General features: G+C 41.9%; 1 protein-coding gene across 1 annotated transcript; it reads left to right on the top strand.

The window, feature by feature from the left end:
- The first annotated feature begins 26,465 nt into the window (after positions 1-26,465).
- Positions 26,466-80,164, top strand: Mrps9 (mitochondrial ribosomal protein S9). Its single transcript, XM_027386742.2, has 11 exons — positions 26,466-26,630; positions 38,203-38,382; positions 53,244-53,306; positions 53,386-53,416; positions 61,382-61,461; positions 69,708-69,775; positions 70,485-70,560; positions 72,803-72,971; positions 73,838-73,946; positions 77,760-77,929; positions 79,873-80,164. The coding sequence occupies exons 1-11, from the start codon at positions 26,496-26,498 to the stop codon at positions 79,962-79,964; spliced, it is 1,173 nt and encodes a 390-aa protein (XP_027242543.1). The 5' UTR covers positions 26,466-26,495; the 3' UTR covers positions 79,965-80,164.
- The last annotated feature ends 64,015 nt before the right edge of the window (positions 80,165-144,179 follow it).

The following is a 144,179-nucleotide window of genomic DNA, read 5'->3' as shown; positions in this document are numbered from 1 at the left end:
GTGCAGCATGATTTCATTGATGTCAAATTCTAGAAAACACAGGGTAACCCACAGTGAGAACAACTCAGTGGATACCTCAGACCAGGGCTGGATGGAAAGATTGCCAATCAGCATAGGAAATTTGGGGGAGTGATAGCTATGCTTGTTAGCACGACTACAGTGAATTTATCTATGTCAATCATACCCCAATAAGACTGCTGAAGCAAAGAACTGTTAGTCAGTGGTATCAGGTAAATATTAAGATGAATACCATCATGTGATTTGAAAAGAAAAATGTCATGTCAAGGGCTCCCATACTAGATGACAGGATGAAGCCAGGTCCAAATCAATGCGTTAGAGGAGTTCAAAAAGTGAAAAAGACTCAAAGAGGAGGTCAAGACCTGGCCCAGGAATTAGGAGAAACCTGAGCAGAGGAGCAGTGCTCAGAACAAACCCGGAACTGTTTAAATAGAGTGGAAAGATGAGGGTGGTAATCTAAGTGAAAATGGTCTCCATAGGCCTTGTTGGAGTAGGTGTGGCCTTGTTAGCAGAAGTGTGTCACTGGGGATGGGTTTCAAATGCTCAAGCGAGGCTCAGCTTCACTCTCTCTTCCTCCTGCCTGTGGATGGGAAGTGTTGAACTCTTAGCTACCTCTCCAGCGCCATGTCTGCCTGCATGCCACCGTGCTCACAGCCATGATGATAATGGACTAAACCTCTGAAACTGTAAGCCAGCCCCAATTAAATGTTTTTCTTTATAAGAGTTGCTGTGGTCATGGTGTCTCTTCATAGCAATAGAAACCCTAACTAAAACAACGAGGATGGATAAATTCTTGTTGGCTGAGCCGTCTGAACAAATGTCAACATCTGAAAACCTGACAGACTGGGTTAAACAAACCATTCTACCCCTTATGTGTGTTGGCTGTATAGGCATTCAGATTTGCAGCTTCAGTACTAATCGAATATGTCATGTTTTAAAAATATAAACCCATGTTTGAGAATCGGAATACTAATTCTTTTAAAGTCCCTGAACCGTTTGTGCAACAAATACTGTAATATCTGCTGATAGATCTACGGAATCAGCCCCTGGGCAAGTTCCTTTCAAACTGAAGGTCCTTTTATGATAGTCCAGGGACCGAGGATATTTTTTTTGTTTGTTTGTTTTTAACCTCTGAAGGTAATTTGTAGTTTCCTATTTGTATGTTCTCAAGGATTTTAATTTGAGGTTTTTTTCTTACAATTATGTAAGAATTATACATTCAGGTAAAGCACTTACAACATCTAGGCAGAAAGAAAGACTGCCATGTTTACACTACACTAAATATCTAGCAGTAGCACTTGGGCGTTGACTTGTAGAATGGTAAGTAGGACACTTTTGAGCATAATAGTGACTAACATACTTAAGGTTTTGTTCCCCATGAAGACACTGCTGTGTGTTCAGGAAGCTAATGAGTGGGGTGACTAGGCCACTTCCACTTTATGTCTAGGGAATTCTATCGGTGCAACTACAAGGACTTTATAGTGCAATACATGAAATCACTGCCCTCCTCACTGAGCCAGAACCCTCGATTTGTGTGAGGTAGACATATTAATTGTCCATACTTTTTTCATTTGGACAAAGGAGACAAATGAGAGCCAAGTTAGTTACAGCCAGAATTCTAACTTACTTGACAGCAAGCACATCCATGCTCTCCACTTAAAGCCAGCTAGTGGAGAGCTAAGCGCTAGTCAGTCCTGTTTGGACACTTAGCAAGCTTCCTGAGAGCAGCTTCCTGACAGTGAACTTTTGTGATGAAGGGTTTTTTTTTTTTTCCAATGGAACTGTGTGCATTTGATGAATGCTAATGACATGGTTCCAAATCTTCTTTAGCCAATCCATTTGCAGCTGTTACCCGAGTTATTTAGTCAATGTCTGAAACAGCTGTCAACATTCTGGGAGGGAAGCTCTTCAATCAATGAATTGACAGAAATGCAATACTTGGAATATTCAGAGCAGAAGGCAAGAGAACATAATATACATCTATTTAGTGATGTAGCCAGCAATGAAAAGGAGGGATTGATATTGTCGGTGGATTTGGAAGCACTGAAGAGAATTCCATGCTCCTGGGCATAGAAAACAGAGCAGAGTGCAGTTCTTGAGTGGGAGACTGGAAAAGTCAAATGGGATGTTGGAGTGTCCTAAGGATATGAGCAATGTTATTTTCTACCAATAAGGATGCTTCTCGTGGGGCAGAACAGCATTGTAAATCATATTTTAATTAAAATTTTAGTGCTTGTTGATGCTATTTTTTATTGTCTCAATAAAACATTTTTTAACAGATGACATCTGGACATTTTGTTTAAGTCCCTCTCCCTCCTCTATAAAATTCTTCAGTAAATTTAATTGTCAAAAAAGTCATCAGACTGACAACTGCAGAAAATGAAACCTTTTATTCAGTATGATAGTTTGGGTTTTGGAAGTCCCCCAAGGCACATGTGTTAAAGACTTCATAACCAGGTAATGTTATTGGAAGATGGAGGAATCTTTGGGAGGTAAAGCCTAGAGGGAGGTCGCTAAGTCATTGGGATAGGAAACGGAGGTCATGGGATCCTAGCCCCATTCTTTTTCTTCCTGGCCATCAGATGAATGCTATTGCCCCACCATGCCTATTCATTCCTACCTGCCTTAGACAGGCTAAATGTTATATAGACTTGAGTCCGGCAAAAATTGAGCCAACCTTTCTCTTCGTAAATTGGCTATCTTGGGTATTTGTTATAGTGACAGAAAGATGATGTCTAAGTTCAGCTTCAGTGTTTTTGAAAAGAATGGTTTTTGTGATAGATGTTGTTGGCCTCCCTTCTACCTGGAAGAGATGGTTTCTTAAGAGAAGTCTTAGGTCAGGTTTAACTCACTGTAGTGTTTGTTTCCTGGCTAGGTATAACCCTGAGTGGGAGATTGGAAAAGTCAAATGGGGTGTTGGAGAGTCCTAAGGATATGAGCCATCCATGAGCGCATACTTTTCAGATCTTCAAGACAGAAATTAAATTGAATCAACTGCGTCAGGATCTTCTAGATGTAGCTATTTTGGAACCCTAGAGTCCACCTGAGACCCTGGAAGGTCTCAAACTTCCAGTGAATTACAATTAATCTTGGGTCAATTTCAGCTTTCAACAGCATTAGCAAAGACTCCGCAGCCCTGTGTATAGGGGTTGTGCAGTTTCCAAGAGCCTGGATAGGTAATTAGGATCTGTCTTTCAAACACAGAGGCTTGTCTGGCTGCTGCTTCTGATCCTGGAGCTGCAGGCACACAAGCAAGCAGCCATCCCTGCTGTCCTCAGGATTGTGTGTCAGGTGTCTGCCCTTCATTCTGAAACAGCTTGTGAGAATGTAAAGCGCCAGTGATTTTTCAGTTTCTTTCATCTTCTCTTTTTCTATGGTTTGTTCTTGGGTCAGAACCTGAAGACTGGGCACTTAAGAGTCAGAATGTGTACTCAGAAATTGGAAAGTGCCTATGTATGCCCAGGGAAAGGTGCTGTTAAGAAAAGCCCTGAGGCCGGGCAGTGGTGGCACACACCTTTAATCCCAGCACTCAGAAGGCAGAGGCAGAGGCAGGCGGATCTCTGTGAGTTTGAGACCAGCCTGGTCTACAAGAGCTAGTTCCAGGACAGGCTCCGAAGCTACACAGAGAAACCCTGTCTCGAAAAACCAAAAAAAAAAAAAAAAAAAAAAAAAAAGGGAAGCCCTGAGCCATGTCTGGTCCATGGCCCCATGGCCCTACAGCAGCTAGGTCTAGGTCTGAGTTGATGTCTGGGGGCTTATGTTGTCATCGAAAACCATTTGGATGATCAGAGTCTGGTCTGCCACCTTGGACCATGTCAGTGTCCAAGGACCGAGCCACACCTGGGATCAAGCTGATCAGGGTGGCAGAGCTGCCACTTGGAGCCATGGAAAACTCCAGGCACAGGCTGCTGCCTAGAGCCATTTCTGGGTCCATGGCCCTGTGGAGGCCAGGGTCTTGGGTGGTATCTGTGGCTCTTTTTGCCACCAAGAGCTCTGTGGTGGTGTGGAATCTGGTCAGCCACCTGTGACCATGATGCTGCTGAGGCTGTGCTGATCTGGGTGACCCTAGCTGCCACCAGGCCGTGGTGGAGTCTGGCCTGAGCTCTTGCCAAGGGCCTGATCCATGTTCTCGATACAGCTATGGTGATATTCATACCTTATGTTAGCCTGGGGGGTCATTGGAATCATGCTGTGCTAAACCAGCCCCACCCTTCTTCACTGGTCCTGAGATGCCTGGCTCTGCCCCCCACTGGAAAGAGAACTTGTCCCCAGAATCAGGAAATATGACCCACCCCTTTTACCATAAGCATGCACCTCACCTGGTTAGACCCCTAGAGCTGACCCTGTGGTAGGGATCATGGGTGAGCTGAACCTGAGGGCCTGGGGTCACGACAGCTGACCTCCACCCTCCTTGTCTGCTATGTGGTGGCATGGATGAGAGAAAGATGCCCTCTGTACTCTGGCCCTGACTATCTATGGCAGGCATGAAAGCTGGCGGGTGGGGGTCAAGGGCGGGAGGGGGGAAGGCTACTAGAATGAAAGTACTAAGCCTCCCCACACCAACTATAGCACACAAGAGACTGAACCCTGCACCATGCCTGGGCAGCACACTAGAGCTAACCCTGTTGTCAGGGGCTCAGGTGAGCCAGCTCTGAAGGCATGAGAGCGGGAGAGCTGATCCCGCCATCCCCTCATATCCCCCCTACAGCAATCAGGAGAGAGAACCCTGCACCTTATCTAGACAAAACAGTAGAGCTGGTCCTGGTGATATGAGTGAGGGGGACCTGGATCTGAGGGCCTGAGAACAGGAGAACTGGCCCTGCAAATGACCTTGACATAGGCTGCATCAGGTTAGCTAGCTGGGGCAGTGCTGGAGAGCTTGCCTGAGCAGTGACGATTGCTGTTATTCTGTAAAAGGGCATTGGTGGCGCACGCCTTTAATCCCAGCACTCCTAAGGCAGAGGCAGGTGTATCTCTGTGAGTTCGAGACCAGCCTGGTCTACAAGAGCTAGTTCCAGGACAGCCTCCAGGAGCCACAGAGAAACCCTGTCTCGAAAAACCACGAAAAAAAAAAATCAACCAAACTAAAAGGTAACAATATGGGAAGTGGACAAAAAGCTGCAAAGACACATAGAAAATGGAATTAACTTGAATATAACTAAATTAAAATCTCCATTAGGTGCATACAAATAAAATGATACAAATATATATCATCTCTAAGAGATTTTAAACAAAGGAATACAAATAAATTGAGAATGATGTTGGTAAAAAAATCTTTCAAGTGAACAGTAGCCACCTTGCATCATTATTTACAAATGAAAGCATGGGAGGGAAGCCAGTGTCCATCAATGAACATGAGGGTAACAATGTAAACATAAGCACACTTTTTATTTGTGCTTAGTTTTTGGTGCTGGGATTGAACCCAGGGCCTTCCCAATAAGTGCTCTGCCAGAGAGCTACACTCAGGCAACACATGGCCTGTACCTTTGAAAGGCTATTGTTCAGTCTTGCATGTTACAGCCTAGGTGAACCCTAGAATATTACCCTAAGTGAAATACACAAAACAGTCACAAGAACACAGAATTTGTTCCACTTTTAAAAACATTTATTTTGAAGCCAGCCTGGTCTCCAGAGCAAGTGCCAGGATAGATAGGCTCCAAAGTTACACAGAGAAACCCTGTCTCAAAAAAATATATTTATTTGAATGTGTGTGTGTGTGTGTGTGTGTGTGTGTGTGTGTGTGTACTTGCATGTATGTGTGCCACATATGTACAGTGCCTGCAGAGGCCTGAAGAATGCATTGGGTCTGAAATGCAGCTACAGTCATTTGTGACATGCTCAGTGTGGGTGCTGGGAAACAAACCTGGGTCCCCTGCAAGAGCAAAAAATGCTCTTAACAGCTGAGCCATGTCTCCAGCCCCTGCTTTCCTTTTTTGAGGTACGTTGTCACATTCATAAGGACAACAAGCAGAGCAGTGGTTGCCGGGGGCTCAGGGACAGGCAATGGAATACTACTGTTTCCTGTTTATAGCTCAGGTTTTTTTAATTTAATTTTTTCCTTTTATTGAAAATTGATTCTTTTTTCACACAATATACCCTGAGTACAATTTCCCCTCCCTCTACTCCTCTCCTTCCTCCCAACCTACCCTCCCATTTAGATCCCCTCCCTTTCTGTCTCTCATTAGAAAACAGGCTCCTTTCAGAAAATACAATAAGGTAAAACAAAACCCATCACATCAAAGGTGAAGAAGACAAACTAATAGAAGGAAAAGAGCCCAAGAGAAGGCACAAAAATCTGAAACCCATTCATTTACTCACTCGGGAATCTCATACCACTAAACTGGAAGGCATAACATACACAAAGGACCTGGTGCAGATCGGTGAAAGCCCTGTGCCTGCTGCTTCAGTTTCTGTGAGCTTTGCTCATGTTAGTTAGGAAGCCTTGTTTTTATTTATTTATTTACTCAATATTGTTGTTGTGGTTGTCCTTCATTCCCTCTGGCTCTTAAGCTCTTTCTGCCTCCCCCTTCAGCAGGGTTCCCTGAATTCTGAGGTGAGGGATTTGATAGAGACATCCCACTTAGGGCTGAGTTTTCCCAGGTCTCTCTCTTTCTCTCTCTTTGCACAATGTCTGGCTGTGTGTCTCTATGTTGGTTACCACTTGCTGCAGAAGGAAGCTTCTCTGATGATGACTGAACAAGGCACTGATCTGTGAGTATAGCAGAATGTCATTAGGAGTCATTTTATCACTAGGTTGTTGTTTGTTTGTTTTGTGTTTTTTGTTTGTTTTTAAATACCAGTAGGATTTGGTTTTACCCTAGGTCCCTGGACTATCTAGTCTCAGGTTCTTGGTCACTCAAGCAGTGTGGGATTTGGACCTTAAGTAAAATGTAATGGACCTTAAGTATTGGTGCTATTCCTACAAACTTTGTTCCACTATTGTCCTAGCATATCTTACCAGAAGGACATCACTGAAGATCAAAGAGTTTGTGGCTGGGTTAGTGTTTAGGTTTCTCCTTTGGCAGCATGCAGAGTACCTTCTTATACCAAGACACTAGAATGTAGAGGTGAAGGCTCTATGTAGGCACCAGCCAAATTCTCCATGTTCAAGTCGTGTTGTTGTCTTCTTCAACAATAGGGCCTCATAGGTTTTACAAGGCACAAAATGCTGAGTATGGAGCTTTCTCTCTCTCTCTCTCTCTCTCTCTCTCTCTCTCTCTCTCTCTCTCTCTCTCTCACACACACACACACACACACACACACACACACACACACACACACAGAAAGATACTGGGGCAGTGCACTAAAGTAGTTAACAGGTGAATCTGCTGTCATGTATATTTTATCACAATCAAAAAACAATGTAGACACTACTGTCCGGTTAAGGGAGACAGGTTTATGGGTCCTAACACAACAGGGGGAAAATGTCAAAGAAAAGATAGAAGGGAGACCTGTGCCTACTGCTCTCTCAGTCCTTGTTTATTCAGTCTTCTAAATGAGGAGACTAAACTTCATCTGCAAAGGAGATGAAACTTTGTGTAAATACTTAGAGAAAATTACTGTTTGTAGCAATGCAATTATGTCAAAAACTGGTAAAGGACCTTCTTATGTAGGATCTTCTGATTTACTCTCTCTCTCTCTCTCTCTCTCTCTCTCTCTCTCACACACACACACACACAGAGAGAGAGAGAGAGAGAGAGAGAGAGAGAGAGAAGGTAACATACCATATGTAAGTCACATAGCTTTGTGCAAAGAAGTTAAGAGCATATAAACAACGTAACAATTGATCCTGTGTTCACAACCAAACTACCCTGATAACATTGTGTTTCTCTTTTGAGGTATTTAAATATATTGTATTTAAACAATGGCTTCTTTCTTTCCTTCCTTTGTTCTTTTGTTGATGTTTAAATAAAAGCATTCTATTGTTAGCATATGGTCTTAGTACTTAAAAGGTACGATCCTTTATATTCGAACCTAACATGCTGTCTTGCATACTTAAAATATAATTAGGTTGGTCTGAGAATCAAATCAGGTAGGAATACACTAAAATCGATTTTAAAAAGCATAAATTATTAAATAAATTAATTTTGTGTTGAGTATAGTTAATATCTTAATGGTGGGAATTTGTACAATAAAATTCAATGTTGTACACAATGTACAATAAATTCACTTTAATTCCTAAAGGTTCTAAACTTGGGTACTTCAATTAACAAACTTTCACAATAATTCACTAACAGAAATACACAAATACGGACTTTGCACACAACACCAAATGAAGAATTTTGCAAACATCTAAGTAGAAAGGGAAGAGTCAATGAATGTTCTGGAAATCCGTAATAAAACCTGTACTTGGAAGATGGTTATAGGAGATGTTTGCCCAATCATGAGAAGTTCTTGTTATCTTTTACCCCACATCACAGAAACAAAGTAATGTTGGACTGGATCTTAAATGTCTCCCAAGGCCTGTGTCATCAGCTGACATCATGGGGATTGGGGGGGGGACTAGAAGAAGAAAGTTAAGTTGCTGGGATGTGACCTTGAGGATGTTTGAACTTTGACCCCTTCTCAGCTCTTTGCTCTCTGTTCGTGACCTCCATGAGTTAAGCGGCTATGCCCCACCCCACACTCCCTGCTACATGTCCAAAGCAATGAGGACAAGCACCCACTGGCTGAAACCACAGGCCAAAATAAACACTTTCCTTTAGTTAGCATAGTAGAAACTAACACACATCAAATACCTGCTGTCTGTGACAGTGCCAAGGAAATTGCCATTGTCCAAATCATCACACTGCCTTTAGCATGCCTCAGGAGCCAGGATACTTTTTCTAAGGTTCAAAGGAAGGTATCTTTCTCAGGTTTACACATCTTCGTTGATACTTTCCCAAGCAATAAAAATAGAAATGATGGGTTAGTGGTACAGCTCAGTGGTAAGTCCTGCTTAGCTTGCACAGGGCCCAATACTGAAGAGAAGGATGCATGGATAGAGAGATGGTAGATAGATGGATGGATACAGAAGAAAACAACCTCATCACATAACCACACTCTTAGTGTAATGGCCAGTCCTGCTCAGGACTGTCAAATATATTTAACGGTAAGTTTCTATAGAAAGTACACACAAATGTACTCACAAAATCTCAATTCAGGTAAAGAAACAAAATTACAAAATTGTAGTTGATATTCACAGGACTTTAAAAGTTATAGAATAATCTATAGATGAATTTTGGCCACTGAAATTCAGTGAAGAAAGGAGAAAATGACAACTACCAAGTCAGGAATACCATATATAGAGAGCATATGTGGCCCCTATCCTTAAAGTCTTTGAAAAGGACCTCAAATTCCTCTCAACTAGTCATTTAGTGGCTCTTCTCTGCAGTGTGCTCGTTAAGTGGTTGTCAAAAAAGCTGTAGGTTGACTTCCAATTTCCATTCCAACTTCCTTCCTTCAAAAACATCTAAAAGTGCTTGCTTTGCAAGCATGAGGACATGCATTCTATCCCCAGCACCCACAGAAAAAGCTAGGCATGGTTGCATGCATTTGTAATTGTGCATTCCTGGAGCGGGAATGGGAAGCCTAGGTGGGTGCCAGCCAGAACTAGCCTTATCAATGAGAGACACTAGCTTAACAAAACAAGATGGACAGCTCCTATGGAAGAACACCCAAGGTTGTCCCCCTCTGGCTTTCATAATCACATGTGTACCCATGCACGTGCACACACACACACACACACACACACTCACACACACACACACACACACACACACACACACACACACACACACACACACAAAACAAATAAATAAGCTAACAAACCATGTTACAGGTTCTGGATACTGTTGGGAAAATGGTTCATACTGGAGCAGAATGCGAAATAGTTCAACAGTTACGGCTCTTATATTGTTAACATGCAAATCTAGAGCTGCAGGTATGATTTAGTGCCTGCTCTCAGAGACAAACAGATGAGGCTGGAAACTGTAGCTGAGTTCAGTGATGGAGTATAGGTGGGCTCAACTTAGTTATCCCTGTTAATGTGAGAGGCAATGAAGTTGCAGGGGATGGGAGGTACTCCCAAAGTTCAACGGCAGCCAGGACCACCTTCCTTTTCAATGATCATGCAGGCTAATGAACATGTGGATGAAAGTATATCCCTTTCCACTGGAACCAGTTAGAGCTGTTTCTGCTGCCTCCAACTGGCCACACAAATGGATGCAAGTTGATTAAACACATGGTCATGCCCAACATTTAGAAAGAGCTCTGGATATTATTAGCAAGGCATGCATCTATAATATTTGTTCCCAGTTTTATTAATGTGTGTGTGCGCGTACTCGCATGGAAGTCAGAGAAAAACTTTTGGCAATTAGTTTTAGCTTTCTACAATGTTAGTTCCAGGGACTGAACTCACTCAGGTCATCAGGCTTAGAGGCAAGGACCTTTATCCTCTAAGCCATCCCACCAGCCTTCATTACCATTCTTGTTATTGCCATATTCACAAATGGAATGTCAAAGGCTAAAAATAGCATTGTGTTTCTCAACATCTCTCCTTTCAACAATAGGCCAAATGTATACATATTGGTTCTGAAAATGTAGAAATCATACCAATTCATGTTATTAGCTTGATCATCCTATAAACAGCCCACAGCATACCAATTTCTAAACTGAATCTTTGGTTTTTAAAACACAAACAAACATACTGTCCTGAATGAAAAAGAAATAATAAGGAATATACAATTATTTGACAGCTGCTTGCCCTGAGGTCATCAATGTATATCTACAATATGTTCATCCTATAATTAGGATGACAGGAAAACATGGAGTTATCATATAAATGTAAGTATGTCAAAGCTTCAAGGGTCATTAAGAATGTATCCTTAACAGCTTGGTTGAAAAATGATATGCTTATTTCAAGAAATCTATATTTCTCGGGGTAAAGTGTTCCTTTAAGACAGTCTCAAGTCAAAATAGCATCATGCAGGTGTTTACAATTTAATCACAGCAAAGCCTATTCATAAAGAGTTTAATCACATGCTAGGCGATGATAGGATCTTTGAAATTGGACACAATTTCAGATATCAGATCTGATTCTTGATTTTGGAAAAACACTTGGAAAATGGCTGGAAATGTTCTTCGGTGGAAATAGGAAAGGTGGCATGCAAATGCTCAAGAGTCATTTAAGGATATTGAAGGATAATTTTTAATCACATGATTTGATGAATTGAGACAGAAAATTCTACCTTGTAGGTATAAAAATGGGATAGTTGAATCGTTCTCGGAAAGTTTAGAAGTAGTTCCGCACCAAAGTACAGAAGCGAGTTAGACAGTTTCCTTATTTTGATTTGCAGCTCTGTAAAACGTTTAGGAAACAAAGCCATCTTGATCCATTTGGCAGGAAGCAATGTTTTCCTTCTTGCTTTCTTAAATTACTTTGCAATTCTTTCGTGATTCTATCACGGTTTCTCCAGAATTCTATTTATGTGAATATCTTTTCCCCCTATAAGGTTATAAGCCTCTGAAAGGCAGGTTTCATCTCACTACCCAGATGGTTCCTGTCACCGGAGCCTTGCAAAAATATGCTTCAATACATATTGATAAAGATTAACTAGACCTTGTGTAGATTAACCTCTTACCTCAATTTCTGATACATCCACCTTCCACTTGCCAGCTGGGCAGCTGTGTCATCAGGAATGTTGGACAGGATATTCCATGTCTCCAAATCCTGATATAATCAGTTTCTTGGAGGGCCTTTCTAGAAGAATCCTTTGGGCTTTAGAATTCTAATTCTTTCTGAATAAACCAAACCTGAGCAGTTCTGAGACTCATGTCTATACTGGGGAGTATTCATGAAATGAGTGCATGTGCCACTCAGGATAGGACACATAGAAAACATGGGTGTAACCTGAACTTGAGAACAGCCTGAGCTCAGCAGGACACCAAGGAGGAAGATGGAGAGGGCATGATAGAAGTGGTATGTGATCGACTGAAGGCACTCATGTTTGAATTTCACACACACACACACACACACACACACACACACACACACACACACACACACACACAAAACACTCTGTTGGTCAAAGAAGGTATAAAAATAGGTCAGTTTTTGACCACTGTCAAGCAAGCCAGATAAATATGATGTCCTTAGACAGGCAGTAGGGAGGACTGAGACAGAAGTTGACACAGGAGAATAAGACTGAATGCAGAAACAGAAGGGCTCTTTACCACTGAGACATCTTCCAGCCCCTATCTAACTCTAATGTTCTTTATGTTTATATTGATACACATATATATCAGATAGAGATAGATGATAGAGATAGATAGATATGGATACATTACCTTGTATGTGGTTATGTGCATGAGTACACACAATTTATGTATTTCTTTTTTACATTTCTTAGAACTGTCCCTCCGGTCTATCTCAGTTCCTATCCTGTTTCTGAAGGAGACACAAGATCCCTCTTGCTCTTATCTGTACTTCCTTTAAAGGCTGAGACAAAAGTCACACTTGAGAATGTTTCTCACTGTGCAGGCCTGGGTTGCTGCCTCCTTCTACTTATTTACATTTTCAGGTGCCATCATGTCTTATGAGCAACACACTTTTTAAGACACCTTCCCTGCTGTGTAAAGTGGTACCTCCTCCATTTGTCCCAAAATAGTCTCTTTTATGCCTTAAGGGATTTCAATTTAGGTTCTAGTTTTCTGGAATTTTATTATTAAGTCTATTTGCCAAATCCTTTGTGATTTTACTGATTTCAGTGATATTTGTTTCTATTTTGATTTGTAAAGTCTCAGCATCCTAAATACTTCTAGTCTACAGTCTTGGATCCTTAGTTCTCTTTTACTGGGTTTTCTTTATATCGCCTCAGCATCAGTCACAGTCACAGTGGAGTCTGATATCCAGTCCAAACCCTTGCTCATGGGCCCAATAAGGAAATATATACTGGGGTATAGTTCAGTGATAGAGCACGTCTCTAGAACATACAAGGTTCTGAGTTCAATCTCCAGTGTGTGTGTGTGTGTGTGTGTGTGTGTGAGAGAGAGAGAGAGAGAGAGAGAGAGAGAGAGAGAGAGAGAGAGAAAAGTCATGAAACCATGCATTTTCAGCACACTATTATTTTAAGTAGAGGAGTTACTTATGCATGTGTGTAGGAGCCTGAGGGATATCTTGGTTATCACATTTCTGAAGCCATCTACCTTGTTTTTCATTACGGGGATCTCTTAGTAGGACTTGGGACTCCATGACTCAGCTAGGCTGGCCGGCCAATGAGGCCCAGTATTCCATCTGTCTTCACCTCCCAGCACTAGGATTACAAGTGTACACCACTATGCCTGGCTTGTATGTGGGTGCTGGGGATCAAATTCAGGTCCTCCTGTTTGCATGTCAAGCCCTCCACTGTGGAGAATCTGTGGAACTGCTTTAAAACTCACCCCCCTGATTGTCACAACTTCTCTCAGTGTCAGTATGCTTTTGGGGGGTGGCAGGGAGATATAGTGGTAGGACTCAAACTCTTGTCCTTGCACATGCTAGGCAAACACCCAAATGCATCTTTCAAAATGACAAAACCTATACAAAGAATACATGGACAAAGTTACGGAATTATTGGGCCTGTGCACATTGACTCTGAACTTGCACACACTGAAGGTATTTTCATCACACATCAAAATGGCATGATTGATTCCCCTTTTGTCGCACGTGATTTGTTTTATTTTTGATAACCATGTCTGGGGAAATGATGCTGGAAGCATCACAACAGTGTTGACTGACAGCTCCCTGTGCGTGTTGTGTCTTTCATAGCAAACAGAATTGACAGCTCATAGGTAAATAGCACAAGTGGATGGATTTGGGCCACACTGTGAATAAAACCAAAGAAGATACTTGTTCTATTTTCAATTTATCAAAATTCAATTAATATGGCAATATGCATGCATTTTGTGAGAACAGATCCGTAGGCTCAGACAAGATTTCATTTTTAAACTGTTATAGAAACTTGACATACAGCCTTTCTATACTGAAATTGCTTCCTAAATATTTTACCATTTCAGGGAAATTTACATTGCACATTTTCTCATCCTATACACACTGTTTATTTAGCTGGGAGGGATATAGATAATGAGAGATTTTTCAAGTTGTAGATTTAAATAGAATGCAAAGTCTCTTTTGTAGGCATTGCCTGTGTTGATAGAAGTTTTTTAAAAAGTCTGTTCACATTAAAAACAAAAATTCTTCAATTGTATTTCTGGGTACATATCCAAAAGAATTAAAGCCCAGAGCTGACACAGGTATTTGTTAATATATAACACACATGCATGGTAGAATTATACACAATATCCAAAAGCTGACAAGAATCTCAATGTCTATCAGTCAACCATCAGTGGAACGAAATATAATACATCTATACAAGGAAGCACTATTCAGCCTTAAAAACAGGGAAATTTGGACATATGCTATACTGTGGCTGAAGTGTCAGCACACTGTGCTGCCTCCAAGTCAAGTAAGATGGTCATAAAATGACAAACATCATACAATTCCATTTATATAAAGTCCCTAGAATTCCCAGATTCAAAGAATGGGAATGTAATGAAGAGCAGTCCGTGGTTGATGAGGACCGAGTTTCAATTTGAGAAGGTGAAAAAATTGTGAGCATGGTGGTGATGATACTTGTACAATAAGGAGACTAAACGCCACTGAACTGTACACTTAGAATGACTAAAATGATAACGTTTGTGCCATGTTTTATCATAATAATCAATAAGAAAAGATGTAATGGAATCTGATAATACACTGTAAATGAATAAATCAGTCCCGAGTTTTGTGGGGAAGACTGAAGAACTTGCATTTTAAACCAATCCCCAGGTTTATGTGTTATCTATTCCAGCATAACAAATTATGTACCATTTTCATGGTTTAAAATTATCTCACAGTGATGTCACTCAAGTACCTACAGTCTATGGTTCTGGTTCAGGATGGTCCTGAAAATGACAATCTAGAGGCGGTCACCATAGGAAGTCTTGGTGGGAGGGGTCACCTCTGGGAAGGATATTAGTGTTAATTTCCAGTTTCTTGCTGGTTGTGTCTCTGAGAGCAGGAAGCCATCTCAGGATATGACACCCAAGTTCTCCCCAAAAGATCCCCAAGGAGAAAAGAACATGGAAAGCCAAAGTACCCTGGAAAATAACTTCCACATTGTGCTGTTTCTCTGAGGCAGATGTTTTGCTCAGCTGGTCTTTAGAGGAAAGGATTCTACTTTTTGATGAAAGGAGTACCAAAATTTGGGGGACAGTTTAGTCATAGTTTTTTTGGTTTTTTTGTTTTGTTTTGGTTTTTTTGTTTTTTGTTTTTTTTGGTTTTTTGAGACAGGGCTTCCCTGTGGCTTTGGGGGCTGTCTTGGAACTAGCTCTTGTAGACCAGGCTGGTCTCGAACTCACGAGATCCACCTGCCTCTGCCTCCTGAGTGCTGGGATTAAAGGCGTGCACCACCACCACCCTTCAATTTTTTTTAGTATTAATACTAGCAAAACACGCTAGCCCTTTGGCTGTGACTTCCATAACAAAGTACCATAATCTGAGTGGTTTAAACTACACAACTATACCCCTTTTAATTCCTTAATGCTGAATATCCAAGTTCAGTGTGCCAGTAAAGGTGATTTCCTTAGAAACTGTGAGAACAAAACCCACCCTAAGTCCATTTCCTAGTTTCTGGTTGTGTGTGTCTCTGTGTGTGTGAGTATGTGAGCATGTGTGTGTGTCCTTGCATTGTAGATGATCTCTTGTGTCTTCGTGTAGTAGCTTTCTTCTATGCTTCTATCTCTGTGTCCTGATTTCCTTTTTATTTTTTATATTTTATATATATGAAGGCTACTGATTTTTGTGAGTTAATTTTATATGTTGAAAGTGTTTATCAGGTGTAGGAATTTCCTGATGGATTTTTTTTAGATCACTTATTTATACCATCATATCATCCACAAATAAAGATACTCTGACTTCTTCCTTTTCAGTTTGCATCCTTGCGATCTCCTTCAGTTGTCTTATTATTCCAGCTAAGACTTCAAGCACTGTATGGAATAGATATGGAGAGAGTGTGCAACAATGTCTTGTTCCTGATTTTCATGGAATTGCTTTGAGTCTCTCTCCATTTAAGTTGATGTTGGCTATTGACTTGTTCGAAGTTGCCTTTATTATGTTGAGGTATGTCCCTTATATTCCTAATCTCTCCATAACTTTTATCTCGAAGGGGTGTTGAATTGTGACAAAGATCTTTTCTGCATCTAATGAGATGATCCTGTGGTTTTGGGCTTTCAGTTTGTTTATATGGTGGGTTGCATTTATTGATTTATATACATTGAACCATCCCTGAATCTCTGGAATCAAGCCTACTTGATCTTGATGAATGCTCTTTTTGACGTGTCCTTGGATTTTTTTTTTTTTTGCAAGTATTTTATTGAGTATTTTTGCATCGATGTTCTTAAGGGAAATTGGCCTGTAATTATCTTTTTTGTTGTGTCTTTATGTGGTATGGGTATCAGAATAACTGTGGCCTCATAAAATGAATTGGGCAATGTTCCTTCTGTTTCTATTTTGTGGGATAATTTGAGGAGAATTGGCATCAAATCTTCTTTGAAAGTCTGGTAGAATTATGAGCTAAAACCATCTGGCCCTAGGCTTTTTTTTTTTTTTTTTTTTTTTTTTTTTTTTTTTGGTTGGGAGACTTTAATGACTGCTTTTTTATTTCACTAGGGCTTATAGGTCTTTTTAAATTGCTTATCTGATCTTGACTTAATTTTGGTAAGTGATATGTCTCAAAAAAATTATCCATGTCTTTTATGTTTTCCAATTTGGTGGAGGGCAAGTGTTTTTTAAAACATGTTCTTAAAATACTCTGGATTTCCTCGGTTTCTGTTATGTTTGCTTTTTTCATCTCTAATTTTGTTAATCTGAATATTCTCTCACCTTTTAATTAGTTTGGATAAGGATTTGTCAATCTTACTGATTTTTCTCAAGTAACTCTGTTTCATTGATACTTTGTATTTCTTTTCTTTTTTTTTTTTTTAGCTTCAGGCTTTTTTTTTTTTTTTGTTCTAGTTAGGGAACAAGCTTATTTCAAGTCCCTTCTCCCTCTCCCTCCCCTCACCCCCAAACTTCCTCCCCCACCCCCACCCCATCCACCCACCACTCCCCAGGCAGGGTAGGGCCCTCAACGGGGGCTCTGCAAAGTCCACCAAGTCTTCCTATGCTGGTCCTGGGCCCTTCCCCATGTGTCCAGGGCCAGAGTGTAACCCTTCAGTGGGATGGGCTCTCAAAGTCCCTTCTTGCACCAGGGAAAAATACTAATCCACCACCAGAGGCTCCCTGGAGTGCAGAGGCCTCCTTATTGACATCCATGTTCAGGGGTCTGGATCAGTCTTGTACGGGCCTCCTGGACAGCATCTGGGGTCTATGTGCTCTCCCTTGTTCAGGCCAACTGTTCCTGCGAGTTTCTCCACCCTGGTACAGACCCCTTCGTTCTTCATTCCTCCCGCTCTTCAACTAAATTCCCGATTTCGGCTCATTGTATATCTGTGGATGTCTGTCTCTGTTTCCATCCGCCACTGGATGAGGGCTCTAGAATGGCATAAAGAGAAGTCATCAATCTCATTTTAGGGGGAGGGTTTTTAGGTTATCCTCTCCACCGTTGCCTGGATTGTCAGATCGTGTCATCCTTGTAGGTCTCTGGAGATCTCCCTGGTTCCAGATCCCTTCTCGGGCCTATAGTGGCTCCCTCTGATATCGTATCTCTCATCTTGCTCTCTTTCCTCTATTCTTCCCCCAACTCAATGTTTCTGCCCCTCCGTTTCCTCTCCTCTTCTCCTCTTCTCTTGCTCTTATTGTAGAAGCTCCTTTCCCCCCCACCCTCATGCCCCCAATTAGTTCGGGAGTTCATGCCACTTCCATTCCTGGGGACCATTTATCCCTTAGAGTCCTTCATGTTTCCTAGTTTCTTTGGTGAAGAGCATTATATACTGGTAATCTTTTGCTCTATGTCTAAAATTCATATATCAGTGAGTACATACCATGTTTGTCTTTTTGTGACTGGGTTACCTCACTCAGGATGGTTTCCTCTAGTTCCATCCATTTGCCTGCGAATTTCAAGATTCCGTTGCTTTTTTCTGCTGAGTAGTACTCCATTGTATAGATGTGCCACATTTTCTCAATCCATTCTTCAGTAGAGGGGCATCTAGGTTGCTTCCAGGTTCTGGCTATTACAAACAATGCTGCTATGAACATGGTTGAACATATGTCCTTGTTGTAAGTACATGCCCTATTTGGGTATATACCCAAGAGAGGAATGGCTGGATCTTGAGGTAGACTGATTCCCATTTTTCTGAGCAACCGCCATACTGATTTCCAGAGTGGTCTTACAAGTTCACACTCCCACCAGCAATGGAGGAGTGTTCCTTTTTCTCCACATCCTCTCCAGCATAGATTGTCATTGGTATTTTTTATTTTAGCCATTCTGACAGGCGTGAGATGGTATCTCAGAGTTGTTTTGAGTTGCATTTCTCTGATGGCCAATGATTTTGAGCACTTTGTTAAGTGTCTTTCAGCCATTTCAGATTCCTCTGTTGAGAATTCCCTATTTAGTTCTGCACCCCACTTTTTAATTTCATTGTTTGGTGTTTTGGTGGCTAGCTTCTTGAGCTCCTTATATATTTTGGAAATCAGTCCTCTGTCAGATGTGGGATCGGTGAAGATCTTTTCCCATTCTGTGGGTGGTCGTTTTATCCTACTGACTGTTTCCTTTGCCTTGCAGAAGCTTCTCAGTTTCAGGAGGTCCCATTTATTAATTGCAGACCTCAGTGTCTGTGCTACTGGCGTAATGTTCAGGAAGTGGTCTCCTGTGCCAATTTGTTCAAGGGTAGTTCCCACTTTCTCTTCTAGAAGATTCAGTGTGGCTGGATTTATGCTGAGATCTTTGATCCATTTGCACTTAAGTTTTGTGCATGGTGACAGGTATGGATCTATCTGTAATTTTCTGCATGTCCGAATCCAATTGTACCAGCACCATTTGTTGAAGATGCTATCTTTTTTCCATTGTATAGATTTAGCACCTTTGTCAAAAATAAGGTATCCATAGGTGCGTGGGTCGATATCAGGGTTTTCAATTCGATTCCATTGGTCTATCAGTCTATTTTTGTGCCAATACCAAGCTGTTTTCAGAACTATGGCTCTATAGTAGAGCTTGAAGTCGGGGATGGTGATGCCTCCAGAAGATCCTTTATTGTAAAGAGTTGTTTTGGCTATCCTGGGCTTTTTATTTTTCCATATAAAGTTGAGTATTGTTCTTTCAATGTCTGTGAAAAACTGTGTTGGGATTTTGATGGGGATTGCATTGAATCTGTAGATTGCTTTTGGCAGGATTGCCATTTTTACTATGTTAATTCTACCTATCCAAGAGCATGGGAGATCTTTCCATTTTCTGGTATCTTCTTTAATTTCTTTCTTTAAAGTCTCAAAGTTCTTATTGTACAGATCTTTTACTTTTTTGGTTAGTGTTACCCCAAGATATTTTATGTTGCTTGTGGATATTGTGAAAGGTGATGTTTCCCTGATTTCTTTCTCATTGGATTTATCATCTGTATATAGTAGGGCTACTGATTTTTTTGAGTTAATTTTGTATCCTGCTACCTTGCTGAAGGTGTTTATCAGCCGTAGGAGTTCCCTGGTAGAGTTTTTCGGGTCACTAATGTAGACTATCATGTCGTCTGCAAATAGTGAAAGTTTTACTTCATCCTTTCCAATTTGTATCCCTTTGATCCCCTTTTCTTGTCTTATTGCTATAGCCAGAACTTCAAGTACAATATTGAAGAGATATGGAGAGAGTGGACAGCCTTGTCTTGTTCCTGATTTTAGAGGAAACGCTTTGAGTTTCTCTCCATTTACTTTGATGTTGGCTATTGGTTTGGTGTATATTGCGTTGATCATGTTTAGATATGTTCCTGTTATTCCTGTTCTCTCCAAGATCTTTATCATGAAGGGATGTTGGATTTTGTCAAAGGCTTTTTCAGCATCTAGTGAGATGATCATGTGGTTTTTCTTTTTCAGTTTGTTTATATAGTGGATTACATTGATGGATTTTCGTATGTTGAACCATCCTTGCATCCCTGGGATGAAGCCCACTTGATCATGGTGGATGATTTTTCTGATATGTTCTTGGATTCGGTTGGCCAATATTTTATTGAGTATTTTAGCGACACTTTGTATTTCTTTTGTTTGTTTGTTTCTATTTTATTGATTTCAGCCTTCAGTTTGATTATTTCTTAACATTTACTCCTTTTGGATGTGATTTACTCCTTCCTTCCTTCTTTTCTCCTTTTTATTCCCTAGAGCTTTCAGGTGTGCTGTTAAATTACTAGTATGAGATCTCTCCAATTTTCCTATGTAGGCATTTGGTGCTATAAACTTGCCTATTAGGGCCTCCTTTGTTGTGTTTCATAAATTGGGGTATATTGTGTATTCTATTCTATTGTAGAAAGTCTTTCATTTCTATCCTGACCTATTTTTCATCCAGTGACGAGTTGTTTGGTTTTGATGAGTTTGTAAGCTTTCTGTTGTTTTTGTTGTTGACATCCAACTTCAGTCTATGGTGGTCAGATAGGATAGGGGGTTATTTCTATTTTCTTCTATCTGTTGAGACTTAGTATGTGGTCAGTTTTGGGGAAAGTTCCATGAGGTGAGGCCCATGTGGTTTATAACATCAGTTAGCTCCAGCATTTCTGTTTAGCTTTTGTCTGGAGGACCTGTCTATTGGCTAGTGTTGGGTATCTAAGTCTCCCACAATCAGTGTGTGAGGGTCAATATGTGCTGAAGCTCTAGTAGTGTTTCTTTTATGAACTTGGGTGCCCTTGAGTTTGAGGCATAAATGTTAAGAATAGCGATGTCACCAGGCAGTGATGGCGCATGCCTTTGATCCCAGTACTCCGGAGGTAGGTGGATCTATGTGAGTTAAAGGCCAGCTTGGTCTACAGAGGAAATTCCAGGACAGCCAGGGCTGTTACACAGAGAAAACCTATCTCAAAAAAAAAGAAGAGGAGGAGGAGGAGGAGGAGGAGGAGGAGGGGAGGAGGAGGGGGGGGAGGAGGAGGAGGGCTGGAGAGATGGCTCAGAGGTTAAGAGCACCAGCTGCTCTTCAGAGGTCCTGAGTTCAATTCCTAGCAACCACATGGTGGCTTGCAACCATCCATTATGAGATCTGATGCCCGCTTCTGATGTGCAAACATACATGGAAGCAGAATGTTGTATACATAATAAATAAATAAAATCTTAAAAAAATAGGAATGTCCTGGTGGGTTTTTCCTTTGATCAGTATATAATGTTCTTTCCTATCTCTTCTAATTAGTTTTAGTTTGAAATCTATTTTGTCAGATATTAAAATGGCTATATCTGCTTGCTTCTTATGTCCATTTGTTGGAATTTCTTTTTCCATCCTTTTACCTTGCGGTAATGTCTGTCCTTGATGTTAAGGTGTGTTTCTTAGATGCAGCAGAAGGATGGATGCTGTTTTCAGATACATTCTGTTAGTCTGTGTCTTTTTATTGAGGAATTGAGACCATTGAGAGATATCAATGAGCAGTGTTATTTTGTTGGTGTGAGTGTGTGTGTTTCCCCTCTTTTGATTTGCTGGTTTAGGATTACTTAGTCATTGTGCTTTTTTGTTTCTTCAACCACTTCAGGTTGAAGTTTTCCTTCTAGCACCTTCTATAGGGTTGGATTTGTAGATAGTGCTTAATTTTTTTTTTCATGGAATGTCTTATTTTCTCCGTCTGAAAACTGTGACTGAAAGTTTTGCTGGGCATAGTAGTTTGAGATGGCATCTGTGTTCTCTTACGTAGACCATAAATCCAGTCCCTTTGGCTTTTAAAATCTCCATAGAGAAGCCAGGAGTAATTCTAATCACCCTGTCTTTATATGTTACTTGGTTTTCCTCCCTTTCACCTTTTAATACTTTGTCTTTGTTCTGCACATTTAGTATTTTGATGATTACCTGGTGAGGAGGCTTTCTTTTCTGGTCCAATCTATTTGGTGTTCTGTAAACTTCTTGTACCCAGTGTCATAGATTTCCTGGGTGTTTTGTGACAGGATGATTTTTTTTTTTTTTTTTTAGATTTAACATTTTCTTTGACCAAGGTATTCATTTCTTTATGGCACCTTCAACGCCTGAGATGCTCTCTTCCAACTCTTGTATCCTGTTGGCCAGGCTTGCTTCTGAGGTTCCTGTTTGAGATAATGTTTTCATTTCCAGATTTTCCTCAGTTTGGGTTTTCTTTATTGATTCTATTTCCATTTTCAGGCCTTGAACTGCTTTATTAATTTCCTTCCACTATTTGTCTTTTTGGATTTCTTTAAGGGATTTATTTATTTCCTCTTTAAGTACCTCTATCAAATTCATGAAGCCTAGTTTAGAATCTTTGTCTTAGGCTTCAACTATGTTTCAATTCTCAGGGCCTATTGTGGTAGGGTTGCTGGTACCCAGTGGAGCTATATTGTCCTGACTGTTTTGATTGTGTTTTTACAATGGTGTCTAGGTATCTTATTTTGGGGTGATTGTAATTCTAGGGGCTGATATCTGGTCTTGCCTTTGTTGGGTGGGGGTTTCTTCCTTGGTTTCTGTTGCTCTTTCTGATTCTTAGGAGAGTGTGGTAGCTGTGTGTTGCCTGGCAGGGAATGCTTCTGAGATCCTGCCAAGTGTGCCACAGGGGTTCCAGGTAAAATGTATTTCTAGGTATTGGGAGCTGCCATTTAGGAATAAGGATGGACTGGGAGGGTGGTGGGGAATGTCCACAGAGGGAGGTAAGCAGGGTGTTCCACCAGGATCTGTTCAGTACCCAGGGAATAGGGTAAGAGGGTGAGGAGAGGGCACAATAGGCTTGCTACAAAGCTGGAGATGAGACTAGGGGACTGGATTTGGAGGAAAGGAGGGGGTGATACAGATCTGCAGTTAGCCTACCTGCTTCCCTGGCCAGCATCATGACACCTCTATTTTAGTAAGCTCTAAAATCTTGCTCTCCAAATACTAGTCCTGGACCTCTACCACAGACTAAAGGGTTTCACTAATGTAAAAGGTAGTAACAAACAAAGGGAAAAAAGGTGAATCCCACTCCCCTTAACAAAAAGCATCCCATTTAAAGTTTTTCTCTTATATTCTGAAACTATGCTATTTTTACTCCCCTAGAGCTATGTTCTGTGAGGTGATTAAGCATAGTGTTGGTACTTACATCATCACTTTAAAAAAGGATTTCTACTTCATATGTATGAGTGTTTTGCTTGCATGTATGTATGTCTGTATCCACAAACATAATGTCCTTAAAATACAGAGACAGTGTCAGATGGCCCAGAGCTAGAATTACAGACAGATGTGACCTGCCACATGAATGCTAGGGACCAAACCTAGGTCTTCTGCAAGAGTATCTAGTGTTCTTTTGTTTTGTTTTTTCGAGACAGGGTTTCTCTGTGGCTTTGGAGGCCATCCTGGAACTAGCTCTTGTAGACCAGGCTGGTCTCGAACTCACATAGATCCACTTGCCTCTGCCTCCCCAGTGCTTGGATTAAAGGCATGAGCCACCCCGCCCAGCATATCTAGTGTTCTTAACTGCTGAGCCATCCCCTAGCCTTTTACTTGGCCACTTTGATTTCATTTTCTGTTTTAAACTTTTTTATTTTTTATTTTAATTAGAAAGAAGATTATTTTACATGTCAATCCCAGATCCCTCTCACTCCCCTCCTCCCCTGGCCCCAACTAATACCTTTCCCATCCCATACCCTTTCTGCTCCCCAGGGAGGGCGAGGCCTTCCATAGGGGGTCTTCAGAGTCTGTTCTTTCCTTTGGAATAGGGCCTAGGCCCACCCCCTTGTGTCTAGGCTCAGGGAGTATTCCTCCATGTGGGAAGGGCTCCCAAAGTCCATTCCTATGCTAGGGATAAGTACTGATCCACTACAAGGGACCCCATAGATTTCCAAGGTCTCCTCACTGATACCCACATTCAGGAGGTCAGGACCAGTCCCATGCTGGTTTCCCAGCTATCAGTCTGGGGACCAAGAGCTCTCCCTTGTTCAGGTCAGCTGTTTCTGTGGGTTTCACTAGCCTTGTCTGGACCCCTTTGATCATCAGTCCTCCTTCTCTGCAACTGGATTCCAGTTCAGTTCAAGGTTTAGCTGTGGGTGTCTGCTTCTACTTCCACCAGCTGCTGGATGAAGTCTATAGGATGGCATATAAATTAGTCATCAATCTCATTATCAAGGGAGGGCATTTAAGGTAGCCTCTCCTCTGTTGCTTAGATTGTTAGTTGGTGTCATCTTTGTAGCTCTCCAGACATTTCCCTAGTGCCTGATTTGTCTTTAAACCTATAATGTCTCCCTCTATTATAGTATCTCTTATCTTGCTCTCTTCTGTTCTTCCCCCAACTCAACCTCCCTGTCCCATCATGAAATCCTCACCCCTCCTCTTCTCCCCATCTCCTTGCTCCCTCTCCCCTCCCACCATGCTCCCAATTTGCTCAGGAGATCTTGTCCCTTTCCCCTTCTACAGGGAACCATGAATATCTCTCTTAGGGTCCTCCTTGTTTACTAGTTTCTCTGGCAGTGTGGATTGTAGGCTGGTAATCCTTTACTCTATGTCGAAAATCCACATATGAGTAAGTACATTCCATGTTTGTCTTTTTGTGACTGGGTTACCTCGCTCAGAATAGTTTCTTCTAGTTCCATCCATTTGCCTTCGAATTTCAAGATTCCATTGTTTTTGTTTTTGGTATTGGCACAAAAATAGACAGTAGACCAATGGAATCGAGTTGAAAACCCTGATATTAACCCGAATACCTACGAACACCTGACAAAGAAGCTAAAGCTATACAATGAAACAAAGAAAGCATCTTCAACAAATGGTGCTGGCATATAGAAGACTATCTTCATGCACAAAATTGAAGTCCAAATGGATCAAAGCCCTCAACATAAATCCAGCCACACTTAATTTATTAGAAGAGAAAGTAGAAAATACCCTTGAACGAATTGGTACAGGAGACCACTTCCTGAACATTACACCAGAAGCACAGACACTGAGATCAACAATTAATAAATGGGACCTCCTGGAACTGGTAAGCTTCTGGAAGGCAAAGGACACAGTCAACAAGACAAAATGACAGCCCACGGATTGGGAAAAGATATTCACAAGCCCCACATCCGACATAGGGCTTATCTCCAAAATTTACAAAGAACTCAAGAAGCTAGTCTCCAAAACACCAAATAATTCAATAAAAAGTGGGGTACAGAACTAAATAGACAATTCTCAATAGAGGAATCTAAAATGGCTGAAAGACACAGAAATGTTCAACATCCTTAGCCATCAGGGAAATGCAAATCAAAACAACTCTGAGATACCATCTTACACCTGTCAGAATGGCTAAAATCAACAACACCAATGACACAGTTTATGCTGGAGAGGATGTGGAGAAAGGGAAACACTCCTCCACTGCTGGTGGGAGTGCCAACTTTGGAAATCAGTACGGCGATTCCTCAGGAAAATGGGAATCAGTCTACCAAAAGATCCAGCAATTCCACTCTTAAGCATATACCCAAAAGAAGCACATTCATACAACAAGGACATCTGTTCAACGATGTTCATCGCAGCATTATTTGTAATAGCCAGAACCTGGAAGCAACACAGATGCCCCTCAACTGAAGAATGGATAGAGAAAATGTGGTACATTTACAAAATGGAGTACTACTCAGCGGAAAAACAAAACAACCCCCACCCCCCCAAAAACCAATGTTTTAGACTTCTACTAATCCTTTCAAAATGTTTGGAAAAACCTTTTAGAGTGGTTTATTCCATCATTCAACTTGTACTGGATAGAAATCACCCTGGGAGTTACTGTTAGGAGTTACAAGTTTTCAGAATGTAAGGAAAATTCTTGTCTATGCAGCCACTCTGTTCTTACTGGTTTCAAAGCTCAGACACAATACCATAGAGAGAGCCCCAAGCTAAGCAGAGCAATGCTTGTTGTCAGTCCGTGGGTCATACAGCTAAAAATCAACACAGGAGAGAGTTAGTCAGCATCTGGAGGAAGGTCTTTGACATCTCGAACCCTGGCAAGTTCGAGAGAAGGAAAAGGCCGTTCTGGGAAGGCAGGCGGACAAGAAAGCAAGCTTAAAATTCACGGAGTGGGAGCAAGGACTGCTAAAGGAATGTCTGAGTGTGGGTACCGCGGCTCAGCTAGGAATTGGAAGGAGGGGCAAGCGTGCAAGGCTTCCTACTACAATTAGCAGCCCGCTGAAGATCCGCGTGCAAGTCAACCTTGCAGCCAAAGCCCCGCGCACCCAATCAGCGGCGAGGGGCCTGGCTGCAGGACACGCCCCCTAGTTCCTATTGCTAGGGAAGCGCTTCCGCCTGGGCGTTCCGCGCTTGCGCAGTCTCTAGGCCCCGCCCCTGCCCCTCCCTCCAGGGGCTCTCACAGCCAACATGGCGGCTCCCTGTGTGTCCTGCGGCCGGGCGCTTTCGCGTCGGCTCTCCCACGCGGTTAGGGTTAGCCTCTGCCAGAGGCCGGGGTACTGGCCCACCTCGGCGGTTGACTGGCAGGCGGGTCCCAGGTCCCAGGTAAGGCCTAGGGAGCTGGAGATGGCGGTCCGTGTGGTTGGGTGAAGTGAAGCCGGCTCACTTCCCGGGGCTGCGCGCTGTCTGTGGCGGCCCCGGGCCCTGAGGTGTTGGTGGAGGTCGGAGGTCACGCGTGGGAGTGGGCGGATCTCTGCAGCCTCCTCCTGCGCGGCCAGGCAAAGCGTTGAGCAGATGGAGGTTAGCGGCTGCCTCGGTGTGGCTTCTCCAGGGGAGAAGCGGAGCGGAACTCTGCTGCGACCCGGAAGACGTCGTGGGGGGAAACCTCACCGTGGCGGGGACAGAGACTTTTTTTTTTTTTTTTACAAGTGCCTTGCATTGTGGAATTTCAGTTTTCGTAATTTCCCCGGAACTTTGTCCTCTGGCATTTGGAGGGCAGAGTTTTGTCCGCTCAGCTCAATCCCGAGGGCAGAGGGGAGCCGCGATTTCCAGCTTGTGTCTCTGTTACCCGCCTATGCGGGTCCACTGACAGGGCCACTGAAAGAGGGAAGACGACGGGTTTAGTGTTGGCTGTGATTGTATTTAAGGTGTCTGTGGGGAGTTCCACCGGCGATTTCCAGTAGACACTTCGGTCTATGGTGTGTTTGTGACATAGGGGAGACCTAACTTGGAAGTCCTGTTTCCTTGTAGGTACTAACTGAAGCCCGGGGAATAGCGCACGGGGAGGGTGTAGAACATGACTAGGCAGAGGGACAGGGCTTTAAAGTACCAACAGCTCAGAAGAAAGATCTCAAGAGATTGAGAATGTGCTGCCAAAGAAGTGGGGGGTTGGAAAACAGAACCTTTAAAATAGAAAAAGTACCAAAATGTTGGCGAAGAAATACTAGCATCAGATACTAGTTTGCAAAATGACTGGTCATCTTTTCCTGTGTTGTTTGATGTTTTAACATAAAACAGCCAGCCTGTCCATTGACCCATCAAACATCTGATTTTCTGCTGGACTTTTTTATTTCTCCTATACATCCCTTTGGATATTTTTTCCTTTCTTTTTTTTTTGGGGGGGGGGGCTGTCCATTTCCACACAAGATTTCTCTTTGTAACCCTGACTGTCCTGGAACTCGATTTGTGGCCTTGAACTCAGAGCCTGCCTCTGCCTCCTGAGTACTGGGATGAAAGTTGTACACCACCATGGCCAGCTATTGAATATTCCCTTATACACATAATTGTATGTGAGAGGAACTGTAGCATACAGAATATTTTTATTGTGATAGCGTGCATATAGCACAGGTGGCTTTCTCTCCCTCCCACATTCTAAACCTAGAAAGACCTTCTCTGTCTTTCTCCATATTCCTATAATTATGTGTAAACCAACACATGTTAAAAAAAAATAGGCCTTGTTGGGTCACATCCCTCTTACTTTTTACCTAATGGGGAAATACGAGTAAGTCTTTTATTCCATCTACAGCCAGTTCTGCTTGCTTGCTTTCTTTGCTAATGCTGTCAACGCAAACATCTTGCTCCAGTTCTGTGCTTTCACATGTGAGGTTATTGTTGCAAATGGTATGTACATCCTCATTTCCATTGTTTCATATCACTATTCCCATAGGCTGTGTACAAGTCTCATTTCATCATTGAGACACAAGAGTGTTCCATTTTCTACCTCCATCAGGATTTGCATGTTAATGTTGTAGGATGGCATGGGTCTTTGCTAATATTTATTTCCTTGTCTACTCTTGAAATGACCCATTTACCCAATTATGCCAAATGCTTACTGAGCACATCTCTTGAGCTAGATACTCAAATGTAAACAACTACTTATGAGAATTGATCCTTAGCACTCTCAAGGAATGGTTGTCTTGGGGCGGATCTTCCAAATTCCTGAATACCTCCACAGCATATGTTTTGCTACATAATATACATCTTAAATAATAACTGAAAAACTTAACTGCTTTAGATCCTTGATCATGTCATACATACACACTTAGTTACTTTTCTGTTGCTGTGAAAAGACACATACCAAGGCAACTTATAAAGGAAAGCATTTAATTAGGGTTTGCTTACAATTTCGGAGGGTTAGTCACGATCATCATGGTGGGGAGCATGGAGACAGGCAGCTATGGTAGTGGAGTAAGCTAAGAGCTTACTTCCTAATCCATGAGCAGCATTAGCAGCAGAGAGAAGGGGAGAGGAGTGATGGAGGGGAGGGAGAGACTGGGCTTGGAATGGGCTTTTGAAACCTAAAAGCCCAGACCTTGGAGACACGCCTCATCCAATAAGGTAACGCCTCCTAATCCTTCCCAAGAGAGTTCTACCAACTATGGACCAAGCATCAAATATTTTAGCCTATTTGGGCCATCCTCTTTCAAATCACCTCTCCTTCCCAGCCTACACACACACACACACACACACACACACACACACACACACACACACACACACACACACAGACACGTATGATGTATGTATGTATATATACACAAAGACATTTAGAAACCTGTTATTTGTACAGTGCCTGTCTGAAATATTAATGTTTCTTAATGTTCATATTAAAAAGTACTTATCTACTTCTGCATCCAACATTAATAGCTGTATTTCTCATGGGGCCCATGTTTTCTATAAAAAAAATTAATGACTTTGTGAGCAAATAAAACACTATCCAACTAACTTCCTTCATTTCATATTTGGGTCATGTTTCATTAATTATGGAATCTCTTCAGAGGTCGTAAACAGCTTGAAAGGAGTAGAGGCAATAGAATAATAAAATGCATTTCATAAAGAGTATTTTTGCATTTGTTTACACTGGTGTGTGCCAGGTAGTGACATAAACAGAAATTATGGGTGACAGTAAATGTTTTTGAGAAACACTAATGCAATGAAGAAGAGGAAGCAAGCTTTAGTTAGGTGTGACTCCTGGTTCTCAGTTGGGAGCCTTGCTAGCTGACCTCCTCCTGCCATTCTTACAGTATACCCATTTAATACTAGACCTCAACCCAGTCACAAATCACTGAGCTTCCCAAGTTTGGCTAAGGACAGCAGTCTTACACGTGAGTGATCAAACTTTTCATGAAGTACACCCTCATAGACTTGGAATCTGTAATGTGATATGAGAGATTTACAGAAAAATACAGAAGAGCCACAGGAATATATGTATTTACCTGATTGGGTCTGGAGCCAGTAGGAGGTGACAGAGGTGCTAATGGGCAGCTTCCCAGGGGAGGGGATAGTAAAGTGGAAGCCTCAGCAGCAATTAGTGATTTCATATATATGAATGAGCTTGTATGAGCTATTTATGTTATCTATGAATATTACATGGTTATTATGCTCTAGAAAGCTATCATTGCCCAAAGGTATAAAAAGGTACAGAATAATCATAGTGGATCCTGGCAACAACAAATAATTGGTTAGCGCTTAGGGACTGAGGCAGAGATTGGAGTTATCAAACCAGACACATTATGGCCACACTTATTATGCCGATCACTGAAACAGTGGGTTTAGAGAGAAAGATTTGTTCACTTGTCAGACCACTGGACACAGGAGAGCAGGTTTCAACTCTGCCTCCCTGAGGTTGGGGTTTATAGTATTTATGAGATAAAGAATATGATTGTCTGGGGTGTAGGAAAGGTGATTGTAGGTGGGGAGAAGTGCCTCTGTGATGGGTCATCTGTCATATCTAATGATCTTCCTGTATTTTCTTTTTGTTGTTTTGATAAAAACCCATGGCCAAAAGCAAATTGGGGAGGAAAGGGTTTGTTTGAACATGGAAGTTACAGTCCATCATCAAGGGGAGTTGGGTCAGGAGCTCCATGCAGGATCTGAAGACCTCAGAGGAACACTGCTTACTGCTGCACGGTTTATGGCTTGCTCAGCTTTTCTTACACAACCCAGAACCACCTGACACACACACCCCTGGGGTGGGGGGTAGCACCACCCTTAACTGGGCCTTACCACATCAATCATTAATCAAAAGAATTCGCAAGAGGCCAGTCTGATGGAGGCAGTTCCTCATTTGAGGGTTCCTTTTTCAAGGTGACTATAGTTTGTGTCAAGTTGACAAAAACTAACCAGCATATTGGTCGATTGTTATCAAAGAGTTGCTGCTTACAGTTCTTTCCCAGATGTTGAACTGCAGCGTTAATCTCGTGACCTGTAGTTAGTGTTGAAATGTATAAGCTGGAAAAAGCACCCTGCTTAGCTAATATTCTCTCGAATTAGTGGTAGGAGCAAGGAACTAAAAGCAAATAGAGTAAGGGTTAATTTTCCCTCAGTCTCGGTGACGTCAGAGGGATTGGAAATTTTGTTAGGTGTCAGTGTATGCTCTGCTCTTTTAGGCAGTGAAAGTTTTTTTCTTTTTTTTTTCTTTTTTTTTTTTTTTTTACTTGTCACAAGTGAGCAAAATAGTGTTGGAGCAGTTGGTAAGTTCCCTTTCATGGTGCTCTGGAAAAATTACCCATAAATTTTAAAACCCTCTATGATTATAGTTTAATAGAGAGGGCATGCTGTTTTAGCTTTTCATATCTATAGCTTTTAAAAATAAGTGTTAGAGTCATTGCTATTTTGAAAAACATTGCTGCGAAATTTTGGTGAGATACCTTTTTAGTTTTTGTTTTCTGCTAAGTATTTTATTAGTAGCTAAATCTTTAATTTTCCCCAACCCCCACATGATGCCCTTGCTGATTTGCATGATCTGCCAGAGAAGAATGATCACTCTCATTTGATCTATGTTTAATCTATATTTGTTAGGGTTTCATAATAAGGTATGGTAGGGTCTCTAAGTAAGGTAGCTTTTCATTTTATATCTCATGAACTCCCAAGGATTGTAACGTCTTATATTTAGCAAGTTACTATTTTGGTGTCCAGTAAGGGCTTTATTAAAAAAAAAATACTTTTTAATCAATGGCCAAAGGTACTTTGAAAGATACATTTTAAAATTGGCTTGCATTCTATCAGACAGTTAGTTGTATTCAGTTTTGTAAATTTTTATCTTCCCTAGATAATTTTTGAATATTAGTATTATTCATACACAAGTACATATACATCACAAACACATACATACATACACGTACATATATGTTGTATATCTGTGTTGTGGTATGTGTGCTAAAGGTCAAACCCTGACCTGTATGCATGCCAGTCAGATACTGTGCCCAGTCCTTGAGTGTATATTTTTAACTGTACTTTATTAGTAATGGGAAAGATAGCTTCTTTAGTGAGGTGTTTGTTCCCTTTAAGACATCATCCTGTTCTGGATAAACTTTAGCGCATTCCCTGATTGCCCTAATTATTAAAGTACCTCTACATTAAAACTGATGTTTTCCTTATGTAGCAGTTTATAAATTTATTTTAAGAAAGCTTGATAATAGATCCATACCTCCCCATCTTGTTCCCTCCCTCTTTTCCTTCCTCCCTTCCACCCATTCTGTCCCCCAGGGGTGGCTACTGTAAATTCAGACACTCTGTTATGTGACTTGTACTTGAATAGTAAGTGCATCTCTAACAGAATCAGGGTGTTTCTCAGCTTTAAGCATAGCTTCCATACCACCACTGTAGCTATAATAATACTTTTGTGATAGCTTATTTATGCTAGTCACAGTCATATTTCCCTGATGGTTATAGCCATAACTTTTTATAGTTATTGGGTTGTTTTAATCATTATTCAGATATGGTTTATATGTTTTATTTGATTGGTAAGTATGCTGAGTGTCTTAATATACATGATTGTGGAATGAATATGAATGGCGATTTTTTTGTTGACAGTATTACAAAAATGTTTTTCTAAATGCAAGCAGCAGCCATTTCCCCTTCATGGTAATACCTCAAGAGGAACCTGCTGTTTGGGTTTTTTGTTTGTTTGTTTGTTTGTTTTTGAATATGTTCCAGAAGAACTGACCTGGGACACCTGACCCAGCTTAGCCCTCCTTGGTAATTACTGTCTTGAGATCTTGAATAGAAGAGACAAGATAGTTGGTGTTTCATGTAATCTTAGTGGCCACATTCTGATTATATTGAACCTGTTGTGGATCATTGGAATTTGTGGTTTTCTTTGTCAGAGACTTCCTCAGACCCTGCCTGCTTTTACATATAATTGTGTAGCCTTTTTAATTAATCTTTTTAAATAGGGCTGGAGAGATGCCTCAGGGGTTAAGAACACTTGCTACTTTTGCAAGAGGACGTGAGTTCAGTTCTTAGCACACACAATGAGTGAGCACAACTGCCTATAACTCCATTTCCAGGAGATCCAGTGTCCTTTTCTGGCTGCATGCATGTGGTCTACATACAGACAAGCAAACACACACACATACACATTTTTAAAAAAGATCCTAGAAAGAGCTACTAAAAAATTCATGAAAAATAAAATGCTCATTAGTATATATTAGTTATGCATGGCATGTTTCATTATCCCATTTTCATACATATGACTAGTGAATATTGATCATCTTTAGTCCTCCTTGTTACCCCCCTTGTCATCCTCCACTTATCCCTTCCACTTCTCAATTAGCAGTCCTTTCACATTGATGTCTTTTGGTTCATTTTGGTTTTGTGACCCAGGGAGTTTCATTAGGGTTGTTTACAGGATCACGGGCACCTTTTACTTAGTTAAATCAGGGAGCTTTCTCCGGACTAGGCAGGGTGCATAAAAGCTTCCAGCTATACTTATATCCAGAAGCATCTAATTGAAACATCTATACATCTATTCAACTAGATTCCTCAGTTGGAGTTCTTGTATAGTATCTTTCCTCTAATTTCACATTTCTCTCTAATATGAACTCAGTCTTTACCTTCTTAAAAATTCCTTAGCTGGGTTGTGGTGGCACAGGCCTTTAATCCCAGCACTCGGGAGGCAGAGGCAGGCAGATCTCTGTGAGTTCTAGGCCAGCCTGGTCTACAGAACGAGTTCCCAGACAGCCTCCAAAGCCACAGAGAAACCCTGTCTCCGGAAGAAAAAAAAATTCCTTAAAGTATTTTTTCACCTTTCCTATTCAAAGTAGCAGCACAGTCTTCTTTTTATCCAATTACACTAAAAAGAAATTGTCTAATACTGCTATAATACTATTAAAGTAATGTTGACACTGGCATTTGGCCAAATTTGGGACATCATAGCTGTCAGGATGTGTCTGCCTCTTTGGCAGCCAACTAGATTGAAATTATAGTTGTCTGACCCACTGATTATCTTTAAAAAGAAACAAATTTGTCACGTTGTATCTATGTTTTTCCTTGAACAAAACTCTGATGAAAATTCTAGCATCATAGCTCTGCAGTTGGGGATGGAACCTGTAGCCCATTCTGTTTCATGGTACAAAGAAATTCTCTCCTAGAACTGTGTTTGGCTAAAAAGCTATTTGTTTTTCATTCAGCCTCACCTCAATAGACTGTACCAATGATTAGTGGACTCCATTCAGAATACATGTTTTTATGTAAACTCACTCATTGCTGGAATAATTCAGAACCTTTAAAAAGGAATGTATTTATTGGACTGTGTCTTGTGTTACAACCAGTATTGGGAATCTCAGGATATCATATTTTTATGTCTTTAAGAAAAAAAAAAAGTTCCAAATTAGGGACATCTCTAAAAGTCTTTTTTAAATGAACAGTAAAAACTTTTGTAAATATATTTAGGCCTCACGTTAAAATTAGGAAAACTGTCATCTCATGTCACAAACTCCAGAGATTATGATTGACAAGTGAGGAAACAAACCTTCAAGTCAATAATCAACTCTTTCACTTGAGAAGATGCTAAAATGTAGGAACCAAAGAAACAAAAGAACAGCGGCCCAGATAGATGAAGAGCCTACAAATGGATGTTCATATAACAGAGTGGAAGCAGAACAGCAGTTCTTCCCTTCTGTGGTTTCAACTCTTTGTGGTCAGCTTCAGTCCCAAAGTCTTGACTCTCAGTAGTGAGACAACATTCATTGAACTTTTTTCTGTCACAGCAATTAGTTAGACTTGTCCATATTATTGTGAATTACTGTTGCTAACCTACTGTGCTACTATGTAGAAGTTAAGCATATATGGAAATAGTAGATGGGATTTTGAGCTATCTGTGGTTTCATTTACCCTCTAGGTCTTTGGAATGTTCCGTCCCTCTCTAGATAAGAAGTGACCCTCCCCCCCCCACACACACACACAAAGATCTTATTTTTACCACAACCATTTCACATTATCAAGGACATTCTTAGGAAGTTTGGGTAAGGGAGAGCTCTGTGAGTAGGGGCCTGACAGGCTATGCTTAAGAGAAGCTATTGAGGCATGGAGTTTGAAGATAGACCAGCAATAAAGCTAAAACCTAGAGTGGCTGCAGAAGTAGACCTGATACTGCAGAAAGTGGAAGGGTCTTAGAAATGAAGGTTTAAGCACTGCACAGAGGGCAGAAACAATGGGCCAGAATAGTCTGTGTTACGATAAATGGCGGTGGGGCTCAGGCGGCTTTTGGCGGAAAGATTTATCGTAACAAGTCTGGGAGAATTTATATAGAGAAAAGATCATTGCCATGACTCAAGTGCAAAATATTTGGGGAAAACTGAGTGGGTATTATCTAATTTCCTAAATAGATATAAAACATAAAAAAGTAAAGATGAATGATGAGACAGCAGCTATTAAAACCAATGTAAAAAGGATATTTTCATTTACTGAGAACTCAGATTACACACATGTACACACACACACACACACACACACACACACACACACACACACACACACACACACACTCAATACTCTCTAGTGGCCTAAAATTTAAATGAAAGGTACAGGCATTAGTATTCCAGGGCATTGTAAGTAGAAGGTTGACAAGGTTGCATTATGATCCAACCAAATTAAATTCAAGGTAAAGTCCTTCAAAAGATTGGGAAACATTTTAGTGCTGAAGGGTACCGTGTGCCCTCGCATGCAGCTCTCTTCAGCTACTCAGCATACAAGTTGATGGAAAAAGATGAGTGACAAAGAAATTATTACAGCACAGTATGGATGGAACTCTGGTTCACACCAGTGTGAACACTTGCTTGTCGTTTCTCTATATCACTGCTTTCTGAAAGGGAAGTATTTGGTTCATCATTCCTTCCCTCTTAATCATCACAGACCATCTCATCTACTTCACAAAGAAAGCAGTAGTCATAAGGCATTTTACCTCTCTGCCCATGATCCCTTGACTATCAGCTGTTTCTTTACATGGAAGAGTTACATTTCTGTAACGTTCATTAATGCCTGCCATTTCCCATATTCCAAAGTATATGAACATTATTTGTCAAGCACCATTATTTTTATTTATGTACCCCTGTGGGGATATGCCATGTATGTGGGTGCCTGAGGTGGCCAGAGGGGGTGTCAGGTCCGCTGGAGCCAGAGTTACAGGGGCTTGTGAGCAGCTTGGTGTGGATGTTAGGAACTAAGCTCTGGTCCTCTGTGACCTGGACCAACAGGTCTTTCTTTAGTTACAGGTTCCTGAGAGAGGACCAGGAGTTCAAAAGATTAAGGGATAGAAAAGTTTGAGATCAGGAGGTCTTGAATACACTATGTCTTATGCCAAGCAAGCTTATTAAGAAGAACAGCTTCTTACATACTATTTTGTAGGGGAAAATGGGACAGAGTCAGCAAAAACCCAACATAGTATTATGGGACAGAAGTCAGTGGAACAGAAGCTAATTGAACCATGTTGCACAAAGGTAACACAGGATATCTAAAGGACTTCAGAAAGGAGGCCTTGGGATTGATAACCAATCGCCCTTAGGGTAGGAAGAATTGAGTTCTCAGGCTCTGAAACCACAGCTCTTCAATGGCCCCAGGCCATTACTGGCTCAGCCAAGAATATTCCTGGTTTTAGAGAAGGAACTATGTTCCTTCCATACATCGGCCTGGGAAGTCCCAGGCTATTACTGACTCTGCCAAGGAGCTATGTTTCTTCTCCATACAATAGGGTCTCAGGGATCAGCTTAGCCCTCAACACTCTGGAAGAGCAGCAAGTGCTCTTAACTACTGAGCCATCTCTCCAGCCAAGTTTTGTTTATTTGTTTTGAGATAGGTTCTAACTACAATTCAGGCCAACCTCAAACTTGACATCCTCCTGCAAATAGGAATTAGAGGTGTGTGTTGCCATGCCCAACTTAAGTAGATTTTAATAGACACATACCTCTACCTCAGATCTCCCCTGTGTATATCCGCAGAGCCATCTGCTTCCTGGAATGTTCATCAGACATCTCTCCCTATCTTTCCTGCAGTTGGACTGTTACTTCCGTCCCTCATTGTGTCCCTCTAGAACCCTTTACTGCAGGGCATGGACTTCTGTTTATCTGAGGCTCAGATCTAATGCCTTTGATGCTGGCTTCTGGGAAGTGTAGTGGGGGTAACCTGAGAGACTGTCTTCTCGGTTGGTTTGAATCACAGGTTCAACTGCATTTGAGTGCACTGTCCTCACGATGGTCAAAACATCTGCTTGCACTGTGGGTGGATCCATTTGGTATTGAGACCATTGAAATAATAATCTATTGTATTGCTGTACTTTGGGCTTCAAATTCATGCATTTGCCTGTATTTTTAAAGCAGAAAAGCATTTCTTTTTTAATTGCCTGCATAGGAAACAATATTCTCCATGGCTGAAATTAGATCTGGAATCATAAACACAACCAGCTAAAAGAATATGTAAACTATTAAACACATTAGATGATTAAACTAGATTGGAGAAATGGCTGCGCTAGACTGTGAGCAAGGGTATTAAAGTAGTCTGTCTCTCGTAGGCCTCTCTTCCCACAGTGGATGCTTTTTGAGTTCACTGGATGCTGAAAACTACAGCCAGTACCCAGCTCTCTATGTGTTGTGCTTTCCCCATTACATAGCCACAATAAGGTTTATCCTATGAATTAGGCACAATAAGAGCTTAAACAACCGTAATTAGTAATAAAATACAGCAGTTATAGTAGTATATAAGTTAGGTGGATATGTCTCCATCTCAAAATAGCTGTATCACATTCATCCTTTATCCTCAAGTAACTGAAACCAGGAAAAGCAGAACACGACAAGAGGAGCTGCTGTGAACCTAAGCCACTGGTCTTGTTTTTACTCATTGATGACACTTTGTAAAGCAATGCATTACCAGAGTATAATTGTTGAGTAATTATATTTTTCAAAGGTGAAGCTCTGCTCTCCTAGCAAAAATAAACTAAGGTTTTATGGAACTTTAAATTGCTATTTCTTACCCATTAAAGAGTAGGTTAAAGTAGTTTTTACCCAATTAATTCAGAGGCAGTTCAGAATGTAAGTTTTACTGTTAATTGGGTATTGTAATGTTTTCTTTTTTTTTTCTTTTCTTTCTTTCTTTTTTTGCAACCTTAGTGGCAAATTACTGTAGAATGTTCTGAATTTAAGATTCTCTGAAGGCAGGGAGAAAAATGTGGGGAGGATGGCTTTTGTGTGAAGGGGATTTTTAATGTGTGTGAGACAGAAAATTCTCCTGGATTAATGTACTTGTAAGTTTTGAGCAGAGATGATTAGTTCAACCTTGGTTGGAAGACCTTTTTTCTTTGTTTCTGAATGCCTGTTGACTGAGGATGTTTTATTAGAGACAGTGACCTGTTAAATTGCTGTTTAATTTCTTAAAACTTTCTTTTCTTTCCATTTATGTCCCTTAGCTATTAAAGCTAATACATACCACAGTTGTAACAAAAAAGAAAAATGTCCAAGCCTCAAGACAGGAATCATATACAGAAGATTTTATTAAAAAGCAGATCGAAGACTTCAACATAGGGAAGAGGCACTTAGCCAACATGATGGGAGAGGACCCGGAAACTTTTACCGAAGAGGATGTTGACGTGAGTACAGTTAAATCCGATAGGAAAGTGACTCTGCAGAGCTGTGGATGGCACTTTCTTTGGCATAAGCCCTTTGGCTCTGTAAGTTGTACACCAGGTTATCAGAAAGGGGAAGGCACCTCTGGTGTAGCAAGTTTTTCTTCCTTTCTGAGACTTCACATTATTTGAGTAGTTTTTAAAATGACTAGATCTTTGATCAATTTACTTTGGCTTATTTCCTATTTGTTTCCATCATCTATCTCTCTTCCCTGTGCCCTTCTCTTTGACTAAAGTTTTTACTACTTGGAACCATGATTTCAAAGAGACATGCCGGTCTATTTGAAGCCTCACAAAGTATGGTAACTTTTAGATCTTATCCAGAAATGAATTGTTTTCTTGATTGTGATTCCGAATCATAGCTACTGGGAGTTTGGAAATGTTGCTTTGTTGTGTAGTTTAGATGATTACACGTGTGACAATAGAAGTAGAGTTGAGGAAAATGCCATCAGTAAGTTTTCAAAGTGAGGATATGTTCTGTGTTAGTGTTTTGCCTGCATGTGTATATGTTTACCATGTGCACAATTGGTGCCTACAGATGTTAGAAAAGGGCATCAGATTCCCTAGAATTGAAACTACAGATGGTTGTGAGCCATCATGTGGGTGCTAGGAAATGAACTTGGATTCTCTACAAGAGTAACAGGTACTCTTAGCCTATAGACATCTCTCTAGCCCCTGAATTTTTTTTTTTTTTTGAGAATTTCTTACATAACATCATTTCTACCCTTCCCTCTCCCCCCCAGGTCCTTGGATGTACCCCACTCCCTTTCAAATTCATTACTTCTTTATTGATTTACACATAGGTACACACTTATATGTGTACACAAACACACACACATACCCTATTGAGTCCATTTAGTGATGCTCTTGTGTACTTGTGTTTAGGACTGACCATTTGGGATTGAATAACCTATCAGGGGCTTGTCCCTGGGTAAAAAAGTGACCTGTCTATCTGTCTACCACCTTCCCCCTCTTCCCACCCCACATCCCCAGCAGCCACTGACTCCTTATAGGGATGGAGCCTTGCCCCATCCATACTGGCATATTGATTGGTATGATTGGTAGTATCATTAGACAATCTTGTTTAGCAATAACATTGTTGGATTTCATGGGTGCTGTTTCCCTGTTCTATCTCCAGGATCGGTCCTCTGACCCTTATACCTTATAGTCTTTCCACTCTCTCACTCTTCTTTGAGGGATAAGTGTAGGGGTTGCATTGTAATTTATCAATTGGGCTTGTTTACCCTTTTCTACACTTTAATCCAGTTGTGGATTTCTGTAATGGTCTCCATCTGCTGGAAAAAAAAGCTTCTTTGAGGAGAGGTGAAAGCCACACTCATCAAACAGGACTGGAGCATCAGCTGGGAGACAACAGCCACCCGTGGAGAATGGAGAATGCTGGGCAGGGAATACTTTTAGTTTTGATAGACACCCCCAAGAGGGTAGCAGGGGAATTCAACAACTCTAAAGCTGCATCTGATTTTTTAAAAGCAACATCTAACTTTGTTTTATATTTTAACTGAAGAATAACATTTTTTACCCATTTATTATTTTTATTTTTTTGTAATTTAATTTTCTGAGTGATGTGGATGTAGTCTGAGAAATTTATTTTTCATTAGGTAATTTTGTCATGTTGCAGAGTACTCTTACAAACTAAGAAGGTTATGATATTAGCCAATGTAATTTATTGGATCACCGTCATATATAGCTTTTGCTGTTGCCTGAAACATTATTCAGCATGTGACTGAGTACAGTTACCATAGGGGTTGGTTCTAAATCCCCAGCATACCAAACCAAGATCTCATATAAAATGGCTATGATATATATATATATATATATATATATATATATATATATATATATTTCATTCTGCACATCTTCCCAAATGCTTTAAATTAATCCCCAGATCAGTTATCAACCTTATATAACATAAGTCATTTACATTTTTACCATGGTGCAAAAATTTAGAGAATAATGAAGGGAAAAAGAGTATGCAACTTAGATGCAGTGTATTTAAAATGGTAGTTGAATCCCTAAAGTACAGAGAATTGGCTGGATTGCTAATTTTAATTCTTATGTTTTTGCATTTTAGTTTAATTCCTTTTTTAAAAATACCCTTAATTATTTTTAAATGGTACAGAAGTTCCTCATAAAGCTCCAGATCTGCATTTTTGATTCAGTTAAAAGAATGTCTTCTTTGTATTTGCATGAGGTAGGACCTCATTTATTTCAGGCTGGCCTCAAACTCACCCTGTAGCCAAGGATGACATTAAACCTCTAATCCTCTTGCCTCTCCTTTCAAGTCTGATATGACAAGCATGCACCATGTGTTAGGCAAGCATTCTAACCAAGAGAGCTACGTCCCAGCCCAGAAGGATATGTTATTGCCCTTGGAGGAAAAGTGATTTAACAAAGGGACCTTATAATTGCTGTTCTGTCAGTATAGCTTATGATAACCTAGAAAGCATCTGAGAAATGAAATGTTGGCACTTGTCTCAGATAATGTGGGTATTTCTTCATTTTCCTAAAGACTAAGCATCATGCACACACACAAAACAGAAGATGTTCCCACTTGAACTTAATGGTCTTTCCTTGTTTAGGCTTCATCTCACAGCCATGGATACTTTTTCCATACCCCCAATTGTAGGCATCTCCTTTCTTTTTTTAAAGTATATGCGTTTTAAAAATACTTGTTTATTTTTTGTTTGTGACTGTTTTGCCTGCATACCTATATGTGTAACCAGGTATATATGCCTGGTGTCTGCAGAGGACAGAAGAGGGCATTAGATCCCCCAGAACTGAAGTTAAAGATGGTTGTAAGTAACCAAGTGGATGCTGGGAACTGAACCCAGGTCCTCTGCAAGAGCAACAAGTGCTCTTAACCACTGAGCCTACCCCTAAGTGTCTACTTTCTGTCATTTACTTGGTTGGGACATGTATAAGCTGAGTCATACAGCATTCAGTCTTTTGTCACTGGCATTTTTCATTTAGCAAAATTGTTTCAAGATTTGCTCAGTTTGTAACAGTATCTTCATTCCTCTATGTTACTGCTTTTCTACTATTGGGATGGACAGCATATTGTTTACTTACTCATCAGTTGACCATTTTTGTCTGCTGTGAATACAGCTGCTGTGAGCATGTATGCTGTGACTACACATTTTTGTATCAACATTCTTTTTATTTCTTTTAATATTTACTTATATCATTACTATGCCGAAGCCATGAAGATTGCCCTCCTGTTTTGATTTAGGGGTTTTATGATTTTACCTTTTACATTTAAATTGTTGAACAAGGTGTTCAGCTTGTTCTTTTACCTGTGGATGTTTAGTTAATCCAGCATCATTTGTTATAAGGAATTGTTTTACCCATTGAATTCCTTTGTCATTTTACCCAAAATCCACTGTGTATACATGTGAAGGATTTATTTCTGAGCCCTCATTTCTGTTCCATTATCTATATTTTTATTCTATTGCCAATGCAATGTAGCTTTGTAGTGCATTTTTTTAATTTATTTATTATGCATACAACATTCTGCTTCCATGTATATCTACACACCAGAAGAGGGCACCAGATCTCATAAGGGATGGTGTGAGCCACCATGTGGTTGCTGGGAATTGAACTCAGGACATCTGGAAGAGCAGCCAGTGCTCTTAACCTCTGAGCCACCTCTCCAGCCCCCTGTAGTGCATTTTAAATTGGAAAATGTAGACATTCTTGTCCTCCCTCCCCCTACGATAATTAGAGTTACTGTTTACCTCTTGAATCTGTATATGGAATTTTAGGAGTAGTTTGTTGCTTTCTGCAAAACAACCACCTAGAGATGTGGCTTGGAACTTGCTGGATGGCTAGACCAGTTTGGGAACTGTTGCTGCCTGAAGGTTAAATTCTGCCTATGAGAGCAACTTGTCTGGCTTGCTTACATTTTTAGTATCTCTTAGTAGTATTTTATAGTTTCCACAGTTGATGCTTGGTGCTTGGTAAGTTTATTTCTTTGTCTTAATTTCTTTTTTATAAAAATCCCATAACTAGAATTCTTTTCTTTCTGTATTCTTCAAGTATGTAAGTTGATTTTTTTTCTATGAAGTATATTTGTTTTGTATATTGGTCTTAAATCTGCAGTATTGCTGAGGTGATTTACTGAGTCTTCGGGTTGATTTCTTAGCATTTTCATTATACCATCTTCAGGGAATACATAAAGCTTCATTATTTTCTATCTGAATACCTTATAATTTCTTTTTTAATCTACCCTTTCCTAGTTGAACTTGGGATGTGAGTTCAGACACTCCCATCTTGTGCAGGAACTTAGGAGAAAGTGTTCATTGTTTTACAGTTATGTTTGACGCGAGCCATAAATGTTTCATAGGTACTTCATCACATTTTGCAAGTTATTTCTCATACCTAGTTGTTGAATCTTTTTGTTGTTAACATGATGAATATTGCTTAACACTTTTTCTGTGACCATATGTTGTCTTTTATTCCATTAACCCACCTATCATGCTAATTAATACTCAGATATTAAAATAACTTCTGTGTTCATGAGATAATTCCACTCCATCAGTTTGTGTAATTTTATGGATTTATGGATTTGTTTTTTGAGCATTTTGCTGAGGATTTTTGAGTCTGATACCAGTTCATAGCTCTTTGAATTTAGGGTCTGTTTTTTCAAGACAGCGTGTCACTGTGTAGCTCAAGGGGGGTTTGAACTTCTAATCCGCATGCAGCCTCCAAAGCAGTGGTAGATTATAGGTGGGTGCCAGCATGTCCATGTTAATTACCTTTTGATGTTCATGGAACATAGTAGCCTTTTGGAAGGAAGAAAATCATTCAACGGTTTCATTGTTCTATCAAAAGAATAAACGTTTTCTAAAAGCATGACAGTGAGGAACCAGGAGAGAACATTCCAAATCTGCTGTGTGACTTAACAGGTGTTAATGTTAAATGTGGTCTGCAGAGAGGGCTGGAGAAATAGCAGGGAGATGATGTACCAGCTCCTTAAAGCCAGTGTCTCTTTGGACTTTAAAATTGTTTCTTTTCAGCTTGTTTTATTTTTATTTAATCAAATAAACAGAGTTTATCCATGGGGGGGGTAGCGTTTTCACACTATATTAAAAATGAATTATCTTTTTTGGAGTTGCTCATTCATTGCTTAAATGTTTGCTTTGAATATTAGTTTGGGAAATCATAACTATTTTTTGTGTTAAATTTATATACTGTAGACATGGCCTATGATTTCATTTAGTTATCTAGTTAAAAGTTCAGGCTAACTATAATTTATTCATAGGTAAATTAAGTGATCCTGAGACTATTATTTTATATATTTTCTTAGAAATTGACTTTCCATATTATTTTGCCAATGCTAAAATAGCAAGGACTCCAAACATTATGTTATATATCTAGGCAAATATATTTAAGACTTAAAACAACTTTTTATGGAATAAAGTATCATAAAATGTTTTTGTCAAGGTGTCAATGACAGATACACATTTGAAGACCATTTAGTCTGTTGTTTTAGTAACCTTTAGCTTTAGTCAACTAAGTAATGAAATCATGAATTATGGTGAAAAACATCCTTTGTTTTAATAGACTCTTAAAATGGAGCTGAGGAGGAATTTAAATGGGAGGAATTTAATGCACAGCATGTAGAATCTTCATGTTGTATTGGTTTCATTCTTGTGACAAACTCACGGGAGTTGAAGCAATACAGGAAGCTGTAGAACCTGGGCTGAGGGGGCCTTGCAGTATCTCTAGCACTCTGATGTTTAACGGGTCAAGTCACATTGATTCTCTCATCAGAGTATAAGGAGCATGTGCATAAGACAGTGTTACTGTTCTCATCACTGTCAGTAGTGAGGAATACAGTATACTGCAGCTGGAACCATTACATAATACCCCAGATGCCTTTGTCACACGGTGCTTTCCCCAGGCGCCTTTGGCAGCATCACCTGAGATACTCTTGAGTACTGTGATTTAACGTTGATTGATTTTAAGTGGAGATGCCTGGTTTCCAGTAGGATGATGTGGCTTACCTAGTTCCATATCCAAAGGCTCACATGGAAGTGAGTGTTATTTCCTTGATGCCAGTGACATAATTCTGCTGTACTAGGCTGGGTTGTGTGTGATTGATCAGCTTCACTGATTCTCACATTTTATTACAATTAACTCTTGGCCTTTTATTAATTTTAGTACATTCCCTTTGGCATTTTAGAAGGAGATGTAAAAGCAAAAGCAGACAGTGACAACCAACTCTCATAAAAGCATTACAGTTATCTACTTAGTATGGTTTCTGTTCCTATTATCCCCCCCCCCCCGAGACAGGGTTTCTTTGTGGCTTTGGCGCCTGTCCTGGAACTAGCTCTTGTAGACCAGGCTGGTCTCAAACTCACAGAGATCCACCTGCCTCTGCCTCGCAAATGCTGGGATTAAAGGCGTGCGCCACCAACGCCAGGCTTCCTAGTATTTCTTAAGAGACTTGTGTATGTGTGTGTGTGTGTGTGTGTATATATATATATATATTTTTAATATATATATTTTAAGCAGCCATTGCATTTGCTGTTCTGTAGTTAGACAATATAATTTTTTCTCTATTGTGTTTTATTTGCAATATATTAATTAAAAATAATACTGTAAATTTTCCCTTTTTCACTATGATCGGGAGTTGAATATTTCACAAAAGCAGATTTTTCCAGTTAAAGGAAAGGAACTACCACATACTGAAAACCTGTGTGTGAGATGCTGTCAAGGAGTCTGATCCACTGTCATATTCAATCTTCACAAACAGCCCCGAGATGTCTTCAGTTGTGGAAGATTCCGAGTCAGTGAGCGGCCTTTCTCTGAAGACTGTGCTCTGCAGTTTCCAAGATTAGTTTTTAGGGTTAACAGTTTCTGAAATTAATTGCTGTCTCATTTCATAGAGCATAGTGAGTTTAGTGTTAGCCAGGTGTGCCTCAGGACTCCTCCTGCTATTTCGGCTGCTGACTCCTGGCTGGGCTGGCAGTACCTGTTTGTCCCTGTTGTGTACAGCCAGGCTTTGCTCTCTGGCACTGATTCTTGCCCTCCCTTTTGCCATCGAGTGTGAACCCACCTCTAGTTGCTCCCTGCTAGCAAAGCTTTTGGCATAACTGAATTTGTCAGGAATGTGAATTACAACAGAGAACAATTGATTTTTAGTTTACAAAGTTACCTTAGAGAATTGAGTTTGAATAGAAATCTGGCTTCACTGAATGTCACATAAAATTTATGTGTGAAAATTATATTCAGCTAATATTACTAGTGCTTCTTATAAGACATTTATTTTAGAGGGTACTAAATATGTTAGCAAAAACACAAAGAAATCTGGTGGATAAGTTTGTTGAAATATAAACAGTTCTTGACACTATTGGTATTAACTTTAGAATTCTATCACTTGGAAGATGTGCTGTTTTTAAGGCTACAGTAATATATGTCCTGAATTTCTTAGTAATCATTTGCTATATCTAAGTGTGCTGGTGCAAGCCTGCAATCCCAGTATTTGGAAGAGGGAATCAAAGAGATTAGGAGCTCCTGCTCAGAAGCTGGACCAGAAGGCCAGATACTGCAGACAGTGGTGTGTGTGTGTGTGTGGGGGGGGGGGGCGGCGTAATTGTCCTGGCTGTCCTAGAACTCACTGTATAGAGCACACACTGCCATGTGTTGATGGGTGTGTAAAATTATTTCTGTGTATGGCAGTTCATGACTGTTAGCAGGAATCTGTTAGGTGCAACAGTGAGCTGAGTAGGTTGTACAGTGGGAAGGAAAGGCATCTCTGTGGGCTGTGAAGGCTATAAGGAGCTAACAACACATGAGTGTGGGGTGACACATGACAGTGCAGGTGCAGCTGCCTTCCTGAGCCCAGGGCCAAGGATGGCCAGTTGGGTGGGAGGAACCAGGACTTGCAGATCTTCTGGGCACAGAGCAGACATAAGCAACAGTGACTACTGACTGCCAGTCTGCAAGGTCTCAGTGAGTCTGTTAATCTTTTGTCTGCCTTGTATTACAGGCTACTAGATTTCCTTCTGACTAAACACATGGTAGTGATAAATCTTAGGTTGGAGACATTCATTGACTTATTAACTATGGTGAACACAGACGTGTGCTCATATTTACTAATTCCTTTATTTGGGAATTAAAAGTTAAGTTCTGCATTACTGTAGAATTTCAGGAAGAAAGCCAGCAAACTGATGTATAACACTGCTGAATTCTACCAATTACTTTTTAATTGGTATTATAGACCTCATTCTAAAACCAGAATGTTTTATTCTCCTCAGTGTGAATGTGCTGTATGAAGTTTCTCTAATTGATTTGCTGTGCCCATTCCATTTGATGTATCATTTTTCACAATATTTCATAATTTGTGCTCACTTCTAATGAACAGAGTCGTTAGGACAGGCATGTCTAAGTACAACTGACAGCTAACATTAGGTGCCAGATGCAGTTTGTAAAGCTATGTAGAACTGTGGAGAACAGTTTAAATAAATTAGCACCTGTACATTAGTCTCACTTGCTGGTAATTTATAAGCGAATCAGTAGAGATGACATTTAGGTAAGTCATTGATCAAGTTAACAGCTGCAAACCCCCTGCCCAGCTGGGATACCTAATTAATAGAGATTGCATTGCTGACCTGGTGCTTCTCCTGGGCTGAGCCTGCAGTCCATTTATACTTTAGACTGAAGCTTGAGAATATAGTCAGACAGAGTGCCTTCATTTTAGGAAACTGTTGGATTGCCATAATTATGGCTAAAACAAAAATTACATTTTTAAAAGGAGATACTAATATTTACTAATGATGTTAGCTTATCACATGGCTTAAATTTTTACAGTTTACATTCTTTGTTTCTTTTGTCAGCCCTTTCATTTGGGAGTCAGATTAGACATCCATGTCAAACTTTAGTGTATGTACTAAGTATTTAAAGGGTAAACTTAAACTGAATATGTGTTCTACTTTTTTCGTGTGTGTGTGTGTGTGTGTATGTGTGTGTGTGTGTTTGGGAAGGGGGACAGCAGTTATTGAACCTAAACTTTATGTGTAATAGTTTTTTAGCATGTGACATTAAAACATCAAAGAACTTTGCCAGGTTAAATTCATATGAATTTTGGGACTTCGTGTAAGAACTATTAAACTAGTACCCACAAGAAAACCCCTTCTGTTTTTCTGTTCCTCAAGTTAATATTTTCTTTGGGTGAATTTAAACCTGACAGCCATACTCATGGACTAGAAGAGAAGTTTTGTATTGTTACAGGTATATTTTCATATATGTTGGAGTTGGTTAAATGCAGTGTATTTAATACAGACCATGCCCAGAGTCTGGCCAGTAAATGAGAAACAATCTCCTAAAACACATTTGCTAAGTCAGAAACAGGCATTCAGCTAACAGTATCATGTGAAGCTTCTTGAAGAATCATTAGCAGAGTTCCAGCTGCCACCCCCAGTTTTCTTTTTGTGGAAGGTTTGTTATTTCCCAGTTTAATTATCTTTGGTGGGCTTAGGAAGAGAATTGTGAAATTTTGGTTGTTTCTGTTATAGTTGGTGAACTTGTTTCAAGTAGTCCCAAATCACAATTTGGAAATGAAACACCCATTTTAAAGGTACTTGAGAGAGTGGCCCATTTACTCTCATGACTCCTAACTACCATGAGCACTGGGGAATCGAAGGGCAGTGGTAGTGAATGGACAGACTCAGGCCAGCAGCACATTTCCCTCATTATCCCTCTTGTGGGCTTCTGGCTAGCCGGACTTCACCCATCATAAATCTGACATTTTACATTATCCATTATGCCAATATAGATGTTTTGGAAGAACATAATATTTACCCAAATTAAGAATTTTAATTGACAAAGCTTTCTGTCCTCAACTAGTTTTGTTATTTAATCTCTATAATAACTACTTTATTTGAAATAACTATTTGGGCAGGTATGGTAGTGGGTACAAGTGGTACTATCCGGAAAGTTAGGTATTTCTAAGTTTAAGTAATTATCTTGAGTGTAGGTTGCTTAGAAAGATAGTTATGAGCAGGCGGTGGTGGCACACACTTTAATACCAGCAATCGGGAGGCAGAGCCAGGAGGATCTCTTGTGAGTTCCAGGTCAGCCTGGTCTGCAGAGTGAGTTTCAGGATAGCCAAGGCTACAAAGAGAAACTCTTGTCATAAAACCAAAAAATAAATAAAGAGACAGAGATAGAGAGTTATGAAATTTTGGGAGGCTTACAAGATGCAGTTTGCTGGAAGAAGTGTATCACTGGAGACAGGCTTTGGGAATTTAAAAACTCACCATTTCAAGTCACCCTCTGCTTTGTGCTTGCAGTTCAAGACATCTTCCTGCTCCAGTCACTGTGCCTGCCACTTGCTGCCACATTTTCCTACCGTGACAGACCCAAATAAGCTCTTTCTATAAGTTGTCTTGCTCATGGTGTTGAAGCAGTTGCAGGATTGAGATACTAGTGAGTCTGGACAGAAGTCTCCGGAAAGGGGGCTGTTACAGAAAGTAGATGAGTACATCTAAGGATAGGGTTGGGGCTGGGAACTGAGAATTAAATATTGGCCTGGATGCCACCATATCTTGTACAGTCTAATTTAGATGACCCATTCATATTAATTTGCTCACAAATGTGACAGCAGTTTGCATTAAGGAACCCTTTGTGATAGCCGTAAATTGATGACAGCAGCAGGATGGGAAGAAGACAGTCAGGTTTTCGTTGACAGAAGTAGCAGAGCATGGCAGAATGTGGAGAGCATTGCACTCCATAAAACAGGGGAAAGTAACTTGGAGCCCTGGGTGTACAGGGGCTTCGCTTGATCTATTTCTGGAGAATGTCCTAGGTGTATAAAGGGGTAGGAGCTGTAGTGTGTCAGACAGTCAATAAGCACAGGTCCTTGTTTTAGAGGAGGGACTGACTGGTAAGAAAACCAGATGGGAAGTGCTGTTGTAATAGTAACTGAACTGACCACTCTATTTTAATCTGTTTTTTGTTTGTTTGTTTGTTTAGTTGTTGTTTGTTTTTGTTTTTGAGACAGAGTTTCTCTGTAACCACCCTGACTGTCCTGGATCTCACTCTGTAGACCAGGCTTGCCTCAAACTCAGGTCAGCCTGACTCTGCCTCCCAAGTGCTGGGATTAAAGGCATGCACCACCACTGCCTGGTTTTAGTCTGTTTTATACATCAGTGCCTGAATCTGACACTATAGATTCTTTGTCTCCTGACAGAATGAAGTTGGAGGCTATGTCTTATTCTTCTTTCTAACCTGTCAAGTGCCTAGAATCAGTTTGGGGTAAATAGTTAAATAAAACTTTATTTCTTTGGGAATTTTCTTCTTAATTTTACTGCTAAATAGTTGTGTGCCTTTTAAGCCAGAAAATAAGTAAATCTTTGTAATCTGAAAGAGGATATTCCAGAATTCAATCTCAGGTTTCAGTTCTGAATCAAGGTACTTTTGGATTGTGTATTGTTACTTAATTAAGGATTCATCTGTAAAATAGAGTTAATAAATACATGTCTTATTCTTAAAATAATATGAGGATAATATAGTTTCTATAAACTGAAAATTTTATGTTTATATAACATTTACTAAGTGCCCATTTAGCAGGCCTTTTTAAAGTATATTGTTTAATTCCACAACCAGCAATCAGATTCCTAGAGTGATGGTGAAGCACATAGCCTCTGTGCTCATGTCTCCATCCTGCTCTTGTTCACCGCTCCCTTTCTCTGCAGTGGAGTGTAGTCAAGGCTTTCCTGTTTATAACACCTAGGGGTCTGCCCAAAACATACTGTAGACTGTTCAACACAACACTAATGAAAAATCTTGTTCTTATTTATTCACTATCTATTTTAACAATGCATTCACTTACATTTTAACAACTGTGTGCTAACTGGGAATTCAGTGAACCCAGAAAGCAAGAAAATTATTTTTTCAGTAAAGCCAGTGAGTCCTTTGTTTGCTTCGGAATTTATGAAAAAAAAAATCTACATAGAATGCCCATAGGAGATGAATGGAAGTAATAGGTTAGGTCATGTCAGTACTATCCCATGCATACTAAACAGATGCAGGCAGCATGCTGAGAACCCGTCTTTTCTGTTTGAGATATATTCTTACTTGATTTACAAACAACTGGCTTCTTTTATTTACTGCTCTCATTCTATTTTTATCCATTCCCTCCCTTTTTTATTTTTTAACTAGATTATAACATTGGGTTTCTCTCTTTAAGTTAGATCTACCTTTTGATTGAATTTCAGAATATTTCCAGCAGGTTCTTTGTTCACTTGTTTTTGTATTTGAAGAGATTGTTTGCATCCTAGCCATTGTTGCAGTGATTTTCTTTTTGTTTTCTAACCACCCTCTCCAGGTAATTTTCTCATGATTTTTTCAAGGCTTAGCATCATGCTTAAGAAATATAAAAGTTTGGATTCTTACATTTGCATTTCCCTTTAGGGTTATTCCATGATCACAGGAGTTAGTCAGCTTCATGCTTTCAAATGATGCCAGCAATAGCCTGATGATCATTGGAGGATGAATGGCCTAGGAGCTGACAGGCATGCATAGTCTTCTGTGCCAGTGTGTGCTCTTCTAACCTAGACCTTGCTGACAACCTTGGAGTTGCTCTGTGGACAAGGCCTTGTAGATGCTATAGGCTAGAGATGGCCTTCTTCAGATAGGTTGAATGTGAGAAAGTCTGTATTATTTAAAAGTTTCTGACATATTTTCCTACCTTTTTAACTTGGAAATGTTTCACATTTCCATGAAATTTGAATGCTTATATGCTCTTCACATAGATAAATCTGACAGTATTTTCCATATTTCCTTTGCCTCTGTGTAGAAAAATTTTGACTGGTCCATCGGAAATCAGGTTTCACAAAGCTTAACTCCTAAGCATACCAGTAAAACACCTAAATATATACCCTTCAAGCCATTATCTCCCACAGTACAATTGTTACTTCTAATAGAGCAATTCTATACTGTCGTTTATGTAAGTGGTCTATATTTAAATTTTCCAGATCGCCCCTGGTTGTTTAGTATTTCAGATTCTAGACCACCTGTGCAGTTGTTGCTCTCTCTGGAGTTGTGCTTGCCTCCTCATGATCAGATTTAGAGCGGATGAAGGCAGTCCTCAGCTGACAGACACCAGTACAGCTTCACCCTGAGAGGACATAGTTTCCCCTGTTGGTGAAATTGTCCTTTGTCTTTTGTAGTCACACTGGAGCTCTTGTGAAAGTACCCTTTTCCTTTGTCCCTAGCAAGTGATCTAGAGGCTGAAGGTTTGAATGAGATATTCCTCACAGTCTCTGCATTTGAATACTTGGTGCCCAGTTGGTGGCACTGTTTGAGAGGCTTAGGTCTGGCCTTGTTGGAGGAAGTATATCATTGGAGGTGGGGCATCAAGTGATAAAACACTAGTTTGATCTCTGTTTCATGCTTGTGGTTTAAGATAGGAACTCTGAGCTGCTGCCCTATTTGCCATGCCTGACTGTCACCATGCTTCCACCCAAGGATGGTGATGAACTTATTCCTCTGGAACTGTAAGCCAAAATAAGTTGCCTTTGTCGTGGTGTTTGTCACAGCAATAGAAAAATAACTAACACAGGAGGGTAATATTTGAGTCTGAGTTTTCTGGTCCCTGATGGCATGTCAGCCAGGGCCTTTGTGATCTTTGCCTGAATTATGACTAGCTTGGAAATTGTAAAGTGATGGGCTTTCTGCCTATGCCATCTCTTCTACTTTTATACTTAGTACTGTTCTGTTAAGTGGGTTTCCTTTTTTCTTTGCCCCTCACTCCAGTGTGTATGTGTACTTGCCTACTAGACTGACATATATATATGTACAGCCACTCATTAAGTGTGCTTTAGGGTATTGTCATTCTTGTTGATGTTCAAATTGTCCTGGGGCGGGGGCTGAAATTTCGAGTAAGCCAGGAGTTCCGAGACCTGCATGAGAGGAGACACTGCAGTGGTGCTTGACTAAGCATGGTCAGCCTCATTCCTTGTGAGAATCGCACAGGAGGACTTGTTTGAAAAGCATACTTTAAAACTCACCAGGACCAGGGTAGATCAGTGTAGAATACGTGTTCATTGTGAGTGAGGGTCCATGTTCAGTCCTTAGAACTGTAAGGCAAATTAAGAGATCACCTAAAAATACCAAGGGGGCCATGGTGAATGCTCTGCCTTCCAGGTCCATGTGTTGAGAGCTCTATATCATCTGAGTGCTGTTTAAGATGATAGGACTCTTGGAGGCTGGGGCCTGCTAGGTGAAGTCAGTCCTTTGGGGCATGCCAGAGAAGTGCAAGCCTTGTCCCCAGCCCTTTATTTGTTTCTCTCTTCTTCCTGGCCACCATGAGGTAAAAAGCTTGCCACACTTTCCCGATAAGTCTGTTGGCTCAAAACCAAAGCAGTGGATCTGTGTTGGCTCAAAACCAAAGCAGTGGATCCGGCACAGCTTACTGAAATGATGAACCAAGGTGAATCTGTCCTGTAAACTGATTCTCTCCAGTATGTCACAGTGAATGAAACACAAGCCTGCTAGTTGCAATGTTTGGCCCTGGCCTGGGGTTGAACAATTACCTGGCACAGTGGCACAGGGTTTATGAAAGAGCACCTCTAGTTTGAGGTTGACACTTGAAAATTGTCTATAGCCAGGTTAATGGCTGCACATTTTGTTGTTTTCTTTTTGTTTGGGGAATATATGTTTAGTAATTGTGCTTTGCCATTTGAACTGACAATGCATACAAAACTCTAGCTCAGTGTCTGGTATACAGTAAGTATCTTGGTTATAAATTGAACATATTTTTATAACAGTTGTTAATTAACCTTTGTATGTATTTTCAGAGAGCTATTGCTTACCTCTTTCCAAGTGGTTTGTTTGAGAAGCAAGCCAGGCCAATAATGAAGGTAATTTTAACTACTTGTTAAAGAATGTCTTTTATGTGGTATAGAGGTTGCCTAATAACACTTTACATTTATTTTACAGCATCCTGAACAAATTTTTCCAAAACAAAGAGGTAAGGTTGCTCAAGACTGAGATGGCTCATTTTGTTTCTTCTTTACTCCAGTTTTGGGTTACACATCAGGAGTTTTGTCTCACTGGATGTGAAGTAGGTCAGAAGTACTCTGTATAATAATGAGTGGCTAGGGTGTGCAGATTTTGGTAGGATATGAAAGTTAGATCAAGTTAACCATTTTGTCTGTTAATATCACACTAATTACTTGCATTCTGCATTGCACTAGCTTCTATCTATAAGGAAGAGTTTGTGGGTATAGGTCTTGCTTGTGTGAAGTCTTTGTTTCTCCTCCTTTAGAAACATATTTATACTTACTATAGAGTGTTAAGCCTTTTTGTTCTTCTAGTTCTTTGCCTTAGCTTCCTGTGTAGATGGAGTCATAGGCCTGTGTCCCCAGGCCACACTCAGCTTAAGCCTCATTCTGTCCTGGTGCCTCAACTTCACTCTTTTTGAATACCTTAGAGAGAGAGAAAAAAAAAGAGGGGGGGACTAGTGCCTCAACTTCACTCTTTTTGAATACCTTAGAGAGAGAGAGAGAAAAAAGGGGGGGGGGACTAGTAGGAACGCACACATGTAAGTCAGAAGACAGCTTGGAGTAATTGATTCCCTGCTTGTACAATGTGGGTCCCAGGGCTGAAAAACTCAGGTCATCAGACTTGGTGGCAAGTGTTTTACTCACTGAGCCATCTCTCAGACCCTCCCTTCACTCTTTGAAGGAACTTTTATTTTAGATTTTTACAAATATTTTAAATATATTTCTAAATGTGCCCTATGTTTCCTATTCTCAATTCTTAGATATGATTGGTTATAACATACAAAACATTCATTTCAAAATTGGGGGGGAAAATGAATGAATGTTATATGCAAGTGCACACCAAGTTTGAAGATACAGTGTCATTTATAGTCCAATCATCTGCATGAGCAGAGTTAACTTGTACTGGTTTCTTTTCTGATAAATGTTTGGAATAGCAACAATTTGTTCTTCCCCTTTTTACTGACTTCTCTTTTCTCCAACTCCTAAGGCTTCTCACCAGTTCCTCTCTATCTCTTAGTTCTCTTAGTACATCTCTACAAGTTATGTCTCTTCTGCCCTCTGAGGCTTCTTGTTTCCTTCAAATCATACCATTTGCTCAGTATTATGAGTTCATTATTACTAGCACCTGGAATATTAAACCAGCGCTTCAGGCTAGTCCTGCAAAGTGTCCATGTATGATTTTGAAAATACAGCCAGTATTTCTAGAATCATCTGACCTTGCAGTTAAGTGTATTTAACAGTGTTCCTTTAGAAATAGAAGAAATTCTGCTTCCTGCTCAGTTTTATTGTAGTTTGGATAGGATAAACCAGTTTGTAGAATTGAGAAAAATAGCAATGAACTTAAGATTTGGAGAGATTATGGCTCTATATACTATATACTACCACTTGGCTTATTGAAAGCTTCTAGATTTAATTATTATAAAACACCTGTCCTGGAAAGTGGTAAAAATATTGGGGAAAATGAAGATACATACCAAGTTGATGACAGAGCCAAGAAGGAGCACTGATAGCCTGGAATTGGAGGAAGCTGGGGAATGGTTCAGTGAGACAAGAAAGTTAATTTGTATTGATAACAGCTGTTGTCCAGTAAGTGGACTTGATGACCTTGAGTCTTTCTGTACCAAACACTTAGCACTGGCAGGTTAGAGAGCGAGACTGTTAAGTAAGGCTAAAGAATTCAAATAATGCATCATGGTTTTGTAGTTGTAGACACAAACCCAAAGAATGTTTTCTATGCTGATGACTACGGAAGAGTAATAGAATTAATTATGCATGGTGAAGTGAAACATTGAGAAAAAAAAGTTCTAAGAGTAGAAGTTATGTCAGTTAGATTTTCTGACTTAAAATCAATAGAACTGTATTGCTGTTGGATTAAAGAATCAAATTTGAAATTACACACTATTTGGAAGTATTTGAAAGTTCCCATCAAGTCCTATGGAATATAATCATTACATCATGCAAACACAAACACATGTCATTAGTAATTGAGAAAGACAAAGTAAAAGAAAACTTAAATTGATGAATATAGTGGCAAATGAAGAGTGGCTATAACCTTTGAGAAGGCTTTTTATTATTACTTTTTTTTGGTTGAACTGAACCTTGGGTTTCCTCCTGTATGCTAGGCAGACAAATGCTTTACCACAAAGCTGTGTTTGCTGCCCAGTATTAACACTTCCAAATGGAGGCATTCAGAGGCTACTGTGAGGACATAGATAGCTATGCCATTATGGTCTGAGTATAAGACAGTAACTTCATGCTAACCTGAAAACTCTTCCAAGTAATAACAGTAGCATATATTGAACTTCAGAGTAGGCAGGCACAGTTCTAAGTGCTTCTTGCTTTATCTTGAAACTTTCACAACAGTGTTTTTAAGCACAAACTATTATTTTCCCCATTTTTAATTTCCAAGGAAACACAGACAGAAGTGGCTGGGCATGTAGTTTGGCCCAGGTAGTAATGACTTGTGGTGCAAATGTGTGACCATGCACTCTCAGACACATCGCTTAAAGAGTAATTTAATTGCCACAGTTACCTCAGTCAGGAAAATTCTGGGTAGACTAAAAGCCAGGCAGGCCACAGGTCATCAGGTTTACTGAAAAAATAAAGAGTTCTATTATGCCTTGAAGTAACAGCATGTTATATATAAAATAAAAAAGAACAAAGGCTTCTAGAGTTACTTGCAGACTCACATAAGTAAGTAAAAATCTCCACCCCTTATCCCTACCCCTAGGAGAACAGGATCTCACTATATAGCCCTGGCTAACCTGGAACTTGCTTTATAGACCAGGCTAGCCTCAAACTCAGAAAGATGCACTTTCCTCTGCCTCCTGAATACATAAATACAGCATTTTAAGAGACTACTAGAGAGCATTTTTCTCAGAATTTTAAGTATGGCTTAACATTAATCAGTGTATTAGTGTAATTCTTTTTTGATTCAAGGAGAAAACATTTAGATAGAGAAAACAATTAACAAAATGGAGCCTTTTATATTTGGTAAAAAAGGTTTCAGCTAGAAATGTAAAGAAGCATTCTTGTTTGAGTACGACTTTTCATGAGAAAACAAACATCAAATCTTTAAATGTATCATTAAGTCCCATTGCATTCAGAAATACCATACATCAATTATCAGCAGTTATTTGGAAGCCTTAACCATTATAATTTTAAAAAATACACGTAGGACTAGGAGTTTATGCAGCTCAGTTGTAGAGTGCTTGCCTAGCATGTCTGAGGTTCCATCCTCTGCACTACATACACATATATAAAGAGTATAAGTCCAAATCAAATAATTAGGGAAATTAATGGCACCCAGGACCTTGTGGCAAATTCAAGATCATGGGAGACGAAGCTATGACTGTAGATCAGTGATGGAGCATATCTCTCTAGCATGTGCAAGACTCTGGGCCCAATCCTCAGCACTGCAGAACAAGCAACAAAGATACCAGGAAATTCAGTTACTCTTCTTAGATTATGGTTGAGAAACTGATAAAATGTAAATGAAAAACTATATTAGAGCATTACTGGAAATTTCTTATTTTGGTATCTGAATTCATAATATTAAAATTGAATTCTGAAATTTTTAAATCATGTCTTATAAAAGTGCTTATACCAAAGAAGAGTTAAAGGGCGAAATGTGAAATCATGTGGTAATATTTGAGGATCTTGCCACCCAGTGATATCATATTAGCCAAAACCACACAAGGAAGAAAATCACTTTGGATTGGATGTGGTACTGGTCTTACTAACAGCCCATGAATTGTTACCTTTCTCTTTGAGGAGACCACCTTAAAAATACTGAGTCCAACCATACTAATATATGTTTCCATATGTATGTAGACATGGTAAAAATTTGTGTTGTTTTTAAAGAATATTGACAAAACAGATGTACCTGATGATGAAATTTGGGTTGAGACACTGGCAACATTATATGCCAAATTCCTGAGCCAAAGCTGGTGGCTTACCTCTACAATCCCAGAACTCAGAGGATTGAAGCAGGAGGATTGTCGGGAGTTTGAGGTCATTCTAGGCTACAGAAAGAGGGGCATTCATTCGTACAATACCCATGGAGGCCAGAAGAACAGTTAAGAGCTGCCATGTGGGTGCTGAGAATCAAATCCTGGTCTTACATAAGAGCAACAAATGTCTTTAACCACTAAGCCATCTCTAGCCCCAGCTATCAAAATGACAGTCACACACACACAAGAAAAAAAACAGAAAGACAAAAATAATAAATTGTTTTCACAATAAAAACTTTTCTTTGACAAAAAGATACCATAAAATCTGAAGTATAAGGGCTTGATTTCTAAAATAAATTACTCTTACAAATTAATCAAAATATTAATAAAAAAAAGGCTCAGTGGAAAAATAAGCAAAGAATATCATGCAGCTTTGCACATGAAAAAAATAAATGAAGCCAGCGAACATTTTAAAATATCCAAGACCAGAGATAATGCCCTATAAAAAAACAATAACAAGAGGCTATTCATTTTTTTCAGCTTAAGGGTTAGGAAGTATAAGTATCATGAAATATTTATTAGAAACAATTTAACTATTTATTATATTATAATATAATAATTATATTATATATTATAATATATATTATACTATTATACTATTATATATTATAATATATAATATATATATTATATATTTATATATATTATATATAAACAATTTAACTATATTATTATAACAGTTGACTTCCTGAGTCAACTGTTAGAGTCACATCATCATACAGGTGGTAAAAATATTGTGTTGGCTCATGAAGCTGGGCTGGAAAAACAACTAAAATGTGCTGTAATGTATAGTGTAACTACAATAGAATGCTATGTGTGTTTATAAAAAAGCAGTCACATCGTATGACAGTGCATGCAGAAGGGTGAAGGTCAGGGCCAGCCTGCACTATGTGGTGAACTGCAGGCCTCACCGTATGTGACCCTGTTTAATACCAAAACCAGTAGAGCCAGCAAGATGGCTCAGCATGTAAAGACCCTTGCCACCAACTCTGACATACTGGCTCAAGTGTAGGACCCTCATGGGGTAAGCAGAGAATGGGTTCCCACAGTTTTTTCTCTGACACATCCATACTACACCATGATGATCTCCAAGATCAGTAATTAGATGTAATTTTTGTAAAAGCAAATACAAGCCACAGTGACAATAACTAGGTAAATGTTCTTTCCTGCAAGTATTCATACATGAGTACACAAAAGAGTCTAGAAATAACTCTCACCTTGCCCCTAGCTAAGGGATCCTTATTTTTAATTTTTGGTTTTTGGAGACAGGGTAGCTTTGTAGACCAGGCTGGCCTTGAACCACAGAGATCTACCTGCTTCTGCCTCCCGAGTGCTGGGATTAAAGGCCTGCGCCGCCGCCACCCCCCCCCTTACTGTTAATCTTTAGGAGAGTAATATGTTACTTGTATAATTTAGCTTAACTGCATTGGTTGAAATCTATGACAGGGAACTAAAAGGGAAGGGCCTAGTACCAACAGCATCAAGCTCTCCTTGGAATTATGAACATGGACAGGATTTTCATATAAAATTCAGCTAAAGACCTTAAGTGAAAACCTGGCTAGCAAAAAAGAAGGAAAGAAAGGTAATAACCCCAAGTTTCTCCTTACCTTTTCCCTCCCCATACTGGAGAGCCAGGCCCTCCCTGAGTTTAGAAAAGCACAGTGTCACTGTATCCCAGCCATCTCCTTGCTGGTTACCTGGACTGGTTTTTGAATTTCAGGTTTCCCATTGCACCCCAGTTCTGTCTTCAGAATTTCAAAATAACCATACTTAGGTATCTGGGGAGATTTTGTTAAAGTGTTAAGAAGTAGTAAAAGGTTTTTATAAGGAGTAATGAGGATGGTTCCCTCTAATTATTGGAACAGAGAGCTCTGTTGAGCAAACTGGTGATGGTAGTACAGAACAGAAAGACAAGTGAACAGAGAACAGCAAATGTCAGCGAAGTTGAGACCAGAATTTGTGAATTTGAAGCTTTTCGAATTTAGTGCCTTTAGGAACAGAATACACTTTGAAGTTGATTATTAATTAAGCTCTGATGAACGCTGTGGTATGATAAGCTTTGCAATATATCAGAATACACAATGGTTCATCTTAAAATTTGCACAGGAATATATCATGTGTACATGGTATGCTATGAAGTCTACATTTGCAAGCACAGATACACACAGAGCTGTGATTCAAGGTTATACCCAAACTTAACAGTGGTCTTAGCATAACAGGATGCTTGTCAGATTGTGTTTTCAGTTACTTTCTGACTGACTACTCAAACAGTACAGTGATAATCCATTGCATAGTGCAGGTTCAAGGACCAGGCAATATGGAAGGAATGGAGCTTCCAGAGATGGCATTGGAAAGTATTTAAATCATCTGAAATCCATTAGCTAGTAAGAACACTGCTTTTCTAGCCTTGCGGTGGTAGCACACACCTTTAATCCCAGCACTCAGGAAGCAGAGGCAGGCTGATTTACAGAGAGAGTTCCAGGATAGCTAGGACTACACAGAGAAACCCTGTCTCAAAAAACAAAACCAAAAAAAGAACATGGCTTTTCCTTTCAGTCTAAACTCAGCTGAGACTTTTTCAACACTCATTCAATATTGTTCCTTCATTTTAAGTGTATTCATTGTCTGATACTAATTATACTCAGAAAAGAAAAACATCCTGCATGTATAGGTGTTTAAACAGAAAAATGTTTACTATTTAAAAACAAACAAATAAATAAATAATGGTGTTCTGCCTCACTAGCACAAATTCTAGATACATTGGATACCCGAATGTGAAAGTGATTAGAATTCCAGAGGAAAATAAGTTTAGCCAAAAGCCTTTAAAGCATGTTTTCTTGTAGAGATGGAGGTGGTTTCAGAAAGATGAAGGAAACCTGTTTTCAAAGACCCACAGCACGCAGCAGTTGTACGGTGTATCTGCAGTAAGAACATGGCATGAGGAGCCAGACAAGCAGGCTAAGAATGTCTGAAGAAGTTTCTTGGTGGGCTCAGTAGTGAAAACAGGGCTGCAAATGATGCCAAGAAGTACCAGATCCACTGTGTGAGAAATACAGTCTGTAAACCCTTGGTTGTAAAGGACACTGTAAATTAAATTTCTAGGAAGTAGCAGACAGGAAAACATAGTTTATGCTATGTCGTAAACCTAGGAATGTCATTTTCCCTTGTTTTCCTCTTGAGACAATGTTTTCCTATACAACCTAGGCTAGCCTCAAGACTCCTGATCCCCCTTCTGTGCTCCAAGGTGTATGGATTACACATGTGCCCCACCCCTCCCACCTAAGAACAGAGTCCTTAACATAGAGGAGTCAGCAAACAGTTCAAAAGTACAGCAGAGGATGGGCAAGAGAGTTGGAGTTGTCTCTCGGTTTGTTGTGGTTATTTATTTAAGTGGCTAACTGTGTATTTCAAAAGGAACCGGCTATAACTCCTTCCTGGGGCCCCTTCTGTTGGTGGCCGCTTTAAACTCTGAGAGGTAGGTCACGATGAGAGTGGGCTGAATGATGTGGTAAGCAGGCTCTCCAGTGCACATGTGTTTGTCTCACTGGGCCTGCTTCCAGTCTCCCAATGCGCTCACTGACTTATTGACGGTTAGTTTTCACTTGAAAAATGTGGGACCTGAATATTTTTGCTCTAACAAAGTGATTTAGATTAGCTTAGGAGATTTTATTTAATGAAATAGATCTTCACAGCAGAATAATATATTAAATACAGACATTGTTTAATGCTAATTGATATGAAAAAGTAAATATCCTAAGCATTTACATATTAAACATGCTAAATACATGAATTTTAAATGTGAATACTTTTGATAGTTTAGATACTTTTGATATGCTAATCTGGATCACAGATGTGTCCCATTCTATAGTTAGACTCTCAGTTTGGTTTATCTCTGTGAATGTTTTTTGTTTTCATTAGCAATCCAGTGGGGAGAAGATGGCCGCCCATTTCATTTTCTCTTCTATACTGGCAAACAGTCATACTATGCATTAATGCACGTAAGTATATTTATTTATAAGCTATAAAACTATGCTAGAGACTTAAGAGCTGTCTCATAGTGGACAGAGGCGGGCTTGTTGAGGTGGGAGTGCTGGTGAAAGGCTTCCTGTGCTGTCTGCTGTTGCATCAGAATGTTTTTCCCAGAAAGTGCTCTTGCTCACAAGCTCAGGCCTTCTCAGTAATCCTCATGTGTACATTTGAAGGGGGCAGGGGGCTAGGTACTGTAGGATTGGGGGGCCTTCTGTCCACCTCTAGACAGCTGTCTGTTTTGCTTCTGTTACCGTGTTAAAGTTCCGCCTTCCGTTAGGTAATGCAGTGTGTGAGAGAATCCAGGCCACAACCACAGGCCAAGCAGTGAGGTCCTATTACGCTTTGATTTTGGAGTATACTGGCTAGTTTTTGTTTTACTTCCTTCAAAGAGAGCTGTTTGGTAGCGTGTGAATTTGAGGATGGTCCCCAAAACAGCTGTGAGAAGAAAAAGTTGGATGCCAGTGTCCATTTTAAAAGACAGAACCCATTTTATTTGTAGAACGTGGTGTCAAGTTTTGTGTTATCCATATGTGAGTTTTAAAAGTATGGAAATATTTATGGGGCTTCCCCATCCACAGTCAGAGTCTGGAGTCCACATGCATTCCTCTGCCTTTAGACATACCTGCTGTTTATTTGTGCTTCACAAACCCAAAGGACAAAATCCCCACTTTGTCAGGTACATTTATTTCTTAAGGAAAAAAAGAAAACCTTCTTTTCGCTTTTTGTTGACCTTGGGCAAATGAGCTTCTTGCCCTGGCAGAAATGAAATGAATGACAAATGTAGAGTGTGTCTTTGCTGAGTAATGGGGCTGTGTGTGCTCCAGCTTCCATGGAGGCTCCTGCGCACAGCCTGCCTGCGGCTGCCCGAGGACCCCTGCTGTTCATTTAAATAGGTATGTCAAATCTGCCTCCAAACGCCGCTGGTTTGATCTGTGGTAATATTTGTGAAGGTTCCATATGGACTTGAGCCCCCTGCAGTGCTAAGAAATAATGTACAACGCTTCATGGTGCAGACGCAAATTTCCCCTGAAAAGGGATGCAGTGCTGCGTTTTAGCTGTCGGAGGGGATGATGGAGCTGACGCGCTAGGCCTGTCAACTTGTTACACGGATGGGTTGCACGCAGCGAAGCTGTGGAAAATCTGTGCCTTTTAACTTTTCTACTTAATCACGGTTGTAGCATTGCCTTTAGACTGTATGCTACATTAATTCTCTTCCTGCCTTCTGCCTTCATCCCAAGTTTCACGGAGAAAAGTAAAATGCACAGGTCTTAGAGAGGAGCCTTATCAAGCAGCTGTCATCTGACAAGCCATTTGCATTTGTTTTGGCTGAAATGGAGCAACCCAAGGGCAAGATATTTTGTTGCATTCCATCATAATGAAGAAATTACACATTGTGTAAGAGGCCTGGCTTTACTTTTAGTTTGCTTGTGTGCCTTAAAAGGTATTGCTCCAGAAACTGATGTGTTAGAATTTTACCATACTCTGACTGGAATGTCAAATTATATTTGACTAATAAATGCTCTTCTCCTGGTTTGGGCTGGGTTTTGTTGCACATAGAAGACTTCTTTGGGCTTTTACATTGCAGTTAACTCAGGAAATCCTAAATGTTTGCCAGTCATATCAGCATTACTTATGGCAAAAGCCATTAATTACAGCTGCAGTCACACCCATGTCATCTCTTAAAGCACACCAATCACTGGTGAGCTGCTGAGGTGCTCGGACTTTGGCATCTCAGATAAGTGTTCACTGATGAGCCTGCAGCAGCACTTTCATGCTGAAGTGAGCACTGCATATGAAGTCCAGCTGTGAAACTTAGACCAGTCCGTAGGCTTGCTTTCCTTTGTTCTGCCCTATGGTCTGTAATAGGGGAAGCAGCCTCTGTAGACTGGCAGACTCCAAAGCCATAGGAATAAGCTTTGTTGCTGCCATTTGCTTTTGTCCATACAATTTTCTCTCACGATGACAGGGAAAAGACACTCAACCAAACAGCTTTTCCCATGTCTGTGACCAGCTATAATTGTGTGAGGCAGGGCAGTCTGTAGTCAGGCTTTTTGACAAGGGAGCAGATCTCCTGCCTGTGTGCAGCTGTGTGAGGAGACCTTTCTAAGCCCCATTAACCTTTCTTATTGTCTGTAATCGTGCCCAGTCTTTTTAGTATGGGTGGCTGTTTGCGTAGTAAGTATACATACCACTTTATAACTAGTCAAAGGTAGCCCAATGCACACTACAGTTAAGAACAGCATATAATAAGCTAGTCATGGTGATGTATACCTTTAATCTCAACACTCAGAAGGCAGAGGCAGGTGGATCTCTGAATTTGAAGGCAGTCTACATACTGAGTTCTAGGATAGCTAAGGCTACGTAGAAAGACACTACCTGTCCAAAAAAAAAAAAAAAAAAAAAAAAAAAAGGCAGTATATAGCTGTGCATGACACATACATGTAACCTCAGTGCTTGCAGGGTAGAGACAAGAGGATTGCTGCAAGTTCAAGGCCAGCCTGGTCTGAACAGTGAATTCCAGGCCAGCAGAGAAGTTTAGCAAGAACCTGTCTTTGAGGGGAAATGACAATGAAAAGAAACAGGTAGCTTCTTTATTCCTGACAGGAAAGGAAACATGATGGGTATGAGTAAGTGAAGGAAGTCTTGCTGGTCCCATTCTGTGTCACACTAATAGGTTCATTTGTAGGTCAGCTGGGCCTCCAATTTTACTGTGAACATAGTAACTCCCATGTCTTCAGGGAAAAATCAATAAAAACCCAGTTAGCAAGATGTACATATATGATGAAGAGATGTAAAACCATCCTGACCCCACAACTTAAACAATAAAAAGTGGCCTGAAGAAGTAAGAGTCTCCCTGGATTTTGTAGAGTGGCATTAAATAGCTAGAATTGACCGGCTAGGTGCTTGGCAGCATTGGCTGGACCTGCTGTCTGGATTGAGGCTTTCCATTTCCTCAGCAACCATTTAAACAGTAGGACTTGTATACTTCTCCAGCATGAGAAGCTGCAGCCTAGGTTTTAAGAACGGAAGAAAGGAAAGAGAGAGAATAAATTTCCTGAAAACACTAAGCAAGGGTATAGGACGGAGAAGAAATTTAAAGATATTATATGTGTCTGTTTGAAAAAGAAAGTAGGGGTGTGGCTCTGTGGCAGACCACTTACTAGTAAGTGTGAGACTCTGGACTCACTCTATCACTGTGAAATCAGAATCGCCATAGTGAGACCCTGTATGGGCAGCTCAGTGAGATGGCCAGAGAGTTGGGCTAGGAGTGTAGGCTGCTTTGGCCTGTGGCCTTAGCCCTGCTTTCCCAGAGCAGTGTGAGCCTGCCGAGGATGGCTGTCTTGGTGGCAGATGTAGCAGTGGACTGTGTTCATGGAATTCACTTAGTAGAAGTTAGTTGAAACTTGTTAGTTTTTTTTCACCTATACTATTTAAAAAATTACCAATGATAACTTAAAAAGAAGATGTTTCTTTGGCATAGTTTTGGGAATTTTTAGTCAGTGGTAAATTGGCCCCTGTTATTTTGAGCATGTGCAAAAAGGGCTGTTTGTCCTACAGTAGGGAAGTGAAAAATAAAGGAGACTAGGGGCCACAGTTCCTTTCAGAGTCATGCTTCCCATGACCGGACGATGTTTTATAGATCCCAGCTTCCTATAGGTGCCTCCTCTCAATAGCATCACCCTGGACACAGAACCTTCATACATTCATACATGGGCCCCGAGTTGTAGGGGACAATGTTATCCAGACTGTAGCAAAAGTCATTTACAACTCACTATGGGGGGGAGGTTGGTATCTTGACTTTTACATGGGCATCTGACTTAGTTAGGGTTTCTATTGCTGTAAAGAGACACCATGACCATGGCAACTTTTATGAAGGAAAACATTTAATTAGACCTGGCTTACAGTTTCAGAGGTTCAGCCCATTATCATGGTGGGAAGCATGGCAGCATGCAGACAGATGTGCTGGAGAAGCAGCTAAGGGTTCTACATTTTGAGCTGTAGGCAACAGGAAGTGAACTGTCTACCACACTGGACATAGCTTGAGGATAAGAGAGACCTTAAAGCCCATCCCCCACAGTGACATACTTCCAACAAAGCCGCATCTACTCCACACACCTCCTAATAGTGCCATTCCTACAGGCTAAGCATTCAAACACAGGAGTCTATGGTGGCCATACCTATTCAAACCACCATGGGACTCTTTTTTTTTTTTTCTTTTTCCCCAAATTTAATTGCTATGACAATGCTGGAATGCACTTTCCCTGAAATGTTCTTCAAGAAAGAGGACATTCAGACTTAGTGGGTAGAGTTTGGAAGTGTTTTGTGTTGTACACTGGTGTCTTGCACTAAGGGGTTACTTAGTGAGTAGAGTGTCCCCTCAGAAAAGAGTGTGAGTAAAGAAATCTTTGTGCCTTATACATTGTTGCTCATTGTTGGCCTGCAGTCCTTTGTACACAGAACACTTTTGATGTCCTATGAAACCCATGTTGGGATAGGCCATGCAAAATAGTGAATAGCATTATTCAGACACACTTTCTCCAAAACTTGGGAAATAAACCCTCAATTTTAGGCCTGCAATAACTCATACGGTCAGAACTCAAGACATTTTGCATATCTCTCTCCCAGACTTTTAGGGGAAGCCAGATACACAACTCTGAAAACAAGAGTAAAAATTTAATATCGGGTGGAAAGTTCACTTACATTTTGTGATGAATTTTACAGTAAATAATGGACTATTTTCAAAATGTTTCTTTAAATTAAAGGAACTACATGGCCACTGAGAAATATACATATATATGTTTACATATATACATGTATAATATATATTATAATAATATATATAATATATACAAATAAATATTTGTATATACTAAAATTGTGAGAAATAAAGTAGCTCATTATCTGCTTAGACTATTGTGTTAAGAAAAAAGTCTAGAGTAAGAATGAAAAGCTGCCATTGTGATCTCTGGAAGTTTTACATGAACAGGACTTGTTTGCCTTGTAAAAGGAGTCACTGGCATTGCAGAGATTCTGCAGGCTTTTTTTGACTACCTAAGTAACCCTAATTCTTCCCCCTAAGCACAGCAGCCCATCAGGAGTTGGCTACTAGATGATGCCACTAGTCTGCAAGCTGGGGTCCTGGGACAAAGTATTATGGCATTTGTACTTGGCTTATATGTTTCTAGATGTTCCTTGTGACCTTGTGGTAAATTTTAAAGCTCTTGGATATAATCTTGTCTTGTTGTCTTTTAAAAATGAAATTAAAATAACTGTTACCGAGTAACTGTTTAAGGACTGTGAAGTATTTTTTTTTAACCCTATACTGTGCCGAGTTATATTTTTATACATGTTGGTTTAAGACTTCTTGGCAACAGGAGTTAATTCCGCAGTCTAGAGATATCTTTACTGTTCATTTCTTCATATATGAATAATCACTATTGTATACCTTATATACTCAAAGTGCACAGTTAGGAAACAGTGTTTTAACAACAGGATTCAACCTGCTGCCTTTGTTAATTTGATGGGATTATTTCTTTTGTGGTGGTACAAATATTACAATGTATGGCTCTAATTTGCAAAGTAAAAAGTCTGTGGCATGTGAGTCCTAAGCACTCTGGTGTCCTTGCTTTTGGCAGTGTGCTTTCCAGAGTGGCTTATAGGACCTGAAGTGAGAATTCTTGCCATTTATGTTGGATGGCCTTTTTGATAGATAGACCATTCACAGAGGGGTGGCAGGGTTCTGCAATAGAAACATGCCACTTGCACCTTGAGGTACATTGAAACCTCTCTGAATTACATAGGTGTTTAATTCATATGATTCTGTTTACACCAGTGGCCAAAACACTTGAGGTGGTTATTACTTAAGTTGATTTCTCTGTGATTCTGTAACAAATTATGAACTGCCAGGGACTGAACTATCTCAAATAGCAATTACTATTACTTACTTACTATGTTGTATACCAAATGCAATTGACTTTTCCTATGCTGCCCCTCCAATAAACTATTATTTGTTTACCCTTCCTAAAATTGGAATTTCCACATGATTAGTATAACCCAAACAAATTTTGGAAGGGTACTGAGATTCATAGTGCTCAGGCTCCAAAAAGGGTTTTTTAGTTTAAGAATTTCTTTCCTCAACCTGAGCATCTGGTATTTTCAAATTAAGGCACCTTCTAAATTTGACTCATACATTATGGAAATCTGATGGCACAAGGGGTGGATAGGCTTGCTTTGATTTTATGAAATATTAATCATAGCTGTGATTAATGATTCAGCATTTCACATCTGGGTTATTCCTGTCATATTTGAAATTACACTATTAAGTACAGTATATAAGCTTAGTATAGGTGGGGTCATTCTGATTCTCTAGTGTCCCTTAAAAATTAAGTGGAAATGTAACAATATACAAGACGCTACCAGTGATAATCTGTGATGTTGACAGTTCCTGGCATATTTTATGCCCTCAAGGATTTTTCTATGCAAATCGGACCACATCTCTTCAGGGAATTAAAGCTATAGAATTGACTTCCCAGAGAACTGCTTGCTGTTTTTAGCTAACCACAGGTAGACTTGAAAGAGCTGTTTCTTACACTAACAACAGAGAGACTACATGGAGTGGAGCCCCAACACAGTGGTTTCTTTCACTAACAACAAAGACAATGCATGGAAGTGGAGTCCCAACACAGTGATTCCACTTACCTGACTCTGAAAGCATTTTTTGGCCACAGCTATAGGCCAAGCACTATGTTAAGTTCTTTGCACACATTTTCTTGTTGGGAATGGTGAATGCAGCTAGGAGTGTAGGTCAGCATCAAGGCTCCCTGCATGCTTGGCTCTGGACTCCTGGCCTAGAACCTCCTGCTCAAGAAGCCCGGGCAGGGAGCAGCAGGTTGCTGGGTTTCACCCAGTCCAGACATTTGGCATCAGTGAGTGGAACTCACGGCTTGGCATTTGATGCACACTTGTCATGCTTTCTTTTGCATTTCTTTATTTGAATCATGTGTAGTTATGGGTATAAACAACATCAGGAGGAAATGGCACAGTGAGAGAGTTCATAGAAAAATAGACTTAAAGTGACAACTGGACTGACAGGATGAGTTGGGGGTGAAGGCATTTGCTGAGTTCAATCCCTAGAGCCCATGTGGAAATGAGAGGGGAGAGCAGGCTCGACAGAGGCATCCCCTGACCTCCACACGTGCACCCATATACAGACCATGAAATGTATACACAATAATAAATACAATTTAGAAAAAAACTGAAAACTTCTAGAAAGCCATTGGAAATGGTTAATTTACCAGCTTAACTTTGACTTGAAATTCATCTAAGAGGAAGGTCAACTAGTGTTATAATAGTTGCCTTGGTTACTATAGAAATTAAAGAAACCCTTTCAAAGAAAGGAAGGTGTATTCTGACCATGTTGGTGTTCTCATAAGTTACATATCCCTGTCTATGTTTGAAAGCCATGTCTCTGGCCACTGCAGTCTCAAATCCAAGAACTAGTTGACTCATTCTTTTCCTGGAGCACAGCTCAGACGTTGCCACTTGCACACTGACATGCTATGTCTGTCCACTTGCTACATGTGAGGAAGGTTCCTTTCTTGGAAGGATTTACCTGTTGGGAGTGTTGAGAACTACTTTATAGAAACCAGTGTGCTGAAAATGTTATGATCTGCTACCGATGTGGAGTTTTCCCCTAATGTACGTTAGCTGCCCGAGAAGCTCAATGGCAGAGCACTTGCATAGCAAAAGGGAGAATGGGAGTTTAGTCCCAGCTAAAAGTATCCTAACCACAGTCAACAGGCTTTTAAAACCTGATTGTAAGATTAAATGTTAGATGCGTAGTTAGTAAAAGATGCCTTAAGTTCACTGGGTCTTCGTATAAAGGGCATATTGCTATGTAAGTTAGGATTTTTTTTTCTTAAGGAAAATTTGTATCCTATATGTGAAACTACAAGGAAAAGACATAGTTTACAGTTTTTGAAATTTACAAGTTGCTACAGGCATTTTTAAGTCAGTTAAAGTGTTGTAAATTCTCATTGAAATCATTGCCCCTTGGTTCAGATGATAACGTTTTATTAAAACACATTTTGTTACCCTGAAGCTAGATTGAGGAGGGAGCACTTAGAATAAGTGGTGCTCAGGAAAATGATAAAATATGTTATCAGGAATACTGTACCATCATTCTCATTTTAGCTGTGTATTTTATTTGCTTTAGGAAGTGTATGGAAAGGTCCTCCAGCTAGAAACCCACAGAGGTCCACTTTCAGGGAAAACTGAGCCCAGGTAAGCTGTCTCTCATTGCTAGCATGATGTCTAAGATTTGTACAGGATTTCAGCATTAGTCACTAAGGTTAAGTTTCTAAATAGCTGATTTTTATTTAAGAGGAAACATACTGAGCTTATTTTTACATTACCCCATTCCAAACTTGTGGATTTAATCACTGTTTTGGATTGTGATGTCCTCAGTGTTTTGCATATAGCTAGCTGCACACCTCTTCAGCATGTGTTAGTGGTTTGTTTTCCTGTTTGGCCAATTGATAAGATCCATCAACCTGTGTGTCAGCTTTCCAGAGACCTACTCATGTATTTGTTTTGTTCAAGACATTTTATTCAACTTATTAAGCATGTGGCTGTTGTTTTGGTCTTTTTATTGGGACTTTATTACTACTTCAGTTGGTTGATAGGGAAACACTGTACCCTTTGTGTCTTCTTAGTAACTTACACAGGCACAATCCTAAGCTTTAAGGAATTTGCTAGCTTTTAAATGAGTTTCAGAGTAACACATTTAACTCTTCAGACAAAACATTTGCTCACAGTGATTTCTAAAGTGGATTAGGAAAAGGAAGTGTTTCTCCAAAATGGTGTATATAGGAGTGCTCCTGAATAACATAAAATTTTGTCTGCACATCATGAATTGCTACTGTATGTAGGATCTTTTGTGATATAACTCTAATTGCATGCTTAATTAAAAATATATGTGATATTTTAACAGAGACCTGATTGGCAGCAGATGGCTGATTAAGGAGGAACTAGAAGAAATGTTAGTGGAAAAACTGTCAGATCAAGATGTGAGTAATTAATCTTTTTAATTTAAGGGGACCTGTGTCATAAGAATGCAGACAATTGCTGTATTAAGATCCTAATAGTGATGCTCCTCAGAGCCAGGTGTTCCCCAGACACTTACCCTTGTTCTCATACAGCCCTTGTTGATTTCTGCCATCAGGAAAGTGACACATCTAGTCTCCAGATCCTCCTTTTCCTTTTGTAAGTGCCCTCATGTTTTCTGCTGTTGTTTTAGGGAGTACAGCAGATGCTGGTTTTGTTCTCTTCAGCAAGGCCAGTAGTTAATGTTATAAGCTAATGATGAATGCAGGGAGCCATCAAGTAGAAACGGATACAATACATGGATACCTTCATGCAGTGTGTAACTTCCTGCCTTACCTTATTCATGTGCCGGGGCTATGAGGGCAGTGGTTTTTATCTTGGGAGCTGTACATCAGCTGTGTACAGACACTTAGAATGCTGGCTCTAAGCCTCAACTCCAGACCAGACAGAATCTTTGGAGAGTCTCCCTGGAATCCAAGGTAAACAAATTCCCTCTGTGAATCTGTGCCCCGTAAAGTTCATGAACCCATTTTAGGTCCTAATTGTATTTATTGTGTTGAGTATTCTAATAGAGCCCAGCATGATCAGGGAAGTTGAATGTATTACTTATTTAGATGTAAAATAGAGAAGATTTATACTCACAGGTCCTGCTGTGGCAATGGCTAGTACTGCTGGTTCCTTGCCACCACAGGTTTTATATTGTGTCCCTTGCTTGTTCCGATTTCATACTGGAGAAGTTAGTGGCTTCGGAAAGTTGCAGTTTCCTTAGACAAAGTGTCAGGAATTTGGTTGGTGGCAGACCTGGAGGTGATTGCTGGGATCTTAACTGCTGAGGCCTGCTGTGTGTGAATTGAATTGGAAAGATTTCTGTTTTTTTCAGTGAATGCATCATTTCCTTTTCTTCCTGCTTTCCAGCTGCCACTTTGATTTTGTGAAATTCGGGGACTTTTGTTGTTTTTCCATTTGAGGAATATTCTAAGGACTTTAATACAGGCATATAGCTATAAAAACAAAACAGAGTGTATGTGATAATCAGAATGCCTGGCATTACCAGAAGTCCTGGAAGTTGTGTCTGTGGTAATACAGCTGAGGGTAGTGGGAGTGGTGTGTGGCTTCCTGAACCATAGCCTAGTTCATGAACAAAGCTGTGCATGTGCAGTGAAGGAATTGTGAGAGTAGCTAAGTCCAAGGACACAGCAGTGTGACTGAGAGGAAGAGGAAAAGGCCTAGCAGCATGGGCTGTGGTTGTGCTAAGTTTTCCACACTGACTTAGAACATGCATGCCTTCCTTTTCTCCTGGTCTCCCAGGAAGCTGTATTTGAACAGTTGTTTCAATAATAATCAGACTGATGAGATTCTTAAATATTTCACATTATCATTGAAGGATATCCACTGGAAAGGCAAGTGTGGCAAAGTTGGGTATGACTTTTAGGGTTGGCAGGGAACAAATAAGTCATCAAAAACTGGGCTCCACGATCCATATTAACTAAGGCTCTTAAGTATAGTTGTTTCCTTCTCCACAGACACTCTAGAGTGATTATTCTGGCTTCTAATTTTAAGGGGTTAATACCAAGTTGTTTACTTTCTAATCACATGTTCAAGAACTATTAAAAAAAATGCACAGAGTAGCAAGGATAATTTATTTCAAGAGGTTGCCCTTTAAGTCAAGTATCTCTTGAATTTTTAAATAGCTTGATTGTTCGGTTTTAAAGGAAATCATAAACATTAAAGTAACACAGCTTGAACAGCCAAAAATATATTTGCCAAATGTATTATGAAATATAACTTAAGGGGAACATTTTCTCAAAATCAGACTCTTTTGCTATTTATAACTGGCTGGAAATTATTTCTAATGTTCCTTTTGATGCAGTTCTATTGACAGAATAGAAGCTGTACTTTTGAAGATCATCTAAATATTTTTGAAAACAGAATTTAAATATCAATTTCATAATCATAATGCAGAAAAATTGATATTTTTGAATGATAAATCCCTTTGTTTTTTAAGAGGAAAGCTTAAGCACGGAAGATCTACAAAGAAAGTGATGCATCTGCATGCTGTTTTAAAAGCAGCATGAAGATGCAGAAGTGTCATTCTGTCAAAATTCATCAGGAAAGCAGCATTGGAAAGATCAAGTATATAAAAATAGCAAAACTTTAGCAAATGCAATTACACTTGCTTCTTCTAATGAAATCTATTGTCTGCAGTATGTACAGTTCATTCGACTGCTGGAAAAGTTATTGACATTGCCCTATGGTCCTGCTGAAGAAGAATTTGTGAAGAGGTTCCGCAAAAGTGTAACTATTCAGTCCAAAAAGCAGGTGATTGAGCCCGTGCAGTATGACGAGCAAGGCCAGGCATTCAGCACCAGCGAAGGTAATAACATTGCACGGAGAGACTCCAGTCCAGTGAAGACTCAAAACTAATTGTTCCTATGCAGTTGTTCTCCAGTACCTATTTGTTTTGTTGGGTGTTGGTACTGTTACATTGGCCTTCCTTATTTTACCATTCTCTTGGAGTTTTGTTGTTGTTTGTTTTGTTGTTGTTGTTGTTTTTAACCAAACACACAAAAAACCCTGAACCCATACTGTTGCAGGAGTAAGTGTGGGTCTACGGCCATGCAATCATTAAACTATTTTGTTTTCAACTGATAGAATCAGCAGAATATTTGTGATAAGGGTTCTCAAAAGCTACAAATGCTCAGTGAGTCTGCATTTCAGATGTAAACACGTAACGCAAAAATTTGAGTCCCCAACTTGAATTTCCCTGGAGTGTGAAAATGTTAGACATGATCCCTCTTTCAAAAATTGGCCTGTTAAATATATTTACAGTTTTGAATTTTTAACCTCATTCCTTTGTCAGGTCACCTTTCCCAAGGATTGCTTTCATTTCTCTTCAGTTATGTTTCATTCTGTTGTCCACATAGTTTTAAAAGTTTGTGTTGATTCATTTTTATTAATTATAAGAAACAATGTGAGTTGGCTGCTGTTTTTGTAGCAAAACGAATGTGAGGCCTTGAAACAAATTTGAAATCATTTGTGTTTCTAAAATGGAATTGAAGAGCACACTTACCTCCCAGTCGGCTTTATTACCTCAGCTGCAGTGTGAGTTCCCCTCTCCTTTTGACTGCTTTTGTGGTTCTAGAACTTTCCTCTCTGTGGGCTTATGCAGTAGGGAGCAGTGGTCTTCGGGGCATGCTGCAGCAGAGTCTTGAACTCACTTGCCGCCTTTCTGTCCTGCAGGCAGGAGGAAGAGCGCCACAGCACAGGCGGTTGTTTACAAGCACGGAAGTGGGAAGATCCGGGTGAACGGACTTGATTACCTGCTTTACTTTCCCGTCACACAGGACAGGTGTGGTGTGATCCCTGCTTTTAAGGAAAGCATGCTTTATAATTCATCATCATTTAGAAGACCGCAGTTTTCTGATTGTTTATCTGAAGGATTATTTCTCTTCGCCAACAAACTACAAAATAGCAGGAAACTACTGCTATTTTTCTAGGTAGTTTTCCAGGTTTTTAGAAAAACATTCCTAGAAGCCCCCACTAATTGACTCATTTTGTCAGATCCTGCTGGAAGTTGAATATTGTGAGGCATACCTCACATTCTGAAGTGCAGAGTATGCCAAAACGTACGGAAAGCACATATCACCTTCTGACGGGAAGACAGGTATTCACAGAAAGCAGCAACCCCAGAAAGCAACCTGGCTTCTTAATTGACGAGGCCAAGGAGCAAGGGAGGTGTGAGCAGATCTCTGTGGCTTAGGCTCGCTTCTCCTAATTGTGAGCATTAGAAAAGGTCTTCCTGCCTCTTTCGACTTCTCCTGCTTGGGGAAGTTAATTGTACATATATAGAGGAAGCAATGAAACCTGGGATGTGTAAAGTCAGAACACAAGTTTTGCTCCATTCCCGGTGCTTTGTGTGTTATCCACAGAGAAGCAGACATTTGTCATCAATAGGCATTAAATGTCTCATGCCCCTTAACTCTCCTCCCCTTGGAGCTCTCAAGTGAACCGCCATGTAGAGCTCTTCTTGACGGTAGTTATTGTTCCCATAGTTGCTGTTGGGTCCGTGCATAGCAGAAGCTGCGTGATTATTTCCTAGGTTCTACTCTGTGTTTCCTGAATATGTGGTGGCGTTTAAGGGCAAAGGGACTGTAGCTCCTCTCACACTTGTGTAGGGAGTAGGGGCCCTTCTGAAATGACAGAATTGCTACCTCAGGAAATGTGCATTGTGTTCCTGTGTCAGGAAGGAATTTGTTCTTAACTCCATGTAATACTGATTGAACTCACCCTGTCATCGTCTGCACTGGACTAGATAGAGGAAGCTTAGGAAAAGCCAGAGAAACCCACACCATAGGACAGTGGTGACTCACTAGAGACAGAAAGGAGTGGTATTTGATGGGTGGCCTGTCTGTCACTTGCTGTTCATTCAGACATAATTTCTGATGATTTAACAGCAAATCTCAACCATATCTTGAGCTGGCTTTCAGTTATACCCTAAATCTTAATCAACCACCCCCTTTTGAGGCAAGGTCTCAGTGCGTAGCTCTGGCTAGCCTGGAACTTTCTGTGAGACACAGACAAGCCTCAATCTCACTGAGATCCACCTGCCTCTGCCTCTCAGGTGCTCTGATTAAAGGTGTGTCCACCACTCCTGGCAGCTTCTATTTGTGGTTTGAACCCAGTCAGTAGCATCTTCTGTGGTCCATCTTGTCCAAAGCATGGAAAAGATGTCAGTGCCATCGAAAATGATTCCTGCTGTCAGAGAACATCTGCTTGGGATGCCTAGTGCTGATCTTAGTGGAAAGGGACATTCAGACCCTCTCTTTGACTTAAAATAGCTGTAGCAACTAAGGGCTGCCCTGCTAGCCATGAACCAGCCTTTCCATCTAGAGAAGCAGGGCTAGTAATTATAAGTCAGCAGTGAAGAGACCACTGACCCATAGGAGATGGCAGCAGAAAGGATCAGGGAACTGTTTCTTAGCTGTGTAACTTTACCCACAGAGCTTCGAGGTTACTGGAGAGAGGGAACTGAGCGTGATGGTCCCTGAGCTGCTGCTTGTCTTAAAGTCACTGAACCTAGTCACCCTTTGGGGTCTTTTCTGTAGGGCCTGCTGTTTTTACACAAACAGAAAGCTGGTCATGAAGATGCCGGCAATGTTGCCTTCCCAGTGTTGTCAGAATTTTTTTTTTTTTCCATTTGCTCTTATTTACAGCACAGGTAGATTACTCCATGTCTGGTACTATAGGATACAAGAAAAGTTGATAACCTTTTTGGAAAGCAGTACTCCCTGGTACTAATGATACTAACACATGCTAACCATGTAGTAGAAGGAACATGCTTGCACTTAAAGCAGCTACATGAAAATCACTGTCTGTATTTGGTTACCAGAAGAGTAGCATTCAGAGAACATATGAATGAAGAAATCATTTATTTATGTATCCTTTAGCTATGCCAATTTGTACAGCCAGAACAAAGTAAGTATGGTTCTTGTAAAGAAGGACTAGAGGCACTGAGTTGTTGAGTGTTTTCCTGTGATGGACCTGTTAGCACAGACTGGTGGACAGGCCAGTGCAGTTCAGTCAGTAGCAGTGGTACCATTGGTGCTCATTGTTAGACTTTGGGGTGAGGTTTCTAGACAGTTTGTCTTTTACAGTGTCCCACCAGCTTCCAGCTCTGCAGATGTGCCCTCTTCTTGCTTACCCTGACCAGTCTGCCTCCATTACTCTAATGTAGCTCCAGAAATTGTAGTATGCAATTCTTTTCTGAATTTTGGCCCGGTGACTATTTAAGCATATATTTGGGAATCTTAAGACCTTGAGAATTGAGACAGGTAAATATGTATGATACCAAACAAATGGTTATCTAGAAGCCTCTTTTGTAGCTTCACTTCCATCCCAAACTCACTTCCTGTCAGGTGATGTAGGGATTTCCTCAGTGGATGCATGGGGCAGTCCCACTTTGCCCTGCAGTGGCAGAATTTGGTTATCAGTCTCTGGTTTTCTTAGTTTCCATAATAATACTACTGCTTACAGTAGTGTTAATCTTAAAATATGGCTGGTTTTGTTTGGTTGCCTTAAGTATTCTGTCAGAAAGGCAGGATAGGTTTATGTCTGTTGTAGGATTGGCCCATCATTACAAACATAGTTTGCCTTGGCCTTGGAGTGCCTATGTGAGTCCACTTAAAGCAGTTATTTTTCTTAGTGTGAAAAGATGCATTAATCTCCAGCTGTATTCAGCTCTCAGCTAGCTGTAAAATCAACTTCATTTGGATGTCTAGAAGCTGTGGTGACAGACAAAGCAAGCAAGTGCAATATAAATGGATTGTTCTATGTTGTTCAGGAAATGCATAGAGCAGGGATGGAGTGTTTGCCTGATGCACACAAGGCCTTGGGTAAATAAAATAAACTCAGCAGAGGTAAAGACAAAATAACAAAATCCAGCTCTTTTGCAGAGATGACAGTGGGCATCATACTGGCATCTTAGTGTTCAGCAGGTGCTTGTTCACTGAATGGGAGGAAGCACAGGACCATGCTTGTGTGTAGCTTGCTCATTGGTGACTACTTTTGATTTGCTCCCTGGTCCTGAGGGGGCAGGCCTGACTGTGTTTGCGTCTTAGAGAACTCCAGTAGGAACGTGTGATTTTGGATGAGGGAGGCATGTTCACTGAGGTTTTGGTAACTTTAAAGCAGCATTATGGAGATGAGCATCTTACATTATACAGAAATATTAGAATATACCTCATTTAGGAAAGCCAAATGGCATTTGAACATTGCTTCAGAAGGCCTATTAATTTATACCTGATCATTGAATCCAAAGGCTGGAGTCAGGGAGTTAATAGAGTTCCTCAGCTGTAAGACTTCCTCACAAGGTCATTTTCACAACTTACAAGATTCTCATGAGATATTTGGTGAACAGTAAGGTCAGTGAGCTGCTCTACTCTGTCCATACTGAAAAATAAATGAAAAACCTTGCATAAAAGCCAAGCATTCTAAACCTCAGGAGGATCTGTGTTTCTATGTCTTGGTGTCCAGTTGATGGAGAAGTGTGGCTAGTATAACTGGCAGGCATCATTTGGTTATTATAACTATTCCCAGGGTTGTGGTTTATGAAATCATGGGTCTTCACAGGAGGCTTAACCCATGTGTTTGTGATGTGCCTTAGAGAACAGCTCATGTTCCCTTTCCACTTCCTGGACCGGCTGGAGAAACACGATGTAACCTGCACAGTCTCCGGGGGTGGGAGATCAGCGCAGGCAGGAGCCATACGCTTGGCGATGGCCAGAGCTTTGTGCAGCTTCATCACCGAGGACGAGGTTGAATGGATGAGACAAGGTAGGTGCTTTCGTGTGTGTGTGTGTGTGTGTGTGTGTGTGTGTGTGTGTGTGTGTGTGTGTGTGTGTGTGTTGTGTGTGTGTGTGTGTTCTTTTAATGTCCACAAAAATCAATTTGGCTGCTGCCCTTGTTGATGTTACTTATGTTAGTGTGAGAAAACTTCTTCTTGGGATCTCAGCATACTACTTGCTCCTTCCATTCTCCAGAACCACAAATGTCATTTTCAGGCTGGATTTCTGCAAACCAAGATTAGGACAAGAAAGGGTTCTCCCTCCCAGCATTGTCCCTGCTAAAACATGCAGTCCCAAGGCCAGCAGGAATTATTTTCACCTAAATCATGATCTTTTGTGTAGCTAAAGCAGAGTATAACTCCATTTTATTTGAAACACATTGATTGTTTAGTTACTTTATCATAAGAATCAGTAATAATTTAATGACAGGTCAACTTTGCAACATTATTGGGGGTTTTCCTTTTTTTCCACTGTGACATTACAATTTGATTTCATTTTCTTTTTCATTCCACTTTGTGACCCTATTACCTGGGCATGAATGGAGGAATCTCCTCACAGTGGGACAACAAATGGACTTCACTCTTGCACTAGGAAATTTCTTCAACATGTAGGAGCCATTCACGCTCAAGGTGGTCTTTGCACCATCTACGGGGAGAAAGAGCTGTACGTGCAGCAGATGCAGCATCTCTCAGGAGTCACTTAGTGCTTTCAACTTCCCCCTTCGCAGAGCGTACGGCGCTTTATATGTCTCTCTACTCTGCTTATGGCTTAGGCTACTTAATTTTCTGTTGGAATGTTGCTTGCTTTTAAATGATTTGCCATTTTTTCCAGACTTACCAACTTTCGAAAATAAGTAGATAGTGGAAGAGGTTTACCTAGGTTTGGCTTAACCAGTGTGCTCTTTGGAGCTGTGTGCTTATGACTTTGAATTTAATGTAGGACATATGTGTATCCCATTCAAAATAACTATTTTATTCCATGAATCCCTACTACACAGCACTGTAAGCCCTGCACCAATAAGAAAACTGCTAGTGTTACAAAAGTAAAAGGAACAGGTTTAAGAGAGCCTGCCACTAATCCCAGGTCTACAAAGCCAGTTCCAGGTCAGCCAGAGCTACATAGTGAGACCCTGTCAACAAGAGGACAAGTAAAAACAGTGGTCAGTGTATACATTTCTGTAAGTGCTGGTTCGATCCTGGTGTCTGTGATCATGGCTAACGTTCCCTGTGGACCATATGCTGAAAGTAGCTCAGGTGTGAGTTGCCTCCAAGCTTGATTGCCCTGGTGACTAGACAAGCAGCAGCTTCCATCTAAAAGTGACTGTTCCTCTAGACAAATAGCTTATACCCAAAGAATAACACTGAACTTACTCAACTTCTCAACTAAAACACCAAGAGTGTCATTTTCACAGAAATTCTAGCAAGCTACTTCTTTGTTCCAGTATGTTAGGCTGCTTATTTCTATGTAAGCCTTTGCCTGTGCTGTTTAAAGGTGTCCAAGCTTCCTCGGACTTCCTTCCCAGGCGAGGTGACATACACCCATAGTCCCAGCACCTCGAGACAGCTGTGGGAATCACAGGTTCAGGGTCATTCTTAAGAGATATGAAGAATACATTCCAGCACAGTAAATAATGGCTGGCCACAGAAGAGCAGTTTCAGCCTAAGTTGAACAGTATTGTTGAACCAAAGAAAGAGTCATAATTCTAGGATGCAGAAAAAAGACTTATAAAACATTGCTGGTGTTTGTGTCTGAAATTGGAAAGTATCTCAAAAGAGTGAGAACAGCCTGCCTTGTTAATGGGAATTGTTGGTTTGGTTGTCTGCCTCCAGCTTTTTCTAATAGCAGTTGCTGTGAATGTCATGCAGTTCACTCCCTTGTCTGCTAGGCAGCCTTCGTTTCCCACCCTTACAAAGACTTCTGTTCATACTGCAGCTGGACTACTTACTCCTGATCCACGGATCAGGGAACGGAAGAAGCCAGGCCAGGAGGGTGCCCGAAGAAAGTTCACCTGGAAGAAGCGCTAAGTCAGGCTTTCACAGGAGAGCCGGGAACACCTGTGTCTGTGTGCCTAGCTCGGGAGAGAGCATGTTCCTGTACACTGACTAAGGGTGGGCAGCACATTTAGACATTGTTTTGACTGTGACTTACTTATTTTTAAGTTACACCATGACTTATTTTTAAGTACTATTTTGTTGTGATTACCATTAAAAATACTGAAAAATAATGTTGGTTTCATTCTTCTTTACTTTTAACCTTTTCAAAATATAGGTGTGAAATTTACAAAATCTTGGCATATGGACTTGAAAGTTAGTAACCCCATTATGCAGATAGGATTCTGTTTGAAGGATGAAGTAGTCAAGACCATTGCTCATCAATGCTAGGCCAAGAGTAGGACTTGCTGCACCAGGCTCGTCCCACTCAGTTGGTCGTTCTTGCAGTGTGCTTTTAGAATTGAGAGCTAAGACGTCTAAGGTTGGAGGGAATGGGTTGCAGCAGGAGCTCAGCAAAGCTAACAAGCTCCGAGCCTCCAGAGCTGGTGAGGCTGCAGCCAGTGAGGGCAGGTCAGCTCCAGTCATTGGACAGGACAGTAGTGAGGCTGAGCCTATTTTTGGATCAGTTTGGAGTTTGGGTTTTATGATTTTTAGTCATATATGTAAGGTATACAATAGAGTATTTTGGTGTACTTAATGAAATGTTTACTGCAATCAAGGGAAATAACACATCCATCAGCTCAAATGGCTCCCCCTTTGTGTGTGGAATGAAAAGCAGACTCCTAAGATGCACGTGCTCTGCGTTAGCTGTGTAGACTTACTCTTCCCTTCTCCCATAGTTCTGGGACTTCTCACCCTTTACCAGGCCCTCTCATTCTCCCTATCCCACCAACCCCCACTGTTGTGCTGTTTCTCCAAGTTCAACTCTCATAGACTACACAGATAAGTGAGATTGTGTGCAGTGTCTCTCACTTAGTGTTAATATCCTCAAGGCTCATCCATGTCAGATGGACAGGATTTTTTTTTAAAGTCTGAATTGTTATATAATATATATGTCATATAGGCTCATACACACACACACATACATTTATGCTTATCCGTGTCAATTTGATGCAGTTTAACATCCCACAGACAAACCACTTGGCCTGCCTGTGAGGGTGCTTCTAGGAATGTTTGTTAAATAGGAAAAGTCTCACTGAATATAGACAGCACTGGTTGGTCAGCATCCCAGAGGGACTAAAAAGGAGAAAGTGAATGCCAGCATCCCCCCCTCTACTTCCTGACTTTGAATGCCTGGAGGTCCTGCTGCCATGCCTTCTCTGTCATGATGTCCTGTGCCCTCAAATACCAAGCCAAATAAACCCGTTCTCCTTGGAGTGCCTTTTGTCAGGTATTTGTCATAGCAATAAAACAAGCAATACTCACCACATACTGAGTTCTTTGGTCCATTTTGGAATCCATTTCCAGTCAGCAAGATGGAGGGTAAAGTATCCACAAGCTCTTCCCCATGGAGCCTCATTGGAGGTGCTTGAGAAAACTTTTGGTTGAGGAAATGGCAACAGGACCTCTGGGTGAAAGTACCTGGACTAAGAGGGCTGCTATGCAAATGGCTTGGGGCAGGGAGGCAGTCTGGATTTCCTTACTGACTTCCTCAGGGGTAGCCAGAGATTGGCTGGACCCCAGGCCAGGTGTACAGAAACCCTATGAGATCTGCCAGGTTTTTGGCTGGGAGCTGGACTCCAGTCACAACTGACAAGTTAAATTGAAGTTTGCTCTGGGGTTCCTAACTGCCCTGGCTTAAATGAAGAAACTTAACATTTTTGTCTTCCTACAATTTTGTAGTGGGTTTTAGAGGGAAATTAAGGCAATTTGTGGCAGAGTATTTTAAATGGTTCAGTTGCTTATCTGTTTATATAAATGTATTCATTGTACAAAACAAGTTTCATTATGACATTCTCAAATGTGCACATCTGGCACTTTGTCCATACTTAACTGATACCTTCTTATATGCCTTTACCCTCTTGTGCGTTTATTTTTCAAGTCTTTTTTTTTTAAATCTGGATTCTACATAGAAGATAAAAACGTAATTATCTGTTTCTCTGAATCTGGTTTATTTTATTTCTATAATAATTCCTATAATAGAGAAATCTCTTTTATACTGCAATTGCTTTAATGAAGCAGAAGTTAGCCCCTAATTCTCTAGAGAGGTTTGTTAGGTGGAGATTTCTTTTGCTTTTTTTTTTTTTTTTTTTTTTTTTTTAATCACAGGTAAGGGACTGGAGAGATGAGAGCACTAGCTGCTCTTCCAGGGGTCCTGAATTCAATTCCCAGCAACCACATGGTGGCTCACAACCATCTGTAATGAGATCTGGTGCCCTCTTCTGGCGTGCAAGCATACATGCAGGCAGAACACTGTATACATAATAAAATCTTAAAAAACAAAAAAACTCAGATTAGTTTTGAGACAATTGTACACACCCAAATCTTAAAGAGAAATACCACGATGCTGAAAACAGTAAGCCTACAGACACCTGTGACAGCATAGTGTGAAGCAGCAGATGGTGAGCTTCTCTTGTCATATGGCAGTCTCCCTAGTGACGTAGGGTCTGGCCTTGGTCAGCCATGTTTATTTAGCCACAGTCTTTAGGCATGCTGTAGTTTTAAGTCAGTGACTGGAGAGAGAATGTCATTCCTGTGTAGCATGGATCTGTAGAGAGCATTGGACCCACCGGTGTCTCTGAGCACTGCCTGGGCTTTTGCTCTTAGCAGGGTGGTGCTGACTGGGGCGTTCCCATCCCGTCCTTCCCTCAGTCACACATCCATGTCACGGAGGTGATATGGCTGTGGAAATCCAGAATGATGTCAAGACGAGGACTGAAGCTGGCCTTGATACAGAGGTAGAAAGGACAAGGGTTGGGGGAGTGGGGCAGAAAGAAACCCGGGAGCTGGGAACAAGCCTGGCAGGCCTGGGGGTTGCTGGGAGGGAAGAGTTCATTGTGAAAACTGGTTGGGAAGGGCCAAACTGCCATGGAGATGTGACCCAACCCACCAGGAATAGCAGTGAGACCTGTGTAGAGCAGTGGTTTCAACCATGTTTCATTCAACAAGAGGGCACTTTAAAGATGTATGAAGCAGGGTCACCATAGTTAATATAATTTAAAAAAAAAACATCTGAGCCTTATTAAATCCCACCTTCCTAAACAGTTTTGCATCTCAGAGCCCCTGAGAAAAAGTGTTTAGAAAAAAAAAAAATCTTCAGGAAGCTGAGGAACCATTTGCAGGTGGACGAGAGGCAGAAAGAGGCACAGAAGGCAGAATTAACAGGGAGAGGGGTTTCTCAGCTCACCTGAGCCCATGTGACAATCAACAGGTGCTGTGAACCGGGCTGGCCATTGGGTAGAACTTTGGGGAAGGTTGGGGGAGGGAAATAAAAGGGGAACAGTGAGATCTACCAGGGTTTGTGTCTGCCTACAGCACCTACAATGTTTGCCCCATATTTAGAAACAAGAGACTAGGGAGATTGTCCCACTGGGAGGATTTGGAAGGTGGGCAGGAAAAAGCACATTGAGAAGCCCCAAAGCTCTTCTAATGCTGGTCCCACATGTGGAGAAATGTCTTAAGAGTAAAGCTCAAGAGAGGGAGGGGAACAGTGCCTAGAGGGGAAACCAGGTCCAGGAAATAGGCAGATGCTGCCTGAGAGACCCCCTTGGGAATCCCTATTCATTTGCCATCTCCTTCAGCTTAATTGTCTACAGTCGTCTTTAAGGTAGACACTGAGAAAGTCATAACTCACCGAAGTCTAGTAACTTGCCCTAAGCAGTGCAGCCAGAACCCAAGCCAGGCCAAGACAAGAGTCCTGGCATCAAGGAATGATGCCAGGCAGGCTGACCCTTAACCTTGGTGGCTCATTTGTGAGGTGGAGAGAAAACATTATCTCCAAACATTGCTAGAATTCAGAGTTGTAATTTAAGAAAAGCAGCACGCAACAGAAAGACACCATGCCACAGGGTTCAAGCAGAGGGGGTTTTTGTTTGTTTACTTAGGGAAAGGGATCATCAAAAGGGGAAAGGGAATCGGGGAGACAGGAGCAACAGGAGAGAGGAGAAAGGGAAGAGGGGGGAGGGGCACAGAGAGGAGGAGAAGGATGGGAAGTAGGCAGGGCCCTTTTAAAGGGGAACATAGTGAATGTGCACAGGTGGTACTCTTAGTGGCTGCAGCTGAGGGTGTGTCCTGTCAGAACCCCAAGAACAGGACAGTACAGATGCCTGAATACTAGCATTCTGTATGTACGTGTGAAGTTGTTTGTAAATGCTGGTGTGAGTTGTCTAACTTTCAAGTTAAATACAAGTATACAGATGTATAACTGAGTTTGGAAGAGACTAGGGAGAAGGTAGTAGGTAAGCCTGTGGTTTTCTTGAAAATAAATGACAGTCATTTGATACATCGATCCCTTAGCAACAAGTACCTTGACTACTGGGAAAAATATAAATGTTGGGCAATTTGATGTTTTAGATCAGGTGTGTGCATGTCTGTTGACTGGCTAATCCTGGCCCAGGGAACCCCACAGACAAAAAGTTCAGCTGCCATAGCTCCTGATAAGTAACTTACAGCTATTTATATATATAAAAAAAAGACTTATGTTATTTTATAAACATTGATATTTACAGAAAAAAGCAAAGGTATTAACTGAAAGACCCCCGGTGGCTCAGACCCCCAGGATCTCAGCCAGGACTGCAGCGACCCCAATCGCCAGGCAGAGGTGAAAGCTTGATGCAAACAGCACAAGGCTTTATTGCATTTGTTTAATGAGCTAATCCCATGTTATCTCGGGCCTTTCATCCATCCACCATGGTGGATAGCTGGGAAAGACACCAAGAAGCCACAGGATAGAGATCTTATAGGACAGCATAAGGGGAGTGTCTAGGGGTACGAACAGGCTCAGGATTGGTGTGCCTCCAGGCTTGGAGGGCTTGCCCTGTGTTGATTGGTCAACCGGTTGTTATGGCCCATAGGCCCTCCCAGGGGCCTATTGCTATGCTCTGCACATCATTGCTGTCCACTTGTCTGTAAAGCACACCCAGAACCGTAAAGCATAGCACCACCAGCTAACTTCTGATTGGTTCCATGCTATGAGGCAGGCATCTGACCTCCTAGTGACCAAGGCAAGGTCAGGCAAGCACGTGTTAGGCTGTTATGGCTGCCAAAATGGGGAGCTGGTCCCTTCATTAACAATTTATATTAATATTATTCCTAATTATTAATGTTAATACTAAAAAAATAGACAAAAATATTGCCACCTACTTTGGTAAAACATTGTCAGCTATAGAACTCTGCCCTCGGGGAAATAAGTCTGAAAGCTCATCTTCCATCTCCACGTTGGACCACCTTGTACCTGAATTTTCTCCTTTGAAAATTCTATCATTGAGCGATTGGCATTCTTCATGCCCAGTTTGGTAGCAGAATGAATGTTCTGTGCTAATAACCGGGCTTGTTCCTTTTACAGAAATGTCCTGGAAGGAACTTTGCCTGACTGACGTTTACAGATGTGGTAGAGAAATGACTGGTAGATATAAATTAAAAAACAAAAAGACAAGAATAGGAAAGTTACACTCCAGCCTCTCGATTCTACTAATGTACTAGCAGGACCTGGGGGTTGACTTCTTGCCTAAAAATGTGAGTGCTGTTCGTTTTTTTAATATGAAGAGAAAGAAGGGGTGGTGGTCCAGAACGAGGGAAGTAAAATACAAAGGACTGGTTAGTGAGCTGACCTTTGGTGGTTAGGACGGAATCCTCCCATAACGCTTGGAGACTGAGGTCAGTTCCTGGGAGTGGCTCATCCGCCCTTGGGATAATACCATTCTTGATGCCCACAAGGTCAGTGTGCTACTCAGGTTGGGCTTGGTCTTAACACAACTTTGCTTTAAATCACCTCTCCTCAGTGAAAACTGCAGGAGAATGTCAAATCTGTGCCTCTCTTCATTTCCCCAGCTCTCTGTGGCCCTCCTAACAGTGATTGAACCCACCAGGGGAGCAGGCCTCACAGTGTGACGCCTCCCTGTGACACAAAATGAAAGCTGCTTCTGGAACCCTCTCCAGTGGTGCCTAGCCTTACCTTCTCCAAGGATGTTGCTCTTACTCGCTGGAGGAAGCTGGCCCCTCCCAGGGAGCCCCATTATTCCGTTGAGTTTCTCCTTTGGTATGTCACAATATCACTTGTTTGAAGACAGTTGAAGCGGCAGTTGTTTTGCATGGTGTTGTTCAGTGGGAGACTGAGTTCCGCATTGCAGTCTGTGGCTACACTAGAAAAGCTCAGGAGTCTGGTATAGGTTAAAAAGAAGAAGAAGAAAAAAGCCCAGTTTGAACTGTCTGAAGGGGCATTTATTGGGAAAGGATCCTACTGGAAGGGCAGCAAAGTGTGCTCAAATGACCAGCCCCCGACCCTCCCCCACCCCACCCCCACCCCCACTCCCCTAACAAAAATGCTGCCCTGGTTCCCTCAGCCAGCTTTCTACACTTCTATCCTGGACCCGTAGAGTTCTAAAAGATGCTGGGAGTCGCTCACCACCCCTCAGAGGCTGGCCTTCAGCTCACATTAAAACAATAACCATCCTGGCTAAATTCATGCTGGAGCAGCAGGTACAATTCCCAGGGTCCAGCCCTTCAATCTCTCAGAAGGTGGCAGGTTGCATAGACAAAGGGGCTCTGCCCTGGGCATGTATCCGGGATATTCTATATAGAAGTCACCATTTTGAGCCTGTAGAATATGACCCAAATCCTCTGGAAGCGAAAGCTACTGAATGTTCTTGACCAGCTTACACTATTTTACCTGCTGTCCCAGGCTTACTAACCCCTCCCTACAATGCTCTTCCAACAGCCCTCTGTAGGACTGAGCCCAAACATGCCTTTCTTATTCATTGGTCCTGCGCCCTCTGCCTCTGCTCAGCACCCATGGTCTAACTCTGCATGCCAAAGCTTATATGAAGTGAAAGCCATGGGTGTATCAAGAAGCCAGTGCCAGGTAGGGCTCTACTCTGCTAGGTTCTGTCCCAGAACCTGTACACAGAAAGCAGAGAAGTGTTTGCTTGCCAGTGAAAGGGTCACATTGCTGATGCACAAATATCTTCAAATCACTGACATGACAGCCATCTTCCCACCGTCTAGATGTCTCTAGGTTGATAAGCATCTCCCGACCTTTGGTTCAGTAGTGAAAGACCCCCCCGGAAGCTCAGGCCTCTAGGATCTCAGCCCGGGACCGATGCCACCCCAATCACCATGCAGAGGCAGAAACTTGATGCAAACTGCACGAGGCTTTACTATAGTTGTTTAACGAGCTAACCTCATGTTAGCTTGGGCCTTCCATCCATCCACCATGGTGGATGGCTAGAAAGATGGTTTGAAACGTCTACATAGAGATCTTATAGGGCAGCATAAGGGGAGTGTCTAGGGGTACGAACAGGCTCAGGATTGGTGTGCCTCCAGGCTTGGAGGGTTTGCCCTGTGTTGATTGGTCAACTGGTTGTTATGGCCCGTAGGCCCTCCCAGGGTGGTTGCTATGCTCTGTGCGTCATTGCTGTGCACTTGTCTGTAAAGCACACCCAGAACTGTAAAGCATAGCACCACCAGCTAACTTCTGATTGGTTCCTTGCCACGAGGCAGGCACCTAACCTCCTAGTGACCAAGGCAAGGTCATGACAAGCACGTGTTACTGTCATGGCTGCCGAAATGGGGAGCTGGTCCCTTCAGTAGCAAGATGGTTACAAAATAGTCAAGTGAAGCATCTCTCCTCTGAGTTTATAGGCTAATTAGAGAAATACTCGTACAGAGAAAACAATTAGAAGGCAATTAAGTCCTGGCTTTGAGGTATTGGCTGTAAGTGGAAATGGGAATGGTCCACCCATGTGGTAGGTGATATGGGACATGACCTCACCTGTCACATGATGCTGGGAGCAAATCTTCTAAACAGATATCAGCATTGGCCAAAATTTTTGAAACCGCTTGAAGTCCTGAGGGAGAAAATGAGTGTTACCTCCCTGGTAGTATTTAGTCAGTTGGCCACTCAACAGACTCTCCTCAGCTCTACCTGGGCCTCTCTTTTCTGAGGAAGCACACACTAACAATATTTCACTATGGGCCCTGCTCCATGTTGACCTTGCTTTTATTTGGAACCTGTGGTGATCCTGGGGCTTTCTGGGGGTCCTGCATGACCTAATTTTCCATCCCAACCTGATTTGATCAATCAAATGACTGTCCTCTGTTCCTCACTAGCACTCTGGACTCCAGAGTTAGTCTAGGAAGACCAAGCCTGCAGACCGGTAGTACAGTAAGGGAGTACAAGGGCACTTCCTTCATCAGCTGGCTCAATAAGTTACAGAAGTCATTTAAGGCTCTGATTTTCCACAGTGACAGGGTACTCATTGGTGTGACCGGGATGCAGGTTTGCCTCCTTATTTTAGGGAGCAGGAAGGCTAATGGAATGTGGGAGCTCACACAAGAAACCATTGTACCAAGTCAGGTAACAGAAGACAGTGGCTTGGACCAGACTACTGACAGTGGAGGCAGAGAAGGGACAGAATGGTTTAATTGATTGATCAAACACATCAGATTGATTTGAAAGCCAATTCCAAAATCAAGTGGAAGTGATTCTTAGATTTTATCTAAAGGCTGTTGCCATACCCTGTAAGTTGATGGAAACTGCCAATAACCACCAACGTGGTAAGTTATACAATTCATACTGTGAGCATTGCCAAATTAGAACCTACTCCCAAATGGAGGGAAAACTGAGAGAAATCGTAACAATGGAGAATGACAGGTCAATAAGAAAGAGTAGGGGGTTTTAATCGATGCTCTCCATTGGTGAACCTCAGAGTTAATGTTAGTTAACTCCCACCAGTGTTATCTGGTGGCTTTCCGAGGCAAGTTGTGGTCCTTCCTTGATGAGTTCCTGAGGACTACTACTTTCCTGTAGCCAGTGTTCTCAGGAGAGGCAGGAGTGGTGAGCATCCCTGTGGCACTGAGGAGGCAGGGAAAGCAGTGATTCCAAGAACAAACCAGGCACCATAATGACCTGTCATGAACACAAAACAACAACAAAACAATCCTCAGAATAGGAACCGCATGGTTAAATGTCTTAGGGAGAGTTAAAGCATCATTTGATCCAGTGGTTGCCAACCAAATCCATTCCCAGGCAAGCAGTATAAACACACAGACCAGTGCAAGGGAAGAGGGTGGAGATGAAAGGAAACAGCACAGAAAGTCCAAATTATTATGAAAATGTCAAATTTGGAGCTGCCATCCCATTGGTACATCCCCACACTTCCTTTAACAAGTCAAGAGGGTCCTGTACAACCAGTGACTACTTAACCTAATCACCATGAAGATATTCAATTAATTGTTAGCTCATCTACTGACCAGATCTCCTCCTTGAATTGAGTTGAGATAATGATTCATTTAAAGCAAAGAAAAAAAAAAGATGGGGTGGGAGGTGGTCTCAGCAGTTAAGAGCACTGGCTGGTCTTCCAGAAGACCTGGGTTCTATTCCAAGCACCAACATAGAGGCTAACTACTATCTAACCCCAGTTCCAGGGGATCTGATGCCCTCCTCTGGCCTCCTTGGGCAATGCACACACGTGGTACATAGACATACATGCAGCAAACACACATAAAAATAAATCTTTACAAATGAGCCAATTACTATTCTTATCTTACATAAAGTCTTATTTAATAAAGTATGCATTTGGCTGTATTTGACTTCTCAGATATATCTGTGTATGTATCTCTAGGCTAAGGGGATTGTGAATTATTAAGTTTCCTTTCCCTTTTATATATGTTTAGAAGTTTACAAATCTTGTTCAGAATGTTTGTATATTTGATTGCTGGGGTGTATTTTTATGACAGGGTCTCATAAATCTCAGGTTGTTCTCAGACTCACTGTATAGCCAAAGATGACCTTAAATTTCTGATTCTCCTTCCTCCCTGAGTGCTGAGATTATGGGTGTGAACTGCCATTCCTGGTTTTATGCAGTACTGGGGATTGGGTCCAGCGTACTCATGATATATGTAGGACACCTGCCTGTTAGCTTCTTAGCAGCCATGTTGATTACCAGGCTAACTATACTGAGATCACAGGGCTGGTATCCAAGTAACCTTTATCTTATTGAACAGTGGCTCAAAGTGCAAGAGTATGCTTTGATTTTAATTTACAAAAGATGCTAGAAATTCAGATGGGTAGCACTCAAGAAGATGGAGACAGAAACACAGAGGAGAGCACATCCATGAGTCTTTAATTAGAGAATTGTAATTGTCCTACATATTATTAATTTTTGTTAGGAAAAAGCATATGTGGTTTTGGTATTATCCATGCTCAAGTAGCCACTGGGGTCTTAGGATGGATCTCTGCAGATGTGGGGGACAGCTACTAGGCACTGATTTTCTATGTGAAATAGTAGCATTCCAATTAGTACCCTTGTTTAACCACAAGATGGAGTAGTGTACAACAGAATAAGCAACTGAACGCCCTAGACCTGAGGAAGGGATTCCAGCCTCCTCCTCCTAGATTTAACCTCCCGTGATTTCTGTACACTTTCTGCCTTCCGACAATACCAGGCATGTGGATTATCTTTCTAAATCTACCCACTGCACTCACATTTCTAAATTCTCACTTACTCCTTCATGCTTAACATTTGAACCTATAATTATCTCACCATTAAAGCAAGTCCTGTCAATGAAAGATGAAAATGGTTAGAGAAGACCTGCAGCCAAACGTCTGAGGCTAGTTAGTGGCTGCCCCTCCTGGAGAGCACTTGCCAGTAAATCTAGTATCCATGGCTTCCATCTCAAACTGTGGAGTCCCCAGAACTGAATGACAACCACTGGACATGAGTTGCCATTTCAAAATTGTGTTTGTTTGGTCAATGATTTGAATTGTTTATAAGCTGTCTAAATGCTAATGTACCAAAAGGGGTGGGGGCGGGGCATAGAAGGCATTTGATTCAAATTGGGTGATCATCGATAGCAGACCCAGGCTACTCTTGGTGATCTAGAACTGTAGCAATAGGATTCAAAGCAAGATTACTACACTGAGGAAAACAAAACAAACTTGCCAGGGACGTAGCATTCTCCCCAGCCAACAGCTGGCAATTATTAGGGCTTCTCCTGTGGCCCGCTGGCATGAAAGGGTGTTGGCATTGTTGCCATCAGAGCACACACAGTTTAAGAACTGATCTTCCATTTATAGTCATCACCATCTTTCTGTGGCGCTATAAGCTTCATAATTATAATTTTAATGACCTCATAATATTCTATCCATCGAGCATATGTTCCATAATTTACTTAACTAGTTTCCATACCATTAGCCACATGCGCTTCTTAAAAATAATACTGTAAATAATGAGCCCCAAGAATATTCATGTGGATGCATTTGCCACTTATCCTTAGGGTATGTCAACAAGATTCACCAGGACAGACTCCAAGAGAAGTAGGGAGCTTTATTTAAAAAAGAAGGGAAAAGAAAAATTGGCAAACCATGGCAATTGCAGCCTCCCTTACAAAATGAAAGGGTTTGCCAAGGGCCAAAGGGAGAAGCCGGCTGCTAGAGAAAGTTTCCATCCAGGCTCCTATTACTGGCTGCTTATATAAGCCCGGCTCCCTCCCTCCCACCTACCCCTCACCCCCCACCCCCCACCCCGCTGCAACTCCTCTCCATCCCCCCTCCCCGATTCCTCTCCTTTATCCCTGCACATCCTACACACCCCAAGTGTGTGTGATCTGGAAGGGCAGCGTGGGGGCCATCCTGATTGGTCTTTTATATGTAAATGAGGAAAACCAACCACTCCCATTCTTGCTTGGTTGATATTTACCATACCATCTGTAGGTACTAGTGCATTGATCAGGTCCCACAGCAAAATTAGGCTTTTCTGGGGCGATTTATCTTGGCACATGAGATAGGAGTGTGACTAGGACCACAAAACCTGGTTTTGATGCCAGGAACAGGGAGTATACTTGATAACCATCAAATGGTGGGAAAACTTTGAAGACCTAGTGTTGTTCTTGAAGTTCACAGGTCAAGTCTGCACACTAATGTTTTGTGGGCAACAGCTGTGACTTTACGCCAAATACCTTTCCAAAAGGAATTTGCCATTTTCAGCACTTGAGTAGCTCCTCTGCAGGAGGCTCAGCACCCAGAGGCCATTTCCAAAGGCTCCTCCTGCATGTAAATACTCACCTGGTGTGCCTGCTCTTGCCTCTTCACTGTGCTCCACTCCCCCTCACCCTGCCCCTCACCCTGTTCTGGAGTCTGGGAAGGAGCTCCAGGTGTCTTGAGCTTCCAGCAGGATAGCTCTTCTACCAAATGCCCAGGATCACTTGCCCATACTTCCATACCAATGTGGAAGAAATGGGAAATTTGTTAGAATCAAAATGGAGTCACTTTTGCCAACCCTAATCAACAAAGGCAAGGTAAGCTAGATTGTGAAGAAAAGGTTCCTACCGCTAAAGTTCACCAGAACCAAAATTTTCCAAAGACAAAAATCTTCAGAATCATCTTCCTTCCAGCTCATTCGACCCTGGACTGACATCATCCTTGTTACTACTGATGGAATGCCTCTGTTGTTAAAACAGGATTCCTGTGCGACTACAGCAGGCCTTATTCAACCTTGCTCAGCCCAGAAAGGAATGTTTGAAGGAGCAACCTGTCTGTCTTGCTGGAGAAAACAATTCTGGAAAATAGAGACCACAGACACACACATAGCCCCCACAGCAGCATCAACTTCTTCATTACCAGGTGTAGGGGAAGCTGTAGCCACGCCTTCTTAGGGGCTGGCTACAAGAGTACCTGAGGGCTTGTGAGGGCGTGGTCAGAGTGAGTAGGGGGACTGCGTTTTCGGTTTCGGTCTCTCTTTGCTTCTTGCTGTACAGACTACCACCGGCTGGCTGGTTCGCTCTGTAAGTAAGGCTTTTCCCTATTAAATACCCTTATATTTCTACCTGACTCCGTACTGGTAATTTCTTACTATATCTGGTGTCAGAAGCGGGATATTGGAAACCCACACCCCATTTGGGACAGGCTGTGGGTTCCATCGGGCCCGCCGCCTAGGCCCGGAAAGCACCCACTCTCCACAGGCGTTCCCGGCTAGCAGCCGACCCACTGCTGCTGAGCTGCTCAGAACCATCCACCCAGCTCAGAGACAGTTTCTAGCTGCCTAGAGTCCAGGTAGGCCTCCGCTTTCAGCTGTGGCTTCCCCTGGCCTGCGGGAAAGCCCGAATCTGTTTCAGTGGTTGTAGCCGCAAGGCCGTATACTCTCTAAGATAAGCGCAGCCGCTTTTGTGACCTCTCTCCACCGCTGACCGACTGCTGCCAAACGCCTCGGAATAACTGAACGCCTGTGCTACCTGCTGATCAAATATATTTACTGCATCTGGAGTAGAAATCAGGTAAAATTATGGCGGAATATTTATCATTTGCTAAAATTGGTAATATTTTTGCTTATTACGTGAATTCACTGTTTGAGGAGGATGCTAATTTGCCAATTATTGGCCTATATGCTGTCATGGCAGTCAGCTTGCTGGTACAAATAGTATTACTAGCCAGAGGACTCAGGAACAGGGACAGAAATAACCTCACCACCTGCTTGCAGGAAATAACAGCTTTACGCAATGAGGTTTTGGAAAACAGATTAGGTCAGACCACAATTGTGCAGCAAGTGGAACAGAAATTGGATGATAAGCTTGGCTCTGTGTCCAATACACTAAAGACAGAGCTGTCTGATGAGATACAGCGTATTTATGATAAGATAAACACAGAGAGATCCTCCATGTCTGAGGCCTTAGAGGCTAGGCTGTCAGAAGACCATGACCAGCTAAAGAATATCTGTAGCCAGCTAGAAACTCAGATAGGCAATGTTACTCATCAACTAGATGCAACGGTGCAAAATACCCAGCATAGGGTTAAAGAATTGGACAATGCCATTCAATCAGTCATTGAAGCATCCAAGGTAGCAGATCAGAAGTTTGAGTCTAGATTTAAATGTTTGGAAGATAATTTACAGTACAGGGCTGACAGATTACATAGGTCCATACGGTCGATTGCTGAGGACTCAAAATCAGCAAATCATGACCTGGAATCTAGACTCCAATACCTAGAAGGCAGTTTCCATGCCATCCAGATGCTGTCTAAGGATGATCGTATGAAAGACCTAGAAAAACATGTAGATGAGCAGTTAGAGCAATTTACAGATTCACTAACGTGCTTGAATCTTTTATGATTAAGGAGATTGAAACTTTTCAAAAGGATATCATTGCTAGGCTTAAAGATCAGTGGGATGCCTCAGAAGCAGAATCACTCCAATCCCAGGCACCTACTCCACCCAGGTATCGTGACTATTCTTCTAAGGTTGTTACTCGTACACCATTAGTGTACCCAGCTACCATGGTAGAAAAGCCAGCTTCTAAGAAACACCCTCATGGACGAATGGTTTATGAATGGCAACCTATACAGCCGAAGGATCTTAAGAATATTAAAGAATCAGTTGTCTCATATGGTCTCCATAGCCCATACGTAAAACAGCTATTACATTCATGGGCAACCTTTAACAGGGTGACACCCACAGATTGGGAACGATTGGTAGCAGCTGTACTTGAGAATTCATGCCAAATCCAGTGAAAGGCATTGGTAAGGGAAGAGGCAAAGCTCCTTGAATGTCAGGGCATAAAGGAAGGTTTTGAAGCGCCTCTAGATAAGCTTCTTGGTCAGGGTATTTATGCTGACCCACAGGTTCAGGCTGAATATGATGACGATATACTGTCTCTTTGCAGGAAAGCAGCATTAAATGCCTGGGATAAGGTTCGTGAGCCAGGAGAACGTCTAGAAGCTTATACCAGAATAGAACAGGGACCTACAGAACAGTTCCAGGACTTCTTACAAAGGTTAACTAGGACAGTAGAATTACAGGTAACAGATCCAGAAACAAGACAATCAATTATATATACAATAGCTTATAAAAATACAAACCCTATATGCAAAAGAATACTTTTGCCTTTAAAGATCAGATCAGCTCCGTTAGAAGAATGGGTTTTGTATGCAGCCAACATTGACTATAATGTGCAAGATACTGGAGCTTGGGTAGGAGAAGCCATCTCCAAAGGTTTAAAACGGCAACAGGAAATTAAAAGTTCTAGAGGTGAGGATGTAAGGGCTTGACAAGGAGAAGCACCTTACAGAGGTCAACATAGGTACCAAGAGGCTAGAGGTTACTACTACTATGAACCAGAACCTTGGGGAGGAAGAGCCTTCCCCTTGAGACCACGAAGGCGCCAGGAACCTAGATGTTTCAACTGTGGTAAAATGGGACATACTAAGAGAAATTGTAGACAAATGAATTCTAACAATGCCTCATATGGAAGGCCACTGCCTTCTGGATTGTGTAGAAGGTGTGGTAAGGGCAGACACTGGACCAATGAATGTAGATCAACCAGGGACATACAAGGAAACCCCTTAAGGTCGGAAAACCCCGAGGGGGGCCTCAAGAAGGCCCCCACATCGAGAAAGGTCAGGTCATTTCCAATAGCAGTGGAAGACAATCTCTCACAGGAACAATAGACAGTTCTTTGCATATTGTGAAAAAAGATATTGCTCTAGATGGTAGTTTGAATAGTGATGAAGAATCAAGTGTGAATGGACAAAATGAGAAACGCATATTTTGGCAAGCTTCTATTAATGATAAAAGGCCTCAGTTAAAAGTTAAAATTAATAATAAAGTTATTTCTGGCTTAGTGGACACTGGGGCGGATGTAACTATTATTACTCAAAAGTCTTGGCCTCAGAAATGGCCTCTTAGAGAGGCAAATGTACAATTTTTAGGAATTGGAACTCTATCTAGAGTTCGACAGAGTGTTAACTCAGTGGTCTGCATTGGACCGGAAGGACAGAAAGGGATACTGAAACCATACGTGGCAGATATAGCTATAAATCTCTGGGGTCGTGATCTCTTACAGCAATGGAATACTCAGATTAATATTCCTCCAGTGTCAGATACAAATTATGAAAAAGATCTGGTAAGACGCTATGGAAAACGGTTACCAACCATCCATGCTGTACAGAAACTAGGTACAAATGATGGACCTTCAGAGGAGCCAAAGGCCCTGCCATTGAAGTGGCTTACAGATGAACCAGTTTGGGTAGGACAATGGCCTATGACCTCTGAGAAGCTAGAGGCTTTAGAAAAGTTAGTACAGGAACAGCTAGATGCTGGACACATAGAGGAATCTACCAGTCCTTGGAATTCTCCTGTCTTTGTCATCAAAAAGAAGTCAGGTAAGTGGAGAATGCTGACAGACCTGAGAGCTATAAATAAGGTAATTCAACCAATGGGCTCTCTGCAACCTGGAATGCCATTACCTTCCTTAATACCTAAAGGATGGCCTATCATAGTCATTGATCTAAAAGACTGTTTTTTCACAATACCGTTACAGGAAAATGATAGAGAAAAATTTGCATTTACTGTACCAACTCTTAATAATTCACAGCCAGTTAGGAGATATCAATGGAGGGTTTTGCCACAAGGAATGCTAAATAGCCCTACTTTGTGTCAACACTTTGTACAGCAACCTTTGGGAATAATTCGAAGAAATTTTCACAATCTCTTGTTTATCATTACATGGATGATATTCTTTTATCAGATTCTAATAAGGAAACTTTGGAACGTATGTTTGAAATGGTGAAGGAAGTTCTGCCTCGTTGGGGATTACAGATTGCACCAGAAAAGATACAAAGAGGAAATTCTATTAACTATTTAGGTTACAAGATAGACTTACAGAGAATCAGACCTCAAAAGGTACAAATTAGGAGAGATCGGTATCAAACTCTTAATTCTCTTCAGAAATTATTAGGGGAAATTTCTCAATTACAGACAATTATTGGTGTAGAAGGACATGACTTAAAGCATTTGAAAATGGCCCTTAAAGGTGATAAGGACCTAAACAGTCCTAAAATATTATCTGATGAGGCAGAAAAAGAGTTACAATGTGTAAAAAACAGAATATTGAATACACATGTAGATCGGATAAACCTTAATTTAGACTATATTCTGATTATCTTGCCATCCAGAGAATACCCTTCTGAAATTCTGATACAGAGGGAAGACACTATATTGGAATGGATATTTCTGCCACATAAACAGAATAAAAAGTTAAAAACATATATAGAAAAGATTTCTGTTTGATTTTAAAGGGTAAATTAAGACTTCGCCAGCTGACTGGAAAAGATCCAACAGAAATTATAGTACCTTTAACTAATAAAGAAATTTCTTCCTTATGAAAAGATAATAAATATTGACAAATAGCTCTTACTGACTTTTTGGGAACAATTAGCAACAACTATCCCAAAACTGACAGAATTAAATTCATAAAAAAGACAGTCTGGATTCTTCCACGTATTGTAAGACAAACTCCCATTTCTGGAGTTCTTACCTTCTACACTGATGCCAACAAATCAGGTAAGGCAGGTTACAAAACAGGTGAGGTAAGTAAAGTAGTTCAAAGTCCATATACATCTGTACAGAAGACAAAATTATATACAATTCTCATGGTACTTAAGGATTTTACAGAACCTCTTAATATAGTTACTGATTCTCAGTATGCAGAGAGAGTTGTGTTACATATTGAGACTACAGAATTTGTTCCTGATAATACAAAATTAACTTCTCTGTTTTTACAATTACAGAAAACTATCAGAAACAGAAGTAATCCTATGTATATTACACATATCAGATCCCATACGGGTCTGCCTGGCCCACTAGCACAAGGCAATGATGAGATTGATCGTTTATTAATTGGAAGTGTGCTAGAAGCCTCAGAATTTCATAAGAAACATCATGTAAATAGCAAAGGTTTGAAAAAGGACTTCTCTATCACTTGGCAACAAGCAAAGGAGATAGTGAAAAACTGTCCTACTTGTTCCTTTTATAATCAAACTCCATTGCCAGCAGGTTGTAATCCTAAGGGCATTCAAAAAAATGAGGTTTGACAGATGGATGTCTTTCACTTTACAGAGTTTAGAAATTTGAAATATGTGCATCATACCATAGACACATTCTCAGGGTTCCAATGGGCTACTACTCTTAACTCTAAAAAAGCTGATTCTGTTATAATACACCTGCTAGAGGTGATGACAGTTATGGGTATACCTACACAAATAAAAACTGACAATGCTCCAACATATGTCTCTACGAAATTGGAACAATTTTTCAAATATTATAACATAAAGCATGTTACTGGTATACCACACAATCCTACAGGACAAACAATGGTTGAGAGATCTAATAAAACACTTAAGGAGATGCTCAACAAACAAGCTTAAAAGACTAAACCCCCCAAACATAGGTTACATAATGCTTTATTAACACTAAACTTTCTTAATGCCAATAAAAAAGGACAAACAGCTACAAAAAGACACTGGACTACAAAAAAAACTGCTAAACTCAATCAGCCAGTATACTTCAAAGATGTACTAACCTCTACATAAAAACCAGGACATGTATTACGTTGGGGTAGGGGTTTTACATTGGTTTCTACAGGAGAAGAAACACTTTGGATACCATCAAAGTTAATCAAGATTCGACTAAAAAAGAAAAAACCTCTCGACAAGGACAAATGACAGGTATTCTACTAAGGTATATCTTATAAACTAAATAAAAACCTCCCAAAGGAAAGGGAAATGTTTTACTTTTATCTTCACAGAAAAACTCATCTTCAAAAGGCAAAAGACACTACATGGGTAGATACTTAAGAAAAAAAGGTAGCTATAACCATCAAATAGAAGAAATGTGCCATACGGTAAACTTTACAACTGTCTCTCAAAAAACTCTATTTCTCTTTATTTCCTAGTCCCTATTCAATTAAACCAATGCTGGACTTAGAGGTGGATTTGGCTTTCCTCCTCTAAAATCCAAGCACATTATTTAACTAAGCTTTAGTGTTTCTATGTTGTATCAAGAAGCCAATTGATGTAATACAGAATAAAAGAAGAATTTGGGGACTGTCTTTGTCTTTTCTTGGATCTTTCTCTCAAGGTGTACACCCTTTCATAATTGTTATGCTCTCATGGTTGCATTCCCTAGCATGTGTACATACACAAGCAAACATTTCTCTGCTAACTGTTCATGTTTGAGTCCCACACAGCCAATAAAGACCTGCCTGACAACAATCCCTGGACACCCTAAAAAGAAAATGGGCCACAGCTCCTCGACTGCACTGGATCCAACTTGCTCCATTTCAGCTAACACTCCGGCCAGAGGTTCGGATACTGACTTCAATCAAGTTGAGGATTTCAAGCGAGATCTTCAATCAAGTAAATCCCATCTAACATGGACTGGATACTAACATTTTCTTTCTACAGGACCCCACATGACTATCATCGTCCCATTTCAGCAGGAAGTAACTTGGAAAATGCTACGCCCCCTTTCCCCATTGTTGTCACTTAGGATAGTGTATATACCTAGTTAGGAATAGCTTCCTATTGTTTATGACTTTAGGGTTTAGTTAAAATAGATAGTTATCTTCTTATATTTTACCTTTATACTGTTAAGTTTTAATCCTCTTTTAGACTAAAAGGGGAATTGTAGGGGAAGCTGTAGCCACGCCTTCTTAGGGGCTGGCTACAAGAGTACCTGAGGGCTTGTGAGGGCGTGGTCAGAGTGAGTAGGGGGACTGCGTTTTCGGTTTCGGTCTCTCTTTGCTTCTTGCTGTACAGACTACCACCGGCTGGCTGGTTCGCTCTGTAAGTAAGGCTTTTCCCTATTAAATACCCTTATATTTCTACCTGACTCCATACTGGTAATTTCTTACTATAACCAGGTCTCCACAAATGGTCCCAGATGGCTTTTCCTTTTGCAGACCCCTCCATTTCCCAAGGAAAGAGGCTGCCCTTTGCTGAGTGTGCTCACACACAGTCTCATCTGTTGAGGTCAGACTATGGTCTCTTTCCTGCCTTTCGTCTCTTTATGCTGCCTTAGAACATGTAAAAGAATCTTGTTTCTAATTCAAATAAAAAAATGAAAAAAAAATCTATTATTAACCATTGTGGCCAGGACTGTTGTTTAAAAACATTCAGTGCAAGCCTAATAGTTAATAAACATTGCCCTTGGCCCCATTCCTTGCACATACCCATAGTTCTGGGTCATGTGACCACCACAGCATTATCATATTTTAGAGAACCTGCTTTTTTTTTTTAAGATTGACACCTACAAACAATCTGCACCCTCCTTTGTGCCTCCACTCAGGGCCAGCTGTCACCCCTGCCTCCCCATCTTCCACAAAGTCTTTTCAAAGTCATCAATGCAGTTCACTACAAAGTCGGTGCATACTCTCAGTTCCATTTCATGTGACATCCCTGAGGCATTTGACAATGTTCTTGAAATCCCCATCCCCCTACCTGTGTTCTGATTCTCTTGCCCTGGTGACACTCCTCCAAATGTCAGCTACTGTCTGCTAACCATTGATGTTCCCCCAAAATGGGAGAACGGTGGGGAAAATGGCGACCAGGGCAATGTGGGCATTTCAGATTCAGCAAGCACAGAATACAATCACCATTTTCTTCCTACACCTGCTGGTTTCCTGTTCTCTTAGTAAGGGGATCCCACTCCTCACCCATGGGATCAGATCCAAATCTGTGCAACATTCCAGATCCCTTCCCCAAATCCATTACTACTGAAAACTTTTACATCACACCTGCTAAAATTCACAACCTCCCCTATGTCTGCTCTTTATTGCTTCTTGAGACAGTTCACAGATCCCGTTAAATCCTGCCTTGATTATTCCAGTGCTGTAGCAACCTCATACCTTCTAACCCCAACACCGCAGGAAGAGACAAGGAGATGCAATGTGATCTTGTTTATCTTTTCAAAAATGAGATTCTTTCTTTCACTGGTTGTTTTGTTTTGTTAATTTCCATTTTACTAATTTTCACCCTGATTTTAATTTCTTTCCATGCTATGATGTGGAGTTTGGCTTGCTTTTGTTTTTCCAAGGCACTAATGTGCATCATTAAGTTATGTAAGAGCTCTCTGACTTTTTAATATAAGCATTGGTAGCTGTAAACTCCCTTCTTAAAATTGATCTCATCGCATTCCATGATTTTTTGGTATGTTATGTTTTCATTTTCTATGAATTGTTAACAAACACTTTTTTGTGATGGCTATTTTTGGTTGTCAACTTGACATCTGTAATTAACTAAAACCCACGTGGCTGGGTACAGCTGTGAGGGATTTTTCTTAATTACATCATTTGAAGTGGGAAGACCCATCTTTAATCCAGATCCTCTGAAGTGGGAAGATGAATCTTTAATGTAGGCCACACCTTCTGGTGGCAGCCTTCGTAAAGGACATGGAAGAAGGAAACTCTTGCTCCTGGCCTGCTGCTCTCATTCTTGCTGGCAAGTCCATTCTTTCATGGGCGTTAGAGACTACTACTTTGGGATTCCAGAATATACTAAAGGCAAACTAAGACTTTCAGCCTTGTTCGCTGAACAGCTATTAGATTACTGGATTTCCATTGATAGACAGCCATTGTTGGACTAGATGGACCACAACCTGTAAGCCACTCTAACAAATCCTTCATTTTATCAGGAATGTTGCTGGAGAGAACCCTGACCAATACACTTGCTTAGTTTGTTTCTGTGACCAGAGGGCATGGCTTAATCTCCCCGAGCTCATGTGTGTTTTGTAGGTCCTCTTGATGTTGATATAGTTTTATTCCATTATAGTCAGACAAAATACAAGAAGATATTTCAATTCTTCCATATTTGTTAAGTCTTTCTTTGCATCCTATTACATGATTTCTTTTTCCTTAGAGAAAGATCTATGTGCTGCTAAGAAGTATGTGTACTCTGAAGTGTTTGGATGGAAATGTCCTGTAGATGTCTTTTTGGGTTCATTTGACCTATGATACCATCCAACTTAGATGTTTCTTTGTTTATTTTTATTTTGTTGTTGGAATGACCTGTGAGAGTGGAGTACTGAAGCCATGTGCTATTATTATGTTGGGACAAATCTAGGTTTAGACTTTATGTCTAAAAGTGTTTGTTTTCTGAAACTGTGTGCACCTGTGTTTGGTGTTCACATGTTTAGAGTTGTGATATCCTCTTGATGCATTACTCTCTTAGTCAGCATGAAGTCTGACTGGTTTGGGTATGAAGTCTATCTTTTCATGTGTTAGAAAAGTGACACCTGTTTGTGCCCCACTCCCATCTGCTTACAATGGCTTTGCCATCCTTGCACTCAAAGGTGGCATCTGTCTCTGGTGATGAGATGAGTTACTTGCAGGCAACACATCTAGAAGTCTCTGTCTTTATTGGGGAGTAAAGAACCATTGATATCCACAGATACTATTCAAAGGTGTGTTCCATGCTTGTGAGTTTGCCTTCTGTGGTGTTTTTTGGGTCCCAGGTCGCTGTTCTGGTGTGGCTTATTCTTCCCTCTAGCATCATGAATGTTTCTTTGTTCTTTTGAATCTGAAGGATCCCCTAGAGACTGTTTGGTAGAACTGGCTTAATGGTCATGCATTCTTAGCCTGTTTTTTTTATCATAAAAAGCTTCTATTTCTCTTTAAATTATGAGACCATTGTGTTCAGTACAGTAGTCTGAGTGGGTAGCTGTTGACTTTAAGTACTTGGAAAAACAGCATTCTTAATTCTCGTGGCATTTAAAGCTTCTGTTGAGAGATCTCCTATTTTGGGTTATGCACATTGGACTTTTATCACAGTTACAAGAAAGTAATTAAGACACCAGATAAACTGGATAAAAGAGAGGGTGAAGGAGCCACTGGCTTGCCATTACTGAGGAAGGGGGCTGAAAGGGAAGGGGAGTACAAAGTAGACTGTGCTAAAGATTTAGCTTTTGCTGTGGCTGAAGTGCTTGGAAATCATGAGAATGGACCAGAGAGGAGGCAGAGAGTGAGGTAAAGGTCAAAGAAGATGCTTTGTGTCTGACCTTTAGTATGAGAAGAGAGAGTGGGGAAAGAATCAACATGGAAACAGGGGCCTCAATAATGACCTAACACAACAATAATGACCTAACATGGTTAAAAAAAAAATCTCAGCATCTAACTCATCTGACTTAAAAAACAACAACAACAACAACAACAAAAACTTTCAAGCAAGCAATGAAAGAGCCTCTCCTAACCTAGTTTATGAGGCTCTGGGACATAGAGAGAGATGGGGTCAGTCTGAGTGCTGAGAAGTAGAGAAACTGAAGTATGTAACTTTGTTGAGAAAAAGACTTCATAATCTAAGGAAATCAATCCCTCATTTGAGACACTGGGGACACTTGGTTATCACAGGCCAGGGTCCTTTAGAATTTCAGGGACTGGACAACAATAGAGGAAGGATGGGCATTACTGAGAGTAGCAGGTATGAGAAATGTTCGCGTTTGATGTCCGGTTCACCCGGCCCAGTAGGACTTTTGTATTAGTTGGGAATCTTTAGAGAGACAGAACCAATGAAATAAATTTATACAGAATGTACCAGATCAGCTTATGCAAGTGACCAAAGTAGTAACAGCTGCCTCCCACCTGGAACACAAGAACTGGTTAGTTGCCCAGTCGAACTGGCAGCCTCAGCAGTCCCAATCGGGCTCCAAAGACCTTGAGTGTTCCCAGAGCACCCTTGGTCTTCCTTCCATGCTGGGAGCCTAGGATACTGGTTCTAACATGCACGAAGAAATCAACAGCCGCAACAGGCTAAATTAACTCATCAGCAATCAGGAGGCCAAACAAGCAGAAGATGAATCCTGCTTCCTTCTGCCATGGTCTTTCTTCTCCTGGGTTGCTACCAGAAGGAGCCATCCACATTGAGATGGGTCTTCACACATCAGTGAAGGAAAGAAATGAAGAGTTCCTCGATGGAGGCTCCCTGCTTAGGTGATGCTAAATTGTAGCATGTTGCCATTTAAAACCAACCTTCACCACTGTGTTCACAGGACGGCTAAGAAAGGAGTTACCTTAGCAGGGACTCTAGGACTGGTGGGGGGCTTTAATGGCTTTGCTCAGCCCCACGGTGAGGCATGGATCTTTTACAAGGTCGGAGAGGCTTTTGGGGGATCTGAATGACTTAGACCAACCAGCATATAAATCACTTCCAGAATATAAATCATGTCAGCAAAGTGCTAAAGCATTCTAGAGAACGTGTAGCAAGGGCAGAGCAGACATAGGGGTCTTTCAGGGTCACTCAAAGCAAACGTAGCAAGATTTGTTGTATTGGGTCAGAGTTTCCAAGGGGGGAAAAGTAACAGAAAGACAAATGCTGTGCTAATGGGCTCTGGAAGGCTTCGAAGACTTAAGAATAGTTTATAGATGGTATAAATTACAAAAACAACACCAATAAAAAAGATTAAGCTTGTCTCAGGGGTAGGCAATTTTCCCCTCAGAGCAAGCTGTGAACATCTCTCCTGTTTTGTGTTTTGTTTTGGTTGTTGTTTTATTAACGTATACTGGAAGTGAAGGTTGCTCACTTAGCAGGCTATCACAGCAGCCTTGTGTGTCTGAGCCAGGCCACATCCAGGCTGCAGCCATAGTGACAGCCGATAGCCTGTCAAACACAGGGAGCCAGCTGGAGCAGAGGGAGTCTTGGAATTTCTATCGATGTGATGAAACACTGTGACCATAAACAACTTGGGAAGGGAAGGATTTATTTGTCTTACACCTCCATAGTACACGGTTCATCATTTAAGGAAGGGTTTATTTCAGCTTCTAGCTCTCAGCTCACACTCCATTGCTGAGGGAGGTCAGAGTAGGAACTCAAACAGGGCAGGAACCTGGAGGCAGGAACCTGGATGCAGGGGTCATGGAGAAGTCCTGCTTACTGGCTTATTCCTATGGAGGAAGATTCTTTGAGACCCCCCCCCCCCAAAGTAAATGGAACTTACAAGGCTCAGGAAATAAACAGCCTGCAAGTCTCAGGAAGTTTCTGAAACTTAAAAGATTCATAAGACCCTTCCTCAAGGTTATATAAACAAGTAACCATTGCTGGAGAGGAGATGGATCTACCTGCAAGGCCTTCACCTGTAAATCATTCCACAAACATCTCCCATACTGAAGTGGGCATTTTGGTGAAACAGATGCCTTTGAGCATCTCAAGGTACTCAAGGTTATCCCTCACCAATACTCCTTTCATTGACCCCATCGGTTCATCAAGTTGGACTTTGGTCTCCTACAACACACAATTTATTATATGTGTTGTGTGACTTCCCAGGGAGATGGGAACAGATGGCTTTCTACCCCTACAATAGACCACAGCTTCAAATCCAGAGGTAGACTTCCTCTCTAGCTGACTATTCTTGCCAGCACAGATCGAAACATGGCATTGTAAACTAATGGAGATTATGGTTAAATGCTCCTGTCTACAGACGGAGAAATAGGGCAGCAATTTTCTTGAGATGTCAGCGAGTTGGTGGTATAACTAAAATAAAAAACAAAACAAAACAAAACACAGAATTCCTGCCTCCCAACCTGAAGGAATTGCTTATACTGACTGTACTGATGACATAGTCCATCCCAAGCCACAAACGAGAGCAGACAGCAACATGTAGAGACTGGGCCTGGTGCAGCTTTGGACAGATGTATTTGTTAATTCACAGGTGTATCTATTCATTCTCCATCATCTACTCTTTCATTCAGCTGAGGGCTGGCATAGCATGAGCCAAGCTCTGAACTGTTTGATCAGATTCCCAGATGCCACATGTTGGTCGGCTCTCAGACTAGGTACGAGCTTCCCTGTGCCTCCTTTTTGTTCTCTGTGAAATGGGTTGAACTATTACCCTTTACTTCACGGGGTTTTCTTAAGAAATAAACTGACCAGCATATTAGAAATGCTTAGACTACCAGTGCCTGGCACGTAAGAAGTTGACCTAAAAGTCTTTGATGTACCTAAAAGAGAAATAACTCTGATTCTGGCACAAAGAAAGCTCAGTTCAGACCCTTGCCCGGCCATCTTTAGCACCACTAAGTGGTAGTGTTAATGAGAATTAATGAGAACGTCAACCTCTTAGGAGCCCAGGCTCCCCAGAGTGCAGAGGCTGGGGGGGTGGGGGGAAGTGCTGGTGGTGGTAGTGGGAAATCAGCTCACCTCAGTGCTCATGTAGCTCTCCGAATTTGAAGTTAACTGAGACAAATGTATGGAGAATTTCAAATAATATTTTGATGGTATGCATGTAAAGTAGTAAGGCTGTTTAAAAACATTAGCATAAGTAGAATGTAAAGTTTATGAGTTTTCCTAATGAGAGGCAAGAAATGAAGCTGAGAGGTAATTTTTGGCAATTCATCCTGGTGATAAGAGGTAATGGGAGTCTGTCAGGGGGGAAGTGTGCTGCCCTCGGCCTCTGTACTTAAACCAGAGCGATTTCTCTGCTTCTCTCTCCCAAATGGCATTTCAAGTATTAGGAAATCTTCTTGGCTATTAATATACCAAATGGAACACCTCCCTTCTCATGACAGAACTTTCCTTGCCTACCCATTTTCATTACATGCAGAGCAGGAACAAATTTCATCAAAAGTGTAGTTTAGCTATTAGTTTTGTTTATTTAAGTACGGGAATGGTTTTTGTTTGGGTGCTGAAATGATAGCGAATTATTTTTTTTTATTTTTTATCATTTAAGAGACTTTTGTACAATGTATTTTGGTCATATTCTTCCCCTGCCTCAGCCACTCCCCAAACCTCATTTCCTCTGTACCCATCCAACTTCATGTTTGGGGAGGGAATTTTTCTTTCTTTTCTTTTTCTTTTTCTTTTTTTTGAGGTTGTTTTAGTTAGGGTTTCTATTGCTGTGAAGAAACACCATGACCACTAAAACTGTCATAAAGAAAAACATTTAGTTGAGTGGCCCACAGTTCAGAGGTTCAGTCCATTGTCATCATGGTGGGACCTAGCAGTGTGCAGTCAGACATGGTGCTAGAGCTGAGATTCCTACATCCAGATCAGCAGGCAACAGGAAGTGATCTGAGGCACTGGGTGTGGCTCCAACAAATATGAGACCTCAAGGCCCACCCCCACAGTGACACACCTTCCTCTAAGAAGGCCATACCTACTCCAACAAATAGTGCCATTCTCGATGAGCTTATGAAGGCCAATTACATTCAAACCACCACAAGGGTTATATTATAATTTCATCATTTCTTCCTAAATACAACCTGCCTGATCTCTATATTATTTGTGTATATATATATATATATATATATATATATATATATATGTATGTATATGTGTATATATATACACAAATTGGTACTGGATAACCAATTAGGATGCTCTTCCCTAAGGAAGACTGTTCCTCCCATTCTCAGCACTCCTTAATGGATCTATGGCAATTACTTTTTCTTTTCTTTTGTTTTTCAAACAGGGTTTCTCTCTGTACCCCTGGCTATCCTGGAACTCACAGTGTAGACCAGGTTGGCCTCACAGAGATCCTCCTGCCTTTTCCACCCAAGTACTGGGATTAAAGGTGTATGCTACCACTTCTAGGCTGATCTTTGTCATCTATAATTTAAAATATTTCCTTCAGTTTGAAATCAAGTAAAACTTGATTGTGTGCATTTTTGGGATCCGGCAACTGCAGCTGCTAGGTGTGCAAGGTGATGCTTGTGAGGTGACTGCTTTCTCCTGTCCTGTTCCCACAGCTTAGAGATGCCGTTTTTTTTTTTTTTTTGGATTTTATCCCAAAGAAGTGGAAACCCAGTCTACACAAAGACTTGTTTACAGAAGCTTAATTTCCAGGTCACACGGGAAGCAACTCAAAATGACCACCGATAGATGAATAGATAGATGCACGAGCTTGCAAAGCCTCCAGCACAGTGTTACATGATTCAGCCATGATACACTCCTCAGTGCAGGAAGCCTCCAAAATATAGAAAATGAAAAATTAACAGACATAAAACAACACAAGCCAGTCATGGGAGGGAGGCTGGTAATTTGAATGAGAATGCCCCCCATAGGCGAATACTTGGTGGTGGAACTGTTTGGGGATTAGGAGGTGTCTTTTGGAGGAGATGTGTCCCTGGAAGTGAGATTTGAAGTTTCCAATCAGCTCTCTCTCTCTCTGCTACTTTAAATAAGGATGGAAACTCAGCTGCTGCTCCAGCTGCCTATCAGCTACCATGCCCCCCACCAACATGGTCAGGAACTCACTCTCTGAAAAGTAAGCCCCCAATAAATTCTTCCTTCTGTAGGTTGCCTTGGTCATGTGGTGCTTTGTTACAGTAGTAAGAAAGTAGCTAATACAGCTAGGAATTCACCAAAAGAGAAACAACAAAAAGTTGAAAAGATAGAGGCTCCAAAGACAGCCTGGTAGTTAAAAGCCCTTGCCACTCTTCCAGAGACCTTAAGTTTTATCGGCCAGTTCCCGTGGTTCACAACTGCCTATCGCTACACTTCTAGCCATCCAATGTCTTCTCTGGCCTCTGAACACAATAGTAGGCAATGAACACAAATGATGTATATTTACACTGGGCTGGAGAGATGGCTCAGAGGTTAAGAGCACTGGCTGCTCTTCAGAGGTCCTGAGTTCAATTCCCAACAACCACATTGTGGCTCACAACCATCTGTAGTGGGATCCGATGCCCTCTTCTGGCATGAAGGCATACATGCAGACAGAGCACATTAAACAAATAAATCTTTTTAAAAAAAGAATTAAAAACTGAATCTTCCACAAAGTTGGAAGGGGTGACAAACTGTACATCTCAGTGGTGACAGTGGTTACACAGGTACATATTTGTCAGAACTGACTGATCTCTACAGTTAGAATAGGCATACTTTGTATTCTGAGAGTAATATTAAAATAAAGTTAATGTTTGAAAAAGATGAGAGGGGCCAGTGAAAAAGATGTAAAAAGCTGTGTGTAAAGAGTTCTGTGGCTTGGTTCTTTAGTAATCCCTAAAGACCCCCATGTTAAAGATTTGATTGACAGTCATGATAATATTGGCAGCCATCGGAATCTTTACGAGGTAGGATATTGGGAGACTTTTAGATTATTGTGGGTGTGCCCTCAGATGGAATGATGGGGCCTGGAATCTGTTGCTGTGTTTCTCTTTCATTTGAGGAGATTCACTAGCTAACACTATGATGAGTGTCACTTTCATCATTGCCTGGAAACAGTGTGGCCACTGATCTTAGACTAAAAGCTTTGAAGCTATGGGCCAAAGTAAACTTCCATCTTTGTAAGCTGTTTAACATGGGTGGGTACCCATAGTAATGCAACACCGGTCAGTTAGGCTTCCTCTAACACTGTTTGGACAATGTGAGCATTAAAAAAAATGGTTTCTACAAAATAATGAAACAAAAATCTAATGGACCATAATGAGAGAGACAGAGGCAGAGGGACAGAGGAACTTGTCTTTATTTAGGAGTCTGTATCTAGGAAGCCAACAGGTACAAAAGATGCAAGAAAATGAAAACCAGGGAGGTTACGGGTGTGGGTGAGGGACTGAGCAGGGTGGAATCAGAAGCAGGGGGAGTAATGATCTCATTGGCAGCTTACTTCCCAGACACTTGTTAAGCTATGTGTGCCCACGTGTAGACGTATTTTCATAGTCAAAAGAGCAGCCTCCATGTTCAGAGAAGTAGAAAGCCCCAAATAACCCACTTTAAGTGCCACTTCAACCCACTGCTTCCATTTCTCCAATCCAAGCGCCTGTGGCAATTGACAGGGACTGACATACAAGTAATTAAAAGCTAGATGTAATTTTTGCATAAATGTTATCAAGAAAGCTATTTCTAACGAACGGATTTTTAGGACTTCTTAGAGAATCCAGGACAGAGTTGTCCGAAGAGGTCAGCCTCTGTAATGAATCCCTTCTCCTCATCCTAGAAGGCTCTGAAGAGTCCTCAGTCTAGAGATGTCTACTCTTTCCTAAAAATAGAAAGAGAAAGCACAATGCCGAAGCTCCTTAGTGTGAATTAGCAAATGGACTGGCTTGCTGTAGCTCCTTTTCAAAATACTAAGTTATCGTAAGGAATTGAGGGCCCGGAGGAGACCTGATTGGCATCCCATGCATGCAGAGGTCCGTGCAGTGCGGGGCTGTAGTGGGCCTGACTTGGGGCTAATTGATGGGCACCATTTTTTCATCTTTGCTCTCTTTCTTCCCTCCCATGGCACCTGCACTCCCCTATCATTATCTTGATAATAAAAGGCCTGATGATACAAATGGAAAATAACAGGCAGATTCCATCTCTCCTGGCTCAATCTTGGGTGAAAACCTTTTCATCTTTCTGGGGGGATTTTCCTTCCTTTTCTTCATTTTAACACATTATTCCGCCTTGCCCAGAAAATTGTTTTGGTCTCAAACAACTCTTATTTATTCATTCTTGTGGATGAAAGCAGAAGCCTGGATAATGTAAAATGATACAAATCCAGAATCCTTTTATATTTGACTTTCAAATGTGGGCTTGTATTTACATTTGATTATGCAAATGTTTAATATTCAAGCAATTCAATCCAGGCAAAATGGCAGAGCCACAGGGTAAGTGCCTACCTGGAAAAGGCCTGAGCTGTTACCCCGGGTCTTGAGCAGTACGCCTTAGCAATATCAGAACAGGACTCATCAACAGAGGGTGCCCTGAAGAGCACCACCTTCTTACCCTGTTTCCCAAAGCAGTGGGATCTGGTATTTCCCAGGGCACCCTGGGTGTGGTGTGCATCTTGTCATTTTGGCTGCAATTATGATATTTGTTGCCAGTACTGGGAAGGAGTTGTGACTGACACGAAGATTACTTCTCTGAAGCCAAAGGCTACCTTTTCTAGTCCTCTGTTTTAGTCAGTGATGAGGGTCAGCTCTTAGCAAAGGGCTTACCCACTTTTTAAAAAAGATTAGTTGTTATTAACCTTTTAAATATGTATTATTTCTTTCAGAATTTTATTTGTGCATAAAATGTATTTTGATCATAATCCCCCCACTCCTCTCTTTAACTCCTCCCAGATCTGTCCTGCGCCTACCCTTCCCAGCTTCCTGTTTGTTTTTAAATAATCCACAGAGTACAAATTGTGCTACCCCTACACTCATGGGTATAGAGCCATCCACTGGAGTAGGGGCCACACCTTAAAAAAAAACTGGCACTTCCTCACAGAGGCCAACAAGAGTCATGGCTTCTCAGCTAGGGGTGGGGGTCTTTAAGCCCCCCCCCCTTCCATGCTGACATGTTGACTAGCTTGATGCTCTGCAGGCAGCCTCAGCTGCTGTGAGTTCATGAATGCAGTGGTCCTGTCACATCTGGAAGACACTGTTTAGCTTGGATCCTCCCCACCCTCTCCCTCGTTATTATCTTTTCTTCCAGGACAGTCCCTGAGCCCTTGGGTCTACTTCACTCTCAAGAGAAGCAGATGATCCACCAAGAGGTTAGCATTCTGGAGAGACATCCTAGTGTCCATCCACACCTCTGTTATATTTATAACTCATCTATTCACCTTCATGGGCAAACTTGGAAAAACCCATATGGGAACAAGGAAGTGGTTCAACTAAGACTGCAGGCCGCCCAACATCCAGATCTTCAGGCTGTCTCTCTTGGACTCTGGCCATGTTGCACCATATGCTGGGACCATGTAAGTTACAGAAAGAACAAATCAGTACCTTCGTGGCAGATATTGCAACAGTCCTTCCCGGTTTCATTCATCTGAGTCCCAGAGTCCACCATGGAAACTGCAAAGCCACCATTCACTTCCCCTCTTTCTTTGTAGCAAGGGTTTATGGGTATTTTGTTTCTTAAAACCACAAGGGGAGAATTGAAGGGTATTGGTTAGAAATGTGCATGGTCAGATCTGCACTGAAGAAAGTCAGGGTTCACACATCACTAACTAAAGTACGGACAGAAAGGAGGAAGAAAGAAAGGGGGAAATGGGATTAGCAAAGGGATGGAGAGAGACAAAGAGAAGGCGGATGAGGCCAAGAAGGAAGAGGAAGGGTCTTGGGGAAAGTGAATGGGGAAGGGAAGGAGAGAGAGATTGGGGGAGGGGAGTGGGAGGGAAGGAACGGGGAGAGAAGGGGAAAGAAAGGAAGGAGAGAGGGAAGAGAGGAAAGGAGTACCTGAAGGATGGCGACTCCTCCCCATCCTGTGCTTTCCTCCAACACCATCTGTAAGTTTCAGAAGGCGGTACGTGAGGGGGAAGGCCAACCCTTAACCCAAAGCCCATCCATCCTCCTGGCATCTGCATCTTGCCTTGCCCTCTCTCCCGAAGTTCCTCCTGGCACCTTCAGAGTCTCTGCTCTGCTCTTTCGGTGGGAAATCCTCCTGCTCTGGGATCTTAGTCCTGAGTTTAGGACTCCCTGGTTCTGGATGCTGTGCAATGAATGCTTTTGAGGTGCAGAGGAAATCCAACTCAGCACCTTTTCTTACTCACCCCATCAACTTGAAAACACCACATTCCCTGAAGGGACTTAAAAATATCTCATTGTCATGTAAACCTGAGCAAAGCCATCTACCTCTAGGCATTTTCGGCCTCTCTCTCCAGCTCTATCTGCCACCAACTCAATTCAAGGGGCGGCTACATCACCTACAGGGAGGGGAGACACAGCAGTTTAATATCAGGAAAGCATCCTGCCGGAGAATTCTTCAGGAAGATCAGTAGGGCTGCAGAGAGGAAATGAATTAAACATGGACGTATCTGGAGACAGAGAGGCCACGAAGGAGGAGGCACAAGCATGCAGGCAAAGGATGCTGGCAGATGAGCCAAGGTGGCGGTGACAGAATGAAGAAGGGACCAACTAGGAACTATTTAGATATTAATATTAATTTACTACGCTGAAGCTTCATTCTTGGCTGTTTGCTCTCCAGGGAGACATTCTGTATACTCTAATAGGTGCTGGGATGGAGAAGATAAAAAGAGAAGAAAAGTAAGCCGAGATGGGCTTAGCCTACTGACGTCGGGACTCGGGACTCACTATGTCGGGCTGAGTTTTCTCAAGGCTCATGCTAAAATAGAGCTTGGAGATCAAGATGCTCATTAAACAATGTCTAGGTTGAACTGTGTGCTCAGTATTCACACATTGGCACCGTTCCCCTCAGGTCCTCAGAACATGACTGTATTTGGATACAGGGCTGGTGAAGTGTTACTCAGGTTGAAATGAGGTCATTAGGGTGGCTTCTAATCACGTAAGACTGGCATCCTTCTGTAGAGACCATTAAGACACCCAAGAGGGAAGATAAGAGGACAACAGTGAGAAGATGGCCTCTAAGAATGGCTCTGTTGGCACGTTGGTCTTCGGCTTGTAGTGTCTAGATGGCAGAAAACACATTTCTGTTGTTCAAGCCAAGCGGTTGGTGGTTGTGCTAAAACACTCCAGGCTGATGGATGCAGAGATCGGCACCTGTGAAGAGAATGGGGAAGGGTCATGCTGAAATGAGACAGATGGAATTGCACTAAGCCCCCTGCCAAAGCTGAATCCAGCCCAGCAGGGAGCTGTGGAGTGAGGAGCTTCACTTCCACCTCACTGTATCACCTAGATGGGGGCTGCTCCCCTCCCCCCACCTCAGGTCAGACAGCTCTGAGACTGCAGGGGCCTTGAGATACTGAGTAGCTTGTGCTGCCATGCCCTGCCACCAGCAAGGGGCTGCCTCAGAGGGGAGTGCACCCCTCTCTCACTGAACTCTCCTTTTCCTGCTTTGGCCCCTGTCATTCCCCAGGACGTTAGCAGACCCAACTTCTCCACAACTGACTTGGAGAACCAGTGAATCCCATGGTCCCAGACTTGCTCCCAGTCTCTTTTTCTGTAAAACACACCACTGAGTCTGGTGCCGTCTGCAGTCTATTTTAATGAGTTGTCAAGTTCTGCAGTACAGTGGCTGACTGCTTCACAGCAACCTGTAATCTATTTGTTGCAGAATTGTAAAGAGGTGCTCAAAGGCTCTAAAGAGGGAAACAATAGGGAAAAAGAAATGCTAATTGCTCTTGTTCATCATTACCCATAGCATACTCGGGTCAAAATATGTCCCATGGAGAAGGGGAGACACTGTTCAGTTGCTCGCCCACGGCTTAGCCCTCCAGGCTCCAATAGATAGCTTCAAAATCATGTCACACAATGACCTTGGTTAATCCCAGTAGGTCACAAAGCAAAACGAGTAGACATGCATGTGAAGAAGATTTGTAGAGACAGGAGAGGGTAGGTGGAATGATAGGGACGAGGGAGATGAGGGTGATCAGTGTGTATGGTATACATGTGCGAAATTGTAAATATCTATTATAGCAGATTGATTATTACATACCAATGCTTGACAAAAGAACAGCTAAGTTTTACTCTTTATCTAGGTTGGATGAGGCCAGTAAGGCACAAGAGAAAGGCTACAGAAAAAATAGTTGATCAGTGTTCCCAAGAGAGGAGGGCATACCACAGTGGTGGCATGGGGAAGCACTGGGGCCTGTCTAGGATAAGGGAGAGTGGAGAAGCTAAGGGGAAGCCTTATTGAAGGCTTTTCCCACAGGAAGGAATCGATGGGGCCTAAGAAGCAGGTTTAGGATTGGCTGACTAGGGTGATTTCCAAGGGCTGTGGGGTGTAGGGATTGTTACTAGTTGTCTGGTGTCTGACCTTGTGATGGTTAGGGCAGGGTGTAGTAACCCACAGTGTGAGAACCCCATGGAGAAGGTGGTTGTAGACACAGATTCTGGGTGGGTTAGTTTGCATTCAAAGTTTACATTCACAGGTAAGTAATTCACTGTCACTAGGAACTGTACAATTTCCCAAGAGACAGCAAGGCCCCAGATGACAACATATTACAATAAGAAAACAGAATTAATGCTGACTCACCAGTGAAACAAACATTTTATGCCAGGCCTTGGAAGATGGTCTAGATGTCGCATGAGCAGAAAAGAAAGACTCTTACCTAAAGTCTGTCTTTTTTCCTAAAATGAATAGTCACTTTGCCACCAAGTGACTAACTGGACTCCTGGAGGACTGGGACCAATTGAATGTTTATTGTTGGTCTATGCTTTTGTCAGATTAGAACAAATCAGTTGGTCAGTGTTTGGCGGAGGCAGCAGGGAGGTCAGCGTTGGTAAGTGGGAATCGAAGCTGCTATGTCTAGGGGTAGCCTCTGCCTAGATGCTTGGTTACCATGATGTGACAGGTACTTTCTCATCACCCTGATGCAAACAACTTAAAAAAGGAATGTTTCGTGCTGCTCATGGTTTCATAGGCTGCCATTCAAAGCAACAGCAAGATAGAGTCAAGGCAAGACACAGCCCCAAAGAGACACCCACACAGACCTGCTCCCAACCAGGCTCTACTCTCCATAGTTCTACTGCTAACCAACACTCCACTCAAAGCAGGATTATTTTGATTGGACTATATTGGGAACTGAATCTATGCAAGCTTGGATCCACCAATGACAAAGCTTTCATGAAGTCAGAGCCCTCATGGTCTCTGGAAGCATCTTCATGGACACATACACTTTGGGCTAAGCCTTCAAACTCTATTCCTTGCTGATAAAGAACTTACCAGAGGGAGGAATGCTGATGAAGTTCTAGGAACGTTCACAGAGTGAGAAGGAATCAAGAGTCCTAACTAGAGAGTCACTGTGGCTCTCATAATAAGCAGAAGTGAAGACAGAGCATCCTATAGCTGTCCAGCAACCCTTCCCTTCACTCTCCATTGTGACAAACTGGTTCTAAGAGAGGAAAAAGGAGCAACAGGGCTTTCCTCTCTCAAACCTGGGGCTGGGGGCTTCAACAGCAGTCAATTGAGCTCCTGAAATGGCTCCTTTTCAGTGGTTCTCAATCTGTGGGTCAGGACCCCTTTGGGGGGGTCACGTATCAGATATCCTCCATATCAGATATTTACCTGAAGATGCATGACTAACAAGATTACAGTTAGGAAGTAATAATAAAATAATTTTGTGGTTGAAGGTCATCACAACATGAAGAACTGTAATAAAGGGGTCACAGCGTTAGGCAGGTAACACCTCTAGATGAAGGTAAGGGATGGTGGGCACCTTGCTAGCTTTTGAGAGTCTCATCACACTGGCCTCTCATTATGGAGACAGCAGCGAGCTGTCTTCAAAAGGAGAAAGTCATGTGATGTGATAGTTGATCGTCATTGTCAACATGACTGGATTTTAGAAACATCGTGGGCTCATAGTTCTAGATATAACCGTGTAGGAGTTTCCAGTAATATTTAACTGAGGAGGGAGACCCTTGCTAAATGCGGCCTGCACTATTCCATGGCCTGGGATGAAAAGGGGAAGTGAGCTGAGCACCAGCTTTCGCCATCTTAACTGGGGACACAATAGGACCATTGGTTCCATATTACATGTTTTTTTGTCATAGTAACAAGTCAATTAACTGACATATACCGTTTGAATTTTCATCTCCTCTCCTTGGTGCTCTGCCAGATTCACAGATTTGGGGTTTGGGGGGTTACTTATTGACACCTACAATATGCCTTACAACATTGACTGTAACCAGAAAACATGTTTTGTGATCACAGAAGTTCATGAGTTGGGCCATTACTGCCCCAAGCTTCCCTACCTAGAAGCCGAATTAATTAACAGGATGCTGGAATGGTGTGCTGGAGGCTCAGTGATGGTAGCAGATGGGAGGCACCATCCTTAAAGCTGTTGATGTCTGATTAAGCATCTGCCTCAAACCCATGGCCAGTGTTTGGTGGTGTCTGCCCAGAAGCCAGATACATAGTCTAGGAAACAAAGAGTTGTGTTAGCAATGTCCCTGAGTCCATTACATCTAAAAAAAGACACTGGAACAATTGAATCTCATACTGGGATCTTGGAATGAGTAGGTTTAAAAGTGTTAGATGTCACAGCATATTATGTCATCAGAGAACATGTTAGATGGTGAGCCTGGGCTTTGGGCCTCATACTGCCAATCCAAAATGTCTAAGATAGAATCACCACGCTGAGCAGGAGTATCAGTCTACAAAAAGCTGAGAAAGCTTTAGGTGACTACCATGCAATAAAGATGGAAGGGTATCTATTGATACCCCTGTGGACTCCTGGAGCCACAGGCTTGTAAATAGTCTTCAGCCATAGAAGGCAGCAACCAAATCAAAGCCATCATGAACTCAACGCTGTCTGGGTCAAAAGTTTGTGCTCTGTCACCTAACAAAGAACTTTCTCCCACTGAGGAAGTGTATGTAGAACACTGTCCCAGAAGTCACCTATACTTCCCCCATCAGCCCCAAGGGGCAGTTACAGGAGAGGAGACTCTGCGGGTATATTTGTGTTGTCCTTTGATTTTTGCCCTACCACTATCCTTGCTCTGCAATGTAGTTAGGGCTAAAATCAAAGGTTCCACATGGACACCTGGCTGGACTCCACCACCAGAGACAATTCAACATGTAATGAGGTTTGTCATTTCCCTCTGTAAAGTTACCTTTTCAAACTGAACATGGATGGGAGTAGGCAATTTGTACAGGAGAATCACCCCGACCCTGGGAATCCCGTCACCAGCTTTCTCCACCCTCTATGGCTGGGATACCCACCCTTCACATGCCATCTGTCAGGTCCCTTTTATTCTGCCTCCTTGATGGAATCAGCTTGAGGTCATCAACTCCACTGCTGTGTCCCTTGGCTGAGAGTCCTGCCTGGCTGTTCTTAGGAGGAACATTAATAGCCCTCTCTCTTTGCCTCTTTATGTTTTATTATGGTTGAATATGTCTCCCCAATTTCATGTGTGGGGAATGTCCACAAGGTTTTTCTGGTGGGCCTTTTGGGGAGTTGTTTGGGTCATCAAGGCTCTGCCTTCTTTCATGGCAATGTGTTACTGCAGAATGGCTGATAGACGTCAGCTCTGTCACACCACGTGATGTCTACTGCCATGGTGTGATGAGGCATGAAGGCTTCGTCAGATCTGACTGGATGCCTGCAGCATCCTCCAAGACTTCTCAGGGAGTTACCGTTGAAGAGAAGGTCATTCAGGGGATTAAGATAAGACATCCTCTTATTAACAGATTCTCATTTCATTGATGCGGCAGCCTCAAATGTGGTCCCCAAAACTGTGAGCCAAGTGGAGAGGTCCTTGAAGGAAGCAGCAGCTACAGCTTACATTTCTCTAAAATTTCCATTGTCTGAGAGAGAGAGAGAGGGAGACAGAGAGAGAGAGAGCACGAGAGAGAGACAGAGAGAGAGAGAATACAAAAATAACTGTCTACCTAATCACCTTAGCAGATGCATGGCTTGTTTCATGGGAGCAGAATGGCATGTTCGTTAATGGCTCTGGTTACAAAATGTGTCCTAGGGTCATTATTTATAATGGGCAGCAACAAAAAGCAGTAACAAAGCTGGCGCGCAGCAACGGGCAGTGTAAAATTTTAATTGAGAGGCATTTTCTGGATTTTGATTTTAAATGTCCTGTTGTTAAAAAGGAAAGCAGCTTTCCAGAAGATGGGCATTGTGACAGAAGTGAGTGCCTGGCATATTTGCTTGAGACACCAAAGAAAGGGACGCTCGCCAAAGCTCTTCCCCCTGACACTTAAATTACATCACCATCTACGATAACATCTAATTATACACCATCTGGGAGCAACTGACCACTTCCCACACATACAGCACAAGCAGAATAATACAGGTCAGTATTCCTGTTCCAAGATCAACTCCAAAGAACCCGTCTGGCACCTACTCTGTGTTGGGCATGTGTGTGGGCCTGCAGAGACAGTAGCATCCACCTGAGATCCTGCACCACTGTGCAGGATGGACCCTTTGCTCTGCAGGATGTAGAGCTGGTGCTCATTCTTGGAAGACAGTAGACTGGGGATCCTGAAGGGGTGGGGCATACAGAAAATGGGGAAGATTAGATGAACAAGACAAAAACAACAAAAAGTTAATGTCAGGACGAGAGAGGAGAATCTGAAGCGAGTGAGTAGAGAAATATAAAAAAGATGATAATGTATTAGAATGCTCGTGGGATTATGGTGGCTAAGAGGTCACACAGTGTGTTATTTGCTAGATGGATAACCAGGGACCACTGGTTTAGTTCTAATCCAAATCTGGAGGCCTGAGAACTACAGGACTGAGGGCCAAAGAGCAGCAGAAGGTTGTTGTCCCAACTCAAGAACATGAAATTGCCCTCTTCCTCCAATTTGTTTAATGTGGGGACTAAATGGATTGGATGATGCCAGCTGATACCAAGGGTGAGTTTCTGTACCATATACTGATTCTAGCACAATCTCATCTGAACACACACACACACACACACACACACACACACACACACACACACGCACACACGCACTCACGCACACACACACACACGCACTCACGCACACACACACGCACTCACGCACACCGGCACACGTACAAACACAAACACATTTTTTTCCAGCTGTCTGGGCATCCCTTAGGCTTGTCAATTTGGCACATTAGATGAACCACTGCAGAAACTATATAAAAAAATAATTACTGCTTGGCTTTCAACTTGGAAATTTTGATTCATTAGCAGACTGTGAAATCCAAGTAGTGTTTTTGGAAAAAAAAAATCAATACAACAAAGCAGAAAGTATCTGTGTGCAGGGTGTGTATTAAGGCCACTATTATTTCATCAGCATCTGAATATGGCTTTACATAGAAAGATACTGTGTGCCTGGCTCACAACGTACATTTCTTACTGTAGGTGACAGTTCAAACAAGAGTGTAAGACTCTGACTTAAGGTCAACTCACTGTAAAACTGCAGGGCATGTTTAGCAAGCCCATTACATGAGTCTCCTTTTGCCGAAACGGAAATCATCAAGTGCTTGGCTGGCAAGCAGGAGCCCTTCCCCTGTGCTCTGCCATGGAATAGGCACAGCTGGTGTGTGACACTGTTAATAATGACCAACACTGATGGACAGCCCGTGTTCTAACTCCCCTATGAAGGCGATCAGATCGTCTTATTTTATAGATGTAGACAGGAAGGCATCATTTTCCAGGGCTGAGGAGATACAGGTGGCACAGTACACCTTGAAATTCAGCAGAACCCATACCTTTTAATTCAGCTTGTTTCCCATGGGGCCTTGCTAAGACTGTGAACTTTGTGGTGTACATTCTCTCCTTTGGCACATGTTTAGTATTCTTGTTATCTGTCACTCGGACTACCCAAACTTCATGGCATTAAGCAACCTTACTTCACTGTGCTTACAGAGTTGGGGGATCAGGAATTTGGTCACATTATCATTATCATGGGGGGCGGGTGTGGCAGTTCTCTCTATGATACTTGGAGGGTACTTGAGGGTTGGGCATGCCAACCATCTGGAGGCACCTTCATTTCCCTGTGTGGCCCCTTGACTGAGATGCCAGCGTATCTTCTCAAGGTCTCCATGTCCCTGGGCTTGGTTCCAGGGCAGATATCCCCTTAAGAGGGAATACTGAAGGCAAGCACTCCAATTGAGTCAGATGTACTGCCAGCGTTTTACCAACTAGCCTCAGAAAGTTGCTTATCAATTCTTCCGTTGTTTTCTCTTGGCTGGCAAATCCATCCAGGTCACCAAGGAGGAGACACAGGATATCTATATGTATACACACACACACACACACACACACACATACACACACACACACATCCATGACATTCTCAATTTTCTTAGTTTCCAACCAGTACGTACAAGCTTCCTTGTTGTTGGGACAACTGGATTTCCCTTGGTGTGGGAGAGTAAAGTGGCTCAAATTCTTCATGATGCATAGGGCACTTTGTGGTTAATAATCTACTGTTCATTATAATGATCTGTGTCCCTATAAGAGTAAATGAGCTGGAACCACAGATATATTTACTGCCTTAATTTAGTCACTAGCATTAGGCTTATTTTAAAGTATTCTCTCTCCATTTGGATGGAATTTCTTTTATCCGAGCTTATCTTCAACGTCAATAAGTTTAGCACTCTTCAACAGCTGGAAGCCCAGATATTATACATCTCCCTTCCTATTAATCTTCTGTAAGTTGATCTTTATAGCGATGGAGCCCATTCATCACTGCAAGCTGTCCGCTTGCATTTGTATGGTCTTCCATTTAGCTAACTGAACTCTATTTCTTTATCTAGACTGAAGTTCTTTGTCATTTTAATAGTTTATAGAGTTCTCCCTCAGAGCTGCCTCTGAGTGTCAGATTGTCCACAAAGAACAAATGGATGCTAATAATGTCCCTCGTTATGTTTCCTCCTAACCCACTCCTAAGGCTCTTTGGTAAAGTTATCTCCAAGAATCACAAGGCATTCCATGTTCTGTAAGGCCTCTTACAATATGGCAGTTTTTCTCCGAAGAGAACCAGACACCACCCTCCATTTATGGATCTCATCCTACAAAACGTGAGACTTGGCCTTATTCACCTACATTTTCCTGAATTTCTACAGGCAAAACACAATGAAAGGGTTTTAAAAACTCAGTGTAATAGGATATTATGACACAGGGAAGGACAATGGGGTTGACAGAGCAAAGAGAGAAAGGAAACAGCAAAGACAGAAGTGGGGGTGGGTCCTTGGTTCAGTTCTTAAATGCCCACCGGAGGCCCACATGCCTAAGGCTTGGTCTTCTCTCTGCTTCCCAGCCACCATGAGGTGAGTGGTTTTGCTACATTGTGAGTTCTCCACCATGACCTCTCTGTGCTCCAAAGCCATAGAACCCAAGGGACCATGGAGAACCTCCAAAACCTTTCTTTCTAAACTGGGGTTTCTTGGGTGCTTTTACACAGAGATGCAAAGATGACAGTGACAAATGAAGCTCTCATCAGAAAAAGCCAGGGAAGTCCTGAGCCCCTCTGCCCGCCCCCCCCCCCCGTGTGTGTTGTGTGTGTGTGTGTGTGTGTGTGTGTGTGTGTGTGTTGTGCTATGGTTCTCATTATAGATGAGAACAGAGAGCAACTAGGACATGAAAAATCCAAACCAGGATGTCATTATCTGGGTGCTGGATGCCCCAGTTCTAGGACATTCATGTCTCTGTCTCTCTGGGCCCAGGCAAGGGTGAGCATGTGAGTAAGTTCAAGTCACCCCCGGGGCCAGCTGCTGGGCTGGCAAAGGATTGGGAGTCACAGTGCAGGGCAAGCCTTCTAGGGAGAATGGGTTTTTGCTTGATCATTCTAAAGTAGTTTGCATAGTATGGGGCTGGGCAATGGTGAGAATGCCACAAGGAGAGCCAAGACTGAAGATGGACCCCAGCTCAATCCTTGCAACCCTCAGGATGCCTGACAGCTGCCACCACAAACGAACGTGGGGTGGGCAGGCTGCTGGGGACAGCTTACGTAGAGTCAGGGCAGCAGGGCATTTTCTAGTCACTGTGGCTAGTTTAGCTGAGAAGGTGCATACAGAGTGAACATTTCCTATCAACCTTCAAAGGCTGTGCCCTGGAGTCATGTGATAAGGAGAGCCAGCCAGGTCCAGAGGGTTCTGCAGAGGCCTGCCTATAAATGCCGGCATGAAGCTCTGCATGCCTCTGTGAGAACAGCCTTTCTGCTTGCTGTACATTCAGCTTCTTCTGCAAACAAAGTGGGAGTGGGCCCCTTCCAGTCCCTGAAAAAAAGGCTGCAAATCCTTTGGAACAGCAATCTCTCTGGGCTTCTTCCTTCGTTTTGCTTTTCCCAGAGCTCACAGTGCCTTCTCAACCTTTCTAGGCCAAACACTCTACATGCATAAACGCCTCCCAGCAGCTCCAACAGACGACTCCAGCCACATTCCCAATTTTTTTTTTTTTTTTTTTTTTTTGTTTAACCATTGTCAAAATAAGGTGCAGAGCTGCCAAGTCATTTGCCCAAAGGCAAGCAACTGGAGGTGAAGGACTGAGACCACAGTCTTTATCTTGACCCCATCTACCCAACTACTGAATAGCACTGCTCCCCGAATCACTCACCAAAGGGTACCCCTCTGGTCTGCCACTGGGAAGGATAAGATAACATAGAGAGGCCGGGTACCCTCAGCATGGCCTGAGCCTGTCCTTAGAATGCTGCACTATTGAAGAGCAGGCAGGAACCAATTCTTAAAACACAGGACACATAGACCAAGGTTTGATACTTCAGCATTAATCTCATGCTGTGCGTGGACTCCAGGACTCCAACTGAATCACTGGGGGAAATCTGGGTCTCTTGGAGGATGCCCGGCCCCACCCTCAAGACTCCAATTACCTCTGTGGCCTATAACCCGAACTTGGGTTCCTAAATCGAAGAAATGAACTGAAGCCCTTGGAATTTAAGTCGACATTCTGTTTGTTCCTTTTTTTTTTTTTTTTTTTTTTCTGGAGGGATAGGCATCAGTCACATTTGGCAAAGTCTGGGACACAGTCACAACAGTTTGGCTCTCAGTGGGTCAGTATTGCTTAGCTCATGGTATGTCAACAGCCCTCCCACCACCAACTCGGGGACAATTTTTTTGGTTCTCTCTTGAGCCAAGCAGCACAGGTGAAGCCCTTAGCACAGGCCTGGGGACCAGGAGGCTGGGGAAAATTACGTTAGTTAAGAGGACATTAAGGGATGGAAACTGACATTGCCATCATGTTTTTGAGTGGAACGGATGAAAGACGGGAAAGTTCTGGCATCTCTCGAGGCTGGCTATGATTTGTTACACTATTCTCCTCCTTTGACTTAAAAAAATAACCCACAATAAAAAGTTTTTAAAATATGAAAAAGATAAAAATCTTTACACCAAGACTTAAATGACTGAGTCAAGCCATGGTGTTACTTTTCCGAGAGAGTCGCCTATGGGAGACTCAAGCCCGACAGATCTCACCTGCCCAACTTCCCAACCTTGGCGGTCCCCTAGAGCAGAACAGGTGCCACAAGAGGCAGGTCACAAAAGACTCAGACCCCACTACCACGTCTCAGATGGCTCTCCCTCGCCAGTGCCTTCGGGCACTTAACCTTCAGGTCTGTTCGCGGGTGGAGGTGGGTCGGGCTTGCTGGTCTGGGGCAGAGGTGTGTCGGCACCGAGGGAGGCGAGCGCGGGCCGCTGGGAGCCAGGCAGCTGAGGCGGGGAGTCTAGCATGTTCCTGGGGTTGCTGGCGGACGCGGGGGTGGGTGGAGACGATCACGATTGAGGAGGAGCACACAGGCGCACTCACCACCTTCCTCCTTCCCTTCCTCTTCCTCCCACCCCGCCCCCAGGGGGGCGGTACCCTGGTCCCTGGGGGAGGTCTGCACCCCCGGAGGGTGGCGGAAGGAGGGCTGGGGTTGGGGCGGCTGCAGTGGGTGGCGGACGCCGCGGGCCCCTCCCCCGCGCTCCCTTACTGCCTCCCCCTGCTCCCCGCCCCTCCTCCTCTCCATCCTCCCCATCCTCCTCCTCCTGGTCCCCGGCAGCGGCGGTTAGGGGAGCAGCCAGCGGCACCGGGGCCGCTCAGCCTTTGTCTCGGGCCGCCGAGCGCGCCGGGCCCAGCTCAGCGTAAGTGATGGGGGCCGGGACCGGGCCGCGGGGGGCTCGGCGGGGCGGGCCCTGGCGCGGGCGCTGCGGGGGGAGGTGGGAGTGGAGGGGGAGGCCGGGTCGGAGGAACCTCGGCCGCGATGCTCGGGCGGCGCCGGCGCTGGGGCTCAGAGGGGCGCGTGGCCGGCTCGTGGGGCGCCGCGGACGTGCGGCTTGGGTGCAAATCCTGTTTCTCCGGGCAGAGGCCACGCGGGGACTGCGGAGGCTGCGAGGACTGGCAGTCACGGAAAAACGGGAGAGGAGCCGGCCCAGCGTCACCGCCGCCACTGTCACCATCATCACCATCACCACCATCACTGATCGTCGCCCATCCCACTAACCCGCCTCATCCCCCATCTCATCTCCCCGTGCACTGCCAACTTTGTCAGACCATTTCCTTTGCATCGGGTAATACTTGGACAGAACGATCGCGAGTAAGCGCAGCTGCTGTGGGATGCTCATCTAACAGGCCACTGGGCTGCCTCGGTTTTCCTGTCAGGGAAAGGGGCCTGCGATGCCGCCTCTGCATAACTACTGAGGTGGCTCGGTGTCTGGATGTTTAATTGTGGTGCTAGAAGGGACTGAGACATGTCTTACTTGTTAATGACGAAAGTGACATCATAGAAATTTCTTCAACAAACCAGAGATTTGGGGCTTATGACTCCATCTCTTATCTTTTAAGTGTCCAAGTATTAATAGCAAATGAAAACTTAAAGAAACGGAACTTTGACCAAACTATTGCAAAAAAAAAAAAAAAGGAAGCAAAATCAAGTATTTTGTAGGAAAATTACTTCAGCTTGCTAAAGGCAGTGTCATCCTGGGGTGGACAGCGTCCCTTTAGTGCCGCATCTCTGGTGAAGCTCATTATTTTGGACAAATAGCATGTACGTACCCCCGGGTGCTTTTCACCCCACCCGATGAATGTTTTAATTACTAGGTTTCAAAACTGCCTTTTGCCAGCTCAGCACAGAACAGTGGGGACAAGCATATTCCTAGAATAAGCCTGAGCATCCTTTGAAGACAGTAAGATGCTAAGTCCATTCTTTATTTCCCCTGTTTTTACTGAAACGGGGACCCCCTCTTGGGTTGCCACATGCTATGGGGACAATACGGGTTCCTTTTTAAGATTCTAAATCTTGCTAATAAAAAAATTAAGAATGAACTCAGAGGGCAACTCGAGGACAGTTTTATTTGAGTTTATTTTATTTGAACTCCAGGGCAGTCAAGGTGTAAATCTCAGCAGTTTCCAGGAGGAGGAAGTCCCAGAAGAGGTAGAAAGAGGGCTCTCCTATATGACAGAAGTGGGTCTCAGGGACAGCATCAGAGGAAAAGAGGGAGGAAGCCCAAAGTGTTCAGGGCTGCATGCTGGGGCTTTTGGCAAGTATCTGAAAGAAGGAAATGGATGAAAAAGAAAGGAAAAGGAAAAGTTTTGTAAGTTTTTGTCAGTAATTCAGTAAATCCGTAGCAGAGCTACACAGCCAAGAGTTTCCGGGAAGGACAAGGAATAATTATTCCTCCCATCCCTTTGGCATGACTTAAGGTAAATCTGCCTTCCTGAGAGATGGTCTCTTTGGCAGCCCAGCTGAATAAACTCTTGTATTCTAGGTAGCTTGGAACCTTCGGTCTCCATCCAAGGCCAGGGGTAGATCCCACTCCTTTGACCAGGAGGAAATATCTTTTCTTTAAGGGCCTTGGCATATTCCTGACCCAGGCTACTATAATATTCTGTCTTCTGAAGAGGTAGCGTTAGGTCTGTGAGGGTGGCCCTCATGATGTGGTTCACCTTGTATCCCGCACCAAGTAGGAAAAACAGCATTGTTAAAAATAATCTGGGGGGATGAGAGTAGTCAGCGTGCCTTGTGTACATGTGCAAAATTGTCCATGAACCAATATTTTTTTGTTTTGTTTTGGTTTGGTTTGGTTTTTCAAGACAGGGTTTCTATGTGGCCTTAGAGGCTGTCCTGGAACTAGCTCTTGTAGACCAGGCCGCTCTCGAACTCACAGAGATCCGCCTGCCTCTGCCTCCCGAGCGCTGGGATTAAAGGCATGCACCACCACTACCCGGCTTTGTTTTGTTTTTTGAGACCGGTTCCTCTGTGTATCTCTGGCTATCCTGGAACTCACTCTGCAGACTGAGCTGGCCTCAAACTCACAGAGATCTGCCTGCCTCTGCCTCCTGAATGCAGGGATTAAAGGTGTGTACCACCAATGCCCAACTTCCATGGACAGATTTTTAAACTCATAAAAAAGAGAAATAATTTCAAGACAAAAAATAATACCAATAATGAAGATCTAGCTGAGCAGCACTTGTCACTGGCATAGTTGGAAATACCTTCAATGCTGAAGTATAATTATGCTTCATGGACTCAGGCCCTCCCCCAATTTATGGAATGGGGTTTCAAGAAAGGTGTTTCTTGTTTAAAAATGTTTCAGATCCCTCATTTAAGTGAGGCAAAATCGGTCACACACAGTCACGTTTCAGAGTGGAAACTCCCTGACTGTGGTTTAAATTGCAGCTCTCTGGGAAAGATTCTGCATCTTAATGGATTCTCATGCCTTTGTCTGTATTTTAGTATTTGCTGCTGCTGTAACTAAATGCCGTAGACAAGATATTTTATAAACAATGGGAATTTTTTTAGTTTATTTTTTTCTTTATTTTTTTAATTGAACTATACATTTGACCTCCTCCCCTTCCCTCCTCGCCTCTCCCTTTTGTAACAAGAAAAATAAGAGACCTAGAGACTGATAATTGGGGTTCAAACTTAAAGCTGAAGATTAGAAAAGCAAAGTAGCAGGCCACTAGCTCTTACCACTGCTTCTCTTCCATGTGATTGGAGAATCCTGAAACTGAATGTCTTCCTATCCTCAGCGTGGCTGGAGAATGAGTGCCTGATACTGAGACCTTGCTCCTGTTTTGTATACCTCCCTAGTGCTGGGATTAAAGGCATGTGATCCCAAGTGTTAAGAGCATCTTTGTGTGAGCTGTTTCTCTTTAGGACTGGATCAATCTTGTGTAGATCTGGGTGGCCTTGGATTTACAGAGATCCCTCTACCTCTTAATCCTGAGTCCTAGGATTAACAGTGAGTACCACCACCTCCTAGCTTCTGGCTGCTGAGATTAAAGATGTGTGCCTGGCTTCTGTGACTTGTGGCTGACTTTGCTTTCTGAATCCTCAGGCAAGCTTTAATAATAAATCATAAATAATATATCAGCACACTCCTTGCACCCTCCCCTTGCCCCCTCATGCTCCAAATTTACTCAGGAGATCTTGTCTTTTTCCCCCTTCCTAGGTGAATCCATGTATGTCTCTCTTAGGGTCCTCTTTGTTACCTAGGTTCTCTGAGGCTGTGGCCTGAAAGCTGGTTGTCCTTTGCTTTATGTCTAATACCCACTTATGAGTGAGTATGTATTATATTTGTCTTTCTGGGTCTGGGTTACCACACTCAGGATGACATTTTCTAGTTCTGTCCATTTGCCTGCAAATTTTAAGATGTGTTGTTTTTTATAATTGAGTAGTACTCCATTGAAACAACAGGAATTTATTACTCACAGATGTATACAGTCAGGACACTAGGTTAGCATCTGGTGACAACTTGCTCTCTGACCATTCGTGGATGGTACCTTTAGTTAGTCCTTGTGTGTCACAAGGGCCAAAGAAGCTCCCTGTGGCATCTTACAAGGGTAGCAATTCCATTCCTTAGAGTGAACATTTGTTAGTTAGCCATAGCCTATGGATTCAATCTCTTCATACAAGAGCATTGAGGAATAGAGTTGAACATAAATTCAGGGAGCACCCAAACCCTCAGTACCCAGAGGGCCATCACTGTGTTCTGTTATACCTAATGTGGTAGATGTTTTAGTCTGTATGAGCTTTTATATCACCACTCAAGAAATACCCTACAAATTAAAAATAATCTCTTTGTTTTATTTTGGAGTTTGAGGTACTGGGAAATGATCCCATGATCTCATGTGTGCTGAACACACACTCTTACTACTGAGCTATAGCACCATAGTCTCAGTTTTTGAAGTCTTTGCATACATAGAAAAAAGCACAATCCCTCACATACCACTTGACACATTCTTGCTCATGCGCATCCTGCCTTGTGTTTCTTCTTAGTCAAGATGCCTTCAGATTATAATCACTTTTACCAACACAGAAAAGCAATTCTTTTAAAACAATTTCTAAACATTAAAAAACAATTATTCCATTAAGTTTACTTGGTCCACAAAGGGTGCTGGCTCTGGGCCCTGTGTTGTATAGATATGGGCCTTGCTAGGGTGAGAGTGGAAAACCCATAACGTGTGGGCAGTACCGGACAGGTTCAAGGTGTAGGACTGGAAGGGAGGCGGATTGTAATTGAGTTTGGTTCGGAGGGGGAAATGGGAGGCTTCCAGGAAGCTGTGGACTTTTCAGCCGAGAACAGAGAAGTGTTAATTGACCAGCTATAACACACAGGAGGAAAAGGGAAGGTGTTCTCCATATGGAAGGTACATCTGAAGTCATTGGCTCAGAAGAGCAGAGAAATAGAGGACTGAAGTCGTTACAGATAGTTGGTTTTGGGGGTGCTGGGACCATCAAATGCTCAAAGGTCGGCCTGGAGGCTTGCAGCACTGCTCCAAGGACTGGGACAAACTTTAATGGCAGTCATAGCAAGGAGAAAGCTGAGGAGCTGGCTAACTGCTCCATCATTCCCAGATAAGGAGCTGTGAATGGGTGGATGCATGGACTAGACTAGGGATAGGATAACTCCCCTGGGTGGTAGTGATAGATTTGAGGGGAGAATTAACACAACCTTATGTTTGACAGGGCAAATTCATGGATGATTCTTGGTTTTCTTAGGTCTTGGGAAATGGATGATGAAAGCACTGGAGGTGTGGAGGAAGAACCTAGTCTACATGATGCTTGGGGCTTTTTAAAGGATGGCAGCATTTCTTTTTGATTGACAACAGCAATTACACCTGAAGGGAGGGCCATGTGATAAGTCATTACACCTGTAGGTATGCAATGATGAGTTGAGGGTAATCGACTTAGTATTTCCGTTTCCTTGCCGTTTGTTTGTGTTTTGTGCCTTCTGGTTCTTCATAAACATGGAGCAGGGTGCTGTCTGGAGCGGTTACACTCCTTGGTGCCATACAACATTAGAACTTCTCTCTCCCGTGTAACTGCACTTCAGAACCTCATGTCCAGCTTCTCTTCCCCTGATATGACTCTTCACTTTATTGTTGTTTCTTGAGACAGAGTCTCACTATGTGGCCTTGGCTGGCCTGAAACTCACTACCTAGATCGCAGTGACCTCGGACTCAGAGATCCAGAGTCTCAGCCTCCTGAGTGCTGACATTAAAGGTGTGTACCACCACACCTGGTGCATCCCATTTTTGAGACAGTGTCTCACTCTGGTCTGGCCTGGAAGTCACTACGTAACCCAGACTGACCTTGAACTCAAAGCAAGCCTCTTGCCCCCATCTCCCAAGAACTGGGATTTCAGCAAAAGCTGCCACATCTGGCTTTGGAGATGCATGCAGCTTTGCTTGCTAGTTAGCATGTGAGGTATTTGGAAATAGTATCTTCCAGGAAGCCCTCTGAAACACCTGATGATGGAACACATTCTCTGCTGGCGTGCTCTCTCACTTGACGGGCAACCAGGTAGGAAGGAATTTACAGCTCTGGAACTGCTGGGTACAAATAGGAGTCACAGTCTCCAAGAGAAGCAGTGGTTCGTGGAGATGGCAGTGCCAAGAGCCGAGGTAGCCTGGGTGAGAGCTGAGGAGCACCAAGAGGAAAGAACTGCTAAAGTTGTATTTTTATTTGAAAATTTCAAATTTGAAAGATGCTAAAATTTCTTTGGCATGCTCGAGTTCGTTTCTTCTCTTTTGTATAGGACTCGGCAATTGATTCGTGTTCTGTCTGCTCTGGTTTTGCTAACCTACTGAAGCCCCTCCCTTTATGGGGACTCCATATCCTAAAGCACCCACACCGTTGATACTGGTCCGAAACTGGAGGACTGAAAATCCTAGACAGTTCGATCCTGCGGATAAGCGGACTGTAGCCTGAGAAAACGCCACACGCTTAAATTAGCACGTCCAAAAAAAAACTGAAAAATCTGTATTAGGGGTGGATTTCTAAGTATTTGAACTTGTTTGTGTGGAGCAGCTGGACGTGTGTGTCCTCTGTCTCATGCACTCCAGTTACGTAAGCGCAGTTACTGTACTTCCCACAGACTCAGGGAGGGAAGGGCTCTTAGGAACCATGTGGTTATGTTTTGTTTTTTTGTTTTTGTTTTTTGTTTTTCTTATCCTTTTGTTGTCAGCTTCCCAAGTTTCTCATCTCAGCTGTCAAAAAAATAATTAGAGCATCATGCTTTGTTTTGCTGTGATCAGGGAAAATCCATGGTGAGTGAAGAAAACTTGCAGAGGCTTTTCTCTTACTGCTGTTCAAAATGAAAACTGGGCTGTCTGTGAGGATGAAATCTGGTGGGAAGGTCCAGGACTTTGGATGTAGAGAAGACACTTAGATACTGAGTGGATAGTGGATTTGAACTTGTTTGTGTGGAGCAGCTGGACAAGGTTGGGTAGGTTGATGGGTGAATGGGTTGATAGGTGGTGTGTGTGTGTGTGTGTGTGTGTGTGTGTGTGTGTGTGTGTGTGTAAGGGCAGATTAAAAAACAGATATGCTTCCCTCCCCCTGGTGATATAGTTCAGTGGCAGTTGCTTACTTGACGTCAGTTAAATTCTCAGCCCTGCACATGTGAGTGCAAGCTCCCATGGACGGACACACACACACACACACACACACACACACACACACACACACACACGCACACTGATGGATGGACTGTCAGACAAGTGGATGAATGAATGGATGCAAGGGCAGGTAAAATGGATAGGAGGGTGAATGAATAGATGGAAGGCTCAGGGGATGGGTGGGTGAAAGGATGGATCAGCCAATGGATGGGTAGGTAGCAGAACAAAATAAAAACATGCTCTGGGAGTTCTGCCTAAGGAAGGAAAAGGCAGATTTTCTTTAAAAAATAAAATTTCCCCTGAGTCGTGCCGCTTGAAGACGGGCATTATAGAGACACTGAGCTCCTCTGGGAATTCTCTGCTGTCTTGGGCGCCTTGTGGATAAGGGAGTCATTACCTACCACACTTGCTGCTCTGTCTGTGGTGGCCTCATGACCATGAACACGTTAGAACTGTAACGTGCTGTGAGAATTCATGTTCATGGTGGTGAGGTAGTGAATTATACTTTGTAGGTGCCTTTAAATCTGTCATGACCGCACTTCTGATCTGCTAGGGACATCCCAGTCATTTCTGTGTATGTACAAGACATTGGGAGGCCTCTTTCTGAGAAAAACAAAAACAAAACTCCCGCCTGCAGTAGGCAACACAGTGGTCTTTGTCTTAATCCTCCTGCATGAACAGGGTGTGTGAGAAGTTCATCTCCAGTGTGTCAAACCCGTGAATCATTTATTAAGACAATCTCAAGAGGCACACAGAAATAACTTCGGTTTGATACACGAGAGAGATAACTGATGCCATGGGGAAGATGGAGCTAGCTACATCAGGAAGAAGGAAGGTGTTGGGCCCATGGATGATGGACTCTGCAGAAACTCAGCTTCATGTTTCTAAGAGTTAAGCACAGAGACGTGGTCTGAAGTTGCTCGCCGTTGAGAGCAAATCCTGGTGGCTTGCTCTCCGGTCCCAGGGTCAGCCAGGCTCTAATGGGATCCACCTCTGCTGAAGTCTGCTGGTGCCGACAATGATTTGAGACAGTTGTTTATGTGGTCGCTGTTGACCATTGCTGTTGCCGGTGCATTCTGGCCCCGGAGTAGGCATTACTGTTGCCGTGTCTGCAGATGAGACAGGAAGCTTGTTGGGACTTACTATGGTTTAGATGTGGCTTGTCTCACACGGTTCATGTGTTAGAAGCTTGGTACTAAGTATGTTGATGTTAAGAAGTAGTAGGGACATCTAATAAGTGGGTTTTGAAGAAAGATTTCAAGACTGACCCATCCCTGCCCGCTGTTAGTCTTGCCATGGGTGCTTTCTCTTGCATGCCTCCCCCCTCTCTCTCTCTCCCTCTCCCTCTCTCTCTCTCCCTCCCCCATCTTGTATGTAGCACCATCTATCATAAATTCCTCGCCAGAATCAATCATTCCTACACCCCATACCTTTTGAAGCTTCTGAACTGTGAATTATATAAACATTTCTTTTATTGGGGAAACTCTCAGAGTCAGGTATTTTGTCATAATAACAGAAAATGAGCTAATAGAAGACCACAGAGCCAAAACCAACTCAGGCATACCGATGAGTCCAGTTCTCCCCCTGAGAACTCATTGATGAAAGTTTTTGTTTTGTTTTGTTTTGTTTTTGCAAAAATGTATACCGTATCTCAAGAGCTGTCAGCCTATGAATCTTTCCATCTTGATTCATTGGTGGAATCATCAAATGAGTAGAAATAGGATCAGAACTGACTGGCAAGTTGCCAGCAAATAGCACATCGTGTACACATTGCTGCAAAGAAAGTGGAGTGCTCACCACTCTCTGCCCACCCCCACACTTGCTGTTGATCCTGGCAGAAGCTTAGGGGACCTCCTACTCAAACCCAGGTTGCATCCTTGCAGCATCCGTGTGAGCTGTGGCTGAGCTGGCACTTTGCTGTGTCCACCGGGTACCTCCTTGCATCAGGGACATCAAACCTGTGAAGGTGACATTTTAGCCAGGAACCAGTGGAGGTTCTCTGGGTGCAGGTCATCCAGTCCCTGTAAACCTGAGTCTTTGGAGCCATCTGCAGGAGGACAATAGCTGCGTTCATTTCTAATCAGTTTACCAGTTCTCTCTAAAGCATTTATGCAATGTCTGATATAACGCAAGGAGCCAAACAGATAAGGAAGCTTGTTGGAAATTATATTTTTTTCTTCTGTGTCCACTTAAACTTTTACCAAAAAAGACTGAGATGCAAATTAGAAAGAGAAGTGACTTTTGAAATGGCAGTGTTGTTGAGGTGTCCAATCACTTTCATGTTAATTACTAGCCAGAGAGAGTCAGGATCTTGCAGATTGCATCTCTGCTCCGGGGATTTCTGTGAGACCTCAGCAATAATGGAGAAGTCTTCATCACTGAACCAGGTGCTTGGTTTTGTTTGGGAGATGACAAATAATTTCTATTGAAAACAGGTGACAATACTGTCTAAAGGAGACTGTCCAGAGTAGGTGACTGGGGGAGGGAAAGAGCACTGGAGTGCTAGAGAATCGTATTTATGAGTGAAGAGAGTACAGACCTGCAACCAAGATCACTCGAGGCCATTTTAGATGCTGGTTGACTCAGACTGAGTTGTTTTCCCTTCATGCCTCAGTTTCTTTATCCACAGAATGGAGATTGTTTGTTTGTTTCCTCTATCAGCTCCTTGCATGCTTAGCTCCTCTGGGATTTGGGTTTTTCATGAATCAGTGATGACAATGGGACCTTCCACACCTGGTGGTAGACATTCGCATCAAGCTTTGGCCACAGATGCACTCTGAGTACTGGTTTCATCTCTACATCTCAGGTGTGTTCCCTTCCCCTTCTTGACCTTGGAGTAAGGCCTGACTACATTCCAGATAAGGAGAGGCAACACTGGGGCTGGGAAAGCCAAGTTCATGAACAAGTGATTTCCTTCTTTGTGGCACTGCCAGCTCAGTTTCCCATTGACCTGCTTCATTCTGCCAAATGACCACCTGGTCAGCAGATAGGCATTGTATTTCTTCATGGATCTTTCCAGACTGGTAGAAATAGGTTGTGCCATATTCGCCTTGGTCAAATGGGGATGGGTCTTAATGGTGAACAGGGAATGTATTTTATTGATAGTTACTGTGCAGAGTGAGGAGGAGGAGGAAGAACTGGACCGATCACCCAGAGACCAGCTTTCTAGAATTCAGGAGCAGGGACTGTGTGGAAGGAGTCTGTGCTCTTGTCAGGGCTTCAGCCTCTCCTACAGGAAGGGGAAGGGCAGGCACATGACTTTGGCTGAGGTCTGTTTAAATTCAACACATTAGGTAGAAAGTATCTTACCACACGGGGATCTGGATTACACATTATGGTCTGGGATCTTGTTCCCAGCTGTACCAGGACAGTGGCCCATCTCCTTGGGGACCCCTGTGTGCCTTCACTGCAACAACCAGCATTTATTTATGTTATGCAGAGTCCTTTATGTGATGCTCTCAGTGTCACTAGAGAAATGAAATCTAACAAAGTTAAAGTTGTTTGCATGTACTCAAACAGCTTAATGGATAGCAAACTAAACAAATACGTATTTCTTCTCTTTACAAATGGGTATGATGAAAAATGTTTCTAGGGCTGGAGGATATAGCTGAGTGGTAGAGCGCTTTCTGGGTTCAATCCTCAGTGATGAAAAAAGCTTAAACCTTCTGTCGATGACATTCGAGTGCTGTAACAAGCATAGAAGAGCCCAGCAACATCTATGGCTCATAGAACCTATGATCTCTACCTTAGGTGTCATGTAGCTCAGCCAACTCAACATGTGCAAAGCTTTCTAGAATATTCTGTCTTATGAAGTTTTCCAGAGGCAACATGGAGGCTTGGAAAGAACACAGTAAGAAAGAAGGACCTGAGTGCTGGGTCTGTGTGCCTGGCATCCTCAGGTCACTTGCCCCTGCTGGGTCTCCATTTCCTCTTTGGTGGAATCAAGCTTCTCAGCTGGTGGGATCAGGCTTCTCAGCTCAACAAGGCTGGCTTCCTGTGCTGTGTCCTTCCTTTTACATTCTGAGCTCTGGATTTATTCAGTGTTCACTGTTAGCCTAATTTCCCAATCACTGAGCACCACATGATGAAGACGAAAGTCATGACTATTTATATTAAACTGTTTCATTATTTCAGAGGGAAGGCGGGAAAGAGCTGTATGCATGAAGCTCTAATTACAGTAATATGGTACATTAGATTACAGCTCTCTTTTGCCCTAATTTATTGATGATCATAGCCCAAGAAAGCCAAGAGTTTTCTTTCCATGCTTGCATTGCCCATATTCACATATCTAACCAGAGACCTGTACTCGTTAATGAAAAAACAAAAATGGACTGAAACCAAGAGTGTTTCTGAAATCGTCAGTGAGTGGCACGGCAGGGTCTGTACCCACTTCACACAGCTCTCAAAGTGACAAGCACACTTTTGTGTGCTGACCTGTTCTCCCTTCCTCTGCATTTGGTGGTTAAGGTCTGTAGGGATTGTTCTCCCCAAATCTAGGGACGTGCCACTAAGAGGTACCAACCACCCTATGCCAAGGGAACAGGGGAGAACATCTTTATAGAGCAAAAATGTTTTCTTAATTACTTTTGGAGAAGATGTACTACCCAAAGAGTAAAAGAATGCCTAGTCTGGGGAAGGCTCAAGGACTACCTACAATGATGGTCTTCTCCCTGCCAACACCCTAGGAAGTTACAGAAAGCAGGTCTGTATATCTGTCTCCTGCCTTTTGCCCTCTATTTATGAAGATGCAAGCACTGAATCTTGAGGCTCCACCCTGTTAATCTTATCCTAATCTTCATCACCTCCTGCAGACCCCACCTCTAAGCATCAAGGTTGAATGGAGCATCACTCTCCTAATAACACAATAGGGATTAAATTTCAGTCTCTAAAGCCTTGGGAGACTTATTCTCCTACCTTGCAAACATAAGTCCCAGAGGTCCACAGCACACTGAGCAAGAAGATCCAAATATCAATCTCAAGTGAAGGCATCCTCCACATAGAAGGCAGCATAGTGCAGATGCCATTAATATAGTGTCATCAGAGAACACACCATGGTGCCACTGAACAGTGCTTCATTCACAGGAAGGAGGCAACATGCCATAAGACCAGCTTATGTGGTGGGTGCAAGTCTCTGATGGTCAAGTTCCTCTTAGCAGCTGACACAAAGCATCACACAAAAAGAAACAAATGAATGCATAGCAAGTGATAACACAAAAGAGAATGGCTAACGTGGTAGACTCCAGTCCTAAAACTAGTGATTACATTAAATATAAATGGTCTAAATATACCAAATAAAAAACAATTGGCAGAGTGGATTTTAAAACATCATTTATCTATATGATGTCTATAAGAATTCTATTTCAGATATAATGATATAGAGTAAAATAATACAAAAGTTATACCATGCTAATATTGATTCTAAAAGAAAAAATTATTATAATTGCTAATATAAAATTAAGTTAGCTCAGGTCAAACAAAGAAAGACAGAAACAGAAAGGGACAATATACCAGGAAAACAGGTGTATATGCCAATCATAAGAGTGCACACTATACAAAAATTGGTAGACCCGAACAAAAATTGATAGAGAAATAGATAAATCTATTTGGATGTCTCCAACTCTAGTTGGAGACATCCATAAAGATTTAATATTTTTAAAAAGTCATGGATCTATATGTATATTTGTGTATGAGTTTGTATACTTAAGTGCAGACATTCGTGGAACACAGAAGAGGACATTGGATCCCCTGGAACTGGAATTATAGACATTTGGGAGCTGCCTCAGGTAGGTGCTAGGAACTGAGGTCCATCACAAGAGCTATACATGCTCTTAAAAACTGAGCCATCTTGGGGCTGGAGAGATGGCTCAGTGGTTAAGAGCACCGACTGCTCTTCCAGAGGTCCTGAGTTCAGTTCCCAGCAACCACATGGTGGCTCACAACCATCTGTTATGAGATCTGGTGCCCTTTTCTGGTGTGCAGATATACATGGAAGCAGAATGTTGTATACATAATAAAATAAAATCTTAAAAAAAAACTGAGCCATCTCTGCAGTCACCACAGTTGGAGACTTCAGAATCAAATTAAATAACTATATGAAATAACTATATAAAAACAAATATAAATGTAGTGCAAAGTAGACATAGCCCTGTCAGCATTTGTAAAATACTCCATCAACAGCAGAATACACACCTTGTTCAAGCACCCAGGGAACAGAGCAGAGATACACAGTGTCTATGTGATGAACTAACCTGAGAAAACTTGAAAGAACTGAAAGTGTAAATGTGTTTCTTTGATAAAAATGGAATCAGACTAAGAAGCTGATATTAAAATATTCAAACCCTTATAGGCCAAGCCTTACATTTTAAAATAACTCCTGCATTAAAGAGGATATCTCCCAGGAAATAAAAATACATTAAGGTGAATCAAAATGAAAATGCAACATATCAAAATTTATGGAACACAACCAAGTCAATCCTGAAAGGGAAATTTGCACATGGACGCCTCTCAAGTCAATATTCTCAACCTTCACCTCAAGAAACTAGAGAAAGAAAATGCTGAAGCACGGAGAAAGAAGAAAACAATAAAGATACAATTAAACATGTATGATTTTAGGGTGCTGGGAAGATGGCTCGGTGCGTAAAGCAGAGGTTGCACAAGTGTGGCCATTGGCGTTCAGATCCCCAGGACCCAGGTGAATACCGAGTAAGTGTGGAAGCCCCCCAGTAATACAGCTGTTGGGAGGCAGACACTAAAGATCTCTGGGCCAAGCTGGCTAACTAGACTGGCCAAATCAGCAAGCTCCAGTTTCAATAAGAGACACTGCCTCAGGAAGTAAAGTGGAGAGTGATTGCAAAAGATGCCCAACTCCAACCTCTGACCTTCAAAGGTACACACATACACATGTGCACACATATCCTCACACAGGTGAGCATGCATACACATACTCTCACACAGAGCATACACATGCAATTTTAAAAGGTTTATTTTAGTGTGTGTGTGTGTGTGTGTGTGTGTGTGTGTGTGTGTGTGTGTGTGTGTTAAGGGGGGCTATACTTACCTGAGGGTGCCTGAAGAGACCAGAGGTGTCAGATCCCCTGAAATTAGAATTAGAAGTAGCTGTGAGCCTCTCCTCGTGAGTGCTGGGAATAAAACTCAGGTGCCTGCAAGAGCGCTACACGCTCTTGACTACTGAGCCACCTCTCCAGGCACACATTTCGAGTCAATTCTCTGCTTCTATATGTGAGTTATGAAGATTCAACTCAGGTTGTCAGGCTTTGGGTCATCAGTCTTGCCAACTAGTACTCTTACCTGTCAAATTGTCTCGTCAACTCCTCCCCCAGTTTTGCTTCAATTCTGTGAATTTGGAAGCAGGGAAAAAATATAACGAAATAAATACCTTATTCTTCAAACAAAATGATAAAAAGAAACTGACCAGTCAACAACAAGACAAGAAAAGGGCAGAAACTCAGCCTCATAACAAAACAACATGCTGTAGCTCCTGCAAATGCTAAGAGGATAACGAGAATTGCAGGAGCTACTCCAGACAAGAAAAATGAAACCTAGATGAAACAGACAAGTTCCTGAACAAAAGGAAAAAGAAACATACAAGCCACAACAACTTCCCCTGTGCTGGATTGAGTTGCCAACCTGAAACAAACGATAGCCATTTCAGAAGAAGAAACCTCAACTGAGATGCTTCCTCCATGAAGTGCTCCTGTAGGCGTTTCTTGACTAATGATTGACGTGAAAGGGTCTGGCCCACTGTGGAAAGTGCGCTCTCTGGATACATGGTCCTGATTTTGTAAGGAAGCAAACTGAGCAAGCCATGAAGATGGAGACAGCAAGCAGCTTTCCTTCATGACTCCTGCTTCTATTTCTGCTTGAGTTTTCGTCCCAACTTCTCCAGTAATGGACTGTAACCTGTAAGCTAAATAAAATCTTTCCTCATCAGGTTGTTCTAGGGCAGTGTTTCAACACAGGAAGAGAGAAAATAACTAGAATGACCTCGATATGAAACAGATCCTTCAAATAGCTCTCTAATTCTTATATTTGATTCCTAATTCTATCAAAAGAGAAATTTTGTCAAGATGGTCTCACTGGTAAAAATGCTACTGAAATTTAAAGTAAAATTGACACCAGTTCTACTCAATGACTTCCAGAAAATATAGAAAAGAATATTTCCATTTTTTTTACGAGGCCACATTGCCCCAATACAAAAACCAGTCAGGAAAAATACAGGAACACACCATAACAATAATTAAAATACTGAATTCAACAATGTATGAAGATGTTATACATGTGTCATGATCTTTTAAAAAGATTTTTATTTATTTATTTTGTATACAGTCTTCTGCCTGCATGCCAGCAGAGGGCACCAGATCTCACTCAAGGTGGTTGTGAGCCACCATGTGGTTGCTAGGAATTGAACTCAGGACCTCTGGAAGAACAGTCAGTACTCTTAACCGCTGAGCCATCTCTCCAGCCCCCATGTATCATGATTGATTGATGTTTATTTCAGTGTGAAAGGCTAGTTCAATTTATTAAAGCCAATCATTGTAATATACCATATCAACTGCCTAAAGAAGACAATTTACATCATCATGTCACCTGATGTAGAAAAAGTATCTGGCATAACCCAATACCCATTTATATTCAAAAGAACTAGAAAATATAGGGAGTATAGTAGGAATTTTCCCAACTGGGCGTCTGGATATCCAGAGAGTCTTAGAAGTAACAGCACATTTCATGTTGAAAGACTGGATATTTTCCTCTCCCACCCCTGTGCTCATCAGTTTTTGTCACCCTGACACAAGCTTCAGTCATTTGGGAAGAGGAAACTTCAATTGAGAAAACGCTTCTACCAGATTGTCCTGTGGGAAGCCTGTGGTGCATTTTCTTGATTGGTAATTGATGTGGGAGGACCCAGCTCTTGGTAGACAGAGCCACCTTTGGGCTGGTGGTCCTGGATTCTATAAGAAAGCAGGCTGAGCAAGACATGGGGAGCAAACCAGTGAGCAGCTACTCTTTCATGATTGCTGCATCAGTTCCTGCCTCCAGGTTCCTGTCCTGACTTCCTTTGATGATGAACTGTGAAGTGGAAGTATAAGCCAATTAAACCCTTTCCTCCCCAAGCTGCATTGGTCTTGGTGTTTTATCACAGCAAGGAAAACACTAACAAAGAGCCTCTCAGGTTAGAAGTAAAGAAGTCTGTGTTCATTCCCCACTAAGAAACATAGTGCAGGGTGCTCTTGCCTCTGTAAGAAGACAAGAGAGAGAAATGTAAGACTCACTAATCACAAAGTAAAGAATAAAAGCATCCTTTGCAGGTGGCATACCTATGTAAATAAAAGTTGTAAAAATCTCTTTAAAACTTTCGAGAGCTACCAAATGACGTAAGGGACAAGATTAGAACTGATGAAGTGGCATTCGCTGACAAGCCCAATGACTTGCGTTGGACACACATGATGGAAGAAGAGAATTGACTCTTGCAAGCATGCCTGTGACCGCTACATACACACCCTGGTACAAACTCTTCCCAACATAAAACAAAAACATTTTGAGATACAAGATTAATGAAGAAAAATAATAAACACTGAGAAACTAGAATTAAGAATGTAAAACCATTTGAGGTCATGAAAAACATTGAACCACTAAAGCCAATATAAAATACTTCAGCAAGCTACAGAATACTGATGGAAGAGATCAACAACCTAAATCAATGGAGACACTCACTGTTTTCATAGATTTGAGTAATCAACGTGGCAAAGCAAAGTCTCTTGAAATTGATACTTATTTTAATGCAGTTTCCTACCATATTCTCAAGATGATCTTCTTGTGGATAAAGATAAGATTATGCAGGCTGGGTGTTGGTGGCACACGCCTTTAATCCCAGCACTCGGGAGGCAGAGGCAGGCGGAGCAGAGGCAGGCAGATCGATGGGAGTTCAAGACCAGCCTGGTCTCCAGAGCGAGTGCCAGGATAGGCTCCAAGCTACACAGAGAAACCCTGTCTCGAAAAACCAAATAAATAAATAAATAAGTAAGTAAGATCATGCTAAAATGTACAAGGAAAGACAAAAAAGTTAGAGTGTTTTAAACAACTTTTAATTTTTTAAATTAAAAAATACAATATACTCGCATCATTTCTTCCTTCCCTTTCCTCCCTCCAAACTCTTCCATGTACACCCTGCCCTTGCTCTCTTTCAAATTCATGGCTTCTTTTTGTTTAATTATTGTTACATGTATGTTCACTCACATTCCTAAATGTATAAAACAGTCTGCATAAAACAAATTTTTAAAAGGAATAGAATGGAGACAGAGCCAGATGGAGCTCTGCAGGTTCTAAGCCAACCTGGCCTACAGAGTGAGTTCTATGCCAGCTAGGGATACATTTTTAAAGGAATAAAATAGGTTAATTACTCTGTTTCAAGATTAATTACAGTCCTCAAACCTGCAGAATATTGATAGGGGATGGACTCTTGGGTCAATAGAGCTGAATAGAGAACTGAGTTGATCTGCCAAGCATCACAACAGATCTTGGACAAGCATAGTAAAACAATTCAATGGAAGAATGATTTTTTTTCAGTAATTGGTTCTGGAGCAATTGAGTATCCACAGGCAAATAAAATAAAATAAAATAAAATAATAAAGTGGATCTTGACTTAAATCTTCTATTTTCTCCTCTTCCTCCTCCTCCTCCTCCTCCTCTTCCTCCTCCTCCATCTTTGAGACAAGGTTTCTCTATGTAACAGCCCTGGTTGTCCTGGAACTCACTCTGTAGGCTGGCCTTGAATGCACCACCTGTCCCTGCCTCCCATTCCTGGGGTTAAAGTCATGTGCCACCATTGCCTGGTTTGATCACAGATTGCATTGTCAACTATAGACTTCTAGAAGAAAACACACAGAGCTTGCTGAGAACCTGAGTTTCAGAGCATGAAGGGTTTTTGTAGGTAGAGGGGAAGGTTCTGTGGGGGCAGTGATCGTGGTACCTACATTCAGGAAGAGGTCTTTCTCACCCACAGGTGTGTCTTCTTTTCTCAACCAGGAACATCACAATGGCTTCCACCACCATTCCCAGCTGCCTAGCCTGTTGTTACTTAACTAAAACCTAAGGAAATGCTTCCCTCCAGCAAATTGACTAGAGGTATGGAAAGGAAGAAAGGAGAGAGCAAGGAACCTGTTAGTGAACCTGGTACAGTGCTTTGTTGTGCCACAGGATGTTGTATAACAATAAATACTGGGTAGTGTCATAGTTAGGGTGACCACTGCTGTATTGAAACACAGTGGCCAAAAGCAACTTGAGAAGAAAAGGGTTTATTCCACCCACATTTCTGTTTCACAGTTTATCATCAAAAACAGATAGAACAGGAACTCACGCCAGGCAGGAACCTGGAACCTGGAGGTAGGAGTTGAAGCAGAGGCCATGGGGAGGGGGGTGCTGCTTACTGATTTGGTCTTCTTGACTTGCTCATCTTGCTCTCTTATAAAACCCAGGACCACCAGCCCAGGATTAGTATCACTCCACAGCGGGCAGGGCCAGCCCCATCAATCACTAATTAAGGGAATTCCCTACAGGCTTGCCTACAGCCCTGATCCTCTCTCTGTTGACTCTAGTTTGTGTCAAATTGACATAAAACTAGTTATCACAGGTAGTCATCACAGGTAGTTTTAGTGCAGGAATGTTCTCATCTTTGCATCAGCTGTATTTATCACTAGCAAGAGGAACTGGGTTTTCAGTGTTAACTCCCTTCCATTTATAGATTTTGCTTATGTGAACTGACATGGTCTGCCTTCCCTCAACCATAATCAGTTCTCCCCAAGAGACTGAGGCAGCCAGATGGGCTAGAAGAATGCTAGGCTTTCCATGGAGCAAAGGCCCCTGGGTACCAGACATTCTGGGGACTTGGCTACTCTCATGTCCATAGTTCGAGACCTGGTTGCCAGCCTGTGGTATTAGTGGAGATGATAGAACATGTAGGAGTGTGGCCGAGGGGGAAGAATTACAGTCATTGTAGGGGTCAATATGGTCAATATGCCCTTGAAAAGGAATATTGTGACCCCTGCTCCACCTCTCTCCTTCGAGCACCTCTGTGTGGTGAGTATTTTTCTGTGATCGCTTCATTTTCTGCTCTCAAGCAACCATGGATAGAGCCAGGAATCAAAACAAACCTTTCTTCTTTGAAATGGATTTTCTCAACTATTTTGTCATGGCAATAAAGGTTGAAACAGGAAACTGTGCAGACATGGGGGCGGTTGCTATGACTATATATATAGCAAATGATCTAGCTTTTGGAATTTTGTATCACTCTAGTTTGCGGGCTGCTAGCATTATTAAAAAGAAGGCAGGTGTGGTGGTTTGAAAGAAAACAGCCCCCAAAGGGAGTGGCACTATTGAGGGGTACGACTTTATTGGAGTAGATATGGCCTTGTTGGAGGAAATGTGTCACCATGGAGGTGGGCTTTGAGGTGTAATATATGCTCAAGCTTTGCTCAGTGTGATGCTTCATCCACTTCCTGTTGCCTTCTGGTCAAGATGCAGCCAGCACCATGTCTGCCTGCACACTGCCACGCTCCCTGTTATGATGATAATGAACTGAACCTCTGAAACTGAAAGCCATCACCTCCTTTATAAGAGTTGGCATGGTCACCGTGTCTCTTCACAGGAACAGAAACCCTAAGACAGCAGGCATGCTGGACATAATGGTGTGTGTCTGTAATCCCAGCATTTGTAAGGCTTAGGCAGGAGGATTGCCATGAGTTTGAGATCAGCAGGGAAAATATAGCATGTATCACTCCAGTCAGGGCAACAAAACACAATGCAAACAAACACCAAATAAAAGCACGTTGTTTCAGAACAGGAAAAATGCTTAGAGGGCATCTCAGGAGTCAGAGGGCTGAGAAGTATGGAAATGTAAGTTCATTTCAAAGACTGCTTTGAGAAGGAAAAAGAGACCGGAGACATCCAATGCACAAAAAGAGACCTAGGGAGATTTTCACCAGGATTTGTCTTGGCATTCAGCCACCCAGGAACTCTGAAACTATTTTAAGCAGACTTGGTTACTGCTTCAGCTGGTGGCGGAGTTTGGCAGTATCCACATGATGCTAGCTTGCAGTCATGTAGAATATGAGAGTTGTGGGGCCGTAGAGGCTTCCACTGAGCTTTTGAAGAGGCAAGTCTGGGAGGTCAGGAAGC

Source organism: Cricetulus griseus, assembly GCF_003668045.3.
Source record: "Cricetulus griseus strain 17A/GY chromosome 1 unlocalized genomic scaffold, alternate assembly CriGri-PICRH-1.0 chr1_1, whole genome shotgun sequence".
NCBI classification, from domain to species: domain Eukaryota; kingdom Metazoa; phylum Chordata; class Mammalia; order Rodentia; family Cricetidae; genus Cricetulus; species Cricetulus griseus.
Note: the sequence above shows the minus strand (reverse complement) of the source record. Positions and strands in the feature narration are given on the sequence as shown.

Bases quoted from the DNA above. Each gene is read 5' to 3' on its own strand.
- Mrps9 (XM_027386742.2), top strand. From the start codon at position 26,496: ATGGCGGCTCCCTGTGTGTCCTGCGGCCGGGCGCTTTCGCGTCGGCTC. The intron at 26,631-38,202 runs GTAAGGCCTAGG...TATGTCCCTTAG, and splicing joins AGGCGGGTCCCAGGTCCCAG to CTATTAAAGCTAATACATAC. The intron at 77,930-79,872 runs GTAGGTGCTTTC...TTCATACTGCAG, and splicing joins GGTTGAATGGATGAGACAAG to CTGGACTACTTACTCCTGAT.